Source organism: Physcomitrium patens, chromosome 16 (genome assembly GCF_059467195.1).
Source record: "Physcomitrium patens ecotype Gransden chromosome 16, ASM5946719v1, whole genome shotgun sequence".
Classification (NCBI taxonomy): domain Eukaryota; kingdom Viridiplantae; phylum Streptophyta; class Bryopsida; order Funariales; family Funariaceae; genus Physcomitrium; species Physcomitrium patens.
Window position 1 is genome coordinate 9,864,861 of NC_143425.1, and position 135,843 is coordinate 10,000,703.

At 34.3% G+C, this 135,843-nt stretch overlaps 8 protein-coding genes, 1 non-coding gene and 1 pseudogene across 20 annotated transcripts; 7 read left to right on the forward strand and 3 right to left on the reverse strand.

Annotated features, from left to right (window-relative positions):
* The first annotated feature begins 41,047 nt into the window (after positions 1-41,047).
* Positions 41,048-44,784, forward strand: LOC112293707 (serine/arginine-rich splicing factor RS41). Of its 2 annotated transcripts, XM_024543442.3 has the most exons (6): positions 41,048-41,180; positions 41,476-41,708; positions 43,322-43,434; positions 43,594-43,832; positions 43,972-44,139; positions 44,399-44,784. In XM_024543442.3, exons 2-6 carry the CDS (start codon positions 41,591-41,593, stop codon positions 44,460-44,462), a joined length of 702 nt encoding a protein of 233 aa, XP_024399210.1. In that variant the 5' UTR covers positions 41,048-41,180; positions 41,476-41,590; the 3' UTR covers positions 44,463-44,784. The 2 variants fall into 2 exon arrangements, with proteins under 2 accessions (XP_024399210.1, XP_024399214.1); XM_024543446.3 differs by lacking the exons at positions 41,048-41,180; positions 41,476-41,708 and adding an exon at positions 42,664-43,109.
* A 10,961-nt stretch (positions 44,785-55,745) lies between these two features.
* LOC112293294 (50S ribosomal protein L3, chloroplastic-like) lies at positions 55,746-57,434 on the forward strand. The gene is made up of 2 exons (NM_001378558.1): positions 55,746-56,505; positions 56,863-57,434. The coding sequence occupies exons 1-2, from the start codon at positions 55,881-55,883 to the stop codon at positions 57,150-57,152; spliced, it is 915 nt and encodes a 304-aa protein (NP_001365487.1). The 5' UTR covers positions 55,746-55,880; the 3' UTR covers positions 57,153-57,434.
* A 582-nt stretch (positions 57,435-58,016) lies between these two features.
* LOC112293293 (BTB/POZ domain-containing protein FBL11) lies at positions 58,017-65,933 on the forward strand. Of its 7 annotated transcripts, none has more exons than XR_016507097.1 (20): positions 58,017-58,895; positions 59,117-59,161; positions 59,508-59,628; positions 59,761-59,902; positions 60,064-60,113; positions 60,252-60,340; positions 60,569-60,671; positions 60,827-60,863; positions 61,151-61,323; positions 61,438-61,915; positions 62,081-62,208; positions 62,339-62,450; positions 62,727-62,872; positions 63,012-63,320; positions 63,647-63,896; positions 64,442-64,541; positions 64,856-64,942; positions 65,174-65,218; positions 65,368-65,436; positions 65,605-65,933. XR_016507097.1 is itself a non-coding variant. In XM_024542547.3 (20 exons), the coding sequence occupies exons 1-20, from the start codon at positions 58,717-58,719 to the stop codon at positions 65,803-65,805; spliced, it is 2,820 nt and encodes a 939-aa protein (XP_024398315.1). In that variant the 5' UTR covers positions 58,017-58,716; the 3' UTR covers positions 65,806-65,933. The 7 variants fall into 7 exon arrangements, 4 of the variants coding, with proteins under 4 accessions (XP_024398315.1, XP_090113071.1, XP_090113072.1 ...); XR_016507095.1 differs by having other exon boundaries at positions 64,486-64,553; XM_024542547.3 differs by having other exon boundaries at positions 64,486-64,541.
* A 3,403-nt stretch (positions 65,934-69,336) lies between these two features.
* On the reverse strand, positions 69,337-71,289 carry LOC112293141 (class V chitinase CHIT5). Its single transcript, XM_024542272.3, has 3 exons — positions 70,541-71,289; positions 69,874-70,431; positions 69,337-69,664 (listed from the first exon to the last, which is right to left on the reverse strand). Exons 1-3 carry the CDS (start codon positions 71,079-71,081, stop codon positions 69,645-69,647), a joined length of 1,119 nt encoding a protein of 372 aa, XP_024398040.1. The 5' UTR covers positions 71,082-71,289; the 3' UTR covers positions 69,337-69,644.
* A 3,509-nt stretch (positions 71,290-74,798) lies between these two features.
* LOC112293066 (guanine nucleotide-binding protein-like NSN1) lies at positions 74,799-78,695 on the forward strand. Its single transcript, XM_024542117.3, has 9 exons — positions 74,799-74,969; positions 75,119-75,348; positions 75,533-75,671; positions 75,813-75,986; positions 76,267-76,484; positions 76,614-76,878; positions 77,094-77,273; positions 77,561-77,778; positions 77,913-78,695. Exons 1-9 carry the CDS (start codon positions 74,948-74,950, stop codon positions 78,252-78,254), a joined length of 1,788 nt encoding a protein of 595 aa, XP_024397885.1. The 5' UTR covers positions 74,799-74,947; the 3' UTR covers positions 78,255-78,695.
* Positions 78,696-87,414: 8,719 nt separating this feature from the next.
* LOC112293587 (spermidine synthase 1) lies at positions 87,415-88,884 on the forward strand. The gene is made up of 4 exons (XM_024543205.1): positions 87,415-87,451; positions 88,364-88,468; positions 88,550-88,688; positions 88,809-88,884. Exons 1-4 carry the CDS (start codon positions 87,415-87,417, stop codon positions 88,882-88,884), a joined length of 357 nt encoding a protein of 118 aa, XP_024398973.1.
* Positions 88,885-89,479: 595 nt separating this feature from the next.
* On the reverse strand, positions 89,480-93,304 carry LOC112293493 (exocyst complex component SEC15A). 3 transcript variants are annotated; one of them, XM_024542965.3, is made up of 3 exons: positions 93,170-93,304; positions 91,377-92,701; positions 89,480-91,273 (listed from the first exon to the last, which is right to left on the reverse strand). In XM_024542965.3, the coding sequence occupies exons 2-3, from the start codon at positions 92,571-92,573 to the stop codon at positions 90,095-90,097; spliced, it is 2,376 nt and encodes a 791-aa protein (XP_024398733.1). In that variant the 5' UTR covers positions 92,574-92,701; positions 93,170-93,304; the 3' UTR covers positions 89,480-90,094. The 3 variants fall into 3 exon arrangements, with proteins under 3 accessions (XP_024398733.1, XP_024398734.1, XP_090113074.1); XM_024542966.3 differs by having other exon boundaries at positions 93,162-93,299; XM_090256948.1 differs by having other exon boundaries at positions 91,377-93,294.
* Positions 93,305-103,521: 10,217 nt separating this feature from the next.
* LOC141046381 (LOB domain-containing protein 37-like) lies at positions 103,522-104,642 on the forward strand (annotated as a pseudogene). The gene is made up of 2 exons (XR_016507098.1): positions 103,522-103,838; positions 104,139-104,642. The product of XR_016507098.1 is annotated as an LOB domain-containing protein 37-like (transcript).
* A 1,027-nt stretch (positions 104,643-105,669) lies between these two features.
* LOC112293773 (aldehyde oxidase GLOX) lies at positions 105,670-109,584 on the reverse strand. Of its 2 annotated transcripts, XM_024543594.3 has the most exons (6): positions 109,185-109,584; positions 108,230-109,022; positions 107,895-108,090; positions 107,038-107,663; positions 106,792-106,934; positions 105,670-106,676 (listed from the first exon to the last, which is right to left on the reverse strand). In XM_024543594.3, exons 2-6 carry the CDS (start codon positions 108,477-108,479, stop codon positions 106,224-106,226), a joined length of 1,668 nt encoding a protein of 555 aa, XP_024399362.1. In that variant the 5' UTR covers positions 108,480-109,022; positions 109,185-109,584; the 3' UTR covers positions 105,670-106,223. The 2 variants fall into 2 exon arrangements, with proteins under 2 accessions (XP_024399362.1, XP_024399361.1); XM_024543593.3 differs by having other exon boundaries at positions 108,230-109,567.
* Positions 109,585-113,533: 3,949 nt separating this feature from the next.
* TRNAV-CAC (transfer RNA valine (anticodon CAC)) lies at positions 113,534-113,607 on the forward strand. The gene has a single exon. It is a non-coding gene; the product is annotated as a tRNA-Val (tRNA).
* Positions 113,608-135,843: the final 22,236 nt, after the last annotated feature.

The following is a 135,843-nucleotide window of genomic DNA, read 5'->3' on the forward strand; positions in this document are numbered from 1 at the left end:
CTTGATGAAAAAGCAATTCAGACAAGTGAGCCTTCAGTCGAAGAAATGTAACAAAATATATATAAACAAGTATGTATATTGAAAGAAAAACTGGAATGGCTATTGCCAAAAGGAAACTAAAGACCCTTGAAACTAGACTGGAAGCAAGAAAGGAGTTGACAAGAGTGAAGAAGCCTTCACTCTTGTCTCTATATATACTATCCAATTAGGGACTATGTGGCGACGTTCTATAGGACCTACAATATGTGTTGACTTTGTAGGATACATTCCTTGACTTACAAGGCAAGTTTTTTTTACGTGTGGGCCACATAGTTAGCTTGATGTTCAAGCTAACAACATGTGTGGTACATGGCCAACTTATTGACCACGTTTCTAATCCAAAAAGTCAATTAAAGACACCTATGAAGTCAAAGCAGCGTCTATAAAGCTCCTAGGAAGCTTCTATATTAAATACTATAGAATTAACTTACTTTTATCTATTTTTACTTACTTCTACCTATTTCTATATGTAATTATTAGCTTACATGATTATGGCCGTGACATTACCCCCCCTTCTAGAGACGAGTTCCACGAGGAGCGGTCATCATATGTTGAGGAAATCTATGATGCGACGAATTGTATTCGCCACATACTCTGATCTCTGTTCTCTTCGAAGATGATTGATAGGGCCTCTCAACCATCGGTAGTGTCCCATACCAAGGCGGGAAGACCACCCAGTTATTTGATCATTGTTGAGGCCTTCGTAACTTCCTTCGAATAGAATATTTGGAACACCATCAAGAGTTGTCCCTACCTCTAGCAAAATCACCAAACATCGGGAGTCCCTTCCCAAATCGTGATATCAAATGTGTTGTATCTCGCCATCTATTTGAGGAAGAACATGTCTTTCTTGAAGGTCTTCATCTTGATTGCATCGTCTTGAAGGTTGAGACAATCATAATGTCTCATCCAGCGGGTCAGCAAATGAAGGCTCTTGAGTCGAATCCGTTAGTTGTTGGTTCTCCATCTCTTGAGCGTCACTACTGCAAAGAAGCTACAAACAAGGATTGAAAATAGAATGTTATCTTGCCTAGATATTGTTTCTTTTATAAAGAAGATTTTCATCTTGATTTTGATGGATGTCATTGATGAAAAGCCTCCACCACCTTTGCTACATTTGTAAGATTCTTTATTGGCTCCCATGTGCATTCACTAATATCATATTCGCGCCAATGGACAAGATATTCTAATTTATTTTGGTGCCACCTTGAATCTAAGACTTCTTCTACTTCAAACTCTTCATTATTGTCCACTTCTATAGGAGGAGGTGGAGCTTGTCGTCTTCTTGGTATGTCCACTGTCTTGTATGGTTCAAGAAGAGACACACAGAATACTGGATGGATTTTCATTGACTCCGATAGATGTAAATGTTATACAATTAGATTGATTTGTGTAGAAATAAAAAATGGTCCAAGTCTTCGATAGTCCAATTTGTCACAAGGACGAGTGGTCTTGATATTGTGACAAAGTAGCCATACCTTATCACCCAAGAGGAATGGTAGTTGTTTCTTTTGATAGACATCCACATTGACCTTTTGTTGTTCTTGAGCCTCTTTTAACTACGCCTTCATCGTTGCATGTAGCTCTGATAAATGAATCGCCAAATCTTTCGCAGTAGGATTATCAACTTTTGAGAAGTCAAAAGTATCAAGTCGTAGATGATAACCATAATTAGCAAAGAAAGGTGTTTGTTTTGTAGAAAAATGTACCGTGTTATTGTAAGCAAACTCTGCTAATGACAAAAGAGTTGTCCAATCGTCTTATTTGTAATTAATGGTACATCTTAAATATTGCTCCAAAACTTGATTAATATGCTCCATTTGTCCATCAGTTTGAGGATGGAATGCCGAAGATAGTTTTATATCTATTTTTAGAATCTTAAAAAGAGTCTGTCAAAATCTTGATACAAATTGAGTTTCCCTATCTGATATAATATCCTTGGATAATCCATGATAGCGATAGATATTGTCAAGAAAGAGCTTAGTTTTTTCTTCACCTGTGATAGATTTTGTACATGGTACAAAATGTGCCATCTTAATAAAATGATCTACTATCACGAATATAGAGTCATAAGAACCTGAGATTGGAAGATTCGTGATGAAGTCCATAGAAACATAAGACCATGGTTGTTTTGGAATGGATAATGGTTGAAGAAGTCCAAAATGTCGATGACAAGGAGTTTTTGATCTTGAGTAAACATCACATGACAGTACAAAATCTTTGACTGCCTTCCACATTTGAGGCCACCAAAAATCCCTAGATATCAGCTCCAAAGTCTTATTATATCCAAAATGTCTTGCTGTTGAGAAGTCGTGACGAGCTTGAAGAATATGTAAACGTGCTTCTCCTTCTGGAACATATAGGCATCTTTCGAAATAGAGTAGGTTGTTCTTAAATTCAAATTTAGAGGGATCATGAGATTTAGAAGAATTATTCTTGATATCATGAATAAGAAGGTCTGAAGACATACTTAACTGGACTTGTTTAAGAAAAGTTAAATCAGTAGTCAATGTTGATTTTATTGCTCGAAGATGAAATTGCTCCGGCTTCAAGAGAACAGTTCTTTGCTGCTCAAAAGCTGCATCACCTTCTTTTGGTACAAGATAAGAACGTCTAAACAAGGCATCGGACAAACCTTGTTTTTTTTCTGGCCAATAAGTGATGATGAACTCAAATCTTGATAAAGACATGTTCCAACGAGCTTGACGATGATTTAATACGCATGCTGACATAAAATACTCGAGGTTCTTATGATCCATATACATGGTGACTAGACTGAAAGCGCCTTTTAGATAATGATGCCATTCTTGAAAAGAATCCACAATTGCAAGAAGTTCTTTGTCATAGATCTCATAATTAATTTCTGTTGTTAAGAATTTTCTTGAATGAAAGGCTACTGGATGAAGTTTGTTATCTGTTCCCATTTGTGATAAAATTGCACCCAGAGCAATGTCTGATGCATATGTTTCCATAAAGAATGCTTTGGAAAAATCAACACGATACAAGATTGGCGCAGAAACAAACGTTGTCTTCAAAGATTCAAAAGTAACTTTCGCTTCTTGATTCCATTGGAGTTTGTCTTTACAAGTCAAACGTGTAAGTAGAGCTGTAACTCGAGAGAAGTCCTTGATGAAGATCCGATAGTAATTGGCAAATCCCAAAAAATATTGGACATTTCTTACCATTTTTGGAATCTTCCAATCTATAATAGTTTGAACTTTCTTAGGATCCATCATAAGTCTATCATTTGAAATGATGTAACCTAAGAAATCAACTTGAGTAGTATGGAATATACACTTTTCTATCTTGGCATAGAGTCCTGCATCTCTTAATTTTTGTAATACATGATGAACATGAAGTTCATGTTCTTCTAGATTCTTAGAATAGATCAAAATGTCGTCTAAATAACAGACCACAAAATCATCCAAAAACTCTCGAAAAAGATCATTTATTAGATGTTGAAAAGCTGTTAGTGCATTTGTAAGTCCAAAAGGCATGACATGGTATTCAAAATGTCCATACCTAGTTCGAAATGTAGTCTTGCATTCATCTCCTTCTTTGATGCATACTAGATTGTATGCTCTTTGGAGATCTATTTTTGTATAGATCTTAGCTTGATTCAGCTGATCAAGAAATCTAGATATTAAAGGTAGTAGATACCTACTTTTTATGGTAATCTTGTTGAGTCCTCGATAATCAACACACATCCACAATGATCCATCTTTTTTCTTCACAAATAGAATTGGAGCTCCTACCAGAGATTTAGAATGGCATATGAAATTTTTGGCTAGATTTTCTTCAATATACTCCTTGAGTTTAGTCAACTCATTTTGTGATAAACTGTAGATTGGTCCGAATGGTGGTTGTGCTCCTTCTTGAAGGTCAATTGAGCAATCATAGGGACGATGTTCTGGGAGTGTATCCGCATTCTTTTTTTTGAACACATCTTGAAATTCTTGATATTGGCTTGGAATGCCACTTGAAACCTTTCCACCAGTAGAAACAGATGTGGCATAAATAATATATGGTGATTCTTTCATAGCAGCATATAAGAAAGCTTTTGCACCTATAAATATGGCTTTAATTGAACTGGACTTATGACTCTCTACTTGATTAACTACACTTTTAGTTATACTTTTAGAAAAAGTAAGAGTTCAAGAAATCCAATCTATTTGAGGGTTGTATTTTTCTAACCACGATAAACCTAAAATGACAAGATTAGACGGAGATCTAATGATATTAAATATTACAAAGCTATTATGACCATTGATTATTACTTCAATAGGAAGGATTTCATGAGTAATATCTCCAAAAGACAATGGACGACCATCTATGACTTCTACATGAGCAGTTTTAATTTTCTTTACTAAAGATGTGCTATGTCTTTTAGTAAATTCTTCATCTAAGAAATACGCCGAGGCTCCTGAATCTAACAAGGTAGATACTTTGTAATATTTAGGTCCTAAAATAATATTTAATGTAAAACAAAGAGAGGGCTCTAAGGAGAAAATAAGACCTTTACTAGATATTGTGCAAGGTTCCAGCCGCACAATCTCTATTATAGTTGGACAAACTCGTTTTCTCACATATTCTCTTCTTTGACAGCCATACTTCTTATTTTGTGATTGCGTCGTTACTTTGGATAAGGTTGAGCAGTGTGCTTTGGTTCTCCACAATATAAATATAATCCTTCTTGACGATGATGAGTCTTTTCTTGCTCAGTAAGAGGTTTGAAACGTACTGCATCAATTTGCATCCTCTACTTTCAAATGTATGTATTAAAGAGCTGTTGGTGTTGGTGTTGCCATTGAATTATAGTAACGTTGAAGTCCACTTATACGGTTTTCAAATCAAAATTCAAAAAGACGATTGTCGTACTTCACAGCAAAGTCAATTGCTTGACTCAATGTTTGAGGATTTGGTAAGTTGAGCATTAATTTTTTTTACCTCATATTTTAATCTGTAGAAAAATTGGCTAATAAGTACAACATCATCCCACTAGGTATCAGTTATGAGTTGTCAAAATTGTGAAGCATTGTCAAGGACAAGAACTCGATGAAAAAATAATTCAAATAAGTGAGCATTCACCCAAAGAGAGGTAACAAAATATATATAAACAAGTATGTATATTGAAAGAAAAACTGGAATGGCTATTGCCAAAAGACAAGAAAACAGGAGACCCTTGAAACAGACTAGAAGCAAAAAGGAGTTGACAAGAGTGAAGAAGCCTTCACTCTTGTCTATATATATACTTTCTAACTAGGGACTATGTGGCGACGTTCTATAGGACCTCCAATATGTGTTGACTTTGTAGGGCACATGCCTTGACTTACAAGGCAAGTTTTTCTACGTGTGGGCCATATAGTTAGCTTGATCTTCAAGCTAACAACATGTGTGGCACATGGCCAACTTATTGACCACGTTTCTAATCCAAAAAGTCAATTAAAGACACCTATGAAGTCAAAGCAGCGTTTAGGAAATTTTTAGGAAGCTTCTATATTAAATATTATAGAATTAACTTACTTTTACCTATTTTTACTTACTTTTATCTATTTCTATATGTAATTATTAGCTTACATGATTATGGCCGTGATATTACCCCCCCTTCTAGAGACGAGTTCCACGAGGAGCGGTCATCATATGTTGAGGAAATCTATGATGCGACGAATTGTATTCGCCACATACTCTGATCTCTGTTCTCTTCGAAGATGATTGATAGGGCCTCTCAACCATTGGTAGTGTCCCATACCAAGGCGGGAAGACCACCCAATTATTTGATCTTTGTTGAGGCCTTCGTAACTTCCTTCGAATAGAATATTTGAAACACCATCAAGAGTTGTTCCTACCTCTAGCAAAATCACCAAACATCGGGAGTCCCTTCCCAAATCGTGATATCAAATGTGTTGTATCTCGCCATCTATTTGAGAAAGAACATGTCGTTCTTGAAGATCTTCATCTTGATTGCATCATCTTGAAGGTTGAGACAATCATAATGTCTCATCCAGCGGGTCAGCAAATGAAGGCTCTTGAGTCGAATCCGTTAGTTGTTGGTTCTCCATCTCTTGAGCGTCACTACTGCAAAGAAGCTACAAACAAGGATTGAAAATAGAATGTTATCTTGCCTAGATGTTGTTTCTTTTATAAAGAAGATTTTCATCTTGATTTTGATGGATGTCATTGATGAAAAGCCTCCACCACCTTTGCTACATTTGTAAGATTCTTTATTGGCTCCCATGTGCGTTCACTAATATCATATTCGCCCCAATGGACAAGATATTCCAATTTATTTTGGTGCCACCTTGAATCTAAGACTTCTTCTACTTCAAACTCTTCATTATTGTCCACTTCTATAGGAGGAGGTGAGCTTGTTGTCTTTTTGGTATGTCCACTATCTTATTTGGTTCAAGAAGAGACACGTGGAATACAGGATGGATCTTCATTGACTCCGGTTGATGTAACCAATAGGCAACTAGGTTGATCTGTTCAGAAATAGAAAATAGGCCAAGCCTACGATAGTCCAACTTGTCACAAGGTCGAGTAGTCTTGATATTGCGACGAAGTAGCCATACCTTATCACCCACGTTGAGTTGTGGTTGCTCCTTACGATATAGATCTGTGTTTATCTTTTGTCGTTATTAAGCTTCCTTCAATTGCATCTTCATTATTGCATGTAACTCTGACAACCGATTTGCCATATCTTCTGCTGCAGGATTATCAACTTTTGAAAAATCAAAAGCATCAAGTCGTGGATGATAGCCATAATTGGCAAAGAAAGGTGTTTGTTGCGTGGAGGAATGTACCGTATTATTATAAGCAAACTCTACCAATGGCAGAAGGGTTGTCCAATCATCTTGTTGGTAGTTGATGGTACACCTTAATTACTGCTCCAAGACTTGGTTTACATGCTCTGTTTGTCCATCAGTTTGAGGATGGAAAGCCGAAGATAGCTTTATGTCCACTTTTAAAATCTTGAAAAGGGTCATCCAGAATCTTGACACAAATTGAGTTCCCCTATCCGATATGATATCTTTAGATAATCCATGATAGCGATAGATATTATCAATGAAAAGCTTAGCTGTTTCTTCACCTGTGATAGATTTTGTACATGGCACAAAATGTGCCATCTTGGTGAAACGATCTATTATCACAAATATAGAATCATAAGATCTTGAGCTTAGAAGATTTGTGATGAAATCCATAGAAACAGAAGACCATGGTTGTTCTGGTATAGGTAATGCCTGAAGAAGTCCGTAAGGTCGATGACGAGGAATTTTTGATCTTGAACAAATATCACAAGATTGTACAAAGTCTTTGACTGACTTCCACATTTGTGGCCACCAAAAATCTCTTGATATGAGTTCTAAAGTCTTATTATATCCAAAGTGCCCTACTGCTGGAAAGTCATGACGTGCTTGAAGAACACGTAAACGTACTTCTTCTTCTGGAACATATAGGCATCCTTCAAAATATAATAGATTATTCTTGAACTCGAACTTAGAAGGATCATGAGACTTGAAAGAATTATTCTCGATATCATGAACAAGAGGGTCTGAGGACATACTGGACTGGATTTGCTTGAGAAAAGTTGAATCAACAGTCAATGTTGATTTCATTGCTCGGAGATGAAATTGCTCCGGTTTCAAGAGGACCGTTCTTTGTTGCTCAAAAGCTGCATCTCCTTCTTTTGGTGCAAAATAAGAACGTCTAGATGGGGCATCGGACAAACCTTGTTGTTTTCCTGGCCAATAAGTGATGATGAACTCAAATCTTGACAAAGACATATTCCAACGAGCTTGACAACGATTCAACACGCCTGTTGACATGAAATACTCGAGGTTCTTGTGATCTGTATACACAGTGATTGGACTAGAAGCGCCTTGTAGATAATGACGCCATTCTTAAAAAGAATCCACGATCGCAAGAAGTTCTTTATCGTGGATCTCATAATTGATCTCGGCTGCTGAGAATTTTCTTGAATGAAAAGCTATCGGATGAAGTTTGTCATCTGATCCCATTTGTGACAAAACTGCACCCAAGGCAAAATCCGATGCATCTGTTTCCATAAAAAATGCCTTGAAAAAGTCAACATGATATAAGACTGGTGCAGAGACAAACGATGTCTTCAAGGCTTCAAATGCTACTTCCGCTTCTTGATTCCATTAGAATTTGTTTTTATTGATCAAGCGTGTAAGTGGAGCTGCAACTCGTGAAAAGTCTTTGATGAAGATCCGATAGTAATTGGCAAATCCTAAGAAACATTGGACATCTCTTATTGTCCTTGGAATCTTCCAATCCATGATTGTCTGAACTTTCTTAGAATCCATCATGAGACCATCATTTGAAATGATGTATCCTAAAAAGTCAACTTGAGTAGTGTGAAATACACACTTTTCCATCTTGGCGTACAATCCTGCATCTCTAAGTTTTTGTAATACTTGACGAACATGTATTTCATGTTCTTCGACGTTCTTAGAATAGATCAGGATATCGTCTAGATAGCAGACGACAAAATTGTCTAAGAATTCACGAAATACATCATTCATGAGATGTTGAAAAGCAATTGGTGCATTTGTGAGTCCAAAGGGCATGACATTATATTCGAAATGTCCATACCTGGTTCGAAATGCAGTCTTCCATTCATCTCCTTCTTTGATCCGTACTAGATTATATGTTCCTCTTAGATCTATTTTTGTATAGATCTTAGCTTGATTCAACTAGTCAAGGAGTCCTGATATCAAAGGTAATGGATACCTGTTCTTGATTGTGATCTTGTTGAGTCCTCGATAATCAACACACATTCGTAAAGATCCATCTTTTTTCTTTACGAATAGAATTGGAGCTCCTGCTGGAGATTTTGAATGGCGTATGAAATTCTTCGCTAAATTCTCGTCAATATATGTCTTAAGTTCAGCCAACTCATCTTGCGATAAACTGTAAATTGGTCCAAATGGTGGCTGAGTTCCTTCCTTGAGGTCGATTGAACAATCATATGGGTGATGCTCAGGAAGAATATCTGCATTCTTTTTCTCAAAAACGTCTTGATACTCCTGATATTGACTTGAAATGCCACTTGAAGTCTTTACGTTTTCAGAAATAGGTGCAGCATAAATAGCAAAAGTTGATCCTTCTTTTGCTGCGTGTATAAATGCTTTTGCACCTATCAGTACGAGTTTTACTATACTAGACTTATAATTTTTTACTTGGTTGATAGAACTATTAATAACGCTCTGGGAAAAGTCAAGTTTACGTGAATTCCAATCTATTCGAGGGTTATATTTTTCTAGCCATGATAAACCTAAAATAACTAGATTGGACGGGGATTTAATTATGTTAAAAGCTATGTAGCTATCATGACCGTCTATTGTTACTTTTATAGGATGAGTTTTATGAGTGACATCTCCAGAAGACAAGGGACGACCATCTATGACTTCTACATGTACTGGTTTAGGTTTCTGTATAAAAGATATTTTACGACTTTTAACAAATTGTTCATCTAAAAAACATGCTGAGGCTCCCGAATCTAATAAAGCAGAGGCTTTGTAATTCTTAGGTCCTAAATATAAGTCTATTATAAAACAAGGAGAGGGTTCTGAGGAGAGGATAGGACCTTCATTAGGAATTGTACAAGGTTCCAGCTGCATGGTCCCTATTGTAGCTGGACAAATCCGTTTTCCGACATGTTGTCTTCTTTGACCGTCGTACCCCTCATTTTATAGTTGCGTCGTTTCTTTGGACAATGTTGAGCAGTGTGCTTAGGTTCTACGCAATATAGACATAATCCTTCTTGACGATGACAAATCTTTTCTTGATCAGTTAGGGATTTAAAATGTATCGCGTCAATTTGCATGTCTTCTACTTCCGAATGTACGTTTGGCAAAGATGTTGATGTTGCCATTGAGTAATAACGTTGAGGTTCCCGTGAATGATTTTCGGATTGAAATTCGAAAAGTCAATTATCACATTTTACCACTAAATCGATTGCTTGACTCAAAGTTTGAGGATCAGGTAAGTTGAGCATCAATTTCTTTACTTCGTATTGCAATCCATAAAAAAATTGACTGATGAGTGCAACATCATCCCACTTGATGTCAATTGCAAGTTGTCAAAATTGTGAAGCATACATTATTACTAAGCAGTTTCCTTGTCGCAAAATTTGGATCTTGTTTGTTGCGACACGAGTTGCATCTTGTTCACCATATATAGATCGAAACTTTGCCAAAAAAACTTCCAAATTGTCCAATATTGGATTTCGTTGTTCAAGAAAAGACGAAAATCACGATAATGCAAAACCAGAAAGTAGAGTGCCAATAAACCTGACTTGTGATCCTGGAGTTGGATAGCTTTGCGGTTGTAGTTCAATTGCCAATTGTACTTGATTGATGAACCCTCGAAACTTTGATCTTGTACCATCAAATTTCTCGGGTAAAGTAATTCTTGGTTCTCTAGTGCTTTCAGGGTGTTGTACAATTGGAGAAGGAATGTGATTTGGTACAGATGTTGAAGCAGCTCTGATCATCTCTATATCTCAACTTTCTGCTATTCTTGTTCTTTCTTGTGTTGGTGAATTGAGTTGATGCATCGCAAGCATTAACTCCCTCATTTACTCTTGCATTTGTGCCATTGCACTCTTCATTTCAACAAGTTCTGCCATAATGATACTAAGAAGAAAAAATTGTTTCATATTGCGCAAGACAAAAGAAAAATAAAAGACTTGATAACAAAGAAGATACTAATAACAATATCAGTTTAGAAGTGGGTAATCCGCAAACTTCTAATATGCTTATGTCTTGTCAAGAGAGAGGGGTAATCCACTCTTACTCAAGAAAAACAAAGCTCTGATATTGTAAGTGCACTCTTGTCAATCTGTCAAGGATAAGAACTCGATGAAAAAATAATTCAAAGAAGTGAGCATTCACCCAAAGAGAGGTAACAAAATATATATAAACAAGTATATATATTGAAAGAGAAACTAGAATGGCTATTACCAAAAGACAAGAAAACTGGAGACCCTTGAAACAGACTAGAAGCAAGAAAGGAGTTGACAAGAGTGAAGAAGCCTTCACTCTTGTCTCTTTATATACTATCTAACTAGAGGCTATGTGGCGATGTTCTGTAGGACCTCCAATATGTGTTGACTTTGTAGGGCACATGCGTTGACTTACAAGGTAAGTTTTTCTACGTGTGGGCCATATAGTTAGCTTGATCTTCAAGCTAACAACATGTGTGGCACATGGCCAACTTGTTGACCACGTTTCTAATCCAAAAAGTCAATTAAAGACACCTATGAAGTCAAAGCAGTATCTAGGAAATTTCTAGGAAGCTTCTATATTAAATATTATAGAATTAACTTACTTTTACCTACTTTTACTTACTTTTACCTATTTCTATATGTAATTATTAGCTTACATGATTATGGCCGTGACAAGCATACAACGTTACTGATCGATTGTCTTGTCGTAAAAAATGGATCTTATTGGTTGCAATACGAATTACATCATGTTCTCCATACATGGATCGAAACTCTGCCAAAGAAGCCTCTAGTTTATGCAATATTGGATCTCGTCATTCAAAAAAAGATAAAAACTACAATAGTGCTGAAGTTGAAAGAAGCGTACCAATGAATCTAACTTACGATCGTAGAGTTGGATAGCTTTGGGGTTGAAGTTCAATCACAAGTTGCATTTGATTGATAAATCCTCGAAACTTGGATTTGGTACCATCAAATTTCTCAGATAGGGCAATTCTTGGTTCTCTAATACTGGAAAGGCATTCCACCATAGGAGAAAGGACATGGTTTGGTGCAGATATTGAAGCAGCTCCAACTATTTCTATATCTTCACTTCTTGCCAATCTTATGGTGGTAAATTGAGTTGATGCATCACAAGCATTAATTCCCTCAATTGCTCTTGCATTTATACCATTGCACTCTTCATTTCAACAAGTTCAGCCATGATAACACTTAAAAAAGAGAATATGTCTAATATTACTTGAGATAAATAGAAGAGAGGACTTGAGAAAAAAGAAAATATTTAGGACAATATCAGTTTAGAAGAGGGTAATCCGCAACTTCTAATATGCTTATATCTTATCAAGAAAAAGGGGTAATCCATTCTTAATCAAGATTAGAAAAAGCTCTGATATTGTAGATATACTCTTGTCAATCTGTCAAGGATAAGAACTCGATGAAAAAATAATTCAGACAAGTGAGCCTTCACTCGAAGAAAGGTAACAAAATATAAATAAACAAGTATGTATATTGAAAGAGAAATTGAAATGGCTATTGCCAAAAGAAAACTAAAGACCCTTGAAACTAGATTGGAAGCAAGAAAGGAGTTGACAAGAGTGAAGAAGGCTTCACTCTTGTCTCTATATATACTATCTAACTAGGGACTACGTGGCGACATTCTATAGGACCTCTAATATGTGTTGACTTCGTAGGACACATGCCTTGACTTACAAGGCAAGTTTTTCTACGTGTGGGCTACATAGTTAGCTTGATCTTTAAGCTAACAACATGTGTGGCACATGGCCAACTTGTTGACCACGTTTCTAATCCAAAAAATCAATTAAAGACACCTATGAAGTCAAAGGAGTATCTATGAAGCTTTTAGGAAGCTTCTATATTAAATACTATAGAATTAACTTACTTTTACTTATTTTTACTTACTTCCACCTATTTGTATATGTAATTACTAGCTTACGTGAGTATGTCCGTGACATATAATCAAGATAAAGATCTTCAAGAATGACATGTCTTTCTTTGAATAGATTACAAAATACAATGTATTTGGTATTACAACCTTGGAAGGAATTCTAAAAATTTGATAATTTTATTAGAAATAAGAACGACTCTTAATAGTGGTTCAAATATTTTATTTGAAGGGAGTTATGAAGGCCTTAACAATGATCAAATATTAGGATGGTCTTTTTGCTATGATATTAAACATTATGGATAGTTAAGAGGATCTATCAACCATCATCAAAGAAAACAAAGATTAAAATATATTATAAACATAATTTGCCACATCTTGGATTTTTTCAATATATGATGACTGCTTCTTGTAAAACTCATTTCTAGAAGGAAAGATAATGTTATAGACAAACATATTTAGTCCAATAATTACCTACATGATTAAGTAGAAGTATGTAAAAATAAATAAATTTTATAATATCTTCTAAAAAAACTTCTTACAAGCTTTATAGATGTTACTTTGACTTTATACATATTTATAGGCTAGAAACTTAGTCAACAAATTAGCCACGTAAGACATCTGTTAGTAGCTTAAAGAACAAGCTAAAATATATATATATATATATATATATATATATATATATATATATATATATATATATATATATATATATAATTTACTTTATAAGTTAAGTCATATATCTAACAAAGTTAATACATATTAGAGGTCATATAGAATATCATCACATAGCTCCTTATTAGATAGTATATATAGAAGCAAGAATGAAACCTTCTTCACTCTTGTCAATGCCTTTCTAATCTTTAATCTTCTTTCAAGACTTTCTAGTCTTCTTGTCTTTGGCAGTAGCTATTCTAATTTATTATTATACCATCTTTGAGCAATTTTATAGTCTTTTTGAATGATACAAGAATGTATTGACCTATTAATTATTTGAGGTTTATTTCTTTGACAATACTATTCTACTGCATGGTGCTATTATAACATTCCTTCTATAGTGACTGTAATAATCAAGGCATTGGTTCAACTTTGCATTTTTTTTAACAAGTTGCATCTTTCTTTGCTTCTTAGATTTTATACATATGGCTATTTTAAGAAAGGCTCTACTTTTTTTGGGTCTCTTATTGTAGTAGAAAAGGCTTAACTTCATTGTTTTTTTTTCTTCACATAAATTTTTGTTTTTCTTCAATTATTGTCAATACTAGTACTTTGATTTCCTTGACAAGCAAAGATATTGCAATAGCATCTAGAATTGACAAAAATGTTAATGATTTATTCTAAACACCATTAAAATGTAGTTGGAGTATAAATAGAATTGTGGTGTTTAACTCTTTTCATAGTTACAAATTTAGTATCTTATTTATTTTTGTTGTTCATTTGCAACACTATTGTTTTTATTGCAAAGTGGCGTGCTTTGTTTTTATTTTCCTCTTTTTGATTGCTAGTAACAATGGATCATTTGTCTAGGTGGAGTTAGTTGTTTCTATCATTAAAATTTTTTAGGAGTAATAATTAATTATAACAACTAGTTTTTTTTTCTTTCTTTTAGTTTTATTATTAAAAATAAAATAAAATAGAAAATTATTGAGATTTATAGCTCTAGTGATACTATTTTTGTAGCAATTACAATATAAGTAGGTATTGGATTCTATTTCTTTGTGGTAGTACTTCAAGTAGAATTTGAATATTAGATTTTGCGGTTGCTTCTAAATTACCCATGGTTCCTATTTCTTCTCAGCATCTTTTCTTCTTTGATTTGTCTAAGCTCTCAATTATGCTCTAAAATTTAAGTTTAATTTTTTTTCTTATTTTATTATAATTAAATAAGTTATATTTTTATTTATACAAGCAAAATCTAGTTTTTTAGAGTTTTAAAAGTTGTAATCTTTGATGGTACAAATCCTAGTCTAATTCCTTGAATTGAATTAATTACAATCAAAGTGATAAGATTTAAAAAATTAGAATAGCAATTTAATTAATTTTAATAATTTAAAGATTGTTAGATATTACTATAAGAATTGATTGAAATTCTATGAATTCACCAACAATCATCTCATATGATTTAAAAAGAATTATAATTATAATTTTCTAAAAGATTTTAGTGAATATTGAGAATGGCAATTTTTGAAGTTTTCTTGCAAATTCAACAAATCTAAGTAGCAAATGAGCTTTTCTAATTAATGGAAGTCTTTCAAATACAATAGTGGCATCAAATTCATCCCATAGAGTGAAAAAAACAAGATCAGCATCCTCTCTACCAAAATACAAGGAGCCATGAAGATGTCATTTTTAAAGGAATTTTCAATAATTGCTAAAATCTTTGGACATAAATATTTTTATAAAAATTATATTTGATCATGGATATAGACATATGAATGGTTAATCTTAGCATAAATATGTATTTTAAACACAATGATGACATTAGATTTATCAAAAAGTATTTTTTTGATCACTTATAGTAACTATCAACCTTGGTGACAAAATGAATGAAGGTCGTAGATCTAGATTATGAATCTTGGAGATCAAGGGTGGAGATGTGGCCATCTTTCACAAGCCTCCACTCACTTGAATAAGAGGGTTTGGTTGCCTAAGCTCTCTATTTCTTTATTTTGGTGAAGGACAAAGCCATACCAAATTTTGGCCTCAAATCCTAATTCTAATCTCATTTAGATTCTATATCTCATTGTGCATCTTGTGAGCGTATGGAGGCATTGATTTTGTATGTGGGTGGTGCTTGTTGTGGTTTAGAAGGCACTTCCATTGAAATTAATAATTCTCAAATACTTCTCAAGGACAAGAATCTCAAAGAAAAAAATCCTCAATACACTCTTATGATACTAAAAAGAACTAAAAGGTCACTCAAAGATGATATATTACTAAACTAGAATGGCTATTGCTAAAAAAAAAGGAGATTAAAAAGTCTTGAAAGAAGACTAAAGACTAAAAAGGTATTGACAAGAGTAAAGAAGACTTCACTCTTACTTCTATATATACTCTTGACTAGAAGCTATGTGGCAATGTCCTATAGGACCTTTAAAATGTGTTGACTTTGTAAGATACGTATCTTAACTTACAAGGTCAAAATAATATTTATGAAGCTTATAGGAAGCTTTTCTAAAAGATATTATGAAATTAATATACTTTTATTTATTTTTATCTACTTCTACATAGTCATATGGATATTTATTAGAATACCTATATATATTTGTGACATTACTCCTTCTTCTAGAGAAAATTTCCACAAAGAGTAATATTTATATATTGAAAAAATTTAAAATACAACAAATTATATTTGCCACATATTTTAATCTTTATTCTCTTTGAAGATGGTTGATAGGTCTTCTTAGCCATCAATAGTATCCTATATCAGGACAAGAAGAAAATCCTATTATTTTAGCATTATTGAGGCCTTCAAAACTTCCTTCAAATAAAAAATTTGATACTTAATCAAGAATTATTCCTACCTCTAATAAAATCACCAAACATCAAGAGTTTCTTCTAAGGTCGTGATACTAAATACATTATATCTTGCCATCTATTCAAGGAGGGACATGTCATTTTTGAGGATCTTCATCTTGATTTCATCATCTTGAAGGTTGTGACAATTATAATATCTCATCTAGTAAGTCCGCAAATGAAAGCTTTTGAGTTAAATTTGTTGGTTATTAGTTCTCTATCTCCTTAGTATCATAAATATAAAAAAGCTACAAAGACGAATAGAAGGTAGAGTATTATCTTCTTTTGATCTTGTTTCTTTTATAACAAAGATTTGTTATTATTCATCTTAATTTTTATGGATGTTATCAATGAAAAGCTTCAACTTTTTTTTGTTGTATTTGTAAGATTCTTGCTAGCTCCCATGTACATTTACTAATATCATATCCATGCCAATGAACAAGATATTTTAACCTATTTTGGTGCCACTTTGAACCTAAGACTTCTTCTACCTCAAATTCTTGATTATTATCCATTTCTATAGAAGAAAGTGGCATTTGTCTTCTTTCCAAGATATTTACTATCTTATATGGCTCAAAAAGAGATAAATAAAATATAGGGTGGATCTTCATAGACTTTAATAAATATAATCTTTAAGCAATAAAATCGATTTATCCACTAATAGAAAAAGGTCCAACCTATCAAAAAGACAAGTAGTCTTGATATTGCAATAAAGTAACCATATTTTATAACTTACATTGAATTATAGTTGTTCCTTGTAATATACATATGTATTAATTTTTTTTATTCTTGAGCTCTCTTTAATTATGCCTTTATTGTTGCATGAAGCTCTGACAAACGATTTGCCAAATCTTTTGTCGTAAGATTATTAACTTTTCTAAAGTCAAAAGTATGAAGTTGTAGATGATAACTATAATTAACAAAGAAAGATGTTTGTTGAGTGGAAGTATATATTGAATTATTATATGTAAACTTTTCCAATGGTAATAGAGTTGTCCAATCATCTTAATCATAGTTTGAACTATACATCAAGTATTCCTCTAAAACTTGATTTTTTGATTATGTTTGCCCATCACTTTGCAGATAAAAAGCCAAAGTGAGTTTCATATCTATCTTTAAAATATTGAAAAGGATTTTCTAAAACCTTGATATAAATTGAGTTCCTCTATCTGATACAATATCTTTAAGTAATTCGTCATATCGATAAATGTTGTTAAGAAAAAGCTTAGGCATTTCTTCACTTGTGATATATTTTATATACCATAAAAAATGTGCCATCTTAGTAAAATAATCTACTACTACGAATATAAAATCATACAAATCTGAATAATAAGATCCATAATAAAATCCATAAAAACAAAAGATTGTGGTTGTTTTGGAATAAGTGAAGACTAAAGAAGTCCATAAGATCGATGGCGAGGAGTTTTGAATCTTAAACAAATTTCATATGATTGTATAAAGTCTTTGACTACTTTCTATATTTGAAGCTACCAAAAATCTCTTGATATTAGCTCTAAAGTCTTATTGTATCCAAAATATCTAGTTGTAAGAAAGTCATGACAATTTGAAGAACTTGTAATTATTCCACATCTTTTGGAATGTATAATTGTCTCTTGAAATAAAGTAGGTTTTTCTTGAACTCAAATTTAAAAGTATCATAAGATTTAGAAGAATTATTCTTGATTTCATAAATAAGAGGATCAAAGGATATACTTGATTGAATTTACTTGACTAACATTGAATCAATAATTAATGTTGATTTTGTTGCTTAAAAGTAAAAATATTTTGGTTTTAAGAGAATTATTCTTTGTTGATCAAAAGATGCATCTCTTTCTTTTAATGTAAGCTAAAAATGTTTAAAAAAGGCATCCAAAAAATCTTGTTATTTTTTAAGTCAATAGGTAATCTTAAAATCAAATCTTGATAAAGACATACTTCAATGAGTTTGGCAATAATTTAAAACATGTGTTGGCAAGAAATACTCAAAGTTCTTATGATCTGTATACATGGTGACTAAACTTGAGGTGCCTTCTATATAATGACGTTATTCTTGAAATGAATCTATAATTGTAAAGAATTCTTTGTAGTCGATTTCATAATTAATCTTGATTGCTGAAATTTTTTTGGAATAGAAAGCTACTAAATGGAGTTTTTCATCTATTTCCATTTGTGATAATACTACATCCAAGGTAAAATCTGATGCATCTATTTCTATAAAAAATATATTAGAGAAGTTGATATAAAATAAAATTAGTGCAAAAGTAAACTCTTTTTTTAAAACAACAAATGATCCTTGGCTTCTTTATTCCACTCAAATTTATCTTTAGAAGTCAAACGTGTAAGTAGAGCTACAACTTAAAAAAAAATCTTAATGAAGTTTCTATAGTAATTGATAAAACTCAAAAAGTATTACACATCTCTTATTGTAAATCTATAATAATTTGGACCTTCTTCAAATCTATCATTAGCCCTTCATTGGATATAATGTATCTTAAGAAGTCAACTTGAGTAGTGTAGAATATACACTTTTCTAACTTTACATATAATGTTACATCTCTAAGTTTTTGTAACACATGATGGACATGAACTTCATACTCATCTATGTTTTTAGGATAGATTAAGATGTCATCTAAATAACAAACAAAAAAATTATCAAGAAAGTTACAAAAGATATCATTCATTATATGCTGAAAAGCAGTTGGTGCATTTGTGAGTCCAAAAAGCATGAAATTATATTCAAAATGCCCATACTTGGTTTGAAACATATTTTTCAATTCATCTACTTTTTTAATGCATATTAGATTATATGTTCTTTATAGATCTATTTTTGTATAGATCTTTGCTTGATTCAATTGATCAAAAAGTCCTAAAATCAAAAGTAAAGGATACATATTATTGATGGTGATCTTGTTGAGTCTTAAATAATCCATACACATTTGTAAGGATTCGTCTTTTTTCTTCACAAATAAGATAGGAACCTTGGCTGGAGATTTAAAATGGTATATGAAATTATTAGCTAAATTTTTATCAATATATTCATTAAATTCAACCTACTCATTTTGTAATAGGCTATAGATTGGTCCAAATGGTAGTTGAGCTCTTTTGTGAAGATCAATGGAACAATCATAAGGACAATGCTTTAAAAGAATATTTATGTTTTTCTTCTAAAAAATATCATAAAAATCTTGATATTAGTTAAGAATACCACTATATGTTTCTTCACCATCAGAAATGGGCATGGCATATAAAACATAAGATAACCTTTTTTTTGTGGCATGCATAAAAGCTCTCATACTAACTAGTAAAGATTTGGATGTACTAAACTTATGTATTTCTATTTGACTAATGGGATTTTGGATTAAACTATGAAAAAAATTAAGGTTATCAAAAATCCAATCTATTTGAAGATTATACTTTTTTAACCAAGATAATCCTAAAATAATTGGATTGGACAAAGATTTTATTATATTAAATATTATTATGCTATTATAATCTTTAATTACTACATCTAAAGGAATAGTCTCATGCATTACATCTCCAAAAGATAGCAAACGACCATCTATAACTTCTACATATACATATTTAGTTTTTTTGACTAATAATATCTCTTGTTTTTTGATAAAATCTTCATCTATAAAACAAGTTGAGATTCCTAAATCTGATAAAGCTAAGACTTTGTGATATTTTGGTTCTAAATAAACTTCTATTATAAAATAAGATGAAGGATTTGAAAAAAGAATAGGACCTTTACTAAGAATTATGCAAGATTTCAACCACATGATTCCTATTGTAGTTCAAAAAACTCGTTTTTGGACACCTTGTCTTCTTTGGCAACCATGCTTCTTATTTTGTAATTAAATTTTTTCTTTGGACAACATTGAGGAGTGTGTTTAGCTTCTCTACAATACAAGCATAAATCTTCTTCACGTTGTCAAATCTTTTTTTGTTCTATTAGGGATTCAAAATGTATTGTATCAATTTGCATTAGTTCTTGCCTCAATGAATAAGTTCTTGAAAACTTGGGAGCTATTGTCATTATTTGATTTATTCCTCTCCAACCAAATCTTTATTCTTGATGTCTTTCAAATAATCAATTGTTGCATACAATGGCTTGAGTAATAAATTATTCTTAAGATTTTATCTTTGGCATTGTCAATAACAAATCTTTGTTATTATCCTTTAATCTATATTAAAATTGATTGATAAAGGCTTTGTCATTCAAAACCACATCATAAGCTAGATTTTGAAATTTAACAATATATATAATAGCTGACCATGATCTTTACAGTAAAGATAAGAGCTTGGTCTTTGCTATTCTTTTTTGATCACTTTCTCCAAATAAGGCTGTAAACACATCTAGGAATGAATTCAAATCATACAGGAGTTGTAAATTTTTTTCTAATAAAAGTACAAATCAAGAGAGAACACTTTTTGATAGAAGTGTGCCTAAGAATGTAACTTGAGTAAATCCATCAAAATGTTGGAAGAGATGCAATCTTAGATAGAACTTGACTTATTAAAAAAATCCTTGAAATTTTGATCTTGTTCCATCAAACTTCTTAAACATACTAATCCTTGTCCTTGTAATACTTGTAGAAGCAAAATTCCATAGATTTAGTTGTAAGGTCAATCTACTTGCTTCTTTTAACTGTGCAACTTCTTATCGCAGATTCTAAACTTCTCCCATAGGTATAGGCATGGTATCTCTATGATTCACATTGAAAATTCGTGAGATTTCTATTCTTAGAGTATTGATAAGCTCTTAAAGTTCAACAATAGTTGCAAATCTATTCTCAATTCTGCTGAGAGTAGTATCTATAATCTTTTCTTTCATAGATAATTCAAATTTTTTTTTAAAATTAACATAGAAGAACATAATCTGCAACATCTAATACCAAATGAAAATTTCCACAAAGAAGGATAATCCACTCTCTTTAAAGAAAATATCAATATTAAAAATAAAAATAAAAATAAAAATAAATTAAAAGTGGGTAGTCTACAATCTTCAAAATATAATAATAGAAGTGAAATAATCCACTCACTTTTAAAATAAGACCAAAATAGTAAGTCAATACTCTTGTCAAACTGTCAAGGACATAAATTTCAAAGAAAGAAATCCTCAATACACTCTTGTGACACTAAAAAGAATTAGAAAGTCACTCAAAGATGATATATTATTGAATTATAATGGCTATTATCAAAAATAAGGAGATTAAAAAGTCTTGAAATAAGACTAAGGACTAAAAAAGTATTGACAAGACTGAAGAAGGCTTCATTCTTGCCTCTACATAACTCTTAACTAGAAGCTACATGATAATGTCTTATAAGTCCTCTAAAATATATTGATTTTGCAAGACACGTATCTTAACTTGCAAGGTAAGTTTTCTATATGTGTACTATATAATTAGCTTGTTCCACAAGCTATGAACATGTGGTTGACTTGTTGACCAAGTTTCTAACCTATCAATCAACTATAAACATATGTAGAGTCAAAGCAACATTTATAAAGCTTCTAAGAAGCTTTTTTAAAAGGTATTATAAAATTAATCTATTTTTATCTATGTTTACTTACTTGTACTTAATTATATAGATATTTATTAGAGTATCTATGTATATCCATAATAACACTTCAATTGAAATAAGACTAGACTATCTCAAAAATCTAAGATTCTTATATTCCATAGTAATATATAATCTTATGACAAAATAGGACAAAAAAGACTAGAATAGAACTAAACAAAATTAAACAGAATATGACATGAAAGAAAAACTAAGCAAATGGAAACAAAATAAAATAGAATTGAACAAGAGGATGCAAAACCAAACTTTATTAAGAGAAAGTATCTGAATCCATACTTGAATAGATGCCCCAAAAGGCCCTGGCTAGTCCTAGTTATACCTTGCCCTACCACCCTTGACTTTCTAGAATGTTCTTAGGTAGTGAATTTTACTTAAATAACTGTCTCAAGTCTTTTTTTAGAAAGTTCAATGATAGGGCTCTATCTAAATAACCACCCTAAGTCCTTTTTAGAAGGTTCGATGGTAAAGCCCCATCTAAATAACCATCCTAAATTTTTTTTAGAATATTCCAAAATGGATCCTACGTGGTCTACTAACATAATTCCAATTCTAAAAACTTCCATGATTCTATTTATATATACCATGTTCCATCAATAGTCAAAGAAGTTTGAAGAGTCTTGGATTTTCTTTAATAAGTCTGTATTTTTCATGATTTTGAAAGTAAATTTCTTTAAATACATACCTCTTATTGTTGGCTTTCCAATAAGCTAAAGTTTGCTTGATTTGAAATTAGAAAAAAAAATTTGTAAACTATTAAATGTTAAGGGATCGACTGCCTTGGTTGTTTGGATTACTCAATTTTAAAAAAACAATCTTTACTGCCTTGCATTTGAATTATTTTAAAATTTTGAGAAAAATAAGGCTTATAAACTAATCTTCTAAAAGCACTAATTTCATGGAAATTAAAGCTGATTTGAATTTTTGGTGAATTTCCAAATGAAGGGAGGTAGGCTTCCATAATAATTCCAATTACTCAACTTTGAAGGGACATTTATTGTGGCTTACATATTTGATTACTACAAAGATTTTTAAAGCAAGATATAAAGGACAAGAACTTGATAAAAATAAATAAACAAGTAAGACTTTTTTCAAAGAAAGATGACAAAATAGAAATAACTAAATATGTATATTAAAAAAAAAACTAGAATGACTATTGCCAAAAGACAAGAAAACTAGAGACCCTTAAAATTAGACTAGAAGCAATAAAAGAGTTGACAAGAGTGAAGAAGGCTTCACTCTTGCCTCTATATATACTATCTACTTAAGAGCTACGTGGCAAAGTTCTATACGACCTCTAAAAAAGTATTGACTTTGCACAACATATATTTTAACTTGCAAGGCAAGTTTTCTATGACGGTGCCACATATTTAGCTTATTCCGCAAGCTACTAATATGTGTGGCACGTGATTAACTTGTTGACCAAGTTTCTAACCTACTAATCAAGTATAAACACATGTAAAGTCAAAGCAGCGTCTATGAAGCTTCTCTAGAAGATATTATGAAATTAATCTACTTTTACCTACTTCTACCTATTCATATCACTTAGGTAATAATTACAATAAATATATGTCCATGACATTATCTCCCCTTCTAAGAAAGAGTTCCACAAAGAATAGTAATCACATGTCAAAGAAGTCTAAGATGCAACAAATTATATTTGCCACATACTCTAATCAGATACTCTATATTTACGACATACTCTGATCAGAGTATTTGACACATACAGTAAATATATATCCGTGACATTACCCCTCTTTCTAGGGACGAGTTCCATGAGGAGCGGTGATCATATGTTGAGGAAGTCTAAGATGCGGCAAATTATATTTGTAACATACATAGATCTATATTCTCTTCGAAGATGATTGATAGGGCCTCTTAACCATTGATAGTATTTCATACCAGGACGAGAAGACCACCCAATTATTTGATTATTATTAAGGCCTTCATAACTTTGTTCAAATGAAACATTTGAAATACCACCAAGAGTTGTTTCTACCTCTAGTAAAATCACCAAACATCGGGAGTCCCTTCCAAGATTGTGATACCAAACGCATTATATCTTGCCATCTATTTGAGGAAGAACATGAACATGTTGTTTTTGAGGATCGTCATCTTGATTGTGTCATCTTGAAGGTTGTGACAATCATAATGTCTCATCCGGTAGGTCAGCAAATAAAGGCTCTTGAGTCGAATCCATTGGTTGTTACTTCTCCATCTCCTCTGCGTCACAACTACAAAGAAGCTACAAATAAGAATTGAAAGTGGAATGTTATCTTCCTTAGATCTTGTTTCTTTTATAAAGAAGGTTTTTATCTTCATTTTAATAGATATCATCAATGAAAAGCCTCCATCGTCTTTTTTGCATTTACAAGATTCTTTACTGGCTCCTATTTGCATTCACTAATATCATATCCGCGCCAATGGACAAGATATTCAAATTTATTTTGGTGCTGCCTTAAATCTATATAACTTCTTCTATTTTGAACTCTTCATTATTGTCCACTTCTATGAGAGGAGGTGGAACTTATCTTCTTCTTGGTATGTCCATTATCTTCTATGATTCAAGAAGAGACATGTGGAATATTAGATGGATTTTTATTGACTTCGGTAGGTATAAACGATATGGAATTGGATTGATTTGTGCAGAAATAGAAAATGGTCTAAGCCTTCGATAGTCCAACTTATCTTAAGAACAAGTGGTCTTGATATTGCGATGAAGTAACCATACCTTGTCATTCATGTGGAATGATAGTTGTTCCTTTTGTTAGACATCCGCATTGATCTTTTATTGTTCTTGAGCTTCTTTTAATTATGCCTTTATTGTTGCATGTAGCTCTGCCAAATGATTTACCAAATCTTTTGCCGCAAGATTATTAGCTTTTGAAAAGTCAAAAGTATCAAGTCATGGATGATAATCATAATTGACAAAGAAGGGTATTTGTTTTGTAGAAGAATGTATCATGTTATTATAAGCAAACTCTGCCAATGGCAAAAGAGTTGTTCAATCATCTTGTTGGTAGTTGATGGTACATCTTAAATATTACTCTAAAACTTAATTAATACGCTCCATTTGTCCATCAATTTGAGGATAGAAGGCCGAAGATAGTTTTATATCCACTTTTAGAATCTTAAAAAGATTCTATCAAAATCTTGATACAAATTAAGTTCCCTTATTTGATATAATATCCTTGAATAATCCATGATAGCAATAGATATTGTCAAGAAAGAGCTTAGTTATTTCTTTACATGTGATAGATTTTGTACATTGTACAAAATTTTCCATCTTGGTAAAATGATCTACTACCACGAATATAGAGTCATAAGAACCTGAGATTAGAAGATTCGTGATGAAATCTATAGAAACAAAAGACCATGGTCGTTCTAGAATAGGTAATGGCTGAAGAAGTCTGTAAGGTTGATAATGAGGAGTTTTTGATCTTGAGCAAACATCACAAGATTGTACAAAATCTTTGAATGCCTTCCACATTTGGGACCACCAAAAATCCTTAGATATTAGTTCTAAAGTTTTATTGTACTCAAAATGTCTTATTGCTGAAAAGCCATGACGAGCTTGAAGGACACGTAATCAAGCTTCACCTTCTGGAACATATAGGCGTCCTTTGAAATATATTAGATTGTTCTTGAATTCAAACTTGCAAGTAATATAAGACTTTGAAGGATTTCCCTTAATATCATGTATAAGAGGATCAGAAGACATACTTGACTGAACTTACTTAATAAAAGTTGAATCAACAGTTAGTGTTGATTTCATTGCTTGAAGATGAAGATGCTCTAGCTTCAAGAAAATTATCCATTGCTAATAAAAAGTAATATTTCTTTCTTTTCGTACAAGGTAAGATCGTCTAGAGAGTGTATCTGACAAACCTTGTTGTTTTCTCAGTCGATAAATGAACTTGAATTCAAATCTTCATAAAGATATATTCCAATGGACTTGGCGACAATTCAAAACACGTGCTGACATAAAATATTCAAGGTTCTTGAGATTCGTATATATGGTGACTAAGCTAGGAGTACCTTCTAGATAATGGGGCCATTCTTGAAATGAATCCATGATTGCAAGAAGTTCTTTATCGTGGATCTTGTAGTTAATCTCAGTTGCTAAAAAGTTTTTGGAATGAAAAGCTATTCGATGAAGTTTCTCATCTGTTTCCATTTCTGATAATACGGCAATTAAAGCAAAGTCTGATGTGTTTGTTTTCATAAAAAATTTCTTAATAAAATTGACATGATACAAGATTGGTGCAGAAACAAAGGCTGTCTTCAAAGTTTCAAATGCTACTTCTGCTTCTTGATTTTATTGAAGTTTGTCTTTACAAGTTAAACGTGTAAGTGGAGCTACAACTTGAGAGAAGTTTTTGATGAAGATCCGATAGTAGTTGGCAAATCCCAAAAAGCATTGGACATCTCTTATTGTTTTTGGGATCTTCCAATCCATAATAGTTTGAACTTTCATAGGATCTATTATAAGTCCATCATTTGAAATGATGTATCGTAAGAAGTCAACTTGAGTAGTGTAAAATACACACTTTTCTATCTTGGTATAGAGTCTCATATCTCTTAGTTTTTGTAATTCACGATGAATATAAAGTTCATATTCTTTTGTGTTTTTAAAATAGATTAAGATGTCGTTTAGATAATAGATAAAAAAATCATCTAAAAACTCCCAAAAGGTATCATTCATTACATATTGGAATGCTATTGGTGCATTTATAAGTCCAAAAGGCATGACGTTGTATTCAAAATATCCATACCTTATTTGAAATGCAGTCTTCTATTCATCTCCTTCTTTGATGTGTACTAGATTGTATGCTCATTATAAATCTATTTTTGTATAGATCTTAGCTTAATTCAATTGATTAAGGAGTCCGTATATCAAAGGTAGTAGGTACCTATACTTGATGGTGATTTTTTTGAGTCCACGATAATCGACACACATCTGCAATGATCCATCTTTTTTCTTCACAAATAAAATTGGAACTCCAGCTAAAGATTTGGAATGGTGTATGAAGTTCTTGGCCAGATTTTCTTCAATATACTCCTTGAATTCAGCCAACTTATTTTGTGATAAATTGTAGATTGGTCCACATGGCAGTTATGCTCTTTCTTGAAGGTCAATTGAACAGTCATAGGAACAATGTTCCAAAAGAGTATCTACATTTTCCTTCTCAAATACATCTTAAAAATCTTGATATTGGCTTGGAATGCTACTTGAAATCTTTCTACCAGTAGAAATAGGTGCGACATAAATGATACAAGGTGATCTTTCTTTTGTAGTATGTAAGAAAGCTCTTGCACTTACAAATACATGTTTAATTATACTAGACTTATGTTTTTCTACTTGATTAACTACGCTCTTAGTTATATTTTTAGAAAATTTAAGACTATGAGAAGTCTAATCTATTTTAGGATTATATATTTTTTAACTATAATAAACCTAAAATGACTAGATTAAAGGAAGATCTAATAATATTAAATACCACAAAGCTACTATGACCATTAATTGTTACTTCTGTAGGAAGGATTTTATGAGTAACATCTTCTAAAGACAATGGACAACCATCTATGACTTCTACATGAACATGTTTAGTTTTCTTCAATAAAAGTATGCTATGTCTTTTAACAAATTCTTCATCTAAAAAACATACTGAGGCTCCTGAATCTAACAGAGGATTTGTGATATTTAAGTCCTAAAATAACATTTATTGTAAAACAAGGAGAGGGTTCTGAGAAGAGAATAGGATCTTTATTAGATATTATATAAGGTTCCAACCGTATAGTCCCTATTGTAATTGGACAAACTCGTTTTTTGACATACTATCTTTTTTGCTAGCCGTACTCTTCAATTTATGGTTGTGTCACTTTTTTGGGTAATGTTGAGTAGTGTGCTTAGGTTCTCCATAATATAAGCACAATCCTTCTTAACAACAACGAGTCTTTTCTTGCTCAATAAGAAGTTTGAAATGTATTGCATCAATTTGCATATCCTCTACTTCAGAATGTATGTATTGAAGAGATATTGGTGTTGCCCTTGAATTATAGTAACGTTGAAGTCAACTTATACGATTTTTAGATCAAAATTCAAAAAGACGATTGTCACACTTCACTACAAAGTCAATTGCTTGACTCAATATTTGAGGATCAAGTAAGTTGAGCATTAATTTTTTTACCTCATATTATAATCTGTAGAGAAATTGGTTAACAAGTGCAGCATCATTTCACTTAATATCAGTTACAAGTTGTCAAAACTGTGAAGCATATAATGTTACTGATCAATTGTCTTGTCACAAAATATGAATCTTGTTGATTGTAACATGAATTGCATCATGTTCTCCATACATGGATAAAAACTCTACCAAAAAAGCCTCCAGATTATCTAATATTGGATCTTGTCATTCAAGAAAAGATAAAAACCATGATAATATTGAACCTGAAAGAAGCGTACTAATGAATTTAACTTGCGATATTGAAAATGGATAGCTTTAGGATTGAAATTTAATCACAAGTTGTACTTCATTGATAAATCCTCTAAACTTTGATCTGGTGCCATCAAACTTCTCCAATCAGGCAATTCTTGATTCTCTAACAATGAAAGGGTGTTCCACTATAGGAGAAGGGATATGATTTGGTGTAGATGTTGAAGCAGCTCCAATCATTTCTATATCTTCACTTCTTGCCAATCTTGTTACTTCTTGTGGTGGTAAATTGAGCTGATGCATCACAAGCATTAACTCCCTCAATTGTTCTTGTATTTGTTTCATTGCACTTTTCATTTCAACAAGTTCTGCTCTGATAACACTTAGAAAAGAGAAGATGTTTAATATCACTCAAGTCAAATAGAAGAGAGGACTTGAGCACAAAGAAATACTAAGAATAATATGACTTTAGAAGAAGATAATCTGTAACTTTTAATACACTTATATCATATCAAGAGAAAGAGGTAATTGTCAAGGACAAAGACTCGATGAGGGAAAATATACACAAAAAGGATATCTCGATATAATAAGTCAAAATATAAACAAGTATGTATATTAAAAGGAAATTAGAATGGCTATTGCCACAAGACAAGAAACTTTAGACTCTTGAACCTGGACTAGGAGCAAGCAAGGAGTTGACAAGAGTGAAGAAGCCTTCACTCTTGTCTCTATATATACTATCTAACTAGAGGCTACATGGCGACGTTCTATAGGACCTCCAATATGTGTTGACTTTGTAGGGCACATGTCTTGACTTATAAGGCAAGTTTTTCTACGTGTGGACCACATAGTTAGCTTGATCTTCAAGCTAACAACATGTGTGGCACATGGCCAACTTGTTGACCACGTTTCTAATCCAAAAAGTCAATTAAAGACACCTATGAAGTCAAAGTAGCATCTAGGAAGTTTCTAGGAAGCTTTTATATTAAATATTATAGAATTAAATTACTTTTACCTACTTTTACTTACTTCTACCTATTTCTATATGTAATTATTAGCTTACATGATTATGGCCGTGACATTACCCCCCCTTCTAGAGACGAGTTCCACGAGGAGCGGTCATCATATGTTGAGGAAATCTATGATGCGACAAATTGTATTCGCCACATACTCTGATCTCTGTTCTCTTCGAAGATGATTGATAGGGCCTCTCAACCATCGGTAGTGTCCCATACCAGGGCGGGAAGACCACCCAATTATTTGATCATTGTTGAGGCCTTCGTAACTTCCTTCGAATAGAATATTTGAAACACCATCAAGAGTTGTTCCTACCTCTAGCAAAATCACCAAACATCGGGAGTCCCTTCGGAAATCGCGATACCAAACGCGTTGTATCTCACCATCTATTCAAGGAAGAACATGTCGTTCTTGAAGATCTTCATCTCGATTGCGTCGTCTTGAAGGTTGTGACAATCATAATGTCTCGTCCGACAGGTCAGCAAACGAAGGTTCTTGAGTTGAATCTGCTGGTTGTTGGCTCTCCATCTAATTAGCGTCACAAATGCAAAGAAGTTACAAACAAGGATAGAAAATTGAATGTTATCTTGCCTCAATCTTGTCTCTTTTATAAGAGAGATTTTCATCTTGGTTTAGATGGATGTCGTTGATGAAAAACTTTGACTTTAGCAGATGCATTTGTTAGATTTTTGGATGGCTCCCATGTGCGTTCACTAATATCATATCCGCGCCAATGAACAAGATATTCCAGCTTATTTCGGCATCGCCTTGAGTCTAATATCTCTTCCATCTCAAATTCTTCATTATTATCTACTTCTGTAGGAAGCGGTGGCATTTGTCTTCTTCCTTGTATATCCACTATCTTATTTGGTTCAAGAAGAGACACGTGGAATACAGGATGGATCTTCATTGACTCCGGTTGATGTAACCAATAGGCAACTAGGTTGATCTGTTCAGAAATAGAAAATAGGCCAAGCCTACGATAGTCCAACTTGTCACAAGGTCGAGTAGTCTTGATATTGCGACGAAGTAGCCATACCTTATCACCCACGTTGAGTTGTGGTTGCTCCTTACGATATAAATCTGTGTTTATCTTTTGTCGTTATTAAGCTTCCTTCAATTGCATCTTCATTATTGCATGTAACTCTGACAACCGATTTGCCATATCTTCTGCTGCAGGATTATCAACTTTTGAAAAATCAAAAGCATCAAGTCGTGGATGATAGCCATAATTGGCAAAGAAAGGTGTTTGTTGCGTGGAGGAATGTACCGTATTATTATAAGCAAACTCTACCAATGGCAGAAGGGTTGTCCAATCATCTTGTTGGTAGTTGATGGTACACCTTAATTACTGCTCCAAGACTTGGTTTACATGCTCTGTTTGTCCATCAGTTTGAGGATGGAAAGCCGAAGATAGCTTTATGTCCACTTTTAAAATCTTGAAAAGGGTCATCCAGAATCTTGACACAAATTGAGTTCCCCTATCCGATATGATATCTTTAGATAATCCATGATAGCGATAGATATTATCAATGAAAAGCTTAGCTGTTTCTTCACCTGTGATAGATTTTGTACATGGCACAAAATGTGCCATCTTGGTGAAACGATCTATTATCACAAATATAGAATCATAAGATCTTGAGCTTAGAAGATTTGTGATGAAATCCATAGAAACAGAAGACCATGGTTGTTCTGGTATAGGTAATGCCTGAAGAAGTCCGTAAGGTCGATGACGAGGAATTTTTGATCTTGAACAAATATCACAAGATTGTACAAAGTCTTTGACTGACTTCCACATTTGTGGCCACCAAAAATCTCTTGATATGAGTTCTAAAGTCTTATTATATCCAAAGTGCCCTACTGCTGGAAAGTCATGACGTGCTTGAAGAACACGTAAACGTACTTCTTCTTCTGGAACATATAGGCATCCTTCAAAATATAATAGATTATTCTTGAACTCGAACTTAGAAGGATCATGAGACTTGAAAGAATTATTCTCGATATCATGAACAAGAGGGTCTGAGGACATACTGGACTGGATTTGCTTGAGAAAAGTTGAATCAACAGTCAATGTTGATTTCATTGCTCGGAGATGAAATTGCTCCGGTTTCAAGAGGACCATTCTTTGTTGCTCAAAAGCTGCATCTCCTTCTTTTGGTGCAAAATAAGAACGTCTAGATGGGGCATCGGACAAACCTTGTTGTTTTCCTGGCCAATAAGTGATGATGAACTCAAATCTTGACAAAGACATATTCCAACGAGCTTGACAACGATTCAACACGCCTGTTGACATGAAATACTCGAGGTTCTTGTGATCTGTATACACAGTGATTGGACTAGAAGCGCCTTGTAGATAATGACGCCATTCTTAAAAAGAATCCACGATCGCAAGAAGTTCTTTATCGTGGATCTCATAATTGATCTCGGCTGCTGAGAATTTTCTTGAATGAAAAGCTATCGGATGAAGTTTGTCATCTGATCCCATTTGTGACAAAACTGCACCCAAGGCAAAATCCGATGCATCTGTTTCCATAAAAAATGCCTTGAAAAAGTCAACATGATATAAGACTGGTGCAGAGACAAACGATGTCTTCAAGGCTTCAAATGCTACTTCCGCTTCTTGATTCCATTAGAATTTGTTTTTATTGATCAAGCGTGTAAGTGGAGCTGCAACTCGTGAAAAGTCTTTGATGAAGATCCGATAGTAATTGGCAAATCCTAAGAAACATTGGACATCTCTTACTGTCCTTGGAATCTTCCAATCCATGATTGTCTGGACTTTCTTAGAATCCATCATGAGACCATCATTTGAAATGATGTATCCTAAAAAGTCAACTTGAGTAGTGTGAAATACACACTTTTCCATCTTGGCGTACAATCCTGCATCTCTAAGTTTTTGTAATACTTGACGAACATGTATTTCATGTTCTTCGACGTTCTTAGAATAGATCAGGATATCGTCTAGATAGCAGACGACAAAATTGTCTAAGAATTCACGAAATACATCATTCATGAGATGTTGAAAAGCAATTGGTGCATTTGTGAGTCCAAAGGGCATGACATTATATTCGAAATGTCCATACCTGGTTCGAAATGCAGTCTTCCATTCATCTCCTTCTTTGATCCGTACTAGATTATATGTTCCTCTTAGATCTATTTTTGTATAGATCTTAGCTTGATTCAACTGGTCAAGGAGTCCTGATATCAAAGGTAATGGATACCTGTTCTTGATTGTGATCTTGTTGAGTCCTCGATAATCAACACACATTCGTAAAGATCCATCTTTTTTCTTTACGAATAGAATTGGAGCTCCTGCTGGAGATTTTGAATGGCGTATGAAATTCTTCGCTAAATTCTCGTCAATATATGTCTTAAGTTCAGCCAACTCATCTTGCGATAAACTGTAAATTGGTCCAAATGGTGGCTGAGTTCCTTCCTTGAGGTCGATTGAACAATCATATGGGTGATGCTCAGGAAGAATATCTGCATTCTTTTTCTCAAAAACGTCTTGATACTCCTGATATTGACTTGAAATGCCACTTGAAGTCTTTACGTTTTCAGAAATAGGTGCAGCATAAATAGCAAAAGTTGATCCTTCTTTTGCTGCGTGTATAAATGCTTTTGCACCTATCAGTACGAGTTTTACTATACTAGACTTATAATTTTTTACTTGGTTGATAGAACTATTAATAACGCTCTGGGAAAAGTCAAGTTTACGTGAATTCCAATCTATTCGAGGGTTATATTTTTCTAGCCATGATAAACCTAAAATAACTGGATTGGACGGGGATTTAATTATGTTAAAAGCTATGTAGCTATCATGACCGTCTATTGTTACTTTTATAGGATGAGTTTTATGAGTGACATCTCCAGAAGACAAGGGACGACCATCTATGACTTCTACATGTACTGGTTTAGGTTTCTGTATAAAAGATATTTTACGACTTTTAACAAATTGTTCATCTAAAAAACATGCTGAGGCTCCCGAATCTAATAAAGCAGAGGCTTTGTAATTCTTAGGTCCTAAATATAAGTCTATTATAAAATAAGGAGAGGGTTCTGAGGAGAGGATAGGACCTTCATTAGGAATTGTACAAGGTTCCAGCTGCATGGTCCCTATTGTAGCTGGACAAATCCGTTTTCCGACATGTTGTCTTCTTTGACCGTCGTACCCCTCATTTTATAGTTGCGTCGTTTCTTTGGACAATGTTGAGCAGTGTGCTTAGGTTCTACGCAATATAGACATAATCCTTCTTGACGATGACAAATCTTTTCTTGATCAGTTAGGGATTTAAAATGTATCGCGTCAATTTGCATGTCTTCTACTTCCGAATGTACGTTTGGCAAAGATGTTGATGTTGCCATTGAGTAATAACGTTGAGGTTCCCGTGAATGATTTTCGGATTGAAATTCGAAAAGTCAATTATCACATTTTACCACTAAATCGATTGCTTGACTCAAAGTTTGAGGATCAGGTAAGTTGAGCATCAATTTCTTTACTTCGTATTGCAATCCATAAAAAAATTGACTGATGAGTGCAACATCATCCCACTTGATGTCAATTGCAAGTTGTCAAAATTGTGAAGCATACATTATTACTAAGCAGTTTCCTTGTCGCAAAATTTGGATCTTGTTTGTTGCGACACGAGTTGCATCTTGTTCACCATATATAGATCGAAACTTTGCCAAAAAAACTTCCAAATTGTCCAATATTGGATTTCGTTGTTCAAGAAAAGACGAAAATCACGATAATGCAAAACCAGAAAGTAGAGTGCCAATAAACCTGACTTGTGATCCTGGAGTTGGATAGCTTTGCGGTTGTAGTTCAATTGCCAATTGTACTTGATTGATGAACCCTCGAAACTTTGATCTTGTACCATCAAATTTCTCGGGTAAAGCAATTCTTGGTTCTCTAGTGCTTTCAGGGTGTTGTACAATTGGAGAAGGAATGTGATTTGGTACAGATGTTGAAGCAGCTCCGATCATCTCTATATCTCCACTTTCTGCTATTCTTGTTCTTTCTTGTGTTGGTGAATTGAGTTGATGCATCGCAAGCATTAACTCCCTCATTTACTCTTGCATTTGTGCCATTGCACTCTTCATTTCAACAAGTTCTGCCATAATGATACTAAGAAGAAAAAATTGTTTCATATTGCGCAAGACAAAAGAAAAATAAAAGACTTGATAACAAAGAAGATACTAATAACAATATCAGTTTAGAAGTGGGTAATCCGCAAACTTCTAATACGCTTATGTCTTGTTAAGAGAAAGGGGTAATCCACTCTTACTCAAGAAAAACAAAGCTCTGATATTGTAAGTGTACTCTTATCAATCTGTCAAGGGCAAAGACTCGATGAGGGAAAATATACACAAAAAGACTATCTCGATATAATAAGTCAAAATATATACAAGTATGTATATTAAAAGGAAACTGGAATGGCTATTGCCACAAGACAAGAAACTAAAGACTCTTGAACCTGGACTAGGAGCAAGAAAGGAGTTGACAAGAGTGAAGAAGCCTTCACTCTTGTCTCTATATATACTATCTAACTAGGGGCTACGTGGCGACGTTCTATGGGAGCTCCAATATGTGTTGACTTTGTAGGACACATTCCTTGACTTACAAGGCAAGTTTTTCTACGTGTAGACCACATAGTTAGCTTGATCTTCAAGCTAACAACATGTGTGGCACATGGCCAACTTGTTGACCACGTTTCTAATCCAAAAAGTCAATTAAAGACACCTATGAAGTCAAAGCAGTGTTTAAGAAGTTTCTAGGAAGCTTCTATATTAAATATTATAGAATTAACTTACTTTTACCTACTTTTACTTACTTCTACCTATTTCTATATGTAATTATTAGCTTACATGATTATGGCCGTGACAGTAATCTAGTCTTAATCAAGATTAAATAAAGCTTTGATATTGTAAGTGCACTCTTGTGAATCTATCAAGGACAAGAACTTGATAAAAATAAATAGACAAGTAAGACTTTTTTCAAAGAAAGATGACTAAATAGAAATAACTAAATATATATATTAAGAAAGAAAGTATAATGGCTATTGCCAAAAGAAAAGAAAACTAGAGTCCCTTGAAACTAGATTACAAAGAAGGAAGGAGTTGACAAGAGTGAAATAGGCTTCATTCTTGCGTCTATATATACTATCTACCTAGAAGATACGTGGCAAAATTCTATAGGACCTCCTAAAACGTGTTGACTTTGCACAACACGTATCTTAACTTGCAAGGCAAGTTTTCTATGTGGACACCACATAGTTAGCTTGTTCCGCAAGCTATTAATATGTGTGGCATGTGGTTAATTTGTTGATGAAATTTCTAACCTACTAATCAAGTATAAGGACATGTAAAGTCAAAGCAGCGTCTATAAAGCTTTTCTAGAAGTTATTATGAAATTAATCTACTCTTACCTACTTCTAATTTTTCATATCATCTAAGTAAAAATTATAGTAAATATATGTCTGTGACACAAAAGCACCTTTAAGTTAAGTTCTTAATCAAGCATGAATTATTAGAATTGGAGCTGATTCAAATTTTTGGCAAATTTTGGAATAAAATGAGGTCTGTTGCCCTCAAGTAGAGCACAGTTGAGGTTAGTTCTTTCTATCTTTTTTTTCCCACTCTTCTTCTTCTAACTTTTGACTAAACCTTAACTCAAATTTTTATTTCCAACCTTTAATTCATTTTAATTTTTTACTTTTACTTTTACTTTTATTTTTTTATTTTTATTCTATTTTTTCTTTTCTTTTCTTTTCTTCAATATACAAAATAATTTTTATATGCTAAGATAAATCAATAAATTATTATTATTATTATTTATATTAAAATAAATAATAAATAATAAAATTTTAATTTAATTTTTTTAAATAAATATAAATATAAATATTATTATTATTATTATTATTATTATTAAAATAATATTAATTATTATTAATTATTATTATTTGAAAGGTAATAAATTAAATTAAAGTATAACCACCATCAATTGAATTAATGTAACAATTGCATAATTAGAAGTTCTCTATTCTACCTCTAGAACCTATTATATAGCACTAATTTCTTAGAGAGGTGGAATTTAGGCTCACAAGTTGTGGCTTCCTTGCATTCACTTTCTTTCTCAATTATTTTTTAATCATTGTTACTATTGCCTTAGGGTACTTGTCATTTCTCACTTTTCAGATCTTCATTTCTTCTTTTCTATGAAGTAAACATATCATCGCTATTAGGTGATCTAGTTTAACACAACTTCTACTACTATGAAGTGTGATGTGAATTCTACTTTGTGCATATAGAAGATGAGCTATATAAGAAGAGATATCTATGTAATTATTGCAATAATTGAAAAGAACCACAATCAAAGAATATTGAAGACCATGTTGGAGCTTCATATAGATTACAACTTTTGAGCCAATTGATGCTATTTTTTTTGCAATCAGCCACCTAATATTAAGAGAAAGGCAATGAAAGACGTTAGGCTAAATAAACTATGGCTGTTAGATCAGACTTCACATTGGAATATATTTTCATGGCCTTTTTAAATTTAATATAGTATTAATTTGATTTATTCGTAGCAAAGATATTTATACCACTAATGTAGTATAATTGGAAGTTACTTGTAAGATATAATTCTAAACTGAGTGGTACTAGAAGATAAGTGATGCTATCTTATCAAATCATCTCACAACAATTGAGGATTCTTTTGTATCAAAAAGCTACTCTATAGTCATTCAAAATCTTACTTTGTGAGTTCTTGCTATATGACAAATTCTTGATTCAATTACACCATGCATAGATGAATTAGGGTTTAAAGATTACATGAAAAGTTGTAGATGAAAATTGATTGAGTTTAGATAATTTCTTATTTGTAAATAAAAATTGATTGAATTGAGATAATGTCTTCTTTGTAGATCAAACTTATTCATAGATGAAAGATTATTATAGATGGAAGTTTTAATTTGGATGAATTTTTTATTAAAAAAATAAATAAAATAAAAAAATAGAAAAAAACATATATAATATGAAACATCATAAAAATAGTTTTTTTAAAAGTGTACATGGCTTTGGTATTATTGTATAGCTTATGTTGTGGATTTTTTATGCTTAATTAGAAATTTAATTTTTTAAAGGAATTAAAATCTCTTAATAAGAAGTACAAAGAATTTTTATTTAATTATTCATAAGTTAATTAGTAGTTGTAGATTAGATGGAATCACTTATTAAGATGGTTTATTTTATATTATAAGTAGAACTTATTTAAATTCCTTATATATTAAATCAAATATTAATCAATAATTATTAGAATATTAAGATAATTAAATTTTTGTGAATTAGAATAGGCTTTCAATTAGTGGGTCTTTATTTTAATTCACACCTAAACAACCATATCGCTTGCCTTTTAATTGAACAACCATATCGCTTGCCTTTTAATTGAAGAAGAATGAGGATTAAATCATGTAAACAATAAAAACATCCATATTGCAGCAAATTCTTAAGTAAGATGCTACAACTACAAAAATAAAAATGCCATGAATGGCATTGTGAAAGCGCCCTAAATGAGAGTGTGCACCCTCTTTGACTAGATCGCAATGTTAGAAAAAACAAATCTTGCCCGAATGCATTGAAGTAGCAACAATCGAGCTTGCAATCAATGAAAGAGCACTCACCTAAAGAAACATACATTAGAAGATGTGTCTTACAATTGGTGTGTCTGCAATGCATCTCAAAAGAATCAGAAGGAAAAAAATAAAATAAAATAAAAAATCCAGGTTGGTCCAAATTCTTATTAGCAGAGAGGCTGCTATAGATCAAGAGCAGCTTATCACCTTTGTGATCATTTTTTCTTTTTGTCTTTTTTTCCTTTTTTTTTTTTCCTTTTTTTTTTTCTTATCTTACTTTTCCTTTTCTATTTCAATTAACTTTATTTCTATTTATTTTATAATATTTACTTGTTTAAACTATTAATATACGATTATTTTCTTTTCTATTTTTTTCTCCTTCTTTTGAGATGTTTGGAATCAAAGAGTTTATCTTAATTTCTAGTCTAATTTAAATATTTAACAAAAATAAAACTACTACTATAAAATCAAAACTTATATTAGCTAAATTAAGGAGAATAATCTATTTTAAAATTTCTTCTTAAAGAAAACTCTTCAGAGATCTATTCTTATAACTGACATTCTATTATTTATTGTTTATGTCAAAATTCCTACCTTAATTCACTAAACTAGTGACTTTTAACACTATAAGTGCATTTTTTGTATTCAACACATAAATGAGTCAATTAAATGACTCACACCCAACTATTTTATATAATAGATATTATAATTATTAGTAATTTTTTCTAAGTAGTTAGGATCTATAAAGATCTTAAGAGATGCATGTGGATTATAACTCTAACTAACATAAGTTGTACAATAATTTTTTATATTAACACATCAAATAAAAACCAATGATAAAAAAAGATACAAATATAAATCAAATTCTTCAAAAACATTACTCTACCATGTGGACCTTTTCTTAATGTGGACTTTCTTTTAATGTGGACATGTTTGTTGAAATAGTCATTATAAAACCAAAATGAACTTTTTTTGCTAAATTCTTGTGATGCTCAAGTCAAGCTTTAATAATTAGGTAATGGATTCTACAATAGAATCATTTGGTAGGCAATTATGGCCTTTAATATTATGGCATGGCAAGTATTCTAAAATTTGGCATACATACCACAAGTGCAATAATTTCATTGCAATCATTTCTCAAATAAGTTATACAAATACAAATTTTCAAGGATTTTGAAATGGGCTGTCAAAAATAGGTCATATTACTTTAATGCAAGTTATCAGATGAATCAATTATAGAAAAGAAGCAGAGGTTTATCTTATTTTATCTTTTTTGAAGAAGATATGCTTGTGATTTTTAAACAACATTGTGAAATACATAATAAAATAAAATAAAATAAAATAAAAAACACTAATCCATCAATGGAATCTATTATAATAGATTAAAAGAATTGTATTATTCTTAAAAAAAATCTATGATGTATTCTTGATCTTTATATAATTTTAATAAGATACTAATAACAAAAGCTTTTCTTGGATGAAATCGAATTAAAATGTATATATATATATATATATAATTTTATTTTTTTAAGTGTAAAGAAAAAAATATATATTGATTTTAATTGAAAACCTGGACTTGTTAACTTGTTTCATTTAAAATAAAATATTACAAATGAAATTTATGGAGTACATCATCATAAGAGACTTTATTTATTTATTTGTTTATTTAATCCATTTTTTATAAAAAAATTAGCCACAATAAAAAAGTTGTTTAAAAATCACAATGAACTTTCCAATAGTTTGTCACTTGCATCATTTGATTAAGACCAAAGAATTTACAATTCCTGAAAACTCAAAAAAAAAAAAAAAAAAAAAAAAACACCTTAAAAAAGCAATTGAATATCTTATAAAATTAAACAATTCCTTCTTTAAAACTTTAAAACGAACATGTAATAAGATTTTGATGTTTGTTGTATTACAGTGACAATACAATTAAAGGATGTTCAACCTTCACACATTCAAAAGTCTTAGATGATTCAAATATAAAATTTCTGATATCATGAAATTCCAACTGTTATTTCTAAGTAGAAATCTACAAAAAATCAACAGGTTCACTGGTATATGCTTATTAAAAAGAATCCCTTAAAGGAAGCTGAAAGAAGAGATTATGAGAGAAATCGTATTTATGTTTTATTTTATTAAAGTAAAAAAAAAAAAAAAAAAAAAAAAAATCATACCTGTGAACGAGTGAAAAAAATATTAAATTGTGGTATGTTTTAGAACATTTAAATGTTTTATTTATTCACAAGTCAAGAAATAAAATCATTGTTTTTGGAAGTAACACAAGAGTTATACACTGTGTGTGTGTATTTTATTATGTCTAGTACAACATACATTTAGAAAATATGTAGTGGCTACTAATTAAAAACTTCTATTTATTTTAGTTCTTTGTTGGTAAACATATGTGGTTTTGATATATATATTCTTACTTTTTATTTGATTCAATAACAAAAGTATGTACATGTTATTTACATGATACAGTTATATGTATATTTAAATTAAATTAATTGAACCTTAATTTGATTAAAAAAAATAAAATTCATGTTACATGTTTGCTTTGAGGTGAAATTATGTTTTCATCTCAAAGCTTTAATTAATATATATATATATATATATATATATATATTATTTCAGAGGTAACATCACATAAATATGTAAATTTCCAATTATTTATCATAAACAAGATTATTTCAGATTCACTATCAACAAATACATAAATAAACCCATAAAAAAAATTAAAAATTAAAGAAACAAAGAATAATATAAGAAATATCAAAACTCCTTTTTTTTACCTTTTTTCACAAAAAAAATTCACATTGACATGTTAAAGAAACGTACACACACACAACTTCATGCATGTGGAAAAAGTAATACACCAAAAGTTAAAGTTGAAGTTAAAGTTGAAAGTTACGAAAGTGACCTGTATGCCGATTGTGTAACACAAACGAACCAAGAGGAGCAAGCACATGGAAGTGGCACGCCAGAATGGGTTCCCGTGCACGTAAGCAAGCGGTTCCCTAAGACCACGCGAAGCTAATGACCGAGCGAGAGAGTGAGAGGAGGAGGAGGAGGAGGAGGAGGAGGAGGAGGCACGGCGACGGGGGGGGACCCTTGACCGTGTCAACATGGGGGGCCGTATTAGGTCCTTCCATACCCCAAAGGGAGGAGGAGAATAGAGGAATCCCTTGCTTGCTTGCTTTCTTGTTTACGCCTTCCAAACCCGTTGCGCCTCTTCTGTTGTTGTTGTCGAGGAGGAGGAGGCTACTGTTGCTGCTGTGCTACCATCACCGCTGCCATCGCCTTACATCCAGGTTTCTATAGCGTCCCTCCCTCTTTTCCTTCTGGAAGCCGCTTAGTTCATTTTTCGTGTTATTGCACCTTGTCGTGGCGGTAATGTGATGGCAACCAATTTCTGTCGTTTGTATTAGGCTGCGATGTGTTAGAATTCGTACGACATGTGATGGTGAGCCTCGGGGTCAGAGGTGTGAGTTAGCCTGATGTGCTAGTTTGTGGATCGAGGTATAGTATTGGAACGGGTTTCTGTTAATTTTCTCATATGATGTGTTTTGGAATGGATTGATGATGATGTTGATGGTGATGATGCAGGGAGTTACGTGACTGGAACGGCTGTGTTATTTTTATTTTTATTTTATTTTTGGTCCTTCTAGAGCGAAGGAAGTGGAAGGTGACGTCGTCGTCGTCGTATTTCGGAGAGCAGAAGATGGCCGCGAAGATAAGACCGGTGTATTGTGGGAACTTTGAATATGACGCTCGGCAGTCGGAGATCGAGCGCTTATTCAAGGAGTACGGGAGGGTGGAGCGTGTTGACATGAAGACAGGCAAGTTTGATTTCGCACTTCTGGAAATGCTTTCTATGATCATTTTGTTTTGTTTTGTTTGGGATCTTGCGGCAACCCATCGTGAGCTACTTCGCGTAGGGTTTGTTTTATGGGGGTAAGAGCGTGGCGAACGGAATTGTAGTTGCGACTGTGTGTTGTAACATTCTTTTTCCTCCCCCAGCGATGGTTGCGTTACTTGTGTTTGTGCCATGGAAGCTCGTGTCAGGAGTTTGCATGTAGATATGGGCGGTTCACTTATTCGGAGCAAGCGTATCATTATCATGGCGTTAAGGCGGAGGTTGTAGTCGGTTTATTTCTCTTTCCACATACTTGAGTTTATTATTTGGCGCTACAAGATATTTTAACTTCCTTTTTATATTTTTTTGCGACATACTTATAACAGGTTGTTTTGTTTCTCAGATTTTGTATGGCATACTACTTTCAAACCCGCGGTTAGTAAAATAAGATGTCAAAAGAGAGGTAGTCACAGAACAATTAAATGTTAAGTAATCGATCATCTCGTTTCGTCAAATGATATTATACTCCTTTTTCAGAGTCATTTGAAGTGAAGCACGCTTAGTACTTGATGCGTTTCAAGTACATAATATATCTGTTTTCCGTGGTGTATTCCTTGGTTCCCACTTATTCTCGGAAGGTTTAACAAGGATGCCTTCGGTAAATCTGAAAGGAATTGTGAGTTCTGTTCCTCGTAGTGTTTCAGACTCATTTTTCCATCATCGTAAGGAGGTTAATTATCGGTAGTGTCGAAGAGGATGTGCTTATGAAACACTCTCAATTTTCTTTGAAAGGATCAGTATGGTTTTAATTGCCTCACAATTTTAAACCGATTCTCCAATCTGATGTTTGTTGTAGACACTTGTAAATAACATGTACAAGATGGCTGGGTCATGGGTGTAATTATCGTAGTTTCTCAAAGATGGGTGTGTTACCGCAGGCATGAGCATGAAGAGCATGGCAGCTCTCTTGCTGGCAGTTTGGTTGAGGATATTCCATTACTACATGGCTCCTCCTGCCAACATTGACTTCATTTATGTCATCAGAACACATCAGAACAGTTCCTGCCCTAGCCATCAGCAGTCATCATCTTGTCATCAGTCATCAGATTTTCTCCTTCTCTAATGCAATGGGTGGCAGCTCTATGACAACGTTTTGGCTCCTCGTGTGTGCGCTCAAGGCATGTGCCTAAGTTTTCATCACTGAAATCTACTTCAGCACCGATTTTCGCCTCAGCTTGTCTCTATCTCCGCGTGTGCTTCATCTAGAATTGCACTGCGGCAAACGTTCGAGATCGACATGATTGTGCAAGCTTGGCTGTCCCTTATGTCTTTGTCAACAATATACTCCTGACTTTCCTTTGTGCAGACAACAGGCTGTGGCCAGGTGGCTATCGACTATTCCTCTTAAAGTAGCTGATGCGTAACTAAAGATTCCTAAGGGGGTGCTTGTATTGTTTTTTACCTTAATTATCGTGGGCTTGGTTTCTAATACGTTTCTAACGTTCCTACTGTGGCCCCTTTCTTCCTCCGCGCGTTGTTTGTGGTTGCTTATGCCTGGAGTTTGTGGGTGCTTATGCTCGGTGTTTGGTTGCACAGGATTTTCGTTTATCTACATGGAAGATGAGCGTGATGCAGAAGATGCTATTCGGCACCTTGACAACATGGAGTTCGGCCGGCAACGCAGGCGGCTCTCTGTGGAATGGGCCAAGGTAACATGGCAGTCCAACATGATTGTTCAAATGTGCAGTTTCTGCTACATGTCGGAAAGCAGTTTTGCGTAATGTTATATGTGCTGTATTGGGAAGTCCTTTGGGTAATGTATAAGAGAACATCAGTAATTTAACGTCATGACTTTCTATCGCTCTCAGCAAGGTGATGGTGCAATTCGTAGGCGAGAGGATGCCCGCAGGAACAACACAAAGCTGCGTCCTTCAAAGACCCTGTTTGTTGTGAATTTTGATCCTATCAACACACGAGTACGAGACCTGGAACGACACTTCGAGCCTTATGGGAAGCTTGTGCGGGTGCAAATACGGAAGAATTTCGGGTTTGTTCAGTATGAGACCCAGGATGAGGCCACCAAAGCCTTAGAATCCACCAACATGAGGTAACATATATATAGCGCTGATGGATGTAGAGTTGCTCGTAAGTTGCGAGGACAGTTGGCAAATGTAATATTTCTTTCAAGCCCTATTTTTACGCTAAAAATCTATTTGCATGACTTGAGCTGGGACGGCCTGTTGCAGCAAGGTGATGGATCGCGTAATCACAGTGGAGTATGCAGCTCGTGAAGATGGTGAACCACCATCTAGTGGTCGGGGTGGTAGTCCCAGTCGGTACAGAGGATCCTCGAGAGGCAGCCCATCTTATGGACGCGATCGAAGCCCTGTCCGAGGAAGTGGACGAAATCGCAGGTATGAGGCAGCTACCTCTTGCATTTCGAAAATATGCAGCTTTCATATATCTCCCAGCTTGGTATTTTCATACGAAATCTCACAAAGTTGGGCATTCCGAAACGAATACAGCCAATCCAGTAGCCACAATTAATGCAGCTAACCACAACTCAACTTTTTATCCAATCTTTTTTACTCTGAAGGTTTCTTTGTGCTTAGCACCAAAAAGTTACCATATCCTCTCAACATGCTTCTAATACTGAATTCTTATATTCTGTAGTCCACCTGCCCGAGGTCGAAGCCGATCCCCTGATTACCGCCCATATGCTGGATCTAGGCGTTGAAGCGGCACAGAACGATTCTCTGACCAGAACAAACAGCAACTATTTGTTGAGGGATTTAGGAGTTGGACTGCATATGTCAATTTGTTGTTTGTTGTGGATAAGCAGTGGCACGGAGGTCATGTATTGGGTTTATGTCAGGTACTCTTCCAAGATAGATTAGAATGAGTGCAGCTAGATTTTAGACCATCTTAGTACACTTGTTGGACCTGGGATTATCTTCATGGGGTACTTTTAGATTTTAGATTTCATTGTCATTGAAGGCAGCTTCATTATCGCATGTAAATTTTTATATTGCAATGTTCTGCAGGCAGTTTTGGGTGCATTACAGCTTTTTTACAGTGTTAGTCTCAATGTGTGCTGGTTACCGTGCATCATTTCTTCAGGTTTTTTTGAGGTTTCGATGGCATGCATTTTACCTCTGGTGTAGGGGGCTTCATTGAACATTCGTCATATATTACATGTGAGAAATGGCAGCATTAGAAATGTTCAAATGGAGATGCTTTGTAACCATGTATGCATCACCGTGAAATTAGGAATGCCCAGATTAATTCACACATAATCCAGTGTACATGCTTGATGAACGAGTTCCTGCCAGTATTGCATAGATGGGTCGGTCCACTAGTGAGTTCGAAGACACAAACCGTGATCCAAGTCGTTGACGAGATACGAGTCACAGTCCTTAAGGACAGACCTCACTGTACATTGTCTTACCAAAGAAAGACTGTCCAAAACGCTCTGGTCCTCAGAATTTCTCTAGAGTAAGGAGCACGTGAATCCTTTCGAGTATGACTTCTGTGAAATACATAGCTTGAATCAGTATAGTGCCACCGTCTCCCCAGCCACTGATGGTTCTTGCAATGCTGGGGATGACGGACAAATCCTCCACAATGAACCATGTTCCTTCTGGTGAAGGATACTGTTTTCTGTGGCCTGCTGCATTCTGGTAGGTGCAATATTTCATGTCACAAACTCATGACCTGAGAAGATTGTTCGTATGGATGGATCAGTTTCTTCAACTTGCAGCAACCTGAATACTGCTACTACCAAGGAGACTTGTTATTAGTAGATGCAATTACCACCATTTAGAATACTTCTTGTGTGCTCAAATTTGTGTGCTAATTAGTCTTCTAGACTAGAGCATATATCAATTGATAATATTTTGTGGAAGAGTTTTTTTTTTCATGTCTCAAAATTGTCTTCAAGTCATATGATAATATCTTATTTCATGTCTTGTGATAATATTTTGTGGAAGAGCTTCATAGACATGACTTTGTCTTTATACATGTTTATAGGTGATAGATAGGTTGATCACTTGGCCAACAACTTGATTACTTATTACACATGCTAAATACTTGTTATACAAATTGGACATGTGGGACACACATGGAAAACTTTTCTTGCAAATTAAATATGCATTTTGGAAGTTAGACACTTATAAGAGGTCTTATAGAATGTTGCCATGTAGCTCCTAGTTAAATAATATATATAAAAGCAAGAATAAGGCCTTCTTCAACTCTTTTCTTGCTTCTACTCTAGTTTGAAGAGTCTCTAATTTTCTTGACTTTTGATAATATCCATTCCATTTTCTTCTTAGTTATATATATATATATATATATATATATATAATTCTTTCTTTTGAAAACCTCTCATTTGTTTATTTACATACTTTGAGTTCTTCTTGTTATTTTTTTAGGATCAAGTGCTGCTACTGCTGGTTGCAATTTTTTCTGTTCTTGCACAGTGTGCGGAGAGCTATTATGCGATGAATCCGTTGAACTCTTGATTTTTTTGTGTTGTTGATCTTGGTAAAATTGATGTTTGGATTCCGTCAACAAGCTACTCCTTGTAGCAAGTGATAAGAGCAAGCTGGTGTCGGCGGTCTAGCTCAAAATCATTTTTTTTAATCCTTGTTCCTTGGCGGTGATCAAGGGTATACAACACCGGTGTGGAAGCAAGTGGTGCTAGTGTTTCCCTCGTTCCCTCTTGCGTGGTTCTACATTCAAATCACGGTGCTGGTGGAGTGCAGCGCTGCAAGGCCTCCCTTGTTGTTGGGTGTGCTGCAGTGTAAGGATGAAGCTTCTTGTTTTTACTTCGATTCCAACGCTGCAATCCTTCTTCCATTTGTGCTATGTTCAGAAGTGTCGGTTGATTGAGCTCCGTCCTAGTGTCTCCGTTTTTGTGTTTTGAAGCGGCGGGTTTTGGTTGCGACTGGGTGTCAGAGGACCGCCAGCATCTTCCGAAGCAGTGCAGCGACCTCTCTCTCTCATTTTGGTGTTTCTTTCTCGGATCTGGGAGCTCCATGAATGCTGGACATTGTGGCTGTAGGTTTTTGAGGTGTGCAGCATTGTGGCGCCTTCCCCGTCTTGTTCGACGCTGTGCATCTTGGCAGCCGTGGTTAATGCGGGGAGAAAGCAGCCAAGATATTTGTGTGGTTGCAGAAACGGAACGACACTTCCTGTTGTGGTCGGCAACACAGCTGCAAGCTGATCCATGCAAGTCGAGTTAGACTCGTGAACTATAGCAACAATCAAGCTCTAGTATTGAGCAAAGAGGAGTTACAACACTCCATGCTTTATCACCAGCGGTAGAGTGCAGCAGGGCAAGCTATTTTCAAGCTAGGATCCAATACAAGAGTTCGCCAAGTCAAGGGAGGGTCATCAAAGTTGCGAGAGATTTGACATAGCATTAATAACGATTTCACCAGCGAATGAGAGCAGCAAGGGCTCGGTTAATATGGCTTCTCGATTGCAGACCAACTCATCATCAAAATTTCGAATCGTAAGAATCTCTAGGATTATAGGGTGGAGAAGCATTTAATTTTTTTGTATTGAACAAACTTAGAATTGATAAATAATTTCAAGAGAATGAAAAGCTTCATTGGATGAACAATCGTATAGGATGAATTAGGATTTGAATGGAAGAAAATTAGTGGATGAATTTGATTAAATTTGGATGATTTTTCATTCATGGATGAAAAACTATTATAAATGAATGTTAAATATTGATGAAATTCTGTATTAAATAATTAATAATAATAAATAAAATAAAATAAATGAGACAAACAATTTTTTCTTGAGTGTGTGTGGCCTTGTATGGTGGTGTGGTCTACATGGTGGATTGTGAGTGCTTAAGTGTGCATTTAAATTGTTAAAAGATTAATTTCTCTTAATACAAAGTTGAAATAATTTTTAATTAATCACTCATAAGTTAATTAGCATTTGTAAATTAAATGAAATCATCTATTAGGATGGTTATTTTATTTCAAAATTAGAAGGTTATTAAGCTTCTTGGATATTAAATTGAATTCTAATCAACAATTGTTAGATCTTGGATAATTTAATTGTTGTAAATTAGAATAGGCTTTCAACTATAAGGAGTTATTTTACTTTATAAATAAATAGCTATAACTTCTAAAATTCACATGGTTATTTTACTTGTTGTGAATTAGAATAAACTTCCAACTAGTGTAGGTATATTTTAGCTCACAATTCACTTGTGGCAAAAAAAACTGATGTTTATGATATTTGATAGTTAAAAATAAAAATCATAGCCACAATATTTTTCATGTGATGTCTAAGCAATTTGCATTAGTCTTTCTAATGCTATTTGGACATCTTCTGGTCTTTGTTCAAATTCTTGAATCTTAATAGCTAAAAGTTCTTCTTTATTATCAATTCATCTTTCCATAGTAATACACTTCAAGTTGGTACTTCTCCTTCAATTGCCATAATAGATTTTTTACCAATCACAAGTTTAATATGCATATATTTCATTATTGAACTATGAGTTGTTTGATCAAGCTATAATGCCAATAACAAAAGTTGAAGCCATTTTCTTACCCTTCCATTATAAGCTTCAATTAATGCTTTTACAATTGATAGATGACCAAGTTCACATTTTGCATTTCCTTCTAGATTATAAGTACTAGGTAATAATAACTTAACTCCTTATCTTTCAAAGAAATTACAATCTTCTTATGTAATTAATTCTCCACAATTTGCAATGACCTTTATAACACATCTATAGTGAAAAATAACATCTTTAAGAAAAAACCTTCAAATTTCTTCTAAAGACTTTGTTCTTAATGTTCTATCTTTTACTTAGTTTGATAAATTTTTACAAGCCAAGATCCAAAAATCAAAAGCAACATGTTTAAATTTTGGATTTAATAATTTAATATAAGCAATTCATCTTACCATTACAATATTGGATGTTGAAAAATTAATAATCATTTGAAGCAATTAAAACAATCTATTCTAATTATTATTATTATATCAATCAAAGAATCTTTTTTAGCTTTTATAGCCAAAATAACTTTCTATAATTTTCTTTTTACTTATGTATATGCTTGTTGGCAAGTATTTAAAACCTTAGCTCCAAATCAAATTGCAAATCTATTTCCATTCAAATCATCTTAATCTACAATACATCTAATAGCAATAGAATTAGTATCTACAATAAAAATTACTTGTCTATTATATTCATAATTAATTTAAATTTTTTTTGAGGTATTCATAATAATATCTTTAGCCTTTTTATTATTTTAGTATACTTTTTTAATATTTAAATTAATAAATTTTATATAAAAATTCATATAATAGATCCACTATATAAACATAATGAAGAATCTATATACAAATACACATGCATTCAAAAACCTGTGTATTTTTGTTAAAAAGTTACATATATCCTTCATCTTTTCAATTACATGAATTTTGCTTGGATCTAATTTTCGTCCAAAAATTCACATAAATATCCAATAATCACAACTTCTTATATTTCAAATATAGATTTTGTATTAGATAATGTAAAATAAATTTCTTTAAACCAAATTAAAATATTTTTATAATTTTGTATATGATCAACAACATACTTGTAATATTACTTCTCATCCAAAGTCTTATCTTTTTTTCCCTCTTTACATCCTTTGATAGGAATGTTATCTTCTGAATTCCACCAATAGATCTTAATTGGTAGAATTATTAAAAATATAGATTTTAGTTATTTAAATATAAAATATTAATATTAAATAATATTTTAATAATCTAAATAATTATTAGAATTTAACAATTTTTATAGGATATAGGAGTCTTATTAGAAAAAAATATAAAAATAAAATCTTAGTAATTCTTAGAAATAATTATATTAGTTGATTTAGTATTTTTACTTATTTTTTAATATTAAGGATTAGTTATTAAGATCAATATCTATATTGGAATTTTACCTATATTTATTATTTATTAAAAATCTAAAAATATTAGTTAGTAGTTAAAAAAAGTATAAAAAAGAATCTTATATCTTTTTAATTATTTATATTAGAAATAAGATTTTTAGTTGATTTAAATTGATTTTATTATCATAAAAAATAATTAAGATAAAAAATATGTATTTAATTTGATATTAGTATTATAAAAGTATTTAAAACTTTATTTAGAATTTTTAAAGAATTTTTAGAGGAAATTAAAAGACTTTGATAAAATTGAGTTTTGACCATCTTAAGAGCTATTATAAAGAAATAGAGCAAGATTGTAAGGCCTCCTAAGATTTTGATAAGATTGTAAGGCCTCAACCAGATAACAAAGAAGAATCGTTACCCGTTACTTTTGATTTCTGGTCTCTTAGAACAACTTGGAAGTGTAAGGATTTTTACAAAAATTGATCGAAGGGGAGCTTATAACCTCGTACGAATCAAGGAAGGAGATGAGTGCAAGACAACGTTCCGTACAAGGTATGGCCATTTTGAGTACAATGTCATGCCCTTTGATCTTACCAATGCTCCAACAGTCTTTCAACATATGATGAATGACATTTTCCGAGAGTACCTTGACGATTTTATTGTCATCTATTTGGATGATATTTTGATATTTTCCAAAAATGAGGAAGAGCATGAAAAGTACGTTCGTTTGGTCTTGGAGGAACTACGCGAGCGAGGACTATATGCCAAGTTGGAGAAGTGTTTATTTCACCAAATAGAGATGGAGTTTTTGGGGTTCGTTGCGACTACGGAAGGCTTGAAGATGGACCCCAAGAAGGTGGAAGCAATCGTGTCTTGGGAGGTTTCGAAGACGGTGAGAGACGTACAATGCTTTCTTGGCTTTGACAACTTCTATTAAATCTTCATCAAGAATTATTCTCAAGTTGTTGCTCCTCTCACTTGGTTGACATGCAAGGATAAGCTGGAATGGGGACCTCTAGCGGAGAAGGCATTTCAAGACCTAAAAATCGCATTTACTACGGCTCCAATCTTGGTACATTCAGACTTTACGAAGGCCTTTTATTTAGAAACTGATGTTTCGGATTTTTCTTTGGAAGCTATACTTTCACAAATGGGAGAAGACAAGAAGCTCCATCCGGTTCCGATCTATTCTCGAAAGTTCTCTGTTGCTAAAATCAATTATGAGATTCACGATAAGGAACTTCTTGCTATAGTGGATTCTTTCCAAGAATGGCATCATTTTCTTGAAGGAGCTGCACACTCAGTGACCGTATACACAGATCACAAGAATTTGGAGTATTTCATGTCGGCTCGAGTTCTAAATCCATGTCAAGCTCGGTGGAGTATGTTGCTATCTAGGTTCGATTTTGTTATCACTTATCGACCTAGAAAGGAGCAAGGACTATCTGATGCCTTATCGAGGAGATTGTATCTTGTACCAAAGGCTGCAGAAGTAGCGTTTGATCAACAATGTATGACGTTGTTGAAGCCAAAGCAATTTTGGCTTTACGCTACTATTGTGCCAATTGATGCTGACTTCTTAAATCATGTATGTGTCGCGACCATTAAAGATTCAGTAGCCATTGATATCAAGCAACGTACCAATGACGACAAATTTAAGGTGGAGGGAGATCTTTTATACTTTGAAGAGCGGTTGTATATCCGAAAAGGACCAACACAACTCCGAGTTCTTCAATCTCACTATGATTTTCCAACTGCGGAATGTTTTGGATTCAACAAGACCTTGGAGCTTATTTCTCGAGATTTTTGGTGGCTCCAAATGTGGAAAGATATGAAAGGTTTTGTCCTCTCTGTGACATCTGTTCAAGATACAAGAATCCTCGGCATCGCCCTTATGGACTCCTACAACCATTATCGATTCTACGTTGACCATGGTCTTCAGTTTCCATGGACTTCATTACTGACCTTCTATCATCGAACTCATTTGACAACATCTTTGTCGTGGTAGATCGGCTTACAAAGATGACGCACTTTGTTCCTTGCAAGAAGACATCGTCCAGTGAATTCACAGCAAGGCTCTTTCTCGATAATGTGTATCGATATCATGGACTACCAGATGATATCGTATCAAATTGAGGAATCCAGTTCGTATCAAAGTTTTGGAGATCTCTCTTTGAGATACTGAAGGTGGATATCAAGCTTTCTTCGGCTTTTCATCCTCAAACTGACGGCCAAACGGAACAGGTGAACTAAGTCTTGAAACATTACTTACAATGCAGCATCAACTATCAGCAAGACGATTGGACCACATATTTGTCGCTAGCCGAGTTTGCATATAACAACTTCCTCCATGCATCGACTCAATACACACCATTCTTTTTCAACTATGGATATCATCCAAAGCTTGATTTATTGAGTCCGTCAACAAATAACAATTCAGTAGTTGAAGGATTTGCGAAACAATTATCAGAGCTTCAAAATACATTGAAGCTTCAATTACAATCCGCTCAATAATCCTACAAGGCGTCTGTAGATAGATTTCAGAATCAAGCACTTACTTTCAAAATTCGAGATAAAGCATGGCTTCTTCGACAGAATATCAAGACCAAGTGACCATGTGATAAGTTGGACTATCGAAGATTGGGACCATTTATCATCCAGAAGTAAATCAATCCAGTGGCGTACCGTCTGGAATTACCAGCTTCTATGAAGGTACATCCAGTCTTTCATGTTTCTCTGTTAGAGCCTTATCGAGAGTCGTCTTTTCCTGGAAGAGTACTATGTCCGCCACCTAGTATTGAGATCGAGAACCACGAGGAATACGAGGTTGAAAAGATACTGGATTCACGGCGAAAGTGGGGCAAGTTGGAGTATCTTGTTCATTGGTGCAGCTACGACATTAATGAGCAAACGTGGGAGCCAGCTAAAAATCTCGCCAATGCGCCACAAAAGGTACAAGAGTTTCATCAACAACATCCTCATAAACCTAAGCCGGTTCGACGATAGCTTCTTTCTGAAGCTTACTCACCCAAGAATATAAGAAAGAGGGAGAGCACCACCAAAATTCGTAGTTGATGTAGTTATTTTTTCCAAGTTAAATTGGAATTTTTTTAGTAGCCATAGTTTGGTCTTCTGATATGGATAGCCAAGAGATAGATACTATGCCAGTCAGATTATCTCAACCGATTAGCTCACGAAGGCGACCCCAAGATGAAGAACCACCTACACCACGACGACGATGGAGGATAGCGAGTAACCAATCACTGGTGATTGTATTTGAGTCCGAGCCTACTTACGATGGTTAGCCAGAAGGCGTGTTTGCAGGATAATTTCACAATGAAGACACGGAAGTTCATGCTTGGTCAGAAGTTGAAGGAGTGGGCCACTATCGTTGGCTTCAAGGGTCGATGAACCACTTGCCTCGTGAACAACAATTGGAGTTCATACCAGACGTTATGCAACAGATCTTCATTTTTTTACGTTAGTACTGATCAAACAATATTACTTCTCAGAGACCTCGAAGCTAAAGGAGTGGGTGATGTTAGGGACATAATCCTTAGAACCTTCTAGAGACAAGTTTCTAGAACCTTCTAGAAGCAAGTCTCTGGAACCTTTTAGAAGCTTCCTAGTTGGTAGAAGTTGCTTGAGAAGCTTCCTAAATAGAAGTATATATTGGAATCGAGGCTGAAGAGTTCTTCAGTCTCGACAATACATCTCTTAGAGCTCTAGCTCACCTCTCTGGTGTTGTTCTCATCTGATTAATCTAGTTCTTGCCAGTTCTTCCTAAACTTCTTATTAGATATTGAGTCTGTATTTCTATGTCTGTGACACAAATATATATTTATTCTAATAATTACATATATGATTAAGTTGATTAGATAAAAGTAAATTAATTACATAATAATTTTCTAGAAAAAGCTTCCTAGAATCTTTATAAACGATGCTTTGATATTATATTTGTCAATAGTTAATTGATAAGTTAGAAACTTGATTAACAAATTAATTACATATTACATGTATTAGTAGCTCATAAAACAAGCTAATTATGTGGTGCTCATATAAAAAACTTATCTTATAAGTTAAGTTATATGACTTGCAAAGTCAACATGTATTAGAGGTCTTATAAAACATTGCCACATAACTTCTAATTAGATAGTATATATAGAGGCATGAATGAAGCCTTTTTCACTCTTGCCAATGTCTTTCTAGTCTTTAGTCTTGTTTCAAGACTTTCTAGTCTTTTTGTCTGTAGCAATAGCCATTCTATTTCAATATAGTACCATCTTTGAGTGACTTTCTAATCTTTTGAGTGACACAAGAGTATATTGAGTTTTCTTTCTTTGAGATTCATGTCCTTGATACTTTATCCACTTTGAACTCTACAACCACCTTAACTAAAGCAACATGAAATTTGCTAAGTCGACACTATTACTGGCCTTTTTGCTACATTTCTATAATCACATAATCAAATATTATGAGTTAAATTTGTAGAGGTTTGATGTACTTGCAATAATCAACTTTGGTGACGAGATTCTAAGAGTTAAAACTCACTTAAAGGCAGATCATCAAGCACACAAATTTGGATTTGCAATCACATGAAAAAAGATTCTTTTGGTTGTAGTTTCAATATTTCAAGCATTGCTTCTTTAACCATGACATTGTATTCCTGGTATTTCACAAATTTGGTCTCTTTCTTTGACTTTGGCATTATATTCTTTAATGTTCATTTTTGTCCTACTACACAAAATAATTTGTAGTCAATTTACAAGGAGCTTGTGCCATAGATCACAGACTACTAACAATGAAATTTTTAACATACATGACGTCTTTATCTCATTGAATGCAATTTTTTCAACTTCTTTCAATAAAATCATTATTTATTTTTGAATTTGTGCTCTCTTACAATCTCAAAGAAAACTACAAAAATTACTCTTAAAAATGTAAAAAAATGCAAAATACCACATGGCCCACCTTAATTTAAGATTGCTTTTGTTAAGGCCCTATAAATCAGTAAATTAAGTTAAGTTTTCATGAGAACAATGATGATTGAAAAATCCAACCAATCAAAAGACCAATTTGTCTTTTTAGTTTATCTCATTGATTTATGTCCCCCCCCCTCCTAATATATTTTATAATAGAAATTTTAAAAAACCATAAAAAACAAAAGTAGACTTATTCTATAGTTTTTATTTTTAATCTTTTTTTCTTAAATGTCTAAAGTCCTAATTGCAAATCTTAAATGACCATATTGTGGTTGAACATGAAGAAATTAAATAATATATATATATATATATATATATATATATTAAACATAAAAACATAAAAAAACATTAAAAAAAATTAACTTAAATTTTCTTTTATTGTTAGTTTTATGATCAAAGCAAAAAATTATCCACATTTTAAAATTAAAAGGCATAATTTAATATTCTTTATATTAGGTCTTTAAATTGCAAAAAAAGACTTCTTAAAGAAGGTATTATCCAAGACTTATCTAATTTTTGTAGTTGATTTCAATGGATTTTTAAAAAATTAAACAAAAATTAATGTTTTTTTTTTAATTTTTAATTTTTTAAGATTTAAAGAAAATATAGATTTAAAAAAAAAAGAAAAAAAACACCAGCACTAATGGAATTCCACATCAAAAAGCAATAAAAGTGAGAAATTGAGCTACAAAAACAACTGCTGACTTTTCAAAATGAAATCTACACAAGGAATCCAAACCATATCTGCTTGACAACAACACAGACGAAGAGGTGGGTTATGCTTTGAAACCTACACAAACGGAAAATATTGAAAGAATATAGCAGAATCCAAACCCTAATTCCAAACTAAAAGAATGCACTAGACCAGAACATAATAAGAATAATAGTCCATAATACCAGAAGCGAGAGGCCCCACAAGTTCTCATTCCCATCACACAACCACAAAGTCCATGTCACCCCAAAAAAATACGCCTACGTGGACAGAAATTCAACGACGTGGACTCCGAAACCCGCTGAGGTGGATCGACGGTTCCCAGTGTGAGCACAAAGCAAGGGAACATGTTCCCAACCAGGAGGGGCGAGAAGAGTCCTCACCCTATCCACAGCGACAGAGAGAGAGACTCTCTCTCTTGCTCCCTTGAGGCATCGTTTGCGAGGTCTGCAATCCCCTCTTCGTCGTATCGCGGAATTGCTCCGGAGGTGATCCACGAGCTCGCCGGAGGTTTTTTCCACTGGTTGCGTGACATCGACAGCTTTCCAATGTCGTCAGCGGCGTCCATTTCCGCTGTCACTGCAAGTTTTTCGACGCTATTATGCCAGAAGTCGCATTCTGGTTCTAATTCTGCTGCGAGGTCGATGACTGTGGCGTTGCCGGCGTTCCATGGCCTCAAAGTGAGCTTTCCTTCAGGGGCTCCCTCTGCAGACCTTCGTTCCTGTGTCGCGGCGCAATGTGCTGCTGCTTCGTCGGGTTCTTCTTCCTCGTCCTCCGGGGGTGTTGTGTCCATGGGATGCTTGGAAGCCGGCGTGGGCATGATGGGCACTAAGATGGGCATGATGACAGTGTTCACGGAAGACGGCAAGGCCGTTCCATGCACCGTTGTTGGTTTTCACGAAGGGAACATTGTCACCCAGGTGAAGTCGGACGCGACCGACGGCTACACGGCTGTGCAAGTTGGCTACCGGAGAGTTAGGGACCGCAAATTGACGAAGCCGCAGCTGGGGCACTTGAACAAGGTGGGCGCCATCCCCATGCGTCATTTGCAGGAGTTCAGGGTGGTCTCTGCAGAGGGTTACGAGCCCAACCAGGTGCTCCAACTGGAGGAGATTTTCAAGGAAGGCGACTTGATCGATGTCGTTGGTAACAGCATTGGAAAGGGTTTTCAAGGTCAGGAAATTGTGACTTGTTTCTTTGCTTTCTTCTCGGGTCTTAATTCGACTGATTTGAACAAGTTTTTGAAATTGAGACTCTGTTTTCTCAGTGGGTTTTTGGTCTCTGGTGAATTATTGCTGTAGACAATATGATTGTATGAAATGAGATTTCTGCATGGTCCTAAGAAGCTTAGTGGTCGGAGTTACTTTTGATCTCAGGTTTGTAGAGAATCTCTTGAAGTGTAGTTTTTCTTCCAGGCGGGACTCTGTTCATTCAAGATCGATTGTGACATAATTCGTGCCTCTCGTATTGATGAGTGGCGGTAGAAACCCCCGTGAACTCTCTTGTTAACTTGGTAATTGCATAACGCAGGTGGTATTAAGAGGTACAATTTCGCCAGAGGTCAGATGACTCACGGTTCCAAGTCTAAGAGGCAGCTTGGTTCCATTGGAGCTGGAACAACGCCCGGAAGAGTTTATCCTGGAAAGAAGATGCCTGGTCAAATGGGAAGCGGCAGAGCCAAGATTCGCAAGTTGGAAATTGTGAAGGTCGACCCTGAGCTCCGCGCTCTCCTCATCAAGGGTTCGGTACCCGGAAAGCCAGGCAACCTCCTCAGAATCACACCAGCAAAGATAGTGGGCAAGAACATCCCCAAGAATTAGGTCTTCAGGTTTACTCTTGTCGTAGGTCATTTGCTACTTCTTATCTTTTTGGAGGAGTACGCTATGTTACTGCCCGCAGTTAATGCATTAGCCGATAATCAACTTGTAAAGTTAGATGCACGAGAAAGATTGTGGAATTCAATCATTGTGGCAACCATCCATGTAGGGGTCATTTTTTTGACGCAGCCATATTGTGTGAATGTTCTATACTTGCGGCTTCTATGTCTTATTCCTGAAACCTGCTATCTAGAGTAAGGGTGGGTTATTAAATGTATGTAAGCTTACAGAGTTCACAGAAGAGATTTGTTCTCATGAGGACTGAGAGTAACCAAATAGACGCACATCTTTAGGTTCTGAGCAATGTCTCCAACCTTGTCTTTCGAAGCCCCGAGAGTGTTTCCAAGCTCGTCTTTAATTGTAATAGTTAGGTGTCCTGTTTTATTGCTGTCAGTGATCATTGCAGCCCTGTCTGCTTCATTGTTGTGAAGTCAAAGTTATTCCACAGGTCTTTATGTGAATTTTAGCCACGTCTATTTGATGAGCTTGCCTCCTCGCGTTTAAATATAGTGATTGTCGGCTGCGACGTATCATTCTTATTGTTCTCGAAATGCAACGTCTCCCTTATTGCACTTAAGTATGTCTCTGATGATTTCTATCTTGGTTTGATATCTCTTCAAGCCTCCAATACCCATTGAAGCAGCGCATCGGAACCCATCAAATGTCTCAGCTGTTTTTGAAATTATCCAAGTTTGCGCAGAAATTCGTATAAATAGAGCTCACAGAATACTAAACATTTCAGTAGATGCTTTTAGCTGATTGTATTTCAAACGCTGATCGATCGTCCACGGCAACATTCATCCCCATCCCACGTTTCCTTCAAACCTCCGCATCTGAAGCCCCATTCACACCACTCATATAGGTTATGGCACGGAAGGCTGCACCGCTCTCATGCCGTGGTTGGCATCTGAGTGTGGCTCCGCAATTGCATCACTTGTACAGTAGCAGAAATTTTGGAGCAGGGCAGAATGGATCAGAAGCAGGAAGAGCTCAACGGAGAGCATTCCTGTTCTGGGAGGATGCAGGTGTTTATAGTTGTACAGGATTTGGAATGGTTTTGTAGGATTGAAGCTATCGATTATCTCTAACGAATTGTGATTGCCTCGACTCAATTCTTCTTCTACAGCTGGGAAATTCCTTTGGCAGCATATTATGTTTGTTGGGTCATTTCACTACTACGCCAATGGGGTTTTGGTGTTTTGGTGTGCGTGTAGCCCTATTTGGTTTTTTGAGCTAAGAGTGCTCAACCCATGTCTTGGTGCCCGGTGTTTCCTCAATTGGATTGCGCGAATTCGTATTGTCGATAATTGTCTGGCTCTACAGTATATCCTTGTTTAGGTAGGGTATTCTGTAGAAGTAAAGAAGTGGGAGGGAATTTGCGACGATGAGCTACGTCGATGATTTCACCATTACAAGACACAGAAAACTTAGGAACGATGACCGTTGCTAAATTCATTTCTATTTAATCACATCGTTACCCTCATAGTTCAGCGACCCAGGTCACAAGATGGAAGAGGACTTCAGCAATTCCGTGGTGCTGGTGATCACCGAGGGTGATCACGACTCACGGAAAAGGAGTTTGTCCAGAGAAATCGATGGGCAGGAGATGGGGTGTGAAGAATGGCAGTCTCTTGTTGCAGACTCATTTACATTGAATGAGATTCGCATTCGTGTCGACAAGGAGCTGTAAGTAACTCAATGGCCATCACTCGAAATATCTTCGATGTAGCATATCGAATGCAAATGAAACTGTCATTTGGCTCAAAGTGTATAACACGTGCAGCGTGTGACCAGTATTATATAAATTCAGAAATCTGTGATATTGTAAATTGTTATGGTTGAAATGCAAAAATTTCAATATATTGTACTGCTATTGAGATCATTGACATTCTGAATTCTTCTTTCAGGCTTTCACAGCACTCGACTTACTTCAAAGGTTACTTGAACTTCAGGTACACAAACCAGTAAATTATGCTTTCTTAACTTGTGATTCGTATATACTTGTTAAGGTAACTGGGATTGTACAAAGTGATGATGCACTGTGTTCTTAAGATGTCAAATTTCTGGAAGTGGAATAGAGGCCTTCTACATTTGAATTTCAGATGCTGATTGAGAAAGAGGGTTCTTCGTTTAGAGTGAATGTTGGCAACTCTTTCCTGAAATAATTATTGATTGCACACTATTCTTAAAACAATAGACGTGCATATTCGTGGTATTGAATTCAACATAGCTGCTACTTTTCATCTTTACTGCACCTTTTCTTTTTTCCTACTAAAATAGCAGTGGTAATGTGTTCAGTGAACGCAACTGTGAAAGCTTAAACGTGAATTGGAGTCTTCCTATTTTCTGCGATCTCTTACGATGCATCCATGGTTTTGAGCCTTGCTTATCTTCGTCTATGATTGCTTCACTTATTGAGGTATGTGAACAAAACATTCTCTTTTCATAATCTGTTTAGTCTTTTGTATGCAAAGTGGTTCATGATCGTTTAGAGTTTGAAAGATAATCTCAAGTTATTCGTACAGCAATTAATTTCATCTAACTTTTGAAGGGAGCTATCTATTTTGGTGTGGAGGATGTCATCACCAAGTGTAAGGCCTGGGTAGCTTCCGATACGTTCTGCGTAAAATGGAAAATTGAGGACGACCTTGTTTCCGAACTTTTATCGATTTGGCTTTCCGCCACAGTAAATGGTGTGAACCTTTTCCGAATTGTGCGTGGATTTGATTCGTTGTTGCTTGTTCATTTCCAAACCATCTCTTATTTACCACTGTGCAGGCGTGATTTTACAACATAATTGCTTATATGCTAAATAACAATTCTGTTCGTTCGTTTGTTTGTTTGTTTCATGAAGGTGTGAAATCTATCGAGCAGCTTTGTATCAAGAGTCTTGCTGTCAATTTTGTGAGTTTTTATGTTCATCCTTAAAAACTTGTGAATCAAGTAGAACTTATTTTGAGCTGTATTGACATAGAACATGCTTGAAGATGATGTCATAAGAATATTTGGACTTAATCGAGGATTGAACCTGACATTGTGCAGGCACAGGCGATGCGTCAGGAAAGTTTTGTTACTTTGCCTTTGTCACTGCTTGAAGCCAGTATTGACCATCCACAGCTCACAATTAAAAGGTTAGTATATTCTGCTGCTTCTAATCGGCGAACTGACGGATTTAAAGGTCAGAACTATCGGGATTTTCTTTTTGATTTTGTTTGAGAAGAATGGCGGTTCTAATAAGAACATGACATGCTGCAAGCACTTTGTATCAATACGTAGATAGCTTGTTCTTTTAGTTAACGTCGAGACTCTTGGTGCATGTGCTGAAGTAATGCTGAGATATTCTAATCTATCCTGTGCAGTGAAATGGATTTGTGTAAAGCACTGCTACTGTGGTACGAAAGTCAAAAACGTAACTCACGTAACGGTGCCGTTGTTGACGATCCAATTTTGCTTTTCAAAAAGGTTAGTCATGTGAATAATGGAGTGTCATACAAGGCTTTGCTGCGTGCAAAAATGGCTATGAAATGGATTTTTTGCAACCATTGTATGGCAAATTTGGCGAATTCTAACCATGAGAAGATCGTTTGGTTGGTGTTTATTTATTTTTTGTTGTACAGATACAACTGAATCTGCTGCCTATTGATTTTATCTTAAGTGAGTTATCTTGCTTCTTCGTTGAGAATCTATTAAAATTTTACTTAACTTTTGGATCTTACAGTTTCAAACAGCTGTAATTTCCTGACGTGATAATCAATAACAGCTATTGCTATTTTCACATATAGAAAACCTGGTATCTCGGTGCGTACATGCAGTAAAAGTATTTTACATCATGTAGCCAGGTGGCTTAGTCCTTTTGTTGAGGCTCGAGATTTCTGTTGATCTTGATCATTTAAAATTAGTCGACCACGTTATCCTGACGTTTATCTTGTACTGCATTTTAGGGGAACTGGTAGGGAAGTATCCGTTGAATATTTTTCACGTATCAGTAGCTGCAACTGAATCGGATGTGGATGTATTAAATTCAATTATTGACTTCAAAGGTGAGCTGGCTGCGAAGCCAGTCAAAGATTACTTGAATTTCAAGCCTGTAATACGTCTTACGGATCATTTAAAGGTAACTGTTCGCACGCTTATATCGTGCCATGTGGACCATGACGGATAGCAATTTATATTTTTTTCAATTTTGTTTTGGTCAGTACCTTATCAAACCACTGATTCTTGGATGCAGGAGTTGGATTTATCTGGCTGTCATCAGATCACCTGTCACCACTTGATTTCAGCGGCAGCACAAAATGGAATGAAACCTAAGAGGATAGCACAGAAGACTCTGGTTACAATTGAGCAGGAAACATGGCCGGAACTTGCAGAGTTCATCAATCTAGAGACACTGATTCTGTCCCACTGCTGGCGTGTTGAACAGAGGAATCTAGTTACTTGGCTAAATCTTGTATGCCCAAATCTTCGTGAGCTTCGAGCACCACATTGTCCCCAGTTACTGCAGGTGATTCTGGAAATTGGTTCTGGTCTTCCAAATCTTTCAGTGCTTGACTTGTCTGTATCCGAAGAATTGGTGGAAATTGAGGGAGTTGTGACCAGAACAAAGTCAACAATTTCACAAAGATTACCTTTGCGGTGGTCTTTTGGAAAACTGCATGAAACCAACAAGTTAACAGACCTTTCATTACGGGGCCATTCGGAGATTACAGGTTAATTCCTTGTATTACTTTGACAGCATGTCCAATCCGTTGCAATATAATCTTATCATGATTTTCAGAAGGATAGATTCTCATCAACCTTTGGTTGGCGTCCATGCCTCTAATTCAGGAACTATTTGCTCATGGAATTGTATTGATGGATCTTGCTTCTGTCAGATGAAATTCTATTGTTCATTGCAAGGAGCTGTCCATTACTTCGGGTAGTGGACTTGGGTGGCTGTTTGGAATTGAGCGATGTCGGCTTTGCAGCTTTTTTGAATTTTCAGGAAAATCTTGCTTTCCAGGTAGGTTCATTGAATGGGGTCTGTTTACTCACTAATCAAAGGTAGACTTGCTAATGATGATACATTAACATTCTTCAACGACTCTTGATTGACTGAGCTAAAGTGGAACTGTTGGGGAGTTTTTCATCAGAAACTCTCTGCTGCTGGCACAAGATTTGGCCCAGTTTCTTGCAAAGCACTGATATCGCAAGCGAATATTTCAGTTAACGTTCTGGATACCTTGAATCTTAACAAATGTTTAGGTATTGTCAGCGTTACATCATCTTGGGACATAGTTGGTAGATGTATTTGTGTTGCTTCCAGTGTGATAGTTTAGTTTGTGTTAACATCTGATTTATGAGCATTACGTCACTAGCATTGTCCCCCTACCCCCCCCCCTTCTTTTTCTTTTCTCTTTTATTTATTTATTTTTTTTTTTTCCCTTCTTCTTTTATTTTTTTATGTTTTTATTGTTTGTTTATCCTCTGATTTAACCTTTTTTAGTTTTTAAATTGGAATGTTTTCATGGTGATTTTCAGCCCTGGGGTGTGGACACCTGAGCAACTTATTGCAAGTATTGCCCTCTTTGGTCTCTTTAGAACTTGCCTTTACCAGACTCGATGACATGGCTCTCTCAGCATTCTCTGGGACCAGTTTGAGGCACCTCAATATTAGAGAAACAAAGGTGGATTTTTTTGAACTATTCAATGTTTGTGGTTGTTTTAGTGTCCCGATTTCCAACGTCTTCGTTTTCTGGCTCACTGGATGTTTTCAATTTATGCAGTCTTTTGCTTTCAAACTCCTGACTCACGTTATTAATACAGGTCTCTGGAGGAGTTCTCTACCGGATTTTGGCAAGGAATTTTGATTTGAAGGATTTGAACATTCGAGGATGCACACAGCTGGCACTGAACTCTTTTGACCATCTGCCATCTGAGAAAACTTTTGAGAGAATGTGGGAGAATGTGGGAATTGGGTGGGGTTTATCAGACTCAACGATTTCGTCGTTTGGTTTTGCATCCTGCACGCTCCAAAACTTTGCTGTTGGAGTAGGTGGAACCATCAGTGAGGAGACCCTGTTGTGCATTGCTGAGCAATGTCACGAATTGAAGCGACTCTCTTTATGCTTTCAGGTGGGAACTCATTCCACATTCTCTCGGCCTTGTAAGTGTTTTCTTTTCACACATACAAAACTAACACTCCTAAGGCATTTCTCTAACTGCTTTATTTTGCAAAGGTGGCTTACTTTTTAGAGAACGGAAACCGGTGACATGATGCCGATAAATAGCACTCTGTTTGGGTTTGAGAGGTGAGGCCAATGAACATTACAATAGTCTTCGTAATTAATTGGTTTCGTCAAGTAAAGACGACTTTCAGTTGGCAGATAAGAAATACCTGAACAACACAGATCTTTTATTCCGAAACTGATGGTGATGTGGTTATTTTTGGTGCTGCACAGTTTGTTGCCGATGAAGGCTTAATACAAGCTGTAAGTCAGTTGAAATCCCTGCATACGTTGGAGCTTCAAAACATGGCATGCGCCCCACGCAACCTTCTAACAGAAATCGCATCCAGCTTACCAAACTTAAGGAACCTTAAGCTTGAGCGAGTCACACCCTTGCTTTCGGATGATGATCTTCTCCTGTTCAGTCAATCGTGCACGGGACTACAGAGTCTATCTCTTTTAGGGTGCCATCTATTGACCAGCAGTAAGTTTTTTAACTTGTTCATTCGAATGCTGTGGTATCGTTAATCAGTATTGATGTTGAATTGGATATACCCAAGAGTATTTTATCAACATTTGCAAATACCGAAACATTTAAAAGCTTAGGAACTCGAAATAATTGTCCAGAATGAACTCTTGCATGTTGTCTAGAAGATGCCCTAAACCGGGTTATTTCATGTCCTTACTTCCTTGCTGGTATCTTCTGCGATTTGCTTGTAAAAGGGACACAAATAGAAGGTTGTATGTTAAACTACACCATTTTAATGTGGACAGACGACTGAAAATTCCTTAAAATATAAGCGGCTGTCAAAGATGTGGGTATATTGCATAAGCATGTATTGCATCTCATCCTTTGGTCTCTTTGGATACATCCAATGTAACTGGAACGTTTCAGGGAAAGCCTTGCTTGTGGTAAAGATAACGTCAGTCCACTTTCTGATTCTTTTAAAGCTTCATTTTCTCTTCTTTACTTTTCTTCACAAAAGTATGGAGTCTAAGATAAGCCTTTCGTTATGCATCTGCAAGCAGAATAATGAGATTGCACAAGCCTTGACTTCGACCTTTGATTGCAGTTTCACTGTCTACCATGGCACATTCTTGGCGTGGACTTCAAGATCTTCGGCTTGAGGTGTAGAACAGGGTCTCTCGTTTAAACATGTAGTTTTGTCACTAGTTCTTTCACAATGAGTCAATTAATTAATGAAGATGTTGTCATGTAATATGTTGTCATGTAATATGTTGTGATCATATGAATATAGTCAAAGTAGTCAGAACTCTATTAAAATGGTGTAATTGACTTTGGCAATCGATCGAGTATTGTATTTCGTTAGGAAGATACAAATGAAACATCTAGTACTTTGGTGGTCAAATCTTTTATGCCCTGTCAATAATACATTTGTGAGAGAAATGCGATTCATCTGCTTTTTGTGAGGACTTGTGCAGGAATGTAAGTACATAATTACTGAAGAAAACGTCCGGCTTTTATTAAATTCTTTCCCGGCGTTGAAACTGCTGCACTTGCGTCATATTGTAATCGTCTCACTCTTTCTTTCTTTTTTTTCTTTCGATTAAATAAATTTCCTATGCAGCGCTATGACGTTATTTGATTAAGTCTTCAACAAGTACAAGCTAGATTCGTGACGGCCTTCAAGATGCTTTAGGTTCGAACATTTATCAAAACTTTTATCAAAACTTGTGACATTTATCAAAACTTCACGAGATATAGTTTCTCCTTAACCTTATTTCTTCTCACGTTTTCAGGGAAAGGTGTTGCCTGAGTACTTCATATTGGAAGCTATCAGAAGAGTACGTGTTGACTTGAATTTAGAACTTGTTTTTTAGATGAATTATGGATTTTACTCTTGCAATAGAAAATCACAACTTTGAATGTATTCATTTGATTATTTAGTTCCTTGCATAGTCATCTTACTGCAGGCTTGTCAATGTTCTGGCAGCTTCCCTTGTTGCAAAAACTTGCAATCGACTTGTGTGATGCAGCAAATGAGAAGTTCTCATTTTCTGAGGTAATTGCATCTTAGCACCAAGATTCCTTCTCTCAAATCTGTTAAATATGCTGATTGTATCCCTTTTCCAATTCTAAGTGATCTTGTGCATCCTCTTTATTCCCATCACCCAATCAATGAAAATATTATGTTGGAATCTAAATATTCCATTGGGATTGCTGAATATAGGGGGTGGAAAGGTCAGCCTTGAAGTCTGTATACATCAATCGATGCAAAAGTGTAAGGGACGCTTTCTATGGTGTGAGAGACTTGACATCTGAGGGCATCAGTCCTTACGACAGCCGAACACATAAGGATACCATCGTGCTGGAGTGGAACTCGGTGCGGCTTACAGAGTCGGTTGTGAATGAAAGACTTACTTTTGAATAAGGGTTGAGCTTCACAAACTGTTTTTCGTGATAGCCTCGCAATCAGTTATTACCGCTTGAGTTATTCCTGCTTCTGTTCGTGGGCTTAATTACTCCTTCGGAAAATATAAGTTTTTATTATTTCTCCTATTTCACTTCCATCGCTTCTGCCCTATTTGTAATGTATAATATAATGCGATTAAAACAGGGCATGTAAGTATATTTTATCCAGTCGACTATCGTTTATCCAGTCGAACCGACAGATTTCATTGAACGATTTTGGCGTCTACAAGGTTAACATAGTTCATAAATCATTACGTTCCTCCTGCTTTCAGGGTTTCGTGACGAGATGGAAGTTCTGAATGATCCTTCCGTCTGTAATCACCTCAGAAACAACTTGCACACGGCAATATCCATGTCGTCCTAGTGGCGATTGTGTGCGAGAAATTCTCCTCATACAATGCACAAACTTCTGATTTAGCAGTTCTACAATGTGCAGATATATGCAAATATTGCGCAAGCTTTAGGGGTTGGTACGTACTTGATGTCTTTCTCAGAGGAAAAATGAGCAGAGAATTGAAACCGTAAGGAATTCCGCGAAAAAGAGGATGCTGAATAGTACCCTAAGAGTGATGGTACCCTGAGAGGTGTTCGGGGAGCTTGAAACCAGTTGCGGTCATTGCCAGCGTTGCAAGTCCCGCAACCTTCTCAGCCACAGAAAACCCAAGTCGCATTCGCCGTCCTCTTTTGTAACGTGCTCCAGATGCCCATCTTTTGCATCAACAAGCTCCTCAAAAATCAACACAATTATATTTGGTAAAGAAAAGTCATCATTTGGTAGCCTTGGCGTTTGGGGAAAGTATAAAGTAAGAAGAGATCATTGCATGATGCAAATCATAGGTGTATATTTATTTTTAAAATAGAAATTCAAATCTCAATTGCAATCATTTTTGAAAATATAAAATATTATATTTTAAATATAAAAAATAGCTATTTAAAACATGGCTCTTTAGAATGGATTTAATATAAAATCTAGAAAACAATACTATTCATGTCATGCAAAAAACAATATGCATTCTACCTCATATTTTCTTCCCATGGTTTCTTTGTTGATTCTAAATATAAAGCCAACTAAGAGGAGCTTCTTGATTTCAACCAATAATAATCTAGAGAAATTGTAATTTCTTGTCTTTTTTTTCCTAGGTCTTAAAAATGTGGGCTTCAAAAAAATCTCTTTAAAATGTTATTCATGCTATATAGAAAAACAATGTATTCCATTTTAATTTTAAATTTATTTATTTTATTTTTCTTTTCTTTTAATTTAATTTAATTTAATTTAATTTTTTTTTAGACTAAGTATTTTAAATATAATTCTAATTAAATGAGGCTTCTTAATTTTAACCAATTAAAGGATTTAAAAAAAATTCACTTCTAGACTTCTCTCTTAAATATAATTATGTACTAAAAATTAGGGATAAATTTTTTTTCACCCCAATAAATATATATATATATAGTTTACTTGTTTAAAGTATGTTTGTATGTATATAAATATTTAGTAAATTTTGATCCATTAAACTTATAATTTTACTTTTTTAAAACTTTTCTTTCACAATTATTTGAAGTATATGTTATTTTTTTTGTATTAATTTTCTTAATTATTTGTAAGATTTTTCAAACTCTTTTTTTAACATTATTAAAGAATCTTATAGATAAAAAAATCAGTTTAAGTTCGGTTTATAATAATTTATGATAAGTTGTGAATTGTTTTTTTAATAAGCCACAACTTTTTTTTTGCCCATATTATTTGAAAGTAGAAAACATACATTTTTGGGTGATTTCTAATGTCTTAAAGAAATAAATCAATAAAATTAATTTTTGAATCATAGCTATAATTTATAAAATATATAATTAAATATTTAATCAAATAATATTTTTTAAAAAAATTAATATTTAATATTTAAAGAATCAATGAGACTAAATAGTATTATTAAATTAAAGTGTTTTTTATGAAATAATCAAGTTTTTTTTAATTTTTTAATATATTTAATTTTTTTACCAATCATGTATATAATGCTTTAAAAATTACATAAATCAAAATTTTCACTTAGAATTAGAATGCATCCAAAAATTTACATTTCAATAATTAAACCACTTGATAAATTTGGATTATTTCAAAACAATTTATAATCAATTTTGTACTATAAATTTTTTTAAAAAATTAAAATTAAAAAGTATAATAATTACATCTCATAAAAGATTCAAATGCCAATATATATATATATATATATATGGAATTATTAAATTGACTCCACCTATTGTTATTTTGACCCCACCATCATAACCAACTGTGGGTCCCTGTCCTCCATATCAATCCCTTGTCTTCCATTCCCATTTCCAACTCCATCCCCCATTCCCACCCCTAGCCCACATCACCCATCCCAACCCCCTTAAACAGCAAACTACATAAGTAAATTTCTTCCAGAGCTATAAGTTATCAATATATCACATGTATTATATTTGACAAAAATGTGCAATCAACAATGAGATGAGCATGTGGAGAGAAGCCATAAATATCAAGTCGGATGCATTGCTTTTTATACTAATTTACAAATGAAAAGAAAAATATGGAATAAGCATGCATGTGAATTGTGTGAGTTTGTTATCACAAGTTTGTAATCCCAACAATCTTGAGTAAAGAACATGAGCATGTGCTTGAACAAGCATTTGATTCTTGCATCATCTCCAAAGTCTCCTATAGTTGTCCATCCCAAGTTGAGTATGAGCTTACAAGGAGCCACATTGCTTCATACAAAAGGATACAAATAACATACATTGAACATGATGGACTAAATGAGGGTTGGAAGCACCTCTCGTATATAAACCAAGTCCAATCTCATAAAAAATGTAGCAAGATCCCAAGAAGCTAGGCTTATCTAAATTAAGTTGTTGACATGTAGAACTTGAGTTTGGTGAATTGCAAACATGATGGATTCAATCCTTTGTAAGCATTCAAGTCTTGGATTTATTCATTATGAATGAAATTGGACAATTGCAATGTGTGATACAATTACAAGAAGAGTGTGCAACTTCAAATTAAGTTGGTGAAAATCAAATGCCTTAGAAGGATTAGATACCATGTGAAGTACTTCTGGAAGAAACTCACACACATAGTTTGTTCTGGGGAGAGGGTAGAGAGGGTGGGTGGATATTGGATGAGGGATTGGAAGGTTAGAATGGAAGATGTGGGCTGGGAATGGAAATGAGAGGCAAGAACATATTATTGGTTATGATGGTGGGATTGAAATAATGACATGTAAGATTGATTTAACAATTTGCTATAGATATATATATATATATATATATATATATAAAGCAAACTCATGTATAAAAATATATCACTTTAAGCAATTATGACATGGAACAAAATATACTTGATATCATTTTTCAAAAAAGTCTTTTGAAATACGTAGAAGAACTCATAGACGTCCATGCAATAAATTGGTAAAAAGTAATCAATCAAGCATGTCATATAAAGTTGCAAAACCAAATAAAATTATTCCAGACAAACATAATTTACTCAATTGTAATCAAAATGAATTATTTGTAAAGTGCAGCATGTAATCTTCTTAATTTTAGTTGATGATTTACACGTAATGACAGATGATTCGTGATCATTGATCATACTTTTATTAGCTGAATTTTGATGGCTCTGCCTCCAGCTGAGATTACCTTGTTGAGCCGAATCGGCTATGCCTTTGAAAGATATTGTTGTCCTTTTAATTAAGCCCGAACCCTAAAAAAATCTTTAGTTTAGTACATTAAACAGTTGGGTTCTTCCATCTTACAAGTTTGCAGCCTCGATTACGTCCACGCATTTTGCGCTGCAGATCACAGACCAAGAGCTCACAGTTAGAAATGCCATAGCCACAGTTTCCAGTACTAACAGATTTTCAAAACCAAGGTATCTGCAAATTCCGATAAAAGAGTTTTTTTTTTTTTTTTTTTTTTTTTTTTTAATAAAATTTAAAGTTTTTATAATCTTGCAACAATTGGTTAATAAATGTGAACCCGAGGTTGCATCAATTCATACCTGCTGACGCCAAGGAGAAATTCGCATCGTCCTGATGAAGTGCCCAGGCGAAGTAACCCAGCAAAGATTTACTCTGCGCATACTGAACTTTCGCAGCGATAGTATCAGGATTGTCATACCCGATCCAAGTCAAGTCAGACTTGTAACTATACATTGATACAGTAGTGGAATCTTGCTCAACAGTGGCGCCTCCTGCGTTGTTGTAAGTCACGATGTCTGCATATGTTATGGGGTCGCCACCACTGGTGGCAGGCGCCCCTACTCCGGTGTTGGCAAGACTGGCAAGAACCCACTGCTTTCCATAGAAAGCAAGTCCCAAGCACATCTTGTCTGCTTGCATGCCTGCTGACAGCCAGTTGTTGATTCCGTAATCAGTGTCGACGTCGGAGTTGGGGTCGTATAATGCTGTGTGTTCGCCAGTAGTGGTTGGCTCCCATGAGCCGTGGTAATCATAGGTCATCACGTTCACCCAGTCCAAGTATGTGTTGAAAGCGGTAATCGGCCAGACCTGATTACCGACACCCGTGTAGAGCAGAATTGACTGGTAGCTCACAGCAGCTGCAAGGACAGCATTCGAACCGCTTAGATCGGCAAATGTTTGAATGGATTCGGAAGAAATCGTATCTAGTAGTGGTTGAGGGTGAAGTTTACCGGCTGAAAGTTGTACCTGTGAGGAGAAGCTCGGTATTGCCTGACGATTGAGCCTCCGTATGCGCAGCCGCGCGCCATTCCTGTAGCAGTAGCGCCAAATTTTCCATCTCTGTTTGGCTTTGCGGTGACTCCCAGTCTAGGTCCAGTCCTTCGTAACTGTATTGGCGAGCCAGCGAGATACTGCTGTCAATGAAGGCCTGCCGCCTGGTGGATGTGCTCACCATTTCGCCAAATGTGGTAAAATTTGCTGCACCTCCGCCGATGGAGAGGAGCGTCACAACGGAAGGGTTTGAGCTCTTCGCCGTGGCCACAAACGTCGCGTACTGGCCATTGTCGGTGGTCGGAGCCACAACCTGGTACGAGGAAGGGTCCAAGCCTGCAAACGCGTAGTACACATGCGTCTCGTAATTGAAGTTTATGTTCACTAGCGGCAAGTCTTGCAACCAGTAACCCCCTCTCACCACAGCTCCAGCCAAGAAGAAATCCGGCGATACCAACAACTGAAAACTGAGAATCTGCACCAGCAAGATCCCAAACAATGATATTCTGGGCGCCATGGCAACATACAAGACAAGATTTTATTTTTCACAATCCAACTCAAGTCCGCTAAACCCAAGACAGAGTTCGAAGTCGGGAAACTATGAGGCAGCACACACGCAAAGTCCCACCGAGGAAAATCTGGGGAATACAGTGAACTAATCTAGGAGAAAATATGCAACAATCTGTAACTGGAAGCTCAGAGAAGGGACCGATTCACGTTTCTCGGCCTCTTTGCCTGCCTATATACAGCCTGTTGGACTACTTATGCCGGGCAGAAGCGGAATTGGAATCCAGTACAGGATGAACAGAATATCCAAATGGCTCCCGGCACCAGAACATGTTTATAAATCCTAAACTTTGAAACTTGTCTAATAGCTCACAAAATTTGCAGCAGCTACGCGACATCTATGTCTATGCACACATGAACGACTAACGGATGAAGTGAAAAAAGGTCAAAGTGCTTACGAGCGAGCTGGGCACCTGACCTGCTTCTCATACCGGACCGAAAGTGAACCCATTCTGGCATTTTCTATTTTTACCAAAGTCAACCTGGACTTTAATTGTTTGAACAGCTGATGACAAGTAGTCTGAAGCACTCTTCGAGGATGGCCAAATATTTGACTCCGAAACAGTGCAGCAGAACCTTCCATTGGACGTTGTAGTGATAATCGACGCTGCAACTTTACAGCCAGCTTGAGGAAAAATAAATAGATAAAAAATTAATCCATTAAAATCTCGGAGAAGGAATAAGATCCACTTTCAAGTGGGACCCAAACAGCATTCGTGGACTTAATTAATCCCACTCCTCAAAGCTCCAACTTTCTTTCATAAGACTGCAGCAGTGTCGTAAAAACTACGATACCACTTGCTCTAAATTAGCCATAAATTAACCCTAAATTTCCCAGAATGCAACACTTGCCCCACCTCTTGCTACGAACATGAGTGTGAAACAAGTCGATGTCGAGTAATATGAATGCGTACTAGACGACCGATCCTTCTAACTCACAACTCAACTTGAAGTGGATAATGTTTAGAAAGCTCATGTGATGTGATGTTATTACAATGGAATTTGGAATCATGACATGTATCTAAGGGGTGTTTTCAGAGGCACCCAAGTATACCAATGTAGAAAAATATTACTTTTTGTGAGTATAAATGTGTGCAATAAAGCTGGATCTTTTTGAATGTCAACTACAGTCTTTGTAATTGTTTGTAGCATTAAAAATGGTGGTTAAAGAACTCTACAAAAATTCTTTGAATTTTTAAATGTAGACCAAGTTGTTAGAATTTTTTTTTAGTATCAAATAATTTTAGAAAAAATATATAGTTAAATGTTCTATATATTTTTTAATTTTTTAAATAGAAATCTAATGTTGAGATTTTTTGTTTTTTATTTTTAAATTATGTCTTTTTTTTAAATAATTATGATAATTTGGTTAAAACATGTTAAGATGTTCAATTTTTGTAAATGATTTAAATGATTAGTTGTTCAAACAATTGGACAAAAGCTTGTAATTATGCAAGTAATACACATACAAGCAAAATTAAGGTCATTTTTTATTTTGCTAATTATCTTTTTAAGACTTGTATATTTTTTGGTTAGTAAGAATTTTGTAACTTGGCACTGTTATTTGGTTATTTTATTATGTTTTAGGATAATTGTATTTTTTTATGTCATTTTTTTAATTATTTTGCAAAAAATCATCTATGTCCATTTATATATTAGGTTAAAACTTTGAAAACAATCATCAACTAATCATTAATATACTTCTAACAAAAGAAGTAAAAAATAGTATTATGTGTATACTATTCAATAATAATAATAATAATAATAATATACTTATAGGGTGTTGCTAATGTCACCTTAGTCTTTGCCATTGCCACAACAAAATTTGCTACTACTACTACAGTCTTTATTATTGCTATGACAATTCTATGAAAAAATTAATTAAATTTTAGTATTTTTTTACTTTTTCTATTTTTTTGCCACCACAATCCTATGAAAATTTCAATCAAATTTTTATTCTTTTGTTAATGCAACCACAATCATTTTTGTATAAACATATATAAATACAAAGATATATATATATATAAACAAAAAAATTGATTACAATTTAAAAAAACTTAAGAAATATGTAGAGTTAATAGCAAGTTGTTGTGGCAATAGAAAAAATCGTGGGTGCATTGCTAATATATATATATATATATATATATACTAATATTTGTAGATATTCATAGTTATTTTAATTTTAGAAATATTATAGATTATTTTAATTTTTTTTACTATTAAAATTTGATCTTTATTTAAATATTAGATGGCTCTTTATTTAATGGTTTAATTTTTTTAATTTTCTAAAAGCCTTATTTTTCTAAAATTTAAATAATAGATAATTCAATTTATTCTATATCTTTTGTAAGAAGTAACAATGAGTATGATAATACTAATTTTGGAATATTAATAAGAAAAATATTTAATATTTAATAAAAAAATAAAATAAAACTACAAAGTTTAGAAAACAATTCTTGATTATGATATGGATATTAGTGCCCAATTGTGGATAAGAATTAAAGTTGTGTATATGTATATGTATTCTAAAAAGAAGATTTTTTTAGCAAATCTAATGAAATTGAGTCATATTTTTATATTAGATATTAGAAATATTTATTATATATAGACAATCATATTACAATAACATTTTAAATACTATAAAAATTTGATATGCCATTAGCTAAAATTATTAAATATTATATTTATAGATTTTGCTAGATATTCAAAATAAATTTTCATACTCTTTTCCAAAATTTTACATATTGATTAGAAAGTATTTTAAAATTTCACAATTAAAAAAAATTACAAAAACTTCACCCAATCATGTATGAGATGGAAATCAATAAATCAAGGAATTGAGTAAAGTTAATACTCACTCTTAAAAAGTTGAAATTCAATTGAAAATTTTGAGGAAAACGTAATTATATATATATATATATATATAAATACACTAATCACATGCTTTTAAAAATAATAAAAAAGTATGGTATCTTAAAATAATATTATTTGATTAAAACAAAACATTAAAAAAAATATAAATAGTCTAAAGTAAAGAAGAAGCTCTTACATGCTAATCCAAGATCATAATCGTGAAGAAAATTTTGATGTATTTTGTATAAATCTATAGAAAGGAATGTTAAATAAACCCAAGTTTTTTCTAAATCAATCTACCTATCCTAACCATCATGAAAAAAATAATGATTTCTAGATTCATTTTCCCATTATTGGATCTAAAACCAATAAAAACCAACCACATTCATCATGATTACCATATTCTTTATCAAGTGTGGATCTATTTAGTAAAAGCATGGGTCTATTTAACATTCCTCTATATATTTTCACACACACTGACATAATTTGACATACAAATCAATCAAAAGAATATTATAGTTAACTATATATATATATATATATATATATTTTAGGAATAATAAATCTCACATATTTTCAAGTGAATGAACCATCAAAATATAAGAAGATTCATGCTGTGTGGCACGCTTGTTTGTGGCAGTATCTAAGGATCCAAACAAGATGATTCAAGGAGATGGTGAGAACCAAGCTGGGGTCCTGATACCCGATCATGGCGACGTTCCACATACCCGGATCCTCTCATACCCGGAGTAATATAGCCCGGAGACATTAGGGCTCCTGGAGGTGGCCAGTTCTCAAGGTTGAGGGTTTTAGAGTCTCCCCTCACTCCTCACTTAGGCTGCTGCGATTGCAGGCTAACCTTGAAACTGCCCCAAATTGATTCGAGTTTTCGATCAGCAGGATTGTGAATTAGCTTTCTGTCGTAGGATTCTCTTTCTTGCTGGGTCGGAAACTGTCGTCAAAATGGTGAACAGTCAGAAAACAAGTGAGCAATTCCTCTTCGTTCTTAGCGATATCATTTGCAGCTTGTTGATGATTCGGGGTCGCTTAATACCGCCGTTCATTGCTATGGTTTCACATACACGTAGACGGGATTTATTGGGTTTTGATGAATGTAGTTGTGCCCTGGTGCAGAGAGTAAGCACAAGCGTGTTTCTATGAAGAAGAAGAGTAAGATTTTGAAGAAGGTGAAGTTGCACTGCGAAAAGAAAGCCAAGGAGGCGAGGAAGATAGTTCATTACAAGGCGAAACCTAAGGAGAGGGACGCAGAAGTTTTGGAGGATGCGCAGGTCGCTGCTATGGAAGCCCGGCGCGCTAAAGCTATCGAGAATTATGAGCAGAACCAAGCGGCGAAAAGGGAAAGGGTATGCCCAGCTGTGTGTCCGCGGCTTTCAGCACTTCCGTGGCCTACACTACTTTATCACTGAGCGTACTTCTTACTCGGTGTGAAAAGCCGGAGTGAGTTTTGAAGCGTCATGTTTGCTGTTACTGAATTATGTCTTTCGCGAAATCGATTCATTTAGGGTTTGTTTAAATTTATGGACGCAGGCTGCTGCGAAGCGTAAGATGGGATCGGCGGGCGATGCAGGTGACGTTGAATTTGCGCAGCTTGCGAACAATGCCTCCAGGAAGACTTCTGAGTTCGATAAAGTTAAGAAACAGAAGAGTGACAGGGTTGGTACCCAAGGTATGCCTTAATTTCTCTGTTGTTTCGTTCCAATATCCAATTTCAGTTTTTTCTTTGCAATCATGAATGCTTAAATTGTGAAGCCTTGAGTTATTTGAGGTGTTAGGTTTAGATTTTAACGCTTTTTTGTTTCTTCTGAAGAGCATTCTCGAAGGCAATTTTATAAGGAGTTCATGAAGGTGGTTGAGGCGTCGGATGTGATCATTCAAGTGTTGGACGCAAGAGACCCTCTTGGTAGCCGTTGTTTGGATGTAGAACGAATGGTCCATAAAGCTGGAGGACTTAAGCGTATTGTTCTTCTCCTCAACAAAATTGGTAATTTTCATGAATCTCTGTTTAAATCTCCCACACTGAAGCTGGAAATTGCCATGTGTAACACGTTTTTTGAGTTCTTTTCACGCAGGTCTTTTTTGTCGAAATACTATTGGATGTTATTAAAAGGAATCGAAAGCATGCTAGTTAGACATATAGGTTTATGCACAGTTCTAATTTTATCTACATGAGGTGTGTAATACCAGGTGCGACATCATTCGCCTTGAAATACTTGACATACAACAAATAGTACAAATCTGTTTAACTGGTCATTGATTTGCAGATCTTGTCCCTAGAGAAGTGGCGGAAAAATGGCTCAAGTATCTTAGGGAAGAACTGCCAACGGTTGCATTTAAGTGTAATACTCAGCAACAACGAACGAATTTGGGAAGGAAGTCTTTTACGAATGCTACCGAGAATGCTAATGCTTTGCAAAGCAGCGACGCCCTTGGCGCGGAGACACTTTTGCAGCTTCTTAAAAATTACTCCAGAAATCAGAAGGTACTGTCTGTTGTAATTTTATCTGTTCCTAGGATGTTGTTTCGAGCGTAACTTACTGCAATGTTGTGTACAGACTAGAAGTGATGGATTTTTTGTGCTTATTTTGTGTATGACTTGTTGCATGTGCAGATGAAAACAGCTATCACAGTTGGTGTAGTTGGGTTTCCAAATGTTGGGAAGAGTAGTCTTATTAACAGTTTAAAGAGAACACGAGTGGCCAGTGTTGGAGCAACACCTGGTGTCACGAAGGCGATGCAGGAGATTCACTTGGACAAGCATGTAAAGCTACTCGATTGTCCTGGAATTGTGTTCGCAGCATCGGGCGACAATGAAGCATCTGCCACATTACGAAACTGCACCAGGATTGAACAGCTCGACGACCCTGCTACCCCAGGTAAACTAGGGTAGATATGGAACAACTGAACTTGATGGTTTGTGATCATCGTCTTCTTTTGCTTCAGCATGCATAATACAATATAAATCTTAGGATGAGGTACTTCTGCGGCAACTGCAAGCCGACCTTTTTTCTGCAGCTTTTTACGATTATATGTGTTTTGAAGGGCATGGATAATCTCGTTGGTGTAACATGTGATTCGTTTATCTAAACAGTGAAGGAAATATTGCGACTGTGTCCTGCTGAGAAGTTGAAGACTATTTATAACATCAATAGCTTTAGCAACGTGGACGAGTTTCTGATGAATGTTGCAATGGCTCGAGGGAAATTGAAGAAAGGAGGTGTTGTAGATAGTCCTGCTGCAGCCCGCATTGTGCTTCATGATTGGAATGAAGGTACGCTCAGAATATATTGAGTGGTCGATGTGTGTTGTAACATGTGATTTTTTTGGAAAGCGTGGTAGTAAAGAAGTTGCGTGGCTATTAATACAAAGAGAATTCTATCCTGTATGCTCGTGTGTTTAGAGAGGTATATCCTGCAATTTTAGTGTGAAACTTAACGTATTTGTTATTGTGACTGTTTAAGCCCCACTGATATTTAGTTTGCATAGTGTGTTTTCACAAACATCAGTCTTCATGAGTCTAGTTTTTTCCTAAAACCCACGCCACCACGTGTTTTCCAGGGAAAATACCTTACTTCACAACACCTCCTGTACGGGAAGTCAGCGAGCATGCTGAATTTGGGACAATTGTGTCAGATTGGGGCAAGGAATTCGATGTGGAGGCAGTATTTCAGAACGAGGCATCTGCTGTTATAGCTGGTCTTCCTTCTATTGCAGATTCTTCACATGTTCAAATGTCGTCTAGTGCTCCACTCAACATGGACGTTGATGATTCTCTGGTACTCTTTCTTTTAACTAAATTGTATTTGGATTTTGTGGTGTAAGCTAAAACAATTCTCAGATTTCAAGTTGACGCACGTCCTTTTTAATTGCTTTGGTCTTGTGCTGAGAGCTATGTTGGTTTTCTGTACAGATCAACCAGGCCATGGAAGAAGAGGACAGTGACGAAGAAGAGGAAGAGGAAGATGAGATGGATGCGGGTCCCAGCATGATGGACACAAATGAAGTAGTTGTGAAACGAGGTAGAGCGTATTTGAGCCAGAACGAAAGACTTTACGATGCTGAAGGAATTCAAAATCCACATGCCAAACGAGCACTCAAAAAGAAGATGAAGAAAGCAGCTAAGAATGGTCCTTTTCCAACGAGCAATGGAAACGCATCTGATGACTACAATTTTGAAACAGACTATATTGAAGATGGAATTACTGGAGACCAGGAGGGTGATGGTGAGGATGCAATGGAGGGCGTCAATTAGGTTCGTCCTGGAGATGAGCACTCCTGATGCTTGTTTATTCATCGACTTTTAGATATGCCAACGTAAGTCTCGCTCTTCATGGAGACCTTGAAGGGGATAGTTCCTTTCCTCATTACTTTTTTTCCTTTCTTGTAGTCAGAGGTACATCATTGCTTCCCTTTTCTAAATGTGAAGGACCATGCGGAGTGCTTTTTCAGCTCCTAAAATTAGTCAAATAGTGTTAATTCTACAGGGCGCAAGGCTTTGTAATAGTTTTGTAGTGGTGTAAGGTGAGCCATGACTTAAAGAGCTTGTGTCTGCTTAGGTGGAGGTACTATGGTGTACTTGTTTCCGCGTAGTTTAGATCAATTATGAGTCAATCACTAATTTCGTATGTAATCTATTATTTGGCCAAAATTGAGAGCCACAGTAAAAGTACAAGTAAAAAACTCGAGGCAACTATTCATTTGTTTCTTTGTTATTGGGTCTTGGTCTCTAAGAATCTCACAAGGTCAGAACATAGTTTGTTGGAGCTCCTGAGCCGCTTAGATAATTTATGCACAATTGATAGATGCTGTCTAAGCTCCTTGTCACTTGTGCTGGAGTCTGGGCAACTCTGTACAGTATCTTGATTTCCCTGAGTCTAATCCCCACATCTCGGTAGATTGAGTGAAAATTGTAGTTTGAGTAACCATTGGAAAAATGTAGAACGTGCATTATTAGCAAATTTTTATTTTTGTTTGCAAGTTTAGGTGTCTCTAAATTTCATTTGATTTCGCAGAGCAAGCTCCTAGCTTACACTTTGACCCTTGTATCTGTTCATCTTCCTTGTGTGTGGATAGACCCTAAATAGAACTGATGAGTTTGGGGTTTAAAAAATCACGAAATTGTCTTTGGGCAATTAGATCAGGTTAACAATTTATAGGTCATTTTAAAATGTGTTTGGTATGAGGAGCCATTTGGATTTTTCGTCCATTCAGCACTAGATCGGTGCCTATTCCACTACATCCCTCCAAATTGCTTTCAATGACTTGGTACAGTGAAAATAAAAATAAAAAAGTTATTTATCATGAGAATTATGTCTATTTTTTATGTCAGAAGTACCTTTGCTTGAAGGCAAAGACCATGCTCTTTTGGTTTGTTTGGACTTAAGGCATGAAATTTATGAAAGGCTAGAGCTGATCTTTTCCCTCATTAAGAAGTGGCATATATATATATATATATATATTTATTTGCATCCATTCATAAATTTTGGGTAACTTTGATTTTGTTTTGATAGGCTTGCTTGAGCTTGCCTTCATTATCTAGGATATCTATATTACCCATAGCTGAAGAAAAGAACTCCCAAGGCCTAAAGAAATTTGAGAGGAAGAATGATAAAGGGGTGTCCATCCAAAATTAAGTTACTAACAATTATAATTGCTATTTAAATATTGGAATTTGTGGTCCTAATAAGTTGCTATTACTGATTGCACCAACCTCTCTAGTTAGTGGTAATCTTAGTCAGTTATGCAATAGGTACACTAAAAATGATATTGTCCAAGCTATTATTTGAAAGTTGTGTGAAGGTCGCATGTAAGTAGTGGACTAGGCAAGACCTCCAATGAATAGTTATAGATGATATCCCTTAATATGATATTTATTTAAAATCTAATTTAAGAAGTTGTCTTATAAAAATAATATATGACAAAGATGAATTATCATGCTTGTCTTGCAAAAGAAATATATTAACAAAGTTGAATTATAGATGTGAATTTCAAATATTTTTTTTTGTCAAATTAAGAATATGATGTTTTAGTAAAATTTTAGATTTAATACAAATTGTAAATTTACTAACATTATTTCATCATCATCATCATCATCATATATATATATATATATATATTATTTTTTTTGACTAAGTATTATGTACATACACATGTTAAGCAATAATTATCTATATGATTTAGATAGTAATATGTAAAAGTAGGTTAATTCCATAATATCTTCTATACAAGCTTCCTAAAAGCTTCATAGATGCTCCTTTCACTTTATAGGTGTCTTTAATTGATTTTTTAGGTTAGAAACGTGGTCAATAAGTTGGCCATGTGCCATACATGTTGGTAGCTTGAAGAACAAGCTAACTATGAGGTTCACATGTAGAAAACTTGTCTTGTTAGCTAAGGCATGTGTCTTGCAAAGTCAACACATATTAGAGGTCCTATAGAACATCACCACGTAGCTCCTAGTTAGATAGTATATATAGAGGCAAGAGTGAAGCCCTCTTCACTCTTATCAACTCCTTTCTTGCTTCAAGTCTAGATTTAAGAGTCTCTAGTTTCTTTGTCTTTTGGTAATAGCCATTCTAATTTCCTTTTAATATACATACTACTTTATTGGTATTTTGTCACTTTTCTTTCAACAAAATTTTTCCACGTTTATGCATCTTCTTCCAGTTCATGTCTTTGACAGATTGACAAGAGTACACTTATAATATTAGAGCTTTGTCTTTTCTTGATTATGAGTGGAGTACTATTTTTTTTAATAAGACATAAGCGTATTAGAAGTTGAGGACTACCTTCTTTTAAACTAATATTCTTCTTAGTATCTTCTTTATTCTCAACTCCCATCTTTTGCTTGTCTTGAGCAATATTAGATATTTATTTTCTAAGTATTATCATGGCAAAGCTTATTGAAATGAAAAGTGTAATGGCACAAATGCAAGAACAATTGAGGAAGTTAATGCTTGCAATGCATCAACTCAGTTTACCACCACAAGGAGCAACAAGAATGGCAGGAAGTGATGATATAGATATGATTGAACCTGCTTCAATATCTACATCCAATCATTTCCCTTCTCCTATGGTGGAACATCCTTCTAGTCTTAGAGAACCAAGAGTTTTCTTGCCTAAGAAATTTGATGGCATAAGATCCAAGTTTTGAGGATTTATCAATCAAGTACAACTTGTGATTGAACTTCAACTCCAAAGCTATCTAACTCAAAGATCACAAGATTCATTTAGATTCATTGGTACACTTCTTTCGAATTCAACATTATCATGGTTTTTATCTTTTCTTGAATAATGAGATCCAATATTCAATAATTTGGAGGCTTTTTTTAATAAATTTTTGATCCATATACAAAAAATATGATGCAACTTGTATTGTAATCAATAAGATTCATATTTTATGATAAAAAAAAATCGATCTATAATATTATATATTTTACAATTTTGACAACTTGCAATTGATATCAAGTAGAATGATATTGCACTTATTAGCCAATTTCTCTATGAATTACAATATGAGGTAAAGAAATTGATGCTCAACTTACTTGATCCTCAAACATTGAGTCAAGAAATTAATTTTGTTGTGAAGTGTGACAATTGATTTTTTAAATTTTGATCTGAGAATTAGACAAGTGGGCCTCAATATTATTATAATTCAATGGCAACACCAACGCCTCTTCAACACATATATTCAGAAGTAGAAGATATGCAAATTGATGCGGTATGTTTCAAACCTTTTACTGAGCAAGAAAAGACTCATCGTTGTCAAAAAAGATTGTACTTATATTATAGAGAACCTAAGCATACTGCTCAACATTGTCCAAAGAAGCGACACAATTATAAAATGAGGAGTATGAATGTGAAAGAAAACAATATATCAAAAAATGAGTTGGTCTAGCTACAATAGGAACCATGCGGTTGAAACCTTGTACAATATCTAACGAGGTCCTATTTTCTCAAAAACTTCTCTTTGTTTTACATTAAACATTATTTTAGGACCTATACATTACAAAGTGTTTGCCTTATTAGATTCAAGAGCTTCAGCGTGTTTCTTAGATGAAGAATTTGCTAAAAGACTTAACATATCTTTAGTGAGAAAAACTAAACTTGTTCATGTAGAAGTCATAAATGGTTGCCGACTATCTTTAGGAGATGTTATTCATGAAATCCTTCCTATAGAAGTAATAACTAATGGTCATAATAGCTTAATAATATTTAATATCATTAGATTTTTTTTTAATTCAATTATTTTAGATTTATGGTATTTAAAAAAATACAACTTTCAAGTAAATTAGATTTCTTGTACTCTTGACTTTTCTAAAAGTATCACTAAGAGTAAAGTTAATCAAGTAGAAAATCACAAGTCTAGTACAATTAAACCTATATTTGTAGGTACAAGTATTTTTTTTGCATACTGCAAAAAATTGATCACTTTGTGTCATTTATGTCACTCATTTCTAATGGTGCAAAGACTTCAAGTGGTATTCCAAGCCAATATTAGGATTTTTAAGATGTATTTGAAAAAAAAAATATAGATACTCTTCTAGGACATCATTCCTATAATTGTATAATTGACCTTTAAGAAAGAGCACAACCTTCATTTGGATCAATCTACAATTTATCACAAAATGATTTGGCTGAATTCAAGGAATATATTGAAGAAAATTTAGCCAAGAACTTCATATGCCATTCCAAATCTCCAGCACGAGCCCTAATTTTATTTGTGAAGAAAAAAGATGGATTATTGTGGATGTATGTTCATTATCAAGGATTCAACAAGATCACCATCAAAAACATGTACCCATTACCTTTAATATCTGGACTTTTTGATTAGTTGAATCAAGCTAAGATCTATACAAAAATAGATCTACAAGGAGTATACAATCTGGTATGCATCAAAGAAGGAGATAAATGGAAGACTATATTTCAAATTAGGTACAAATATTTTGAATATAATGTCATGTCTTTTGGACTTACAAATGCACAAGCAGCTTTTCAACATCTTATGAATGATATTTTTTGAGAGTTTTTGGATGATTTTTTTGTCCATTATCTAAAAAACATCTTAATCTATTCTAAGAATACAAAAGAACATGAACTTCATGTTTGTTGTATTTACAAAAATTAAGAGATGTGGGATTTTATGCTAAGATAGAAAAGTGTGTATTCCACACTACTCAAGTTGACTTAGATTATATCATTTCAAACAATGGACTTATGATGGATTCTAAGAAAGTTCAAACTATTATGGATAGGAAGATCTCAAAAACGGTCTAAGATGTCTAATGTTTTTTTGGAATTTGCCAATTACTATCAAATCTTCATCAAAGACTTCTCTCAAATTGGAGCTCTACTTACACGTTTGATTTACAAAGACAAATTTCAATGGAATTAAGAAGCTGAAGTAGTATTTGAAGCTTTAAAGTTAGCCTTTGTTTCTACACTAATCTTGTATTATGTTGATTTTTTGAAGGTATTTTTTTATAAAAATAGACGCATTAGACTTTGCTTTGAAGGTTGTATTATTACAAATAGGAATAGATGATAAACTTCACCTGATAGCTTTTCATTCCAAGAAAGTTTCAACAACCAAGATTAACTATGAGATCTATGACAAAGAACTTCTTGCAATTGTGGATTCTTTCCAAGAATGACATCATTATCTAGAAAGCACTTCTAATCCAATCACCATATATGCAAATCACAAGAACCTTGAGTATTTCATATCAATTCATGTTTTGAATCATTGCTAGTCTCGTTGTAGCATGTTTTTGTCAAGATTTGAGTTCAATATCACTTATCGGCTAGAAAAACAACAAGGTTTGTCTGATGCCCTTTTCAGACATTCTTATCTTGCACCTAAAGAAAGAGATTTAGCTTTTGATCAAAAAAAGATAATTTTATTGAAGCCAAAATAATTTCATCTTCGAGTAGTAAAATCAACATTGACTATTAATTCAACTTTTCTCAAACAAATTTAATCAAGTATGTCATTTGATCCTCTTACTCATGATATCAAGAATACTTCTTCTAAATCTTAGTTTGAGTTCAAGAACAACCTACTTTATTTCCAAAGATACCTATATATGCTAAAAAGAGAAGCATGTTTATGTATTTTTCAAGCATGTCACGACTTTCTAGTAATAGGGCATTTTGGATACAACAAGACTCTAGATCTAATATCTAGAGATTTTTGATGGCCGCAAATGTGGAAAGATGTAAAAGACTTTGCTCAATTGTGTGACATTTGTTCAAGGTCAAAAACTCCTCGACATCGATGTTATGGACTTCGTCAATCATTACCTATTCCAGAACAATCCTAGTCTTTTATTTCTATGGATTTTATTACTGATCTTTCATTCTTAGAATCATGTGATTTTATATTTGTGATAGTAGTTCATTTTACCAAAATGGCACATTTTGTACCACACACAAAATCTAACACAAGTGAAGAAACTGCAAAACTTTTCTTTAACAATATCTATCAATATCATGGATTGCCGAAAGATATTATATTGGATAAGGGGAGTCAATTTATATCAAGATTTTGGAGAACTCTTTTTAAGATATTAAAGGTGGACATAAAGCTTTCTTTGGCCTTTCATCCTCAAACTGATGGACAAACAAAGCACATAAATCAAGTTTTGGAGCAATACTTAAGATATACTATCAATTATCAACAAGATGATTGGAGAACCCTCTTACCATTGGTAGAGTTTGCTTATAATAATATAATATATTTTTTTATGTAACAATCACATTTTTTTGCCAATTATAGTTATCATCCATGACTTGATACTTTTGACTTTTCAAAAGTTGATAATCGTGTGGCAAAAGGTTTGACAAATCATTTGTCAAAGCTACATGCAACAATAAAGGTGCAATTAAAAGAAGCTCAAGAACAACAAAAGATCAATGCACATGCCTATCAAAAGGAACAACCACAATTTAATGTAGGTGACAAGGTATAGTTGCTTTGTCGTAATATTAAGACTGCTTGTCCTTGTGATAAGTTGGACTACCACATATTTAAACCTTTTCCTATTTGTAGACAAATCAATCTAGTTGCTTATCGATTACATCTATGGGAGGCAATGAAGATCCATCCTATCTTCCATGTGTCTCTTCTTGAACCATACAAGACTATGAACATACCAAGAAAAAGACAAGTTCTATCTTATCCTATAGAAGTGGACAATAATGAAGAGTTTGAAATAGAAAAAGTTCTAGACTCTAAGCGTTGCGAAAATAAATTAGAATATCTTATCCATTGGTACACATACAATATTATTGAATGCACATGGAAACCAATAAAGAATCTTGTAAATGCAGTAAAGGCAGTGGAGGCTTTTTATCGATGACATCTATCTAAACTAAGATGAGGAATAGTAAGTCTTTGCTATAAAAGAAATAAGATCCAGGAAAGATTGTATTTTATCTTCTATTTTTCTTTGTAGCTTCTCTGTATTTGTGATGCTAAGGAGATGGAAAACCAATAACTAGCAAATTCAACTCAAGAACTTTTATTTGTAGACTTACCAGATAAGACATTGCGACTGTCACAACCTTGAAGACAATGAAATCGAGATGGAGATCTTCAAGAACAACATGTCCTTCCTTGAATAGATGGAAAGATAGAACATGTTTGGTATCACGACCTTGAAAGAGACTCTCAATGTTTGATAATTTTATTAGAAGTAAGAATAACTCTTGACAGTGTTTCAAATGTTTTATTTGAAAGAAGTTATGAAGGTCTCATCAATGACCAAATTATAAGGTGGTCTTCTTTCCTTGATATGGAATACTATCGATGGTTGAGAGGGTCTATCAACTATCTTCAAAGAGAATAAAGATCAGAGTATGTAGTAAATACAATTTGCTGCATCTTGGATTTCTTCAATATATAAAGACCGCTCGTCATGGAACTCATCCCTAGAAGGAGAGATAATATCATATCATATCATATCATATATATATATATATATATATATATATAGACCAATAATTACCTATATGATTTAAATAGTAATAGGCAAAATTAGATTAATTCCATAATATCTTTTATTCAAGCTTCGTAGAAGCTTTATAGATGTGGCTTTGACTTTATAGGTATCTTTAATTGACTTTTTAGGTTAGAAACATGGTCAATAAGTTGGCCATATGCCACACATGTTGGTAGCTTGAAGAACAAGCTAACTATATGGCCCACATATAGAAAACTTGTCTTGTAAGCCAAGGCATGTATCTTACAAAGTCAACACATATTAAAAGTCCTATAGAACATCACCGCATAGCTCCTAGTTAGATAGAATATATAGAGGCAAGAATGAAGCCCTCTTCACTCTTATTAATTCCTTTCTTGCTTCTAGTTTAGATTTAAAAGTCTCTAATTTCTTTGACTTTTGGCAATAGCCATTTCAATTTCTTTTTAATATACATACTACTTTATTGCTATTTTGTCACTTTTCTTTTAACACAAATTTTTCACGTTTATGCATCTTCTTCCAGTTCATGTCCTTAGTAGTAGGTTTAAGATTAAATTATTGGTTTTTTATATTAAAAAAATAATATTGAATATAAATTTTTGAATAATATTACAATATATTTTTTATTATTAAATTAATATTAATAGTAAATAACATATAGCAAAGTTTTAACTTAAAATAAAATAAAAAATATATTAATATATTAATATAAATTTAAAATTTTAATTTAATTTTTTTCTTCAAGAAATAATCTTATGTATATTAATGTTTTATCTAAATATGTTTAGCTTATTCATAATTATTTTTATGATTAAAAAACTCAAATATTTCATTAAAATTATTAATAAGATAAGTTTAAAGTTGGAATTTTTTTTAAAAAAATGCTTTTAAGAATGCCAAACTATAACCATATCTGAGAAGAAGTTTTCTTAAATTTTATTAATCTATAATGATTGTGTATAGAGTATAATAGAATAGTAGAAGATTAATTGTGTTAGATACTTCTAACATACTTATAGATTTTATAAAAAAAAAAATACACTTGTATTTTACAATATAATGCTTTAGGAAAGATCCAAATTTTTTCAAAAAAAAAACACAAGTTTTAAAATATTAAAAGAAAGTACTAATGTATTTGTGATGTAAAATTACAAAATTATGATACAAATGAGATTTAAAAAATTATCATTTTTTGCAATAAAAAAAATATAGAAATAGTAGAAGCTTCCGTAAATTATTACTTTTAGATAAAGTGTGAACTTATACTAGTAATGGCATAATTATATACAATTTTAAGTACAATGAATGAGAGTCAAAGTTTAATTAAGTACTATGATCAATTTAATGTAAGACAAGAATAAAAGTATAAAAATTAGAATATGTATTAAAAAATTATGTTATTACCAAAGGTATACAATCACATTAGATATGACAAAAAAGAACTTTAAGCAAGCTCTTTTAAAAGGTAAAAAATTGTAAAGTCTAGGAACCACGTTCTAATTTTATTTAAATATCCTAATTTGATTATATACTTAGGAATTAAAATACCTGTTGTATATATATATATATATATATATATATATATATTACATATTAGAAAAAGAGGTATATTTTTGGTAATTACAAAAATATATTTTCAACTCAAACATACTTTATAGAAACTTAATAAAAGAAATCTAAAATCTTAAAATATATCATTATCATTATAAAGTCACTTTTTAAAAATAAAATATTATAGGTATAATAAATATAATATACTTCATTGTTAAGTATATTGATATAATTTAAGTTGTAGGAGCAATGTATTTAGATAATTAAAATATATATTTTTGGATTGAAATATTATGTATTATTAAATCCTAAATCAACAATAATTATTTAAAAGATTCATTTTTAATTTCTAGTTTTTTATATTTTTAGTATATGTTAAAAAATTAATTTTAAAAATATTAAAAATATTATTATAATAATAATTGTATTTTAATATTATAATATTATCTTTTCAATTATAATATTATAAACATAATACTATAACAAATAAATAATATCTATAAAGAAATAAAAATATTAAAATGACCCAGACTTTTACTAAATCAATATACTGTCAATACCATCATTACGTCTCTCCGTCTCCTGTCCCCGTTTCCAATGCCCATCCCCAGTCCACAAGCCTCTTGCAAGGAAGCCCAATTGTTTGAGCCTTAGACTTTCAATGCTCCACTTGCTCAGAGATAGGACTACCACGTCACAGATCGTTCGACCGTTTATAGGCATTCTCTTTTCGTTTACATTTTGGTGGCTGCAAACATGAACACTTAGTTAATTGTTATGTAACGTAAAGTTCATTCCTACTCTAACGCTGAATTGTGGGTTGCAGATGTTGTACCATACGCAGCGCACGCACCATCGTATGCTGATACTTGGGGCTGGATTATGGTGAGTAAAGCTTTGCCTCTGGAAAATGACACGACTGGGATATCCTGTTCTTGCATCTATTCATTTCATTCTGCGAACTCTTGATTGACATACTTGTAACAGAACTAAATTTTGAACACTTGTACAGGTATCAAACCAACCAATCCCAGCAATCAGTCCCGAGAAACTGATATCAAAATAAAGCAACGTATTGATGGGGAACTCAAGTTCCTAGATGGGCAAGCCTTGTCTGCAATGATTGGTCTCAACAAGCATGTTGGCAAAAGGTACGTTCGCCATGACTCATATCGCGTGATTTTTAGAAGCAAGGGAAGGCCAGCAGACAATTCGCAGCAGGGATGTGATGAAATATGTTGAAGTTGGTGGGATCATGTACTGTTCCACAGCCTAGCAACAGAGCGAAGTGTATACACAGAGGAGGCAGCACGGTTTATCCATGGACATGAAACTGCTGTGAAGTAGTAATTTTGTGGAACACTGTTGGAGTAGTCCACGGTACGGCCGTCGGGACATTTCCTTCCATGTAATGACCCGAATTTACAGACATGACCCAATCACCCATATCGACGCGATGAAAAGAACTATGTGCTCACTCTATAGCTCGCTCGTAGAGACTCGTGTTGCATAGTTCACGTTCTGATGACTATCACCGAACTGAAACAGAAAGTGACTCGTTACTTGTGGTCTCATTTAGATGAAAGCAAGGATATGTGTTTTAGTATTTTACTTCAATTAAAAAAAAAGTATAAAAAAAAAAAAAAAAAAAAGAAAAAAGAAGAAAACAATTGGGATATCAGCTCCAGCACAAATATGTGACAAGTCATGAATCTGGTGCCCCTCATGTTCAGGATAAGAACTGATAATGAGCCCTTTCAAACGGACCAATCTCTTCCCGAGGCTCAAGATAAACATGAAAGGCCCTCAGTGGGTGTTCCATGAAACGAAGTGGCACAGACGACAACACCAGATCAACTAAAAGAACCCAGAACTGGTCTGCATAAAACTTGCACAAAGCTTCAGACCATCAACTAACATTGCAATAATATGGTACCAGTACTTCCTTAAAAAACTTCAGCTGCGGTGCTATTTAAAAAATCGGCAACGGAAATGAACATATAATAAGACTACAAACACGAGCATGGCTCATCGCTAAGACATCTAATGAGGAGAATGTATCGCTTATTACAACATGAGTATCTACCACCTCTCTCACAATACACTAGCTACTACTGCAGAAAGCGCCTCTCTTCAACACAGCGGTTCAATCGCATGCGTGGGATGTAAGAGCAGCTTGTCTCCATTGGAACTGAAAAACTGACAAAAATAAAGACATAGGGAAGGAAAAACCAGTAGACTGTATGAGGCTTCCATGGCTTAAAAATTAGCTGTTGTTGACTGTATGTGCACTAAATACCTGAGAAAAGAGTTAAGAAACTGACTGACTTCATGGGATTAACCTCCCGCTGGCAACCCTCCAAACGTCGAATGTGAAATAATACCCGGCTTCTAGCTGAATGCAGCACCCAATTGCTTAAATGTTGCAAATAGCAGTCATAATAATAGCTCCGGTAGCCTGTCAAGTCCAGAAACCATCACCAGCGTCCCCATCGTACACAATGTACATAATACGGCGTTTGCATTGCATTGCTAATGGCTATGCTGGGCATCATCCTCAAGCCTCGTTCTTCAAGCGCTTAATCAATGCATCAATGAGCTTCTTCTTAGCAACAACTCTCCCTCCACGACCCCCACCAAACATCTTCTCTGGCAGATCCTTGAACTTCTCCCCAATGAGGATGATGTTTTTGGGATTCAGCGCACCGTAGTTCCTCTCACGGATAACAGGATTCAGGTAAAGATCAGGCTGAGTGGCCATGAAGAGGTTGACTGTCTGACGGGCTTCTGCGAGAAATGACTTCAAGGGCTGCGCCATTGGTACTCTGTCCTGGACACTTGTCCGATACTTGTCATCAGCAAAAGATTCTAGTATCGTTAAATCTGTCTCGATGCCCATCACCGCGTAAATGTTGAATCTCTTTACGTCCTCGCTCAAAAAGGTCTCCATGATGCGTCTGGAAATGTGCTCAAGAACCCCACTGATCACTTTATAGAACGCAGTTGGTGGAAGGATTTCCTGGGATGTTTCCGCAATGGTTTGCAGATAGATATAAACGTCGTTCAAATAATCGTTAGCACCTTGCGGAGGGTCATCAGGACTCCAGTTAATATTCAGAGTCGAATTCATGACCTCGTCCACTTTCGACTTCACCAACTTGATCATAGTGTCGTGTGCCACAGCTTGCGAGTTTCTCAGAACGGACTGAGCGGACAGAGCCCCATGAGGACCTTCAACTAGCCGTGTAGGGATACCGCAAAGTTTGGCAGCGTGTTGCGCAAAATAGTCACATGCAGTCTCAAGTACAGTCATATTGGCAGCAATCTGCATAGCGTGAGATACTCCCAATATAGGACTTCGAACAAGCCTGAGTAACGCCTCGTTCAACACTGTCACCAAAAGCTTATCTAAATACCTCTTCACTAGGTCGTAGTAATCGATATGGCCTCCGTAAGCCAAGAAGCTGACAGAATCCTCGATGAAGGATCTCACGATTCGACAGCAATCAGGTACGGTAGCTGAGAAGGGGGCAATATACGGGAATGCAGGCATCACATCCACACTTTGAAGGTGGAAAGCCAGCACATTCATGTTGTACTCGTATTCTTTCCTCATCATCATACGTTCCGACTTATCGTTTGCTAGGACGTCGTTGATGCGGTAACGGCAGTCTGCTAGAAGAAGTTCGTGATACTTGTCTCTCATCGTGTCAAGCACCTCCAGCAATGGTCCGACCTACAACAAACAAAACAAGAACAAAAGTCGAATTAAAAATCCTAACGAACTCAATTATGTGCGTGTAAGACGAGACCAATTAAAAGATTGACACAACACACACCTGGTAACCGTATCTTCGCAATGTGGCCCCAAGCAAACTAACATAATCCTTCACTAAAAGGAGGTGATTCGCATCCTGCATTCGTGAAAACTGGTCTTCCATGACGATGGTCACTTTGCTGATAGCCGACTCCCACAGCTGTTCCGTTCTGGCACTAGTCATCAGACCGCCTGCAGACCTCAATACGCGGTCCTCAACAATGAAAAACCCAGCCAGCTGAGCAAAGTATGACTGATGCGACTCCAAAAATGACTGTGTGGTGGAAATTTGCAAATCAGAATTCAGCTGCAGCTGCCTGTTCTTGAAGTAGTACTCGCGAAACTGGTCCTGCATCCCCAGGCACGTATTGATGTGATATGCCCTGTAAACTGGGGTGAGGTCAAATTTCAGCTGGGAGTCGTCTTCATCCAAGTCTTCCATTTCTAGCATGTATACCAACTCCTTCGATCCCGAACGGCTTTGCTCTTCAGCCTGCCGCTGCCGTCCTCGGAGGTCTTCTTCTCGTTGCCGAGCTGATGAAGCTTGCCCGATTGAGAGTTGGCCGATCTCCCGGGAAGCACTTCGGATATGAACAAGCCAGTCGTTGAACTCCTTGTTCACTTTTCTCTCAATATGTGCTCTACACACAGGGATCTGCCTTTCTAGAAGCTGGCGCAGGGCTCGAGCAGGTAGCACAGGCATGAAGTCTCGCTCCATGATGTCCAAGGCCTTCAGTGCCGGATAGTAGCTGTCATTCATCACATGTTCATTCACCCTCATGCATAGATCCACCACAGAGGTGCACGTTTTGAGCGAGTCAATCGCCTGCATTATGTTCTTCTTAGTTCCATGGGACTGTATTAGGGCGTCCAGCATCCGTAAGAGAGTATCGCCAACCTCTTGTAACTGCCTGTTTTCCTCTGCAAGCCCAGATTTGAGCTCATCTGCGTCGACAAGAACATACCGCAATTCGTCCACAGCACGAATAAACTCCGAATAGTGAAGCTTGCAAAGGTCCTCAATTTCCACCTCTTTCTTTTTCACAAAATACTTGAGTTGGTGAATCAGCGTCTCTGGCTTGCCATTCTCAAATGCTGCTCGGATGAACGGGGCTAGGTCTTCGCCATTGCCTATGGCAGACGCCAGCGCCGATTCATCCACTCCCATCATCCCCCCATCCCCATTCTCTGCCAACCCTGCTCTCTTTGCCTTACTCATTGTGGCTAGATCCTGTAACACCTAGCACAGCACCCTCATTGACGACCTCAGGCCAGGAGGTTGTAAGACCAAAAGCCCCCAAAATTCACAGACCGAGTCCTGCCCACCACGTCCAACCACACCACCTCCTACAAAACCACCCTCTTCCTTAGATTGCATCACTTCTCACGCTGCAGGGGTTTCCATGCGATAATCCGCCTCTGAAATCCCAATCTGACTCCTTGCCCTACCGTACCCATGTCCTCGAATAACACTCACAGATCCTCTGCTCGCTGATACCAAAACAGCACCAGAAAATCACGCGCTCTGTGACCCACGAGATCTCGCGCGGAGAGGGAGAAAAAAAAAAAAAAAAAAAAAAAAAAAACGACCCACGGGAAAAGAAAAAGAATATAATCACCCCAAAAAGTATCCCTCGCGAATACAACTCGCAAACTGAATCTGGCAAAATCAGAGACCTGCTTCGAAGCCTCGAAACCCTAGAACTTCTGCCCTCGAGCGAATCCAACGCTGAGACGCTATTCCACGGCAAAAAAGAACACAACCCACGAGGGGCGAGGGATGGGATCTGAGAGACAGAGCACTCACCCACTCACCTGCGAGCATGGATGGCGAGAGTGAGAGAGAGTGCGAGAGTGCTGCGCAATGTGCACGCCCATGCCCCGCTCCTCCGCAACAACGAGGCCTCGCTCGCTCACTCACTCTGGCCAAGCAAGTCAGGTAGTGAGTAGTGAGCCACTCAGTCCGTCCCTCCGTCCGTCAATTTGTCCGCCAGTCAGTCAGTCAATCACGCAGGCCGCGGTCTCTCTCCTTTCTTGGGCTTCACTTTTGCTTTTTGAAATAGCGTTTGCTTGAGTTTCCCTTTTGATTGCGACTATGAGGGTGGATTGCTTGAGTTTCCTTTTGATTCCTTTTACGATTATAGGTGACATTATAGGTGGAATTTTTATATATTATTTACTTGTTAACTTCAATTTTTTCAAAAGTAACCAATGCAATCAATGATGTAAATATTTTTGTCTTTCTTCAATAGCATAATTTATTCAAGTTTTTTTTAGATATTAATTTAATCTTTGGATTTCAATAAATTTCTTGTATAATAAACACATTTTTATTTTATTTTTCTTCTAAAAGAAGAATAAATTATAATAATAAAAATTACATAGCAAAGATCAAAATATAAAGAAAGAAAGAAATAGTGCTTCAATTTATTTTTTTGACCTATTGTTATTGTTCTATAATTTAATAACTTTAAAATTCTATAACGACTTGTAAAATCTAAGATCAAGATAGAAATAGAATATGTATTGTAGCTTAAAATCCCTATAATTTGATTTGTGGGTTATTATAGAAAGTGTGTTATAATGTTATTATTGTTATATCAATAAAACAACTATATTTTTATGTAGCTTAAAAAAAAACCATTTCTACATATATAGTTGCAAGTGTTAAGGATATGAATCACAAAAAAAATCTTAAAATAACAATATATTCTTATATTAGTAAAAAAAGATAATTAAAATATAGATATATAATTGAAATTAAAATAACTATTGTCAAATGCAAAAGGACTAAGAAGTCTTGGACCAAGATAGAACACAAAAAAGACATTGACAACAGTGAAGAAGGTCTCATTTTTGCTTCCATATATACTATCTACCAAAGAACTACATGGTGATGACTTGTAAGACATATGACACGTATCCAACTTGAGACACATGTCTCTAATTTATAAGGCAAGTTTCCAATATGTGTACTAAATGCCAAACTTATAACACAAGCTAAGAAAACATTTGATTCATGTCCAACAACTTCAAGAATTCCTTAGATGTGATCTAAAATAAACCACTCTAGTAAGTGATTTATTCCAATTCACAACTATTAATTAGCTTCCAATGTAATTGCTTAAGTTGTCTCCTACTTTGTCTTAAATTCTTAATTCTCTTAACTATTTAAAAACCACTCTCACACAACTACAAAAACAATAGAAGGCACTTAAATAACTCAAAAAAAAAAAAAAAAAAAAAAAAACTCACTTCAAAGACAATATTTTTAAATAATTTAATCAAAGTTCACATAATTTTTATTTTATTTTTATTTATCTAGTATTAATTATCATCCAATTCTAAATTTTCATCTAAGGAAAAACTTCATCCACAAAGAACTTTTCATCTACAAATGAGAATTCATCCAAATTCATCCAATACTCATCTATAATTTATCATCCATTTAAACCTAATTCATCCGAATCTATTTCAATTGACCTAATTTAACTTCAGCCTTCCAAGAACCTCACTGGTCGGAGGAATTTGACATACGAGTCACCTTGCTGTGAATCGGAATCCAAACCTGCCCCAGTTGCTTGATCACCTTAATGATGGAAGGGAAATCGCTATTGTCATTTATGACCCCACCATTCTAAAGCTCTATACTCGGATTCAGCGTGAAATGAGCTTCTCAACAGATCATTCTTCACGCCTTGAGGAGATGCAGGCAACCCTGATTCAAAGTAGTATCGCCACCATAACTTTTGCCAATTTCCCCTAGTCGCTCATCCTATTATTGCAAAGTCCTTTACCTCCGTTTTGTTCCATGATAGGACCTCGTTTTTTTTTTTTCCAAATAGACTTTCTCCATAGATCGTCACACTCCAAAAGCTTCTAAAGAAGATCTTCCAAATGTTTTAGACACTAGTTCGCAATACGGTTGTGTTGAAACAAGTCACGTGATTTGAAGTTCGTCAGAGCTGCGTGAGAATTCCAAAATTCCACAAAAAATTGCGGTTACAGAATCACCCTGATTGGTCACTAAATCGCACATACCAGGGCTCAAATTTGCTGTTCAGTAACAAAACCATTAAACGAGAGGAGAATACAGTCTCTTGGCAGCGTTGAAAGTGATCAAAAATTCAAAGATGTGAACTCATTTTTTAGCATTGTTTGCGACTATAATTGATCTGATCAACAACTATAAAACTAGTTGAGTCTTACAATCACGACTTCAAAACTGAACCTCAAGTACCAACTATGTAATGGCATGCTAGTAGATCCTAAAATGCCTCTATGCAGATCTAGAGTTTAGATCTGTCTATAACAATTGATGTATCCTACGAAAAAAAACATCGACAATCTAAGGGAGAACTTGAAGCTGATCGGCGAATGGAGTACTCGGCACTACTTCGGAATGATGATTTACCACAACACACTCCACCTAATTTTTATCACCACACTAACGCTCGTTGGACCATCCCTACAATGCACTCTACTACAAAATCCATGTCGTCGTCGTCCGAAATTGCTCTAAGTCGATCTTTGACTAGATGTTGCCGTTGCTGCTGCCTTTGTTCTTAGGATTTCCAACAATGATATATGCACTCACACTCGATGACGGTAGACTTGGACGTATACCTTCTTCTGGAACGATGAGAGTTAATCTAAGCGGATTACTGCTCCTCTCCCTCGATTGTGTATCTACTTACACATTACTTCCCTTCCGCCACAACGATGACTTCTTCAGTACCAGAGACAACGCCATACAGACCAAGAAACACTAATACCATAAAAATAGGATCAGAACCAACCGAAGCACACCGCGCTACAATGCACAACACTCTTATCGCTGTCGCATCACAATTACCACACATAAACTGCCAACATACTAGCAATGCCACCTTGCTCCAGCCTCAACGTACAGCCGTCACAGCAAAACACCTGGGCGGCTAGCTTCCGCCGCAATCCAGAAGAGAAGAAAAAAAAAATCAAAAGCAACGCAAATCCAACTGGGTATAGATTCCCCCCACCACCATGACACTTTTCCACACATAGAAGGAAAAAAAGAAGAGGAGGCTGCTGCACAGTAGCAGTCAAACAAAAAGAATATGAAGCAAAAAACTTTAAACCCAGCTGCTTCTGCTTTCTACACTCTATCCAACACAAAAACAAAGGAGGAAAAGAAGAGGGAGACTAGCACCAAACATAGACCCCTGTAGATGCAGCTAACAGCACTTAGGCCTCATCCACCCAAATGTGGAGGGCCAATCCCTTAACACTCACATTGATATGAGGGAGAGAACTTATCACTAATGCATATCACTTTCGTCCTAAAACCACCCTTGAATTGTTTTGGTGACTCACACATGGCAACCATTTGGGATGACTTGTAAAGTATAAGAACCTAGATTTGATTGCCTAAAATCTATTGATTGAGAACCATTAGGCTATAAATATTATCATATTTTTCAAGACAAGAATTCTTGTTATTTTTTTGAATCGATAAGTGATCTTGAAATCAAATCTTAATAAGAATATACTCTAACAAGCTTGGTGATGATTTAAAATACATGCCAATATGAAGTACTTGAGGTTCTTGTGATCTATATACATGTGAATAAACTAGAAGTGTTTCCTAGATAATAATACCATTCTTGAAATGAATCTTTTCTTCCAAGGAGTTTAGTTGTCAATCTTGTACTTAATTTTGGCTGCTAAATATTTCTTGGAATGGAAAACTATTAGATAGAACTTGTAACTTGTTCCTATTTATGACAAAACAATACCCATAGCAAAATTTGATGCTTTTATTTCTATGAAAAATACCTTGAAAAAGTTGATTTGTTACAAAATTGATATAGAAATAAATATTTTTTATAAGACTTTAAAAGATCCTTCAACTTCTTTATTCCACTTAAGTTTGTCTTTACATATCAAGCATGTAAGAGGAATTACAACTTAAGAAAAGTTTTTGATGAAGATCTAATAATAGTTGACAAATTCTAAAAAATATTGTATATTTTTGAGTATTTTTTGGATCTTCTAATCCATGATAGTCTAGACCTTCTTAAGATTGATCATAAGGCCATCATTTGAAATAATATATCATAAGTAGTCAACTTGAATAGTATAAAATACATACTTTTTATCTTGACATATAATCCTAAATTTTTTAGTTTTTGTAATACACAATAAACATGAAGTTCATACTCTTCAATATTCTGAAAATATATTAAGATATCATCCAAATAACAACAATCAAGTTATTAAGAAATTTACAAAAGATATCATTCATTAAATGTTGAAAAGTAGATCATGCATTCATGAGTCCAAATGGTATATTATTATATTTGAAATGCTCATACTTAGTTGAAAATATAATTTTTTATTCATCTCTTTTTTTGATGCATATCAAGTTGTATGCTCCTTGTAGATCTATTTTATATAAATCTTTATTTGATTGAGTTCATTATGAAGTCTTGAAATTAAAAGTAGAGGATAAATATTCTTAATAATGATCTTGTTGAATCCTTAATAGTCTATATTCATTTGCAAAGATCCATCTTTTTTCTTTTACAAATAAAATATGAGATCTTACTAAAAATTTAGAATGGCATATGAAGTTTTTAGCTAAATTCTTGTCAATTTATTCTTTGATTACAACTATTTTTTTTTTTAATAAATTATAAATTGGTCCAAATAGTAGTTAAGCTCCTTCTTGAAGATTGATTGAATAATCATAAGAATAATGATTTAAAAGAATATTTATATTTTCTTTCAAAAACATCATGATAATCTTGATATTGGCTTGAAATATCACTTGAAGTTTTTTTTTTTTTTTTTTTTTTTTTTTAATTTAAAATAGATGTGGCATATATAAAAAAATTTGAGCTTTCTTTTGTAGAATGCATGAAAGCTCTTGCATCTATAATAAAGATTTTGATATAGTAGACTTATGGATTTTTACTTGACTAATAGAATCTTGAGCTAAACTACAAAAAAAAAAAAAAACAAAACAAAACAAAACAAAACAAAATCAAGGTTATGAGAAATGTAGTCTATTTGAGGATTAATTTTTTTAAATCACAATAATCTTAAAATAATTGAGTTAGAAAGAAATCTAAATAAATTAAATATTATTAAGCTATTATAATTACTAGTTGCTACATCTAAAGAAACAGTTTCGTGGATAACATTTCTAAAATACAACAAACAATCATCTATTATTTTTACATGTATACATCTAATTTTCTTAATTAGAGATATTTATTATTTTTTGATAAAGTCTTCATCTATAAAATAAATTGAGGCTTCTCAATCTAACAAGAATAAGAATTTATGATTTTTTGGTCTTAAACAAACTTCTATTGTAAAATAAGGTAAGGGATCTAAGAAAAGAATATAACCTTTATTAGGTGTTGCATAAGATTTCAACCACATGGATTGTATTGAAGTTGAAGAAATTTATTTTTTGACACATCATCATCTTTAATAACTAAGTTCTTCATTTTGTAATTATGTTACTTCTTTAAACAATATTAAGCAGTATGCTTGGATTCTCCAGAATATAAATAAAAACCTTCTTGATGACAACAAGTCTTTTTTTGCTCAATATAAAGTTTAAAATATATTGTATCAATTTTCATGGGCTTTAGCTTCAATGAATAAGCTTCCAAAAACTTAGAAAATGTTGCCATGACTTAACTTATACATCTCCAATCAAATCTTTATTCTTGATGTCTTTCAAAGAGTCAATTGTTACATGCAATGGCTTGAATAATAAACTATTCTAATGAGTCTATTCTTGGAATTATTAATAATAAATCTTTGACATTGTCTTTCAACCCATATCAAAATTGATTAATTAAGGTTTTATTATTCCAATCCACATTTCAAGTATGATTTTAGAATTTAGCAATATATATATGGTGGCTCAATATGATTTGTATCATAGAAATATAAGTTTGGTCTCTATTTCCTTTTTTTCAATTATTTTCTCCAAATTTAGCTATAAATACTTTCAAGAATGAATTTAAATCATAGAATAGTCTTAAATCTTTTTTCTATCAAAGGTGCAAACTAGGAAAGAACACTTCCAAAGAGAAGTACTCCTATGGATCCGACTTGAGTAAATCTATTAAGGTATTGAAAAGATGCAATCTTGGATAGAACTTTATTTATTGTAGAAATCCTCAAAACTTTGATCTTGTTCTATCAAACTTCTTATGCATACTTATTCTTATTTTTTTTATACTTATAATAATAAGACTTCTCGAATTTAGTTGTGAACTTGATCTACTTGCTTCTTTTAATTGCACAACTTTTTGGCACAAACTTTGAATTTCATTGTTGATTTCTTCTATAGGTATAGGAATGGTACCTCTATGATTCACATTTGAAGTACATGAGATTTTCATCCAAAGAATATTGATAATCTTATGAAGATATGCAATAGTTACAAATATATTCTTATTTTTTATAAGAATAACATCTATAATTTCTTTTTCTTAATCTATTTAAATAAATTTAAAAAATTAATTTAGATAAAGGTAATTTATAACTTTTGTTATCAAAAAAGTTTCTATAAAGAAAGATAATCCTTTCTCTTTAAAAAAATAATCAGTGCTAAAAAAACTACAAGTTAGTTTAAAAATGGGTAGTTGATAACCTTCAATAATATAATAATAGAAGTAAAATAATTTATTCACTTCTAAAATAAAACAAGAAGAATAAGATAGAATTCTTGTCATACTGTCAAAGACATGAATCTCAAAAAATTGAAAGATTAAGATACTCTTAGGTCACTCAAAAAGACTAGATAATCATTCAAATAAGATATAATATTAGATTAGAACGGCTATTGCTAAAAGCAAAAAGACTGAAAAGTCTTGAAACAAGACTAAAGACTAAAAAGGCATTGATAAGAGTAAAGAAGGCTTCATTTTTGCCTCTATATATACTATCTAATTAGGAGCTATGTAACGACATTCTATAGGACCTCAAACACATGTCCAAATTGCAGATACATGTCTTAACTTGCAAGGCAAGTTTTCTATATGTGCGCCATATAGTTAACTTGTTTGACAAGCTACCAATATGTGTCACACATAGCTAACTTATTGACCAAGTTTTAAATCAACTAATTAACTACAAACATATATAAAGTCAAAGCTACATCTATAAAGTTTCTAAGAAGCTTTTCAATAAGTTATGATCCAATTAATCTACTTTTATCTACTTCTACCTAATCATACAGGTAATTATTAGAATAAATATATATGTCTATGACAAGAACTTATCACCAAAGGTTCATCACTTCTACTTTTTGTATATTTTGTAGTTTAGCGCCATTTTCTAGTAATAGAAGAATTTAATTTTTCTTACTATCCCTCATACCATTTTTCTTTGTTTTTGTGATTTCTTATTGAGGACCCTTCTCAAGTCAAGTAGTAGGAGGATTTAATCACCTCTTCATCTTCTTGTAATCTTTCTTGTTTCAATTGATTTTAATATATAATAATATTTAAAAATAGATTATATATATATATATAAGAAAAATCCATACTATTGGATACCATGATCTTCAGCACTACCATCTATCTATTTCTTTATTCATCTATGCTCTCTTGTTTCCATGTTTCGCCAATAAGAAGGTTTTTTTAATTTTTCTTTTCTTTTCCTCAAGTTGTTTTATATAATAGATACCTTCATTAAAACTTACATTTTTAATATATTTATAAAAAAAAAAAAAAAAAAAAAAAAATTATTGTAAATGAATGCCATATTTGTCCAAAGATAAAACTAAATAGAAATCCTCCACAAATTTTAAGTAGAAATCACACAATTTATCATGTCAATTTCTCAGTCAAAGCACCTTTTTAGTACTAAACCAAGCCAGACAAATAAATATAATTATAGAATACCACAAAGTAAGTTGATTATTTAGAATAACAACAAAATTGGCACAGAGGATGTTGAATTGATTTATTTCTTACTCACAAAAGTATACAATTTAATTATTTTCCTATGATCTTCAATCTTATTGTGTAAAAAATTACAGTAGCTACAAATGAAACTCTACATAGATTCTTACCATAGGACGGAACTTTTTGATGTACAGAAAAATGTCAATATTAGTAATAGTAAAATCGCTTCTTCTTTTGGAGAAAAAAGAGATAAACAAAAAAAAAAAACAAAAACAAAAACAAACAAACAAACCGTAAGAATGATTCCACTACACTATGATGCAAATAACTGAGTTGAAAAGTAGGAATATTACGTTTTTTTCAGTTGTGAAGATGATTTAAACTTAACAATTTAAGAGTGATTAGCACAAATCCACTCAAAATTTTGGTCAAGGGGAAAATAATCGCCAAATTAATTAAATAATCTCCCCATCCGTACATTCACTCAAACCTTCATCTACTTTATGTTTTCGGAAAAAAGTAAAAGGTTGCCATTAGTGACTTTCGAAGAGGACGAGAGACAATGCTGAGTTGGCATCAGGGGGGGGGGGCAAGAAACGCACTTACTGCAGGGAGCTTCTGTGGGTGCGAGATGGCTGCCACGTGGAGAAAGAGCTATCCCCGTCAGCATGTGGGGGTGAGGTGGCACTGCCATGTGGGATTGAGGTCATTAGTACGTTTTATTCCCCATTCTGCCAAGATGGGGGCTCGATGGGGGCTTGGAAATGTGGTACTGGCTCCGTACTTGAACTTTACTTTTTCCCATTTTCCTTGTGCACACTGCATTCATCCACATCGATGAAGGATAGTTTACAAAAATATAAATCCGTCAATAGCAATGAGGGCATGAATATTTTCATCCACGTTGTTCTGTGGGTAGGGTGGAGCAAAAAGGCACCAACGAACTTTAACCAAACAAGAGATCGAATGGCCCCACGAGATGATGGAATGGGCGGACAGCGCACGGCAGCCGTGCGATTGGACGCCCACGGCAATGTTTCAATGAGAGGCGCTATGGCTAAGCTTTAGCTTTAGCTTTCCAGGACCCCGATTAGGGAGCTTCTTGCTACACCTCCTCTATCACTCACGTCGCAACACTTGTTTTTTTTACATCATCGAAGGTCTCTCTCGCCATCGTGACTGCAAGTACTGCTGCAAGTGCTGCGATCAAAAGTCGTTCATGAACTGAGGGAGCCATTTTGTTCTATATTTTCCGAAATCAAGGCTCTGCCGGAATACCGAAAGTCTGGTCGAAATGTCCACAAACGACTGAATATCCTAGCGATTGGGAGTGTGATTGTAAACCGCTTTGTTTTGATTATTATCAAAGTTGGATTCAAGCTCGGTAGTACTATTGGATTTCAGTGGCGGAAACGGGTTGTTGTGTGTGTTGCGAAGGACTTTGTGCAGTTGAAGTGGAATTATCGTTATACGATTGGTATGCGTCTGTACTCTAAGCGGTTGTCAACTCGCCAGTCATCCAAGACACCTCCAACACAGGGACAGAAGGTACCGAGACATTTTTGTTTGAATTGAAATTTTCCGTCGATGGCGCCAAGATGATTCTATTACAGCTTGGTTGAGCCATTGCTTAAGCTGGTCAATGCAGATTGGAGTCATTTTAGTTTGAGTAGATGTTTCACTTGAAGTGCGTGATATTGTCCAAGACTATTGAGTTTTGGAGTCTGTATGCATTGACTTGGTGGATTGAAGCATCGAAGTTCTACACTGATTATGATCAAGTTGCCCAGCAGGACGTTCCATCATACTTAGCCTTACTAATGCACTAGTATGCCATGCTTGTTAGTGCTTCAAATGAAGCAGAACTCTCTAACACAAAGCCCTGTTAATCGCCTGTTCTCGGTTTAGATGGCAGTTGTGTAGAATCAGTGTAAGAAATTTCCTCATATTTGGACGATGTGCTCGCCACCTGTTCCTCCTACAATACTCCCACAAAACCTCATTTGAGGCTGCAAGGTTGCAAACGTTTACCAAGGTTGACATGACGTTTGTAGTGGCGGTCAGTTTCAATGTTGTTACATATAATCTCTATTATGTTCAGTCGCGTGGTCAGTAAAACTCAATACAGAGGACTACTCTTGGCGTGAGAAGTTTCAAGATCTTTCTAACTTGGGACATTCAGCTGATTTCTTTGTTATCTGATGGTGCCTATCCAGTATTGATGCTCTGATGTAGGGAGGAAACAGGCTACTGTGTGGTTTAGCAGCCCAGCGTAACAAGTGGATTGAATACTGTACGAAAGACATCTCAGGAACTACAGAGGTACTCGCAGAATTGAGGAGAGAGAACGGAACAAGTACTTGGTTTATTTATAACGCCTTTTAGAATGAGTTGCAATGGTTGTCGTATGCTGCGCAAAGGGTGCAGCGGCTATTGTATTCTACGTTCTTGCCTGCAATGGATGGAGAGCTCGAAAGTTCATGGCTATGCCACTGTGTTATTGGCCAAGTTTTTTGGCCGCGCAGGGCTTATGGGGTTTATCAGCGCAGTGACAGAAGATCAACGTCCTGGTATGCACTATTTTTCGTACTTGCAAATTTAAAATTACAGCTTTTTTTGAAGGAGCTGATGCAACTAGTGGTTTGTGATGTAACATTGCCTTTTTCCACGCGATGGAGTGGATACACTCGTATATTTTCTTGTACAGTAAATTTCTACTAGTTTGATTGGGCTTGCGTGTAGCAGAATTGCATCTGAATATCTTGTTCTGCTATGTGCCGATAAATGCTGAATGACTGATCGGATTCAATTTTTTTGGTGTAGACAAGGTAAATCTAAAGCAATGTGTTTTGTGTTTTGTTGACGTGTAGCGATGTTCCAATCTCTACTATAAGAGGCCTGTAGACGAACGGTGAATCCTGTATTTGGTGCAGTGGGTCTCCTTCAGAGTGGAAATTGGCAAATCTGTGAGGCCGCCGTGGACACTGTTTTAAAAGACGATTCTCGTCGTCTAATGTCCCCATCATCTTCCCTGCCTTCAAACTTGAGCGACTCATTACTATATTCTCGAGCGTTTGCTATGCCTGAGAAACTCTCCCTTTCTTTAGCTGGCAGAGTCCATGATCCCACTACAGTGATGTTTCCTTTATCTTTGAATGTATCGGCAGATACTACTCTCAATCCATGTACTATAAACCTTGGGCATTGCATTGCCCGAGCCCGAAGGTCAGGAGCCCCTCGAACAAACAAATAATTATCGTCCTGGCAAGGCGAGCAACAACGATTCGCACCTGGGAGCAACTTCTGTAAAAAACGTGGAATCATGTTCCACAGGGCAAAAGGACGGACGATGTCAAAGCCGGATCCAGTTACATACCGAGTGTCGAAGGGATGGTCTTGGGCAGGAGCAACATGAGTTGAATCTAACTGGCGTGCCATTCCAATGGGTTTGTGCGGCTCCTTGGAGTGTCAGGGCCTGAGTTGAACCAAGATCAGTTGTACCTCTGGGCTCTGGTGAAAGACAGTCCGGTGATTTCTCGGTGTTAGCTCATGGAATCGAGCAGCTTGGGCTAGATTTGACCTTGAAAGTCAATGGAGGAAAGGGTGATAAGATGGTTGGATCCAAAAGATCCAAAAGTGGCAGAAATGGCTAAAATTATAACGATTTCAAGTTCACAACCGGGAGATGAGAAGGTACTAAGGTGGCGTCAAATTTGTATCTCATGATTCAGTACCGTTCATTAATGAATTGAAGCATCATATCGCTCGTCGGTAGTCATCAGCTTACATTTAACACGAAGTGTGCTGTGGTTCTGTTTACTGACAGTACTCGAAGAAGCTGTCTTGCACAAGTTGTAATTTTAGTCCGAACTGGTTTTTAGTTTGCGGGAATTTGTAGGGTGAAAGCAGGGAGCAAAGTTTAGGACGGAGGAATATACTAAAAGCTTATAAAGCTGTTTTCCCGGTTCAGAAGAGTTAGATAGTGAGAAAACATCAAGTGTTTACTTTGGAGTTACCTAACCATGTTGTGATTGAGCTAATGAATTTAATTCTGGCTATTGAGCAACTCGATTCAACAGTTTTTTTTTTTTTTTTTTTTTTTTTTTTTACCTTAAAATGATTGGTAGATTTGTTAGAATGTGATTTCCACATCAGATTTGTGCAGCGAGATAATTTATTATGCGGTGGATGGAAAATTGTATCATAAAATTGTATCATGGAAAATTGTATCACAACATATTATCATAATCTCTAATAGATTTTACCATAGGTCCTATAACAGCCTCTATGAGCATTGTGAAGACATGTCAACATAGAATTTAATAGAGAATATAATTTGCTGGAGAATATTGTTTTGGAGAATATTTAATAGAGGCACTAATAGTAGACAACATCGTGGTCTATAGTAAAAGTTGTCTTTAGTGTTGTTAACACTTTATAAATAATAAAAATAAATTTAGAATAATGTAAACTTAGGCTTTTTCTTCTAATATTGCTAACAAGGCTCCCTCCCTCCCTCGAACGAATCGGCTAAGTTCTAGACGCTTCCAAATTGGAAACTGAAGATGATATTATCGTCCACTGTGAATCATCGGCACTCGGATAGTTAGATGCCGCGATTCCTGCCTTCTTCTGCAACTCGACAGCATGAAGAATCAGATCCCTCGCTCACTGGCCGCAGCAATCTAAATCGCATGGGGTGGAAGGAAATCGTGCTGGAGCTTTCACGGTTGATCACACTGTTGATGGTGTCATCCTTCCTTCCTCTCCGCAAGTGGGGCTAGATCGGTGATCCTGGTTGTGTTGGAAGCCTGGGAATTCTAGCGGTTCGGGACGTGCCGATGAGATGCACAGCCAGGCTGGGGGGAGCTCCGAATGATCTAACCATGCAGTAGTAACCAGACAGATTAGTTGCTGTCTGTTGAGGGTCGATGGTTTGAACCGTGGGATGCAGTTCACCCCGATGATGCGACGCGGATCCAAACGGCTGTGCTCGGCACGCGCTGGTTCACCGCAAACAACATGTAGTAGCCAGGTGGTGCAACTTGGGGACTGGGAGGGGCCGTCGCGGTGACCTGGTACACACTCGCCTGCGCGACTTGCACGGAGCCGGCCACGTTCAAGCTCACGAGGCGCTGGCCTTGGGAATACGAGTGGGTGTTGAAGGGAGCGCTCATCAGGTTCAGGTCGACGATGGTGGTCATCCCTGTGGGAGTGATCACCGTGACAGTAAATGGGGTGCCGTAGGAGATTTGCAAGGGGGAGACGCTGATTGTGGGTTTCAAGTCGTTGAGGGTAGGACTAAGATAAGGGGGAGAGAAGGCGTCGATTCGTAACTCGGTTGGATAATCTCCCGTGAAGGTGTAGAATTGGTGCGAGTTGCTTCCTGCTAACAAAACGCGGCCGTCCTGCAAGAGATTTCCGGAATGCGTCACTGGTTTAGTTGAGGAATACGAGGAAGGTCAGGAGAAGGAGAAGTACGTTGTTCAATTGATTTCGATACTCGTGGTGAGTAGTACTTACTTGCAGCAAATTGGCGGTACAATGGTACATGCGAGCGATCGCTGAGGGTGCCATGATTGTGAAGCGGCTGCCAGACATAGCGTAGGGGTTGTACCTCACTGGGTTCAAGACAGGGTCTATGGCATTTCCCCACCCTTGTGATCCTGCAAATAGGGGAGTTGAATGAAATGGCCTTCAGGACAAGCCCTAACATTGCTCAACGGAGATTCAAGCTTGGAAGTTCTCAGGCATGGCATGACGAATTACCTTTCGAAGCACCATTGATTATGAGAACATCCTTGTTGGGCAGAAGTATCATATCGCCCATACACCTTGCGAAAGGCATCCTCTCTTCCACCCATATGGGATTCGGATCGGTGACGGTCATCCTCTCACAAGTGATGGAGCAGGGCTTTTGCGTCCAAGGTTCCAGGAATGCGCCATACTGCGCACCTCCGCAAATCAAAACCTCCACAGTCGCAAATTGATTCGATGCCAGGAGGGGCAACATAACCGACGACCCAGCTGAGGGATAATTCCGAGGCTCCCCGGGGATTCTTGGAAATCTCTTCACCACTGTGTTAGTTATGTAGTTATACTCAATTGAGTCCCTGTTGGCGAAAATGTAAAGATTCCCGGTTGGCAGCAAGTGAACAAAGGGGTACAGATTGTCATTTTGTGCATCATTTGTGGTGTTCAGGAAGTCAAAATACAGTAGCCCGTTGGCGGCAGGAGGAATGTACTCAATGTTGTACGCTGACCTGCCCCCAATGATAATCTGGCGTCCGTCAGGGAGGAGCTGATTGGTAGCATACCATCTGGGTGCTTCCAAGACTACCTCCACAGATTCCACCCAGTCGCACGTCCCCGTTGCTGGACATGGCGCAAATGTCCTGAATTTTCAGGAGGGGTGTGTCAGGTAGGCTTGCAACGATTTCCAGCACGTAATGCGGGATCTTAAGTAGTGCGAAGTTTAGTTTCTTCCTATCCAATCCGCTTTTCTTTCTCGGAATAGAGTACGAATGGATAGTTAAAATGCTTTAGTTTCAGAGATGCGGTGAACGAAAGATTTCACGAGATGCTCATTTTTGAAGGTAAATTAGAGTTACAGATAGAGGATTTACCGGACTTTCCTAATACCCTCGAAGTCTCCACCCGTCTGCATGAGGGTGCCATCAGAAAGAAACTGTCCAGAAGAGCACCATGTGTCGGTCAAAATACTCAGAGGTCGAACGGTGTTCGTACCGGGATCGAACAACACGGAGTGCGCAGTGCAGTCGTGCTTGAGGACCAAGTCATCGCTGTCCCTGCAAGCCCCACCTGTGAACGCCGGTAACTTTGTTTGTTAGCGGAAGCCGGTTTTACAAGAAATTTTGATAAATTGGAAGCAAGCAGAACCATCGGGCTGGAAATGGCGACGAAATCAGTGTGGAGAAGTGCGAAGCAAGGATCACTTTACCTGGCAGGGCAATCTCAGTAGCTCCAGTGTTGGTCCTGTCTAGGAGAACCACGGTGCCGTATCTAGTGACGGCAGCGTGCATGGAGGCAATTCCCGAATTGTTTACAAGAATTTCCCATGTCCCTAAGCTCACAGCCTGTCCGTGGACTCCGACAACAGCTGCCAGCAGAAAGTGCAAAACTACTGTCACTTGCGTCCACAGCCATCGGTGCTTCAATATCCTCTTCGATAGCATGACGGTGGCTGACATGCTCGGTGTGTTCCTCGCTCGGAATTCTGCTCAACTAGTTTATAGACCACCCTACTAGCATGTCTGGAGCGTGTCAGAAGCACAATTATGTCGATCAAGGGAGTGAGTAGCCAATCAGTTCCGTTCTCGCAGCTACCACTGATTATCAGTACGCCTATCAAGCTTCTTTTTCAAGTGGAAACAAGGAACATCGATCACTGTGGTCAGGAAGAAAATAGGATTCCAGAAGTTTACACTGTAAATATCTAACAAGTAACGCGAAAGTAGATTAAAACCTGCAATTTTCAAGTCGAGAAATTGTAGGTTCTGCTTGAACACAGAAACTTCCGTGGGATAATCTGTAGTGCGCTCAAAGTCTCTGTACCCAATCTGCTGGAGGTGTGGCAAAACTTGCTACAAGAGCTCTTTCCATGTCGCGATTCAGTCTACACGGCGTGAAACTGACGCCCACTGTAGGTATCTAGAATTGAGTCTGGGTAAAACCGAGCACTTGGAATCCAGTCCCACCCAACCATGTCCAGCGCGCAAAGTCTAGGCCGAAGTCTGGAAGGAGAAGAAGTTTTATCGCCAAATCAGTGATTCGAGAAGATGCCTGTGACTCTCATACCTAGCTCTGAATCTTGCAACTGCCCAGACGACCAACTTCAGATACATGTGCCTATCAAACAACCGTCCAATTTCGAGGAGGGAGTCAACAATTCTTACTGCGGCTCACCGAAACCACGAAGATGCTTATCAACGATTTAAAGCCCTGCAGAGCGACTTAAAGTCGATGTTATTGCACCACAGCGACAGCAAGAACCTGGAATTAGATTAAACCCATAGCCATCTCACACACCCCTCGAATCCCTTTCCCATCCCGGAGCTAGCTAACTACCTAAGCTCATTGCGACTGCACATCCTCCCCTCGCGCTGCAGCTCAGAGTGCAATCTCAGGTCTCCCGACAAGAAATCGATCGGTTTGAGTTTCAATCTCGAAGCAGCAGCTCTAGCCATCTAGCACAGCAGAGAAGTGTCTGTTGCAGACTTGATGCGCAAAGTGAGGGAAAAGAACGGAGGAAGTAGACGGAACCGACGCTGGATTTGGGGGGCACAGTCCCTGGGGTCAACAATCATCTCTTCTTTTAACCTCTCACTATACATTTCAAGCCTCGAAGAAATCCCCTCTTTCCATTGTTACCCCCACCTCGAACTTTTAGCCCACGCCGGGATGCGAGTCAACAGTCGTTGCCGAGAATGCATTCATCCCTGCTCGCGGAAGGGATTCTAAACTGCGAAAGCAGCGAGTATATTCCCAATCGAACAATATTCTTGGAAGCACACCAGCACACAGATCACAAACTCCACCTCGACCTTGGTCACTTCACTGATTTTTGACCGTGTGCTATTCATGGTTACGGCGGGACCACAAACAACATCCGAGAGAATCGGTGCATCAACACTGGACTTACGGTGATGAGGTCTAACCAGTAGACCAACCATTGAGTGGATTCTGTTTTGTCTTGTGATCCTCAACTTGAATTTGCGGCGCAGTAGAAGTGTGATTATGAACATGAGCTGGGTTACTCCATTCCTAAAGTACGTATTGTGTACATTGAAAAAGCTAGTGATTCTAAAATCTAAATGTGAAATTTCAACCATGTCTGATGGACCTTACTATATGAATAAAGTTTCTTGTTTTAAGAGCAAATAAATAAGTATATCAAACTTGAAGACTCTCTGCAAATTTCAGTTTTTTCTTCTATTTCAAGCATTTGCTTCGCACCTAGCATGGCTGATGCTGTGTACACCTTTACCATTGTGGTCGTCGAATACACTTATTTTGCCTTTTTCATTAACCAAGCTCATCTTTGAACTTAATCTTCTCCATATTTAAAGCAGTTTGAGGCCCATTTTGTGTTACGTTTGTTAGACGTAAATATCTTATTCTATTATTGAGTTAGTAAGTTTAGTTCTCTTTGTGCATGTACTTCATTACCAATTTATTAACTGGTTGGTTAGTATAATTTGATTTGCTCATGCATATATATAATTGTTGTTATATCAATTCATTAGTTTTTTTCACATAATAAATTGTATAAAATTCATATTTTAATATCACGTAGGAAAAGGTTTTTTATTATAATTTTCAACTATTTTTTTTTCCAAAATTTACATAATGAATTATTTGTAAAAATAAGTTTTACATATATATAATAACTAACTGTATATAGAGTAACATGATTCAATTTCTTGTAAATTTCGTTTTAGTATGTATGTATAAATATTTGTATATTTTTTTATTGTATGTAAATATATAATTACATAACTTGTAGCAAGCATCAACATTGAGGGTTTCCTATTTTTATAATTATTATTATATTTTTTGTTCTATATTTTTTTTAAAGTACAAATGTGGCATGACTTTCTAATTTAAGAAATTAAAGAAACATCATGCATATTCATTATTATATATTTGTATATAAATATAAACTTATAAAAGATTAATCATAATTTTAAGAAACCGTAAGAAATATTTTAATTTGTTAAACGATAATTTTTGTAATCAAATCTATTCATATTATTATGAACAACTTATAAGAACACCTTAATATAGAAAACACTTCCATAAGAACTAATATGATATAGAGTAAAATTTTAAAATATTTTAGAATCCTCAAAATGTAAATCTACCATCATCTTACATGTTTTACACATATGTGATTTTTTTATAATTATTTTATCAATCAAGTTTTAGTATATTAAAAAAATTAATATCATATTAATTTTATTTTTTATTACTATGATTTTTGTGTATGGTAGTAGATTTAGCGTTAAGAAATCTAAGTATCAATAAGCCACTATATTTTTAATTTTAGTGTATTGAATTGTATCAAAAAGTACAATAAAACGAAATCTGAATAGAAAAATTAAATTGTATTACAGTATTTTATAAAAATACATGAATTTTTTTTAACAAACATTAAATGAACTATTCATATGAATAAATATTTCCAATTTAACAGTTAAGAACAAAAAGTAATTATGCTTAAATCATTGTTTATAATCTGGGTCTATACTGTGCATGCATGAGCTTTTCAGTTCAAGTTTATTAAATATTAGTTTGTTCATGAGGTCCATCAAACATAAAAAAAACACTTATTTCATTAAGCCAATTACTGTTATTAAATATTTTAAAAATTCTAAAAAATAAACACATAATATAATTGTATTAAAACCATTGAATTAGTTTCACCACATGCCAAAGCCACCACCTTGTGTTACTATCTACACCAACATCCGTAATTAGTGTGTATCACACTATTTGGCTCTCACAGCAATTGTTTCATTTCCACACTTTACCCTAACTAATAGTGTGATACACACTCATTACGGATAGTAGTGTAGCTTCTCCCATGCGAAAAAATTAATCTCATAATTGAAATACCTAAAGATTTTTTTCACCATTTGAAAAGATGGATGAATGAACGGGTGGATGGATGGATGGATGGGTGGTTTTAGGAATCATGGGTGGGAATTGGTTGAAAAGACCAGGACCTCCCGTCTTTCTGACCCACCATCTTTTACTTTTCTTCCTTTTTCGCTTTTTTCTTTTTCTTTTTCTTTCTTTCCCTTTGGGGGGTACAGACAATTATTGGAGCCCATCTTTATCCTTCTTTGACGTGTCCACTCTAGGCCTCAGTTCTATTGTTCCTCAGTTGCTGACTCAGCTTAGCCCTCTGCTACCCTCCCATGCCCAAGGGCATCGACTGCCCGAGAAAGAAAAAGTGAAAGTAAGCGTGCCTCTTTACTCTGACGGTTAAATAAAAGGGACAGAGGAATTTGAAATTTCGACCCCAGTAGAAGTGAACTGATCTGCCCCTTGACCCTGGGAAAAGGACAGGGTGATATTAGTAAAGAAGATAGTAAGAGTTTCTACTCCATAATTAACTAACCCATGTGTCTTTTACTTTTAATGCTCAAGGGGGGAAGCGGGGGGGGTAAATAGGGTAACTGATTCTGGACATTGTTTTTTGAATAAACTTGATTTAGTTTTGAATCGAAACCCTAGATTTTTACTGTTCGCCTGTTTGGCGTTTTTCATCCTTCTTCAGAGATGGAATTCGGTTAAAGGAAGTGGAGGAGGATCATCCAAGAGCCTCCCACGTGCATCCATCTATCCATCCATCCATCCAACCCACGAGTGGCTCAACTCCTACAACGATGTTTTGTTTTGCTTTCTGATTCTCTTGCAGTGATGGGGCTATGGGAACCGTGCCCAATATGTTCCCCTGCTAATATGACGATAATGGTTGTGGTGGGTGGGAGGTTCTAGAAGGCCTCGCCCTATGGGATAGATACCCTCCATTCTTGACCTAAACCTTGGCCTCTATTCTTGACCTACATTACACCCTCCCCATGTCTCATTCCACCACCCCTCTTTGTCTTGGACAAAGTTGGACTCACTTTGGGAACAGATGTGGGAACTGTGACTTGTTGGGTTCAGAAACCCTAAACTTGGTGTTGAAAAATTGTTGGACTAGATGAATGTGAGCATTGTCTACAATGTTACCATGTTTCCATTGGTTTGATATCCACAAGATGTCTACAAAAACACATGATGTGACCAGCAGTTTGGTGTTAGCATAGAGAATGAACTATTTGTACAAAATTATATGAAGCTTTAAAGAATTTGTATCATATTTGTTTGGTACATTCTTAAAATTGAGAGTCATAAGATATATCATAAGTATGATTATGAGTTAGTTGACCATATAATTTGAATTATTCAGCAATGTGGTTATGGTTCTACTGTAACTGTAATAAAATCATTTTAAACACATGAAGCAGTAGTTACACACTATGATTTTTAATTGCTAATTTTGAGTACCTTATATTATAAATCACTTTTTTCCATTAATTTAGAATAGACTAAATTATTTTAAAAGAGACATTTTTTTAGATTTAATCATTTCAAACTTTTCTTATTGTATTTGCCAGTTAAATGTACTAGATAATTGACAAATGTGAAATTAAACTATTAATATTACATACAATTCACATGTGACTTGTGTGTCTGGTTGGTGTAGTCGGTTATCACACCAGTCTCACACACTGGAGGTCCGCGGTTCGAACCCGCGATCATACAAGCGTCATTTATATTTTTTAATTGTATTTATAATTCTTTATATAACTTGGCATGAAACAGTCACTTTATTCTACTACAAGTCCATATTGTTGTTACTTCTATTTTTATTCTATTCTATTTGATTTCTCTTTGATTCTTTGATCTCTTAATATTTATCTCATTGTTCTTTGGTAATGGTTTTTCCTTGTACCAAAACATTTAAATAAGCCTTAAACATTTTATTCCTGGATATCTATTGCCAATATTTTTGGGCCATCTCACAATTGGTTGCACACAAATATTTGAAGCAACTCCTTGACATCCATTTTCTATTGACATGCATGGATGACAGGTATGCAAAGTAGAAAAAATCAATGCAAGATTGTTTATTTTCAGGGTTTGAGAAAACCAATGCAAATTAAACTATGTTTTCCCTATTTCCATTACCTTGTTGAATAGAATGTTCTTTCCTGCATTTTGCAGTTCTGCTTTACATATGTACTTGAGATTATTGAGATAGGCATCCCAAAACTCAATTAGAGTCTTGCAATAAGCTTTATATATATATATATATATATATATTTATTTCAAAGAAAGAGTATTCTTCTAATACAATTGTTGTTCAAAAAGGCTTCACAAACAAAAATATGTAGAAATCTGCTAGTTATCTTCCAATACATTATGATACTAAAAAAAAGAAGAAATACCAATTCTACGAAAAGCACAACTGCTAGTTAATTAGTATTATTGTATTCTAATGGTATCAAATAGAAATGAACAACTACAAAATAATAATTTTCCAGTTGATTGTGAAACTAAACAAATGGAAATAAACACAGTAAAGGAAGGGTTTCTGGGATTAATTCGAAACATTTACCATGAAAACAAATTCACCCATTGAGTTGTGAGCGACTAAGATGTTTGAGACAATCCAATCTTGTGTTCCACAGAACACTCAACTTGGAATAAATAAATACGATAAAATTTAAGTTTCTGAGCCCAACACAAAACATACAAGTAGAATGCTGATATTGGGTTTCATTTTGTCAGATCATTTTCCAAATATACAAATATCACATAATTTCAGATTATTGTAACAAAAAAGGAATAAATCAACATGGTATAACATTTATTATTATTATTTTTTGTAGAAATAACTGACGGTGGAATAATAATAATAATAATAATATGCAATAGATGTATACACTTACCAACAATTTGAAAAACATATGCATGCTATGTGGATATGGGGATGTCTATGGATAAATCACAAAATGTTTGTTGAATCCTACCTCATTTGATTGGTTATGGTTGTAATTCTTGTGTTGTCCTGCAATGATGTAACTTTTTATTTTTTATTATTTCTCTATGTGATTATGTTTCTATTCAAATTCTCACAATATAATTTTTAGATTTAACTACAATTTTTTCATTTATTAAAAATTACTTACATATTAGTATATTTACAGAATATAGTTTTATTTATTTATTTTTAATTGTGTAATTGATGCAAGACTAAATAATGTATCTTGCAAAATGAACAATTTTATAATATTAATACAATATTGATTAATTATAAGATAGATTTGACGACAGAATAAGGGAACGACTAGGTGAATACCCCCTTCTTAACAACATTAAAATCTCTACTTAAAAGTCCAATCATTGACATCCAAACATTATCCACAACATATTACTTACTTTTGTTTTTGTTTTTGTTTTTGTTTTTTTTGAAAAAGAAGAAGAAAAAGATATATATATATATATATATATATATATATTTACGACCTATCTCTCAAAATATTTGAACATACACCACTGCTTTTGTGGATAGTTGTCCCCACTTGGGTTGGTGAGGTAGCGTGAGTGCACCCTCCTAATTCCATCCACTTAAGTAAGTTCTCAGCTGACATGTTAAACCCACAAGTTGGAGAGCTATCAAACATCAACTCCCTAATTCTTAGCAAGCATCAAATTAAACAAACAAACAAACATCACACCAGTGAGCTAAATCAGTAGAAACAGACTCAAGGTACTGAATAAAGATGAAGAAGCAGAAGAAGAAGCAGAAGCAGAGCTATTTAAGTTTCGGCAGGTGGATTGTGAGGTTTGGCTTCGTGTGGATCTGATTTGAAGCAAGAAAATCCATCACGATGGAAGCTATTATGGTATAGAAACGAGACTTAACTGCTCATCAAGATGTTGGAACAAACTGCAAAAAGGAAGTAAATCAGGTTTCAGCACTTTAGCATATTCGAAGCCATTGCGTCGCATGTGCGAAAGGGGACCGAAGTCCGGAGCAAGTCAGCAAAAGGTGTGACGGTGCTGCAGAGTTGGTGTCAAAAGGGCTCTGATGGAGCTAAAGGTGACTAGCTCTCTACCTTCCATTTGGCTTTGTTTCAATTACTCAAAATGGTTTGCGGCTCGTGGGATTACACAAGTTTGTTACATATTATGAAGAATGCTGCATGAATAGGATACATGCAAATTTATATATATATATATATATATATATACACATATATGTGTGTGTGGGTGGGTGTGTGTACGTGTGTGTGTGTTTGTGTTCAAGTTCCAAGTTGAAACCATGTTGCTTTCAGTATTAGAATAACACAGCTATGGACCACTTTTTGCAAATCGATCAGATGAAACATTTTCCCAACCTTTGAAAAGAGCATCTCAGAGTAGTGGACAAACAATAAGTGTGCCCTTTGGTGCCCACTGTCTTGAGATCTTCATTCAAAAGAAATAAAAAGTGGGTTACCTGACACTTTGTCGAAGTGATGAAAATTTCAGCATCTGGCGAGTCCCTCACTCAATCTTTGATAATGAAGCACTCACACAGTCAAATCTGCATTGTTTGCATCGTCGCTGTTCCAGCTCAACTCGTCAAAACCTGCTTCATTTTTCAGCGTGGAATGCGCACAGAGTCATCTTCTTCATCGAAGTATGCATGGTCGTGCTTCTCTGTGACTCTTCCCTCACCGATCACTGGCACCAGCATAAGTTGACTGACGTGGGTACTAAGCCGAAAACATTCACTGACTTATCAGTGACTTGGTCAAATCAATAAGTTATGACAAGAGTGGAGTCACGGCCATGGAATAGCCGAACCCTACTCCGTCAACTGTGGCCAACTCTGTCAGTTGTCAAAAGAACAGTTCAGACGGAAATAGTCCGGCACTGCCAAAGCCTTTAATAGCACAGCATCTGTAGGTTCATTTTTTTTTTATTATTTCCATTCCCGTCACATCTCCGATGTTGATATAAATGTACTATTTTCCAACAGAAACGCATATTTTCGCTTGTCATATCATCAAGAGGCGGTTGCCAGAAACTATGCGGCAAAATTTGTGTCGCTCCGTTGTTGAATTCACCACTTCTGATATGGATCTGGGATCAATATAGACATGAATTAAGTTTCACTGACAATTGAATAAACTGCAATGCTCTTAAATACTCCCCCATTGAACTTCCGAGGGAGCTTGCGTTCCGTGCGATTGTTTAGAATTTGAAGCAGAATGTTGGATGTACTGAAGTGGAACTCAGAACTAGAAAGGTTAACTTGGCAGTGGTTTGGAGGTGACTGAAGCTCATGTAGTTTCGGTTAGAAATCATCGACAGGAATGCACTTGGCAACTGTACAAAAAGGATACAGTTCAGCCTTCTCTAGATTTTCTTCAGTACAAGTATTGGGAGGGAGGGGCATCGCCTGGCTTCACCTTTCACAGACATAACATTGAGGTGATCTTACCGCTCTGTGTCATTGTTTGCGTTCTGCGTTTGCTGGAACGCCATACCTTCGTGAAGGACTATCAACGTATTGTCGTATCTGATTTGTTTGTATACTGAGCTTTGGCAACCCATGATGTAATTTCAGTCGTCGGTGGGTCGCTATTTGCTCGACTTCATGAAAACACCCTTAAACTGTCATAGAACGAAGATGCGGAAGAGTCGAGGCTTTCATAGTTCACCTTTTCCTCATCAGACAGAAATCTTGCAATTTGAGGTGGCAATGATCGATAACATGATCACCTTACACCGTCGCCTACCCATTACAATTACCTGTCGGCTGCCAATACAGAGACACTAAGTTCAAACAAGTAAAAATATAGCTGTAGCAGTATACAAACGTGCAGTTCTTGTGAATCAGAAAAACATTATCACATTACAGTTCCATATCTGACAAGAATCAGGATCACTTCAAAATTGTAGACAAAATATGATGGTTGTTCTGCCGCAGTCGTTCATCCTCCATGCATTCGCTTACTGACACAGTCTTCACTGGCAAACCTCAAACTACAGCATCTCATGCATGTTCCAGTAGCGGGTCACAAACACTCAGTTCATCGATGCAACGACGAACAGCAGTGCACAGAGCTAAGAAGGCTCATGATGTGATTGCTGAAACACCCACCCAGCTGCTTCAGATTTCTTCAATCGCAGGCATCAAGCATTCACACTCCCCAAATGGATACATAAACCTCAGGTTCGTTTCTGAACATCGATTAATAACAAATTTCTTCAAAGAAACTGATGATAGATGAAGCTGTCGGTGAACTTTATTTTTCTTTTTGTCTTTTTTTTTTCCTTCACTCTCACTGGCTACTAAGATGAGGAATGGAGGAGGCTCGTTCATCTTGTTTGACAGGGTTTTGTTAGTCTACCTCGATGCTTATCTTGTTCATGAATTGGATTAGTTTAGATCATTAGGGTTGTGTCTCTTTGTTATGTCTTATCCAGTTCAGCACAAGTTTATGTGTTGTTGATCTCTCATGAATCTATCAATTTCTTTCTTGTGAATCAGTCTGTGTGTTTGTATGTGACCTTCATGATATCAAAGAATTGTTAGACCTTTCCATGAGTTTCTGGGGAGATTGAACCGAGTAGTTAATTTTCATGACAAGGAATTGCATTGTTCTTGAGGAAGCCAGGCTTTCAAGATCATCAAACTTTTATCAACAGAAGCGCATGATCACTTGCATTGCAAAGGATGAAACTATTTGAACAAAAGAAAATAAGAAAATAAAAAAATGCAACTTTTTAATACATATTTCTATAATCTTATTTTTGAATACAATTAGGAAAAAAGTGCTCTAATGCTACTCGCCAAAAATGTTCTTTTCCAAATATTTAACTTCAAAATATCAGGATATCTACTTTGCTTCATAATGTAAAAATTAAAAAATAAAAAATGTTTTTACATTTTAGAAAATTGATAGTAACATCTGAGAAAGCACTTGTGATGTATTGAAAATAGGTATTATAGAAAATAAATTAAATTGCATTGTTGTACCACAGAGGAACCAATTATTGATATCTTCATAGAAAAACTCACACTAACTTATCTTAGATAACTAGAAGAGTGGACCATATTTCATATTGAAATTTTTCTCATAATAGAAGAATTCAATAAAGCAATCAATCCTTAGACAACAACCAATTTTACACCTTAAAGGAATAGAAGTTGAATTACTCAAAACCTTTTGAATTTTCATCAAGCAAAACTGCACACATCTTAATTTGGACTTTTACAAAAAAATGTTATTATTTTTTCATAAGAAATTAGAAACAACAAATTTTTAAAAATATAGGTTTATTATATTTTTAGGTACATTAAATAAGATCTTTGGAAAAACATTTCATGCAAAGATTCAAACAATTATTCTTAAAATCAGAATCGCACTTCCAGAGTGTGTGATACATGCAGGATGACCTACTACACCAACCAGACTTTGTGCTGTTACTGAACAGCTTAATCTCTTTACAACTTCTTTCATTTTTTTCCTTTATTATTCAATAAATTTACAACAAGCTTCTCAGTCATAGTTTTCAATATAACTTCATGAAAGTATATTACTTATTTTTACAGTTGAAAACCATATCTTTGGGCAATGAAATTTAGAAAAAGAAATAGAAAAAACATTTTGATTTGTGTAACGACATTCGGAACACAGCTCCAACTCCTGAATTTATCTGTAAAGCTTGTATACTTGTACGAACGATACGAACGATACTTAGACATTCGAATTGTTTCCAACTATGGCAAGTAGCGATTATGGCATGCATTCATTCATGATCCCTGCTGTCGTCGATGTCGATGATGCCCACTTGCAACTCTGTGTTGCTTTCAGTTTCATGGCCTCAGCCCTGCTACCTTGTGCAGGTTGAATTTAAAATCCTATTCCTACATATTGCTAATAATGAAAAATTGAATAATTCTTAAAACTTGAATGAAAAATTAAAATATTTGAAAGAGTAAAATAAAGTACAAAGATTAGTAACTTAACATATAAAAATTATTCAAATAAAGAAAATAAAGGAGGTTTTTGTTAAAAAGATAAAATTAATAAATTTTTACTCCAAGGATGTGAATAATTGCCAAGATGCTAGAAAATTTGAATTTCCAACTAAATTTGATGCATCTTAGATCCAAACTTACATCATCAAAGAAGACATTGATATTAATTTAGTCATACTTAATCAATTAGAAGAGATTTTTTCACAAAATTAATAGAAGTCATTATTAGAAGTATAAAAAGTAAACTTTGAATGTAATCTGACTTATATGAATTACTTTTTAATTGAATTTAAGACAATTTTATATAGTTTTTTTAATTTTTAGTACATTATGATGTAATAGATACTTATTGTATTTAAATAAACATGAGTAAATAGAAGTAAGTAGAAGTAAATAGAAACATGTTAGGAAGATAATAATTTCTTTGGAAATTATTAAGGAAGTTTTTTAAATGGAGCTTAGATATTTAGACTTTTATATGTTAGATGGCTATTGAGACTTGTACCACAAGTTTTTTACTTTCAAGAAATTGCATTAGAAACAACCTACAACTAGACTCTTGGATTATAAGTCTTGAGGTTTCTTAAAAAGCTTCCATCAAACCTACTTCATAGCTAATATATATATATTAAGGCAAGTCTTAGACCATCTTTAATCTCATCAATATTTTTTTAGTGTTTTCAATTTACATTCAATACTTTGTAGTCACTTTGTATTTAAAAGTACTTTTTCTAAATCATTTTTATCTTATAACTACCTCTCATTTTCTTACTTTTTACTTTTTTTTGTGGAAAATCAATATATTGTCTTATGGATTTTGTTGAGGTTCATGTCTTTCATACTTTAATAAGAATAATAACTTATTATGGCTATTTTCTTTAAAAATTGAATATATTAATCCACTTCTTTAAAATTAAAGTTATATTTTTTAAAGTTAAAGAATATCTACCTTTAAATTATTATTTTTTTATTAATTATTTTCTTTTCTTTTCTTTTCTTTTTCAAAAGAAGTAAAGAATTTTTTTTTCTCAAAATTTTTGTTTGATATTAGAGGTTGCAAATGATCTTCCTCTAATTTGGCTTATAGACTTATTAGTGTTGTTTGCCACTCAATTAGAAGAAAAGAATCTATAGATGCTATACTTTGTAGAAATAAAATTAGATTTGTAACTATTGTAAATCTTCACAAGTTTTTTAATAATTTCTTAGAAAAAAATCTCATATATTAGCAATTTCAATTGTAGAAGCATTATTTCTATACCTACAAAAGAAGGCAACAATAAGATCCAATATTTACTTCAAGAAGTTCTACAATTCATAGAGGTAAGTGTAAGTAGATAAACTTCATAAATAAATCCTAAAATTCTTGTTACTACAAGTATAAATAAGCCAAAGATTAATATGCTACAAAAGTTAAATATAATAAGATCAAAATATCAAAGATTTCTATAACAACTCATGTTCTTTTTAAGATTACATCCTTTTAGATATCTTAAAGGAATCACTTAAGTAGAATTTATAGGCACACTCATATCTAAAAGTGTGTGTGTTTTTTTTTTTTTTTTTTTTTTTTTTTGAAGATTGCATCTTTAATAGAGAAAGAATCATAACTTTTATATTCAATCCAAATTTAAATTTGGAAGTAATTTTGGCCACATTTAGAAAAAAAATTAAAAAAATTAATTGAAATAAAATTCTAATCCTTACAATAATGGTCAGTTTTTGCTACTATCTATACTATTAAGTTCTAATAACTTGCTTGTAATGTGGATTAAAATAATAGAATTCTTATTGATAAGTTTTTATATGATTTAAAAGATAATATTAACAATGTCATGTAATAATACAACCATTAGATGAAAGAAGAAAGAAAGTATTTTATTATAAAAGAACCTAATTAAAAAGATATAATAAAAAATATATAGATAAAAGATAGGCAAGCAGTAAAATCTTATAGTATTAGAATTGTCTTTTATAAAAATGTTTCTACTTACCTTGTACAGCCATAAATAAGGCAAAATAAAGTAGATTAGAAAAATATAAGCATATGTAGGAAGAAATTAGGAGTTGATTTTAGCAAAAATTACCTCAAGAAAACAAGAATTGATATCCAAAGAGAACCGGTTGCCCACTGAGATCAAAATAAGATCTTAAGACACAAAATTGAGTACTTATACTATTTCCAAGATTTTTTTTGTAAATCAAAGAGTGGAATTTGAGAGTGGACGGGATTAGGTTTCTTTGAGCATTAATTTTAAAGATTTGAGTTTGTAATGACTTTATAAGAGCTTTACAAAATTAGGGTGGTTTTGGATGATTTTGGTTTTTGTGAAATAAAATAGGGTTGATATTTTAAAAAACTTTGTGAGTTTTGTAATAGATCTATAAGTGAAAATTTTTAGGTGTGTGAATATAGTTGTGTTAAATGTATGCTATAAATTCGAACTTAATTAAACAATTATGTTGAAGGTTATTGAAATTCAAGTGGATTGAGGTCTCAAAAATTGGAATTTAAAGATTAGTGAGAGTTTCTAAGATCTTCAAAAATTTGCTAGTTGGATTGAAATATAAATTATTTTTTTAGATATTAGACTTTATTTCTAATATTTTTAAAAATTTTGAGAGAAATTCAATGATTTAAAAAAATTTATATTGGTGCTAGGAGCTTAATATTCAGATTAGAGAAGGAAGTTGCCGAATACTTTAAAGATTTATCTTACATTTCTTTCAATTGGTAAGTACAATTGATCTTATTTTTCTTATATTCTTTTCCAATCAACTTATTTAAAAATATAAAAATTTTGAATTGATATCAAGATTTCAATCATTAATTTTTGAGGTTTCAATATATTGTAGCATTTGTTAAGTATTTATTTAGGATTTAAGATTTGATGAGACTTGGTGTAGACTTTGGTTAGGATTTGATTAAGATTTAATTAATATTTGATTAAGATTTGATGAGACTTGGTGTAGACTTTGGTTAGGATTTGATTAAGATTTAATTAATATTTGATTAAGATTTGATTAGAATTTTGACTAAGATTTTATAAGGATTTAAAATTTATTTAGAACTTGATTAAAATTGATTTAAGACTTCATTAGGATTTTATTAGGATTTAGTTTATGATTTGGTTAGGATTGTTTTAGTATTTCATTAGAATTTGGTTATAATTTGTTTAGAATTTGATTAGGATTGATTTAAGATTTTATTAAGATTTTTTTAGGATTATATTAGAATTCGGTTAGAATTAAATTAAGCTTTTTATTTTTAATATTTCTTTAAGTTTTTTTTTCATATTTTTTAAGGATTTTTTATTATATATATAAATTTTTATAGTTAATTTATGATTTCTTTATGTTTCTATGTAAGTTATTTAAGAATCTTTTGGAATTTAATTAAAATTTGATTAGCATGGTTATAATTTAATTGGAGTTTATATAGGATTTTATTAGAATTTTCAAGATCTTCTCATTGCAAGTTCCATTTTTACCTTCCATAGCTATGTATCTGGTGCATTTTCAAGTAAACTTCACAAAATATGAAAAAAATATATTATTAATAATATTAAAATAAAATTTATTAAAATAATTTATTTTTTTAGCTATTGTATGAAAAAAATGATTTGAGAGGAAAAAACCTAGCAATATCAATAATAACTAAGTTATTATTAAGGCCAAAACATATACAAATTGATATAGCTTAATTTAAGTAATTAATAAAAGAAAAAGAAAAAGAAAAAGAAAACAAACATTGCTGTAAAAACTTAAAATATATTGTGAAAAAAGTTATAAGGTATAATATTGTTGCATCAAATCAACAAGATTTGAATAAAGAGCACAAACTCAAATATGTAAAAGTTAGAAAATAAAAGTATCTAGTTGTAGGAGAAACCTTGTAGTTAAATAAATCTAGACCACCACCATTAAATTCATGTTTTATACTATCACCAAATCCTACACCTTTTCTTAAACTTCTTATATTTATTACAAATTCATATCATAAATTTTTAACTTAGTTTCTTTTAGATATCATAGACTTAGTATATTTTATAAATAAAGACTTTTAATTGTAAAAAAATTGATATTATTTAAGAAGATCCAACCAACCCCAAAAGAAGTAATTGTTATACAATTCCTTGCACCTAGAGTTATTATAGAAGAAACCATATCTTAGAAAGTAACAATAAAAGATGAAGTATCTAAAATTATCTTAAACATCATTCAATGTTTTTCAAATGCAATGCTACTTGGCCTTTGATGATTTGAATTATGTTGTCATGTTATAATACAACTGTATGTTAAAATATAAAAATATATTTTTTATTTTGTTAGATCCTAATTAAAATTATAGTAGCAAAACATGAATAAAAGATAAAAAGGTAATAATTTGTTTTATTATTAATTTTATCTTTTATAAAATAAAAAAAAGCTTCTACTTACTTTGTATAGCCATAAATAAGGCATAACAAAGTATATTAAAAAATTAAATAATATAAGAATATTTAGGAAAGAAATAAAATTAATTTTTAGCAAAAATATTCTTAAAAAACCAAAAATTGATACTTAGAGAGGAACAATTGTAAATTAGGATTGATATTAGATCTTAAGGCACAAAATTGCTAATCTATGGCAATTTCAAAGTTTTTTTTGTTAATTTCAAAGTTAATTAGAGAATAAAATTAAAGAGCATAATTAAAAAAAAGTTATTTTAGCATTGAATTCAATTCATTAAGATAGATATTGAATTTTTGAGATATTTTCAAAGGAAGATGTTTTTAGTGATTTTGGATTTTAAAAATTTAAAAGATGCTTATATGTTTGACGAATTTGTAAGTATTGTAGTACATATATGGATGAAAATTTGTAGGTTTATAAATATAATTATTTTAATTATATTTTATAAATTTAAAATCAATCAATAATTAATTTATCAAATATAAAAATTTGATTGAGTTAAAAACTTAGATATATGAATTTTAAGAGTTAATGAGATTTTTTGAGATTCTAAGAAAACTACTAATTTGATTGAAGCAAACTATTTTGAGAGAATAATTGAATTAGATTTCTAGTTGTTTGCCAAATTGCAAAGAAATTAAATTGTTTAATATGGAATAATTGCTACTAGAAGATCAATATTTAGATTAGATAAAGAGGACCGCTATCATTTAATAATATTAGGAGCTTTTTTCCTCAATTAATATGTTCAATTTTTTTTCAAGCTTTGTATGCTTATCATTTGCTTGAATATGAAAATATTAAAATAAAATAAAATAAATAATACAAATAAATGGTTCAATTTATAATTGTTAGAATTTTAAAACTACTACAAGAATTTGATTAGGATTTATTTAGAATTTATGTAGGATTTACTTAAGATTAATTTAAATTTTTTTAAGGAATTATTTAGGATTTATATAGGCCTATATTAAAATTTTATTAGGATTTATTGAAAATTTATTTAAATTTTTTAATTTTAATATATCTTTAAGATTTTCTTATTATATTTGGAATTTATTTTTTAAAGATTTCTTAAATATTTATTTATTATTTGTTTATGATTTCTTTAAAAAAAATTATAATTCTTTTATGATTCTTTTATAATTTTTTAAAGATTTCTTAAGAATTGATTAAGGTTTGTTTAGGATTGCTAAGGTTTAATTGAAATTTATTTAAGATTCTATTAGAATTTTTAGAACCTTTGTTATTGCAATTTCAAATTTACCTTCTACAACCAAGTGTTAGGTGCATTCTCAAGTAAGAAAATATATTATATAACATAAGTAGTGAAGTTGATATAAAAGTTTGATGTGGAAGGTCTTAAACAAAGAAAAATGATTTAATAGAGAAAAAAAGTAAGAAGGTTGAAGTTAGAGTTTCTAAGGGAGTATTGAATGTATCCAATACATTCAACTTGATTGATTCAATACACTCCACAAGTAGCTCAACTTGATTGAATAACCTAACAAGAATTTATTAGCAACAAAGCTATCAAGAGGCTTTGAAAGATAATATTTTCAATTATTATAGGTAAAAAAGTCAAAATTTGAGCCAAATGAGGTTGAAATATTTCTTCAAGTTACTTATAGATAATTATAAGAAAAATTAGAAGTTCTATTTGAAAACAAAGAAAAAGATGAAGGATTGACAACAAAATAGTGTCACGGACACAAAAATACAAACTTGAGATTTAACAAGAAGTTCTAGAAGAATTGACAAGAACTAGATTAATCAGATGAGAACAACACCAGAGAGGTGAGCTAGAGCTCCAAGAGATGTGTTGTCGAGACTGAAGAACTCTTCAGCCTCGATTCCAATATATACTTCTATTTAGGAAGCTTCTCAAGCAACTTCTATCAACTAAGAAGCTTCTAGTAGGTTCTAGAGACTTGCTTCTAGAAGGTTCTAGAAACTTATCTCTAAAAGGTTCTAAGGACTATGTCTCTAATATCTTCTACCAACTAAGAAGCTTCTAGAAGGTTCCAGAGACTTGCTTCTAGAAGGTTCTAGAAACTTGTCTCTAGAAGGTTCTAAGGATTATGTCCCTAACATCACCCCCTCCTTTAGCTTTGAGGTCTCTGAGAAGCAATGTTGTTTGATTAGTACTAATGCAAGAAAATGAAGATCTGTCGTATAACGTCTGCTATGAACTCCAACTGTTGTTCACGAGGCAAGTGGTTCATCGGCCCTTGAAGCCAACGGTAGTAGCCCACTCCTTCAACTTTTGACCAAGCATGAACTTCTGTGTCTTCATTGTGAAATTATCTTACAAACACGCCTTCTGGCTGACCATCGTAAGCAGGCTCGGACTCAAATACAATCATCAGTGATCGGTTACTCGATATCCTCCGTCGTCGTCGTGGTGTAGGCGGTTCTTCATCTCGGGATCGCCTTTGTGAGCTAGTCGGTTGAGATAATCTGACTGGCATAGTATCTATCTCTTGGCTATCCATATCAGAAGACCAAACTATAGCTACTAAAAAAATTCTATTTTATCTTGGAGAAAATAACTACATCAACTACGAATTTTGGTGGTACTCTCCCCTTTTCTTATATTCTTGGGTGAGCAAGTTTCAGAAGGAAGCTATCATCGAACCGGCTTAGGTTTATGAGGATGTTGTTGATGAAACTCCTGTACCTTTTACGGCGCATTGGCAAGATTTTTAGCTGGCTCCCATGTTTGCTCATTAATGTCATAGCTGCACCAATGAACAAGATACTCCAACTTGTCCCATCTTTGCCGTGAATCCAGTACCTTTTCAACCTCGTATTCCTCGTGGTTCTCGATCTCAATATTAGGTGACAAATATTGTACTCTTCCAGGAAAAGACGACTCTCGATAAGGCTCTAACAGAGAAACATGAAAGACTGGATGTACCTTCATAGAAGCCGGTAATTCCAGACGATACGCCACTGGATTGATTTGCTTCTGGATGATAAATGGTCCCAATCTTCAATAGTCCAACTTATCACATGGTCGCTTGGTCTTGATATTCCGTCGAAGAAGCCATGCTTTATCTCCAAATTTGAAAGTAGGTGCTTGATTCCGAAATCTATCTACAGACGCCTTGTAGGATTCTTGAGCGGATTGTAATTGAAGCTTCAACTTATTTTGAAGCTCTGATAGTTGTTTCGCAAATCCTTCAACTGTTAGATTGTTATTTGTTGACGGAATCAATAAATCAAGCTTTGGATGATATCCATAGTTGGAAAAGAATGGTATGTATTGAGTCGACGCATGGAGGGTGTTATTATATGCAAACTCGGCTAGCGGCAGATATGTGGTCTAATCATCTTGCTGATAATTAATGCTGCATCGTAAGTATTGTTCCAAGACTTAGTTCAACCATTCTATTTGGCCGTCAATTTGAGGATGAAAAATCGAAGAAAGCTTGATATCCACCTTCAGTATCTCAAAGAGAGATCTCCAAAACTTTGATACGAACTGGGTTCCTCGATCTGATACGATATCATCTAGTAGTCCATGATATCGATACACATTATCGAGAAAGAGCCTTGCTGTGACTTCATTGGATGATGTCTTTTTGCAAGGAATAAAGTGCGCCATCTTTGTAAGCCGATCTACCACGACAAAGATGTTATCAAATGAGTTTGATGATGGAAGGTCCGTGATGAAGTCCATGGAAACTGAAGACCATGGTCGACGTAGAATCGGTAATGGCTGTAGGAGTCCATAAAGGCGATGCCGAGGATTCTTGGATCTTGAACAGATGTCGCAGGAGAGGAAAAAATCTTTCACATCCTTCCACATTTGGAGCCACCAAAAATCTCGAGAAATAAGCTCCAAGGTCTTGTTGAATCCAAAACGTCCCGCAGCTGGAAAATCGTGGCAAGATTGAAGAACTCGGAGTTGTGCTGGTCCTTTTGGGATATACAACCGCTCCTCAAAGTATAAAAGATCTCCCTCCACCTTGAATTTGTTGTCATTGGCACGCTCCTTGATATCAATGGCTACTGAATCTTTAATGGTCGCGACACGTACCTGATTCAAGAAGTCAACATCAATTGGCACAATAGTAGCGCAAAGCCAAAATTGCTCTGGCTTCAACAACGTTGTACATTATTGATCAAACGCTGCTTCTCCAACCTTTGGTATAAGATACGATCTCCTCGATAAGGCATCAGATAGTCCTTGCTCCTTTCCAGGTCGATAAGTGATAACAAAATCGAACCTAGATAGCAACATACTCCACCGAGCTTGACGTCGATTTAGAACTCGAGCCGACATGAAATACTCCAAATTCTTGTGATCTGTATATATGATCACTGGGTGTGCAGCTCCTTCAAGAAAATGATGCCATTTTTGGAAAGAATCCACTATAGCAAGAAGTTCCTTATCATGGATCTCATAATTGATTTCAGCAGCAAAAAACTTTCGAGAATAGAATACAATTGGATGGAGCTTCTTGTCTTCTCCCATTTGTGAAAGTACAGCTCCCAAAGTAAAATCCGAAACATCAGTTTCTAAATAAAAGGCCTTTGTAAAGTCTAGATGTACCAAGATTGGAGCCGTAGTAAATACGATTTTTAGGTCTTGAAACGCCTTCTCCGCTAGAGGTCTCCATTCCAGCTTATCCTTGCATGCCAACCGAGTGAGAGGAGCAGCAACTTGAGAATAATTCTTGATGAAGATCTGATAGAAATTGACAAAGCTAAGAAAGTATTGTACGTCTCTAACCGTCTTCGAAACCTCCCAAGACACGATTGCTTCCATCTTCTTGGGGTCCATCTTCAAGCCTTCCGTAGTCGCAATGAACTCCAAAAACTCCATCTCTATTTGGTGAAATAAACACTTCTCCAACTTGGCATATAGTCCTCGCTCACGTAATTTCTCCAAGACTAAACGAATGTGCTTTTCATGCTCTTCCTCATTTTTAGAAAATATCAGAATATCATCTAAATAGATGACAATAAAATCATCAAGGTACTCTCCGAAAATATCATTCATCACATGTTGAAAGACTGTTGGAGCATTGATAAGACCAAAGTGCATGACATTATACTCAAAATGGCCATACCTTGTACGGAATGTTGTCTTCCTCTCATCTCCTTCCTTGATTTGTACGAGGTTGTAAGCTCTCCTTAGATCAATTTTTGTAAAAATCCTTGCACGTCGAAGTTGTTCTAAGAGACCAAAAATCAAAGGTAATGGATAACGATTCTTCTTTGTTATCTTGTTGAGGCCTCGATAGTCCACGCACATCCGCAATGAGCCATCTTTCTTCTTAACAAAGAAGATGGATGCTCCAGTTGACGATTTTGAATGATGGATGAAATTCTTGGCTAGATTCTCATCGATGTACTTTCGTAACTCTACCAACTCTGTCTCCGATAGATTGTAGATTGGGCCAAAAGGTGGTTGTGCTCCTTCCTGTAAGTCTATGGCGCAATCATATGGTTTGTGTTCCGGTAGCATGTCGACATTTTTCTTTTGAAACACGTCTTTAAAATCTTCATATTGCTCATGTATACTTGTTGTCGAGATCTTCTCCCCAGTAGTTGGAGTCACATAAATGACAAACGATGTGCCTTCCTTGGACGATCTTATAAATGTTCTTGCTCTAATAAATAAAGATTTCTCTATTCGGGGTTTTCTACTAGGCTTGCTCTTGGGTGGTTTTATGGGAAAGGTCATCTTCTGCAACTTCCAATCTATGGATGGATTATACTTTTCCAACCATGAAAGACCAAGAATAACAGGATTTGATGGGATTCTAATAATATTGTAAATAATATGACTACTATGGTCCTTAAACGTCACTTCTATAGGTTTTGATTCATGGGTGACACTACCAGACAATAAAGGTCACCCATCTATGACCTCAACAAGAACAGGTTTGGATTTTTGTACTAAAGGGATCTTATGATACTTTTCAAATTCTTCGTCTAAGAAACAAGTAGATGCTCTTGAATCTAATAATGCTAAGGTTTTCAGTTTCTGAGGGCCAATAAGCAAAGGGATTATAAAACAAATGGCAAGTTGAGCGAAAAGAAAGGAACCTGGTTGTTTTTGCGATATTTCACTGTCCAACCGCACGGTTCCTATTGTGGCTGGGCATCCTCGTTTTCTTAAATAAACGTGCCCCTAGTCTTGACAATATGTTGATTTTGCTTCTTAGGGCAGTTTCCAACTTTGTGGCCTTCTTCACCACAATACAAGCATAGACCTTCCTCCATACGTCGCTTTTTTTTCTTCTAGAGTAAGGGATTTGACACGTATCGCATCAATTTGTATGTCTTCTACCTCTGAATGTGAATTCATGCTGCTTGCCGACATAGTTGGAGCGTGACAAATCGTATGTTGTCTTGAACGTTGGTCTTGGTGGCATTGGAATAGGCGGTTATCACACTTCACAACTTGGCTAATAGCTTCATTGAGCATTTGTGGATCAGAAAGAGTTAACAGTAAATCCTTCACATCGTCCCTTAAATCCCAATAGAATTGATTCATCAATGCTTCTTCATCCCAATTGATGTCGCATGCTAATTGCCTGAAGTCCGATACATAGACTGATATAGAGCGCATCCCTTGTCGTAGTGACCGGATCTTTGTTGTAGTCCATCGAAACCTTATCGTGTTTACCAAATGCTTCCGCAAACACCTCCAAAAAGGTTTCAAAGTTGTTTAGTATGGATGATTGTTTCTCAAACAAAGAAGCAAACCATCATAGAGCTTGTCCTGTAAGTAAGGTTCCAACAAGCCCAATACGTGACTCCTCCATTGGATAGCATTTGGGCTGTAAAATTCTTATCAACCTGATTTGGTTGACGAATCCTCGAAACTTGGAATGCATGCCATCAAACTTATTCGGAAGGCTAACTCGGGGCTCCTTATGTTGTAGAACTAGCGGTGCTTGTCAAACCTGAGGTAAAGTTGCTTCTCCAAGTGCAGAAGTTTGAGGCTGGTGCAACCTAGATTGTGCCATCCCAGATGCTCCATCATTATGAAGCCTTGCCATGACTCCTTCAATCTCTGCAGTTCTTTGCGATAACGTAGCGAGGGCATTCATGATAGCATCCAACTTGGACTTCGAACTTTCCATCATACTAATGTCTTGGCCTCCGGCCATTCTAAGAGAATGACAGAAATGACTCTACAAGAAGACAATATTGGTTTAGAAGAGGGTACTCTGTAACCTCTAAAATGCCTTAAGAGCTTCAAGAAAAGGGGTAATCCACTCTCTCCAAGAAGAATAAGGCTCCAATATTATAACAAAAGAAGTATCAGTTTAGAGGAGGGTAATCCGCAACCTCTAAAATGCTAGTACACTTCCAAGTAGAGGGGTAATCCATACTCTAACAAAGAAGAAACTAGCTCTGATATCTGAGGTGAGTGAAGTGTCGACAAACTGTCACGGACACAAAAATACAGACTCGAGATCTAACAAGAAGTTCAAGAAGAACTGGCAAGAACTAGATTAATCAGATGAGAACAACACTAGAGAGGTGAGCTAGAGCTCCAAGACATGTGTTGTCGAGACTAAAGAACTCTTCAGCCTCGATTCCAATATATACTTCTATTTAGGAAGCTTCTCAAGCAACTTCTATCAACTAGGAAGCTTCTAATAGGTTCCAGAGACTTGCTTCTAGAAGGTTCTAAGGACTATGTCTCTAATATCTTCTACCAACTAAGAAGCTTCTAGAAGGTTCCAGAGACTTGCTTCTAGAAAGTTCTAGAAACTTGTCTTTAGAAGGTTCTAAGGATTATGTCCCTAATAATTTGTGACATTACTCTTTTCTTCTAGGAACAAGTTTTACAACAAGCGTTCATCATATATTGAAGAAATCTAAGATAAGACATTCTATTTGCCGCATACTCTAATCTTTGTTCTCTTCAAAGATAGTTGATAGGTCCTCTCACCTATCGATAGTGTTGCATATAAAGGTAGGAACACCACCATATTATTTGATCATTGTTGAAGCTTTTATAATTTCATTCAAATAAAACATTTAGAATGTTCAATGAAACATTAGTAATTATTCCTACCTCTAATAAAATCACCAAATATTGAGAGTTTCTTCTAAGGTGATGATACTAATCACATTATATTTCACTATCTATTTGAAGAAAAATATGTTGTTCTTAAGGATCTTCATATTGATTATATTGTCTAGAAGGTTTTGATAATTGTAATATCTTGTTTGGTAAGTCAATAAATAATAACTCTTGAATTGAATTTGTTGGTTGTTGATTTTTTATCTTTTTAGTACTATAAATTCACAAAATCTAGAAATAAAAATAGAAAATAGAATGCTATCTTTTTTGTATCTTGTTTCTTCACAATAAAGATTTATTATTCTTCATCTTAATTTTGATAGATATTGTCAATGAAAAATTTCAACTTTTATTGTTGCATTTGTAAGATTCTTTGTTAACTTCTATGTATATCTACTAATATCATATCCACTCCAATAAATAAGATATTTTAATTTATTTTGATATTTTCTTAAATCTAAGACTCCTTCTACATCAAACTATTGATTATTATCCATTTTTATAGGATAAACTAGCATTTGTCTTCTTCTCAAGATATTCACTCTATTATATAGTTCAAAAAAAGATATGTAGAATACATGATGGATCTTCATAGACTTTGCTAGATGTAATTCATAAGCAATATGATTGATTTGTTTACAAATAGGAAAAAGCCTAAACCTATAATAGTCTAACTTATCACAAGGACAAATAATCTTGATATTATAATAAAATAACTATATATTTTTACTTATATTAAATTATAGTTTTTCCTTGCAATAGGCATTTACATTAATCTTTTGTTGTTTTTGGGCTTTTTTTAACTAAGCCTTCATTGTTTCATATAGCTTTGATAAATCATTTATCAAATCTTTTATTACAAGATTATTAATTTTTGAAAAGTCAAAAGTATCAAGTCATAGATGATAATCATAATTAGCAAAAAAATATGTTTGTTGAACAAAAGTTTTTATCAAATTATTATATGCAAACTTTGCTAATGGCAAAATAGTTGTCCAATCATTTTGATGATAATTAATAGTACATCTCAAATACTGCTTTAGAACTTAATTCATCCATTTTGTTTGTCTATGAATTTGAAAATGAAAGGTCAAAGATAGTTTTATGTCAACCTTTAGAATCTTGAAAAAGATTTTTCAAATCTCAATACAAATTGAGTCCCTTTATTTAATATAATATCTTTGAATAATCCATAATAGCGATAGAAGTTATCAAGAAAAAACTTAGTTCTTTCTTCACTTGTGATAGACTTTATATACAATATAAAATATGCTATCTTAATAAAATGATCTACTATCACAAAGATAGAATCATACAAATTTGAGACTAAAAGGTCTATGAAGAAATCTATAGAAACAAAATACTTTATTATTTAAAAATATATAAAGGCTGAAGAAGTGTATAAGGTCAATGATGAAGAGTTTTTAATTTTGAAAAAATATCACATGATTGTATAAAGTCTTTAATTACCTTCTACATTTGAAGCTACTAAAAATCTCTTGATATTAGCTCTAAAATCTTATTGTATTCAAAATTTCTAGTTATCGGAAAAGTGTAATGAGCTTAAAAAATACGTAATTATGTTTTATTTTTTGAAATGTATAATCGTTTCTTGAAATTGAATAGATTATTCTTGAATTCAAATTTAAAAATAATATGAGACTTAAAAAAATCATTTTTAATATTATGAATAAGAAGATCAAAGAACATATTCAATTGAATTTCCTTGAAAAAGATTAAATCAATAGTAAATGTTGATTTCATTACTTAAAGATAAAAATGCTCTAGCTTTAAAAGATTTTTTTTTGTTGATCAAAAGCTATATGTCTTTTTTTTAGTACAAGATAAGAACGTCTTACAAATCTTGTTGTTTTTAGGATCAATAAGTGGTCTAAAAATCAAATCTTGATAAAGACATACTCCAACAAACTTGGCGACAATTCAAAATATGTGTAGACATGAAATACTTGAAGTTCTTGTGGTGTACGTATACAGTAACTAGACTCAAGGTATCTTCTAGATACTGATGGTATTTTCAAAATGAATCTATGATTGCAAGAAGCTATTTGTTATAGATCTCATAGTTAATCTTGATTGTTGAAAAATTTCTTAAAATAAAAAGCTATTGGATAGAGCTTGTCATTCATTCCCATTTGTCACAAAACAACATCTATAGCAAAGTTTGATATATCTGTTTCTATAAAAAATGTCTTAAAGAAGTCAATATTATTACATAATATGATTTATAATTTAGGAATATATTAGATATTTAGTTGTAGATAGTTTAGCTTTAATTTATTGACCAAATTTTAATAAATAATATATTTTTATTACAAAAGATAAATAAATATAATAATATTAAAATATATTCTATCAGTAAAACTTTTTATATTTAATAAGATTTATATATAAGACTTTTTGGAGCATCTAGAAATTCCTAACATCCTTTATTATACCAAATCATAATTAATCATTTGTCGATAAGTCAAATTTTTAATAATTCCAAAAACAATTTATAATCTCCTTTTAAAAATCCATCTTTGTATCTTAATTTATCATAGCTCCATATTTCTATCTTTATAATAAGATACATAGTTATTTCTCTTTCAAAGTAGCTTCAATTATTTTTCTTTTTTCATGCAAAATATAGTGCTTTAAATCAACCTTTCAATTACATAATCTAATCTTCAAAAGCCCTTCATATACATGCACTATGTCCCAAAGAATGACAATAGATACAAAATCAATACATTAACTTTGAGCGCTTATATCTCTTTTACAAAAACTCCAAATTCTATAATTTTTTTACCAAAACCATATCTAAAATCCTCAATTTGACAATTCTAAGCTCTAATATTTGAATGTCTTTGAAAGAATAATCCTAACAAGGCCTTAGAAAGCCTCTTTAAAGTCCATTGGGCATGACTTTTGGCCAATAGGAATAGAAATTTTTATCATTCATTTCCATTCATCTATATGGATGGCCTATCTATCTTTTTTGATATATATATATATATATATATATATATATAAATAAATTTTACATAATATGTGAGTTAAATATCAAATAAAAGAAATAAAATAAGATTTTAAGAGCCACCAATATTTAACAAAGGTGGCTTTAAATATATAAAAACTGTCATCAACATAAAATCAACCTTAATGTTAGTATTTTAAGACTAATTATTTTAAAGTAATAATTTAATAATCTTTTTTAATTAACTAAAATATAATAATATAGCTCTCATTATACTATATAATAAATTATAAATCAATTACATATATATATATATATACATATATAAATTATTTTTACATGGTAGCTAAATCGCAACATGACAATGTGATATAAGATTGGTACAAAAATAAATGCTATCTTTAAGGCTTAAAAAGATACTTCAATATCTTTGCTCCACTTAAGTTTGTCTTTATATGTCAAAAA

What these genes read in the sequence shown, in the direction of transcription:
- LOC112293066 (XM_024542117.3), top strand. Translation starts at nt 74,948, where the DNA reads ATGGTGAACAGTCAGAAAACAA. An exon ending in AAGCGGCGAAAAGGGAAAGG is followed by an intron (nt 75,349 to 75,532) that starts GTATGCCCAGCT and finishes TTATGGACGCAG; the next exon opens with GCTGCTGCGAAGCGTAAGAT. An exon ending in GCTTCATGATTGGAATGAAG is followed by an intron (nt 77,274 to 77,560) that starts GTACGCTCAGAA and finishes CGTGTTTTCCAG; the next exon opens with GGAAAATACCTTACTTCACA.
- LOC112293493 (XM_024542965.3), bottom strand. Translation starts at nt 92,573, where the DNA reads ATGAGTAAGGCAAAGAGAGCAGGGTTGGCAGAGAATGGGGATGGGGGG. An exon ending in TGCGAAGATACGGTTACCAG is followed by an intron (nt 91,274 to 91,376) that starts GTGTGTGTTGTG and finishes TGTTTGTTGTAG; the next exon opens with GTCGGACCATTGCTGGAGGT.
- LOC112293294 (NM_001378558.1), top strand. Translation starts at nt 55,881, where the DNA reads ATGTCGTCAGCGGCGTCCATTTCCGCTGTCACTGCAAGTTTTTCGACG. An exon ending in CATTGGAAAGGGTTTTCAAG is followed by an intron (nt 56,506 to 56,862) that starts GTCAGGAAATTG and finishes TGCATAACGCAG; the next exon opens with GTGGTATTAAGAGGTACAAT.
- LOC112293293 (XM_024542547.3), top strand. Translation starts at nt 58,717, where the DNA reads ATGGAAGAGGACTTCAGCAATTCCGTGGTGCTGGTGATCACCGAGGGT. An exon ending in TGATTGCTTCACTTATTGAG is followed by an intron (nt 59,629 to 59,760) that starts GTATGTGAACAA and finishes TAACTTTTGAAG; the next exon opens with GGAGCTATCTATTTTGGTGT. An exon ending in GTGCCATCTATTGACCAGCA is followed by an intron (nt 63,897 to 64,485) that starts GTAAGTTTTTTA and finishes CTTTGATTGCAG; the next exon opens with TTTCACTGTCTACCATGGCA.
- LOC112293587 (XM_024543205.1), top strand. Translation starts at nt 87,415, where the DNA reads ATGACAAAAAAGAACTTTAAGCAAGCTCTTTTAAAAG. An exon ending in TGACACGACTGGGATATCCT is followed by an intron (nt 88,469 to 88,549) that starts GTTCTTGCATCT and finishes ACACTTGTACAG; the next exon opens with GTATCAAACCAACCAATCCC. An exon ending in AACAAGCATGTTGGCAAAAG is followed by an intron (nt 88,689 to 88,808) that starts GTACGTTCGCCA and finishes ACTGTTCCACAG; the next exon opens with CCTAGCAACAGAGCGAAGTG.
- LOC112293707 (XM_024543442.3), top strand. Translation starts at nt 41,591, where the DNA reads ATGGCCGCGAAGATAAGACCGGTGTATTGTGGGAACTTTGAATATGAC. An exon ending in GCGTGTTGACATGAAGACAG is followed by an intron (nt 41,709 to 43,321) that starts GCAAGTTTGATT and finishes TTGGTTGCACAG; the next exon opens with GATTTTCGTTTATCTACATG. An exon ending in GGAAGTGGACGAAATCGCAG is followed by an intron (nt 44,140 to 44,398) that starts GTATGAGGCAGC and finishes TATATTCTGTAG; the next exon opens with TCCACCTGCCCGAGGTCGAA.
- LOC112293773 (XM_024543594.3), bottom strand. Translation starts at nt 108,479, where the DNA reads ATGTCAGCCACCGTCATGCTATCGAAGAGGATATTGAAGCACCGATGG. An exon ending in TACTGAGATTGCCCTGCCAG is followed by an intron (nt 108,091 to 108,229) that starts GTAAAGTGATCC and finishes CGGCGTTCACAG; the next exon opens with GTGGGGCTTGCAGGGACAGC. An exon ending in GTACCGCCAATTTGCTGCAA is followed by an intron (nt 106,677 to 106,791) that starts GTAAGTACTACT and finishes AATCTCTTGCAG; the next exon opens with GACGGCCGCGTTTTGTTAGC.
- LOC112293141 (XM_024542272.3), bottom strand. Translation starts at nt 71,081, where the DNA reads ATGGCGCCCAGAATATCATTGTTTGGGATCTTGCTGGTGCAGATTCTC. An exon ending in TACCGAGCTTCTCCTCACAG is followed by an intron (nt 70,432 to 70,540) that starts GTACAACTTTCA and finishes CTGTCCTTGCAG; the next exon opens with CTGCTGTGAGCTACCAGTCA. An exon ending in TTTCTCCTTGGCGTCAGCAG is followed by an intron (nt 69,665 to 69,873) that starts GTATGAATTGAT and finishes TGTGATCTGCAG; the next exon opens with CGCAAAATGCGTGGACGTAA.